Here is a 144179-nt window from a genome sequence, read left to right on the forward strand (position 1 = left end):
TAATGGTTTACAGCGCAGTCATTGATACACGAGTACAGTTTCTCATCTCCCCATGATTTGTGTCCCTTTGAGACATTAGATGGTCCAAGTTAGAAATGTCTATTTTAGACCTGAAGCATCCTGGAAGGATCATGAAGTGTTCATTGTTCTTGATATAGGGAGATGGAAGGAAAGCTTTGCATAATCCATAAATTAACAAGTCACTCCTCCAGGGTAATAAGAGGTTGGCTTCCCTTCCCTGGTTGTCCTACAGACCCTGGAACTCTTACTGTTTCTCAGTCCCTCTGAGTTCCTTGAGGCTTCCTGCTATCTAACCTATTCTGGCAAAGCAGGTCTGACCGAAGTCACCAAGTTTCCTTCTGCAGGCTAATATGATGCTTTGTATACAAGTGGCAATCAATATATGACCACCCACTGCAAAGATGTGACTTCCTCCTAAAATAATTCATCTAAAGCAATGAGAACCACTAATGTGAGTGGTAGGAAAGGTCTATATAGTCATTCTCAGCCTTCAGCCAGGGTGGTAGGTGAACAGAGATTAGGGGTGTCTCAGAATAGCTAACCTGGCAGACACTACACTTAGAGCAGAAAAGTATTTGGTTATGTATCAAACCCAGGAGAGCCTTGACATAAAGGCGCTGCTAGCTTTTCTTAAAAACTGAAACTCAACCTCTGTTGGACAATTCACTTGGGACCAGTTTCAATCCAGATGGTTATCCCTCCAAGAGATTATTTTTCCATCTTGAGCCTTTCCAGGAATCTAGCATGGGCGGGCTGCCAGGGGACGCTGGCTACCCAGATGCCCCAGCTGCATTTCACATGAGCTGGATCCAAGCACAGCCCAGCTGTGGGGCTCACCCTCTTCCTGCCTTTTGCATGCCATAGGGACTCTCCCCTGCCTGCCTTCTAACATTTCTTAGAATGCTAGAATATGCCCTGTTCCCAGTATGTATTCTGTCCCCATTTGGTGGACCCCGGTCACAAAACAAGCTTCCTTGTGTTTCCATAATGGAAGGTCCAGTGAAAACACCCCCAGTTTCTCTGTCCTGTCCACTAGGATTAACAGCACAGAAACCAGAAATCTGAGAACCGCTTATCCCAAGCCTTGAGGAACTATATCCATTGTGTTGACTATAGAGGCAAAGAACAGAGCCTTACTTGGGGCTCAGGAACCTGCAGTCTTGCTGCATGTCAAGCAGAGGAGTTCAGCAGAAGACAGCAGGGCAGCTGTGCTTGAGGAATCCCCTCCTGCATCTCTCTCAAGGCCCTTAATCAGAAGAATCACTCTGAGTCACTTTGTAGCACAGAGCTCACAACTACCCTGAGACGGGGAGCACCCAAATCGGTCTGTGTGCTTTTGTTCTTTTTTTTTTTTTTTTCAAATAAAATTACATTTAGTCATCGTGTTACTGCCAAAAGGAAATCTATTGATAGAGGCCAGGTGATGGTGCACCTGGTTGATCACACATTTACAGTGTGCAAGGACCTGAGTTCAAGCCCCTAGTCCCTACCTGTAGGGGGAAAGCTTCAAGAGTGGTGAAGCAGGGCTGCAGGTGTCTCTCTGTCTTTCTCCCTCTCTATGTCCCCCTCCCCTTTCAATTTCTAGCTGTCTCTATTAAAAAAAAAATTATTGATGAAAAGAGTTCCCAAAATTGTTACTCATGGTGCTAATAATTTAGTGTGGGGTCTGTTTCCTCTCCCACCTTTCCTAGTCCAGGTGTGGGTGATAGTAGCAGATCCCTATCTTCCCAGCAAGGCCCTGCCTCAGAGGAGCATCCTCATGGCTGCTGGTGGTTGAGAGATACTGGCAACTTGAGTGCAGACCAGAACTTAATTTTGTGGCACTTGAGGCCAAAAGGGCCTTTTTAGGGAGCATGCCAGTGTCCACAGTTCTCTGGCCCATCTCACTCCATACAGGATGAGCCTTCTGGGTTTTCAGCTCTTCTGTGACCTGGCATACAGTTGAGTGGATGACATAGGGTCCTGGCCCATCCTGAGTCATGCTGGAGGATTCTGGCTCACTTGACTATAAAGTGAAAAGAACTTAGTTTCTCCTTAGTCACCCCACCTGTAAAACACAGCAGCTACAGTCTGAGTAGTGCTAGAGTCAGTGTAAGTTGTTCCTGGATTGCTGGGAGTGTACCACGGTGATAGAACACATGCCTTGTGTGAATGAGGTCCTGGATGCAATCCTTACCACAAAAAAAACCAAGTATCCCAGCACACATTTTCCCCCCTCTTGTTCCTATATATTCTCTCTTTTTCATACATGGCATAGAGGCGATATTTATGGTATTTACTGTTCAGTTGCCACCACATACCCTCTTGAGTTTGTTTATAAAAAGGATATTAAGTATTTGAGTTATTGGCTATAAAGCAAATGGCCAATCCATGGAAGTTGTTGTACTGGTTTCCTAGGACTGCTCTAAGAATTGCCACACGTTGTGGCATGAAACAACAAAATATATTCTCTGACAGTTCTGAGGGTCAGAAATCTGAAATCATAGTGTAAGTAGAGTCATACTCTCTCCTTCCAGAGATTCTAGAAAACAATCTTTCCTTGATTCTTCTAGTTATGGTGACTTCTGGTGTCCCCTTGGCTTGTAGACACATGACTCTATTCTATCTGCCTCACTCTTCACAAGGCCTTCTTAACTGTATATATCTCATATATTTCCATTTTAATGTTTTATTTTTTATTAGTGATTTAATAATTTTCAAGTTTGTAAAGGTTATAATTGTAAGGGGGCTGTAATTCCATACAGTTCCTACCACCAGAGTTCTTTATCCCATCCTTTCCATTGGAAACTCTCCTATTCTTTACCCCTCTGGAAAAATGGACCAAAATTCTTTCTGGGGTGCAGAAAGTGGGGGTTCTGACTTCTGTAATTGCTTATCCGCTGGATATGGCCATTGGCAGATGGATCCATACTCCTAGCCTGTTTCTATTTTTCCCTAGTGGGATAGGACTCTAAAGAGATGAAGCTCCAGGAAGTGTTGGTGAGGTTGTCTGCCCAGGGAGGTCAGAATGTAATCATAGTATCCTCTGCAACTTGATGACTGAGGCTGCAGTGCTTCTGTGGATGTCTCAGCTGTAGTTGGTGAGGTTTACTTAGATCAATAGTTGCAGATGCTTGTTTTGGGGAAGAATCTGGACTGTCCACCCTTAATCTATGACCATGTCTGTGGGAAGTCAATTCTCTCCTCAGATATTTCTCTTAGGAGAAAACTAACTGGGCTTGCAGCCTACCAAATGATCTCACTTCAAGATCTTTGAGCACATTGTCTTTTACTAAATAAAGTCACCTTTCAAATGGACATAACATTGAGGCAGGCGTATTTTCCATTCAGCCCCCTATCCTGTCTTATTAATGACACAAATTAAAGTATATCTGTCCATTCTTTATGTTCTTAAGCAATTCAGTGTAGTCTACTAGCACTGGATTAGAAGCTGTCATTCACTGAGTGTTCTCTTCTCCCTCCCTGCATTTAATATGACAAACATGACCCCATGCCATGGTATTGTAGAGTAGAGAAGGGAAGCTGGGTGTGTTGGGGTGAAGTTACCCCACATTCTGTTCTCAAGTATTGTGCCAGGTATCCCACACGTATCTCAGGTCACTGCTGACCTGAATGGACTTGGATGGATAGGATTTATGAAGGGCTGTGGGAGAGGGGTATCTCTTCAGAATCCATCTCATTTGATACCAAGAGGTATATCCAGTGCAGCTCCATGCCAGGCACAGCAAAGAGCAAGTAGCACATTTTCATTGAGGACACAGTAAAAAGGGAATTGAAACATAGCCTAGGCCTCCCAGCAGAACTCCAAGACAAGATAGAATCAGTCTCAAAATCTTTGCGGTGGGGGAAATACATAAGAACAAGTAGCACCAGCACCCAGTTGGAGTGGAGACCTATTGCTCATCCTGGACCACATCTCAAGTCTGCAAATTACCCGGACATGTGGTTGACCCCATGATCTCTACATCATTAGGAAGACCAGCCCATTTTATAACCACTCGGATTGCTTTTCTGATTCTGCTATGTATATCCCTGTAATCTGGAGCTCACTTCTGTTTTCCTGCCACTGTAGACATGGGGTATATATTCTGGTATTGTCTTCACTCTGCAGGTTCCACATCCTTACAAACTCAGCACTCACTTGGCTGCCCTGTCTGTAGACCTCCCCTCACCTTAGTCACTGTCCCCTTCGTGGACAGGCCCCATTCTACTAGCATCCACTTGCCTACATACCTTATTTGAGGTTTTACTAATGCTGTGAACTCTTGAAGTATTTATCTTCCTACTCTGAAAAAAAACATATGCGCTTTTTAAAATGCAGCTTATAATCACCTCAGCTTTTTAGAAACCATATCAAAGAGTTGGTTCATATCAAATGTATAGCCTAATAAAAATTCCTGGACTCTTTCCTTTCTTAAACCATATCACTGCAACCTTTTACTCAACTAATTGAGCTATTGAAGCCTATGGCAGGCATTTACACTTACTCTCATTAATCTTAATTTTCTTGGTTTTGTGCCATCACTTCCAGCTTCTGAGGATACATTTGAATATTAATTGCAATAATATATTAGGCCTCCTTTCCAGCCTTCTGTTACCTCAAATGATGATAACCAAAACACGAATAAAATGTTGAACTGACTAGAACAAAAAATAGAATTTTGGCATACCATTTGTGCCATGCTGACACTGAACAATGAAAGTCTAGTTTACATACTAGAAGCAGAGTATCTGATGAATGAATATGCAGTCCACTTCCTCTGCGGCATGTTTGTTCAGATGCCCATGAGAGCATCTAATTATACTGTTATCCAATACACCTTTTTCCTTCCCTGATAGCCCAACAATGTCAGGGCTGGGCCTGTTTTTAATAGCTAACCTCAATGAAGTAACTTCTGTCAGAGGTATGCAGTTCTTCCAGTTTAGTAATATAAAGAAAAAACAGAAAGACACTGACAGGCCAGAATTTAGTAATCAGTAATCGTAGTGACTCTCCCAGACATTCTGTCTTCTAAATAGTCACATAGTTTTTCCAGAACTGGCACAAGTCCAGCCTGCATTTCTTCCTCTTTAAAACAGAAATAATTTCTTCTCCTGGCCTCTGAAATTTGTTTCTTTGAGACTGAGGCCTCACTGCCTCTGTCTCTTTCCCTTCCCTTCTCTGATTTCCTAGACATCTACAAAGGGAATTGAGTCCCAGTTTTCTGGATTCAGAAATGAGGTCAGTATATATTAAAGAAAACTAAAACTTGCATTATTCTGTGTGGAATTAATGTAAATCAAACATTTGAACAAGGAGGTTAGCCCAAAGTGATCAGACACTACAGTTAGAAGTTTGTCTCAAAACTCTCAGAGGCATAAAGAATAGGAAAGCTATCAGGGAAGGGGATGGGATACAGAGTTCTGGAGGTGGGAATTGTGTGGAGTTGTACCCCTTTTATCCTTTCTCAGTGTTTCCTTTTTATATATAATTTTTTTAAAAGTTTGTCTTAATTAATGAAAACAATTTAATATGTAAAATTTTGCAAAACAACCTTCGGGGAGGGGAAGAATGAAAGGAAATTCATTATGAAAAGTTACAAACCACTAAATGTACACACATTTAGTACTTGGTTACATGTAGATAAGTGACTGAGAACATGGTCTTTAAAGTTAAACATGAGTTTGCTAACATCTGCATGATTTGGGGCAGTTTATATTATCTTTTGGAGCCTTGGTCTTTCCACAAGGAAAGGAGTTGAAGCAAGGAAAATACTCAGCACAATGCCTGCCATGTAGTGTATGTTTAGTAAAGAAATTCTACCATATTTCAAACAAAAGTTCACTAGGGCTGGCAAAATAGCTCACCTGCATAATGTGTCTGCTATGTTATGAATGTGACCCAGGTTGGAACCTGGCCCCTATCACACTGGAGGAAGCTTCAATTCTCTCTCTCTCTCTCTCTCTTCTGGAAAAAGTCAGATATAACTGTGAATCCCTGGCAATAACAAAAAAGAAGAAAAAAGCGGAGTCAAGTGGTAGCGCAGTAGGTTAAACACACATGGCGCCAAGCTCAGAGTTCAAGGACCGGTGTAAGGATCCCGGTTCGAGCCCCCGGCTCTCCACCTGCAGGGGAGTCGCCTCACAAGCAGTAAAGCAGGTCTGCAGGTGTCTATCTTTCTCTCCCCCTCTCTGGTTTCCCCTCCTCTCTCCATATCTCTCTGTCCTATCCAACAATGATGACATCAATAACAACAACAATAATAACTATAACAACAATAAAACAACAATGGCACCAAAAGGGGAAAAATTAAAAAAATTTTTTTTTGAAAAAAGAAACTAAGCCTCCAAATAACATGCCACACACTCATGTTTTCACTCAGCTAAGACCCTCTTAGGAATGGGGCCTGAGAGAGGACCACCCAGTTTATTTCCCTGCCCTAGAATGCATTATGAGGACTATATATATCAAATTCTAGGAGAGTCTCCCATCCAGAACAGTCAATTGTTATTTTCAGGATCTGCAAGTCAATGGAGTACATCCTCACATCTCCCAGCATAGTCACCTCCTTTCTTAATCAATTTTTTAAACAAATATATTTTTATTTATCTTGCATAAAAAGAGAAAAATTGAGAGGTGTGGGGAGAGACCTGCAGCACTGTTTCACCACTTGTGAAGCTTCCCCTGCAGGTGGGAACCAGGGGAATGAACCCTGGTCCTTGCACATTGTAAGGTGTATGCTCATCCAGGTATGTATGCCCTTCCTATCATTTCTGAAACAGTCTCAACCCATGGTAATGGGGATATGTTTTTTTTAATTATACCAAAGATATAAATATAGAACTTTCTTTGTTGAATTTTAGTCTTCTTCCTGGAGATGATTGAATCACGCATAAAATTTATGCTAGTTGCCCTTTTTAAAGTGTTTTTCTCTGTAGTTTATGAAGATGGAAAGAACAAAAAGGGGCATTTATTTAAAACTAATTATATTGGGCCTTAATCACCGCCAAGTAAACACTTGAGTTTTACCTAAATATTAGCTGCTTTTCTCCAAGGTTCCATCAATTTGGTGTGTGCACACAGCACCCTTTTGGCTTCCCAGCATCTGCTCCATTAAGAAGAGCTTAAATGTGCTTACTTTGTCTAGGAGCTTATAAGCACAAAATTTAATCTTATATCCAAGTTTCTGAAACCTCGTAGTGTCTATGAGTCATCTGAAAACCTTGTTAAAATACAGATTCTGAATCAGGGACACTGGATATTCCTGCAACTCTATACTTCTAAAGGCACAAGACTGCTGGTGTTGCTGATTTGAGCACCACACTTTGAATACCATGGCTGAATTGCCACTGAGCTGGATTTGAATATACTGATAGAGAACTTGATATGACACTAGCTGTGAAAATACTTAGGATAAATGAATGCATTCAGAACAGTGATCACCAGACAAGCTGTCAATTCTCAATTTGTCTTGGTTCACCATTTAACTCCCCCTTCACCTTCCCTTTTCCAACATGACATATGATCAGTGTGGAATGCATTTGTGACTCTTCAGTAGCTTAGCACATATATAATCAGATGAGGCCCCGTGTTTTGAAACAGCCCTTTTTAAAATCATGGTAGGAAGATCTAGAAGTGAATTCCTTGCAGACCCAGCTGACCCACTGATATGTTTCTGTTGTTAGAAGACCACATGGACAGAGGGGTCATTTATCTGTAACTATATAGAAAGACACTAAAGGCAGAAATTTCACTCCTCCTTTATATTCTCATCTTATTATTTTTTCTTTTTTCCCTTCTTTTTTTTTCCTACTGTATGTCTCCACCATCATAACCAAATCCTTTCAATTCCATAGTCATCCAGTGTAATTAAGAATATTGTGACATACTGGGGCACCCTCTGGTGGTTTGCTAAGGATACAAGATGCATTCCCTACTCTCGGCGTTTCCTTGATGGGCGATACTGACAAAATAGCTAATGCAGTAGACAAGAGATATAGACCCCCAAATTAGAGGCACCCCCCCAGCTCCTCCAAACTATACTGGTAAAAAAAATGCTAAAAAAAATGGGGGGGGGTAAGTTGGATTTTTTTAGCCTGACCCAGCTTCTGTATTGATTTTTATGCCTTTGATTTATCATTTGTGTTATCTGCAAACTATGTTTAGCAAAGGATAACTTTTCATAAGAATACATTTGAGTTTACATGTTAAGGCCGACATGTCATAGTGTTTTACTTGCAGAAAACCACTTCTAGAGCCTAATCTTTAGTGCCAACTAAGCCAATGTCTTTCTAATAAACAGCATAAACAAAGCAAGGCATCACTGAGAACCAAGTCAGCATTCTTTTTCAAATTCACTAAAGCTGAGTTCTTTAAAAAGTACCTACAGAGGGGTTTTCTAGTTTTGTATACTGTGCACTGGGTTGTACAGGCATTGTTACATTTGCATTGCTAATGGATCTCTTTCTGTATGTGCTTGACATTTTGCTTGGCTTTGAAAGGACTTTTATGCTGCTGCTTTTTCTTCCCTGGAGCTGCCTTGGGCTAATTAACCTATTCCCTTACTGGCTGGGCCTACTATATGCAAATGTTCTCATTTGGAATTCTGACATATCACTCTAGCATGAACATCCCTAATGAAATCCTGTGGGATTTTATTGGATCAGTGCTACTGTGGAGCCAGCAGGGGGCGCATGGAATGGTTAGCTTTGAGCAGATCTAAATGACTTTTTCTTCTGTTGGTATGCAGTTCTCTTAAGAGTCACTCCTAAAATGTAAAGATAAGAGATCATTATCAGGGCATTTTAGCTGCAGGGACAGCTGTTCTAATGTCTGTGTGGTTCATCTTTATTCGATCACTGTGATAGTACAGAACTTTTTTTAAAAAATACTTTTTTATTAATTTATTATTGGATAAAAACAGGCAGAAATTGAGAGAGGGGGATATAGAGACGGAGAGAGACAGAGAGACACTTGCAGCCCTGCTTCACCACTCATGAAGCTTTCCCCCTGCAGATGGGGACCAGGGGCTTGAACCTGGGTCCTTGTGCACTGCAGTGTGTGCGCTTAAACAGGAGTGCCACCGCCTGGCCCCCGGAACTTTTTTTTTTAAGTAAAGTCTTTATAAGAGAAATGTATGTTGAAGCAGTTTTTTTGGGTCTTATAAAAGTCCTAGGTTGGTTCACAATGTAGAGTGCATGACCACCATACTTTATATGACAGAGTGGTACTTATTTCTGCTTCTCTCTCATAGAATTATGAGCCAAGAAAGAAATAAAGGGAAAGAGAAAGGAAGGAAGGAAGGAAGGAAGGAAGGAAGGGAGGGAGGGAAGGAAGGGCCACAGAAACAGTGCAGTGGTTTGCACAAGACTTTTGTGTCTAAGACACCAGAGGGTCCAGGTTCAATCCCCCTCACCATAACAAGCCAGAAATGAGCAAAAGGGCACAAGTGGTGGTGCATCTGCTTGACTGCACACATTATAATGCAGAAGAACCCAGGCTCAAGCTCCTAGTTTCCGCCTGCAGGGGGAAGCTTTATAAGTAGTGAAACAAGTCCTGTAGGTCTGTCTTTCTTTCCCTTTTTTTTTTATCCTTCCTCTCATTTGTTCTATCTCTATCCAAAATAATACATAAATCCCTTTAACTGTTAGCAATCATATCCAAGATAGAGCAAACCAGAACTGAACAATGATCTGGTAATGAATAAATAAGTAAATAAAGTCCTAGAATCAGAAGCTAAATAATTCACATTACTCCTTCAATATAAACATTTCTTCAACATTAATACTTCAGATATCTCTCTCTCTCTCTCTCTCACCACTGTTTCTAACTTTAAAGTGCCTTGCTTGTCATGTGGAAAATATCCTATTCTTTTTGAAATTTCCTTTTCTAATAGAAACACCAAAATATTTTCAACCTCCAACTTACCTGATCAAAATCAGTAAGGAGAGGAAGCCTCCTTTTGCATTGTTCGTACCCTTGTCCTGTATGTTAATTAATGTTGAAGCAAAAACAATAAGAGTCACTAATTCACAGGGGTTGGGGGATAGCAAATGAGTATGGGGGCACAGACTATATTGGCTTGATGCAGGGCAGCAGAGGAGAGAATGTGTTTGCACAAAGATACTGCCTGACTGCTGAAGGTGTTCACGCCTGCTGTGTTTGTTTCAATAACAGATCATAGGATCTATGTAGGAAAAATACTAACCTCCAAGGTTGATGCCCAAGACTTCCCAATAGATGACATTGTATAGTCTGCAGCTGCCTGCAGGGAGCACTCACAGATGCTGCTTATTAGTCTGGTTCTTGTTTGCAATGGTGATTCACCTCTTTGTCCATACAGTCTAAGGGACTGGGAATTCAGTGGCTACTGGGAGACAGGGGTATATAGCCACAGACACATCTCCAGCTTCATTATTTGTTTAAACACACATTGGCAGGTTGGTCCTTTTCAAAGAGAAAAGGAGGGGCCAGTTGGTGGCGCACCTGGTTAAGTGCTCATATTACAGTGTACAAGGATCTGGGTTCAAGCCCCTGGTCCTCACCTGCAAAAGGAACTAGTGGTGAAGCAGGGCTGCAGGTGTCTTTCTGTATCCTTCCCTAATTCCCTCACCCCTCTCAATTTCTTTCTGTCTCTATTCAGTAATAAAAACTATTTTTTTTAAAATGAGATGGAGGAGTGAATGTAAGGAGAAAAAATCAAGTTGGGAAACTAGAAAGAGACATGAAAGAAACAAGCATCTGTGTAACTCTCAATAAGGAAGCCTGCAGTCCATCTGCCCTATTATTGCATTTTCTTCTTAAGCTCTAGCCATGTTCATACTTTAACTGTCTCACATTTTTTTTGGCTTTCTATTGCTATATGAATGACTGTACTGGGAATTCTTTGGAAACTTACTGTCAAGAACAGAATTATTTTGGCTCCCTCTGTGAGTTGGTGTGTGTGTGTGTGTCTGTGTGTGTGTGTGTGTGTGTGTGTGTGTGTGTGTGTGTGTGTGTGTGTGATGAGGAAAGAATTGTAGATAAGTGTGGACTAAAAGGATGGGAGGAATCTGAGTGAAGACAGTGGCAGATTAAGATTCAAACACATCAGAAGACCTCTTATCTTCCACCCCTAATTTCTTCCCTCCTTCTTCAATGCCTGGCTCTGAGAACATAGTACCACTGACTTCTCCTGATGTCATTCTCCCCATAAAAAAAGAAATTAACTTGATTTTTCCAATGCAATAAAGAGGTCAGGAATGGGACCAGCTTTTCTGGAAAAGGAAGCTTAGGAAATGCATTGTTGGTCTGCTAAGAGAAGATATAGAGAAAAGGAGAGGGGGTATAAAGAAGCATGCCTTAGAAGAGTTGCTACATCCATAAAAAGGCATTTCCTTTAAGGTTTGACTCACTCTGTGTCTGAATGATCTTCCTGATATGCCTTATAGGATGGCCAATATTCTCTCTGCATTAATATAATCTGGCCTTGGGAATTCACAGTGAAACAGAGTCCTCCACTCAGACTTGGGGAGGATATTCTGTCCCAGTGCTAATATTTTATTTCCTTTCCCTTCTTCCCACTCTCCTCCCTCTCCATCTCCCAGATTCCAGAACTGCTGCTGGCGGATCTCACCCACGGGGAGATGATTCCTCATGAAGAGCCTGGATCCCCTACAGAAATCAAATGTGACTTTCCGTTTATCAGACTAAAACCAGAGCCAGCCAGACAGTGAACCGGTCATCGTGGAGGGGGGACGGCGAAAAATGAAATCCAACCAAGAGCGGAGCAACGAATGCCTGCCTCCCAAAAAGCGCGAGATCCCCGCCACCAGCCGGCCCTCTGAGGAGAAGGCCACAGTTCTGCCCGGTGACAACCACAGAGCCGAGGGCGTGGCATGGCTCCCGGGCCACCCTGGTGGCCGAGGCCACGGGGGCGGCAGGCATGGCCCAGCGGGTACATCAGTGGAGCTCGGTTTACAGCAGGGAATAGGTTTACACAAAGCGCTGTCCTCGGGGCTGGACTACTCCCCGCCCAGCGCGCCCAGGTCTGTCCCGGCCACCACCACGCTGCCCGCTGCGTACCCTCCCGCTCAGTCAGGGACTCCGGTGTCGCCGGTGCAGTATGCTCACCTGCCACACACCTTCCAGTTCATCGGGTCCTCCCAGTACAGCGGGCCCTACGCTGGCTTCATCCCTTCGCAGCTGATCTCCCCAACGGCCAGCCCTGTCACCAGTGCGGTGGCCTCTGGCGCAGGGGCCACCACTCCATCCCAGCGCTCCCAGCTGGAGGCCTATTCCACCCTGCTGGCCAACATGGGCAGTCTGAGCCAAGCCTCAGGACACAAGGCTGAGCAGCAGCAGCAGCAACACCTAGGCAGGACGCCCGGGCTGGTCACCCCGGGGTCTCCACCACCCGCCCAGCAGAACCAGTACGTGCACATTTCCAGTTCTCCGCAGAATCCCGGGCGCACGACCTCGCCCCCGGCCATCCCAGTCCACCTCCACCCCCACCAGACGATGATCCCACACACACTCACCCTGGGGCCCTCGCCCCAGGTCCTCGTGCAATACACCGACTCGGGCAGCCATTTTGTGAGCCGGGAGGCCACCAAGAAAGCGGACAGCAGCCGGTTGCAACAGGCCATGCAGGCCAAGGAGATCCTCAATGGCGAGATGGAAAAGGGCCGCAGATATGGGGCCCCGACCCCCGCAGAGCTGGGCCTGGTGAAGGCCGGCAGCAAGTCGGCGCCGCACCCCTATGAGTCCAGGCATGTGGTGGTCCACCCCAGCCCTGCTGACTACAGCAGCCGGGACTCGTCGGGGGTCCGGGCCTCTGTGATGGTTCTGCCCAACAGCGGCAGCGTGCCCGCCACCTCCGACCTGGAAGTGCAGCAAGTGGCGCACCGGGACGCCTCCCCCTCCACCCTCAATGACAAGGGCGGCCTGCATTTAGGGAAGCCCGGGCACCGGTCCTATGCGCTGTCACCCCAACAGGCTCTGGGTCCCGATGGCGTGAAGGCCGCTGTCACCACGCTGTCGCCTCACACAGTCATCCAGACCACACATAGCGCTTCAGAGCCACTCCCAGTGGGACTGCCAGCCACCGCCTTCTACGCGGGGACTCAGCCGCCTGTCATCGGCTACTTGAGTGGCCAGCAGCAAGCGATCACCTATGCCGGCAGCCTGCCCCAACACCTGGTGATCCCCGGCACCCAGCCCCTGCTCATCCCGGTGGGCAGTGCCGACATGGAAGGGTCGGGGGCAGCCTCCGCCATAGTCACGTCGTCTCCCCAGTTTGCTGCAGTGCCTCACACCTTCGTTACCACCGCCCTTCCCAAGAGCGAGAACTTCAGCCCCGAGGCCCTGGCCAGCCAGGCCGCCTACCCGGCCATGGTGCAGGCCCAGATCCACCTGCCCGTGGTGCAATCTTTGGCGAACCCCACTACCGCCCCACCTACGCTGCCCCCATATTTCATGAAAGGCTCCATCATCCAGTTGGCCAACGGGGAGCTGAAGAAGGTGGAGGACTTAAAAACAGAAGACTTCATCCAGAGCGCTGAGATCAGCAATGAACTGAAGATCGACTCCAGCACGGTGGAGAGGATTGAGGATAGCCCCAGCCCAGGTGTTGCCGTGATCCAGTTCGCTGTGGGGGAGCACCGAGCACAGGTAACCATTGCCCAGGTCACACAGGTAGGGGAATACCCACCTCCTTTTCCTCCACCTCCTGGCAAGAACAGATACTTCTAAGAAATAGGTCTGGCTGGCTATGCTGTGGGAGGAGTAGTGGTTTTCATTCTACCTAGAGTTTGTATTATTTCCATTGCAGGTTCAGTTAGGTCTTAAAGTTTGCTTTAATTTTTTTTTTATAACCAGGATGCATTTGCTGCCTCCTTTCTTTTCTCCAACTTTTCCTTCCCTACCCCCACTTTGTGTGTGTGTGTGTGTGTGTGTGGTGAGGATGGATTGTTCTAGTGAACAAATCCAGGATACTATATGTGAAAGATACAGTCTACTGTTGAGCTATATTCCCTGCTTTCAAAAAAGTAAAAAAAAAAAAAAAATTAAAAAGAAGAAGAAGAAGAACCACTGGTAGCAGTGCTACATGTTTTCATGAGTACCTTTCAGACCTCCATAAAATAGGTGCAACGCCACACCTACTGTTCATTTTACTTATTTATTTATTTATTTTGGAGAGAGACAGAGAGAAAAAGAGAAGGAAGAGGGAGACAGAGAGAAAAAAAGAAAGAGAAGAACACCTGCAGTACTGTTTCACCCCTTATGAAGGTTCCCCTTCATGTGAAGACTAGAGGCTTGCACCTGGGTTCTTTCACACTGTTAGGTGTGCCCTCAACCAGGTGTGCCACCACCCAGCAATCCATTTGACCTCCTCTACTATGTCTCTCTCCCTCCTTCTCCTAATTTACCTGGATTTTAAACTCAGTGTTTCCCCACCATGTTCTTTAGTAGAAGAATTAAACCCTAACACCCCAAGCTATCAGCTGTCCCTAAGGAGTTAACTTCTGTGCATCAACAGTAGTGCTACTCAGACACTATCTTCAGACTATGTAAAATAACTTCACTTAGGTGGGCCACATGGAGATGCACCAAAATCAGTCAGGAGGCCAAGGCAGCTAGGGAAAAGGGGAGGGGGGACAAAATCCTCTATAGAGAGGATTCCACGGGCAGGAAGAGGTAAGGCAGGGTAAGCAGGTTTTGAACTTACTAGATTGAATTTTGTTGACCACTGGGACCCACAAGCTGTCCCTGCTTCTCAGGTACCTGGTTTCTGGGGGTAATTCAGGTAGGTAGATGGTGACCTAGAGTATGAGTCTGAAAGATACAGTGTTTAGGGAGGTAGTTTGCATAGAAGGACATCCCCATCTTGATCCCCATCTTGGGAGGGGGAGGGAGAAAGAAGTTTGTCAGAGCATCCAAATATAGGAAATGAAAGCCACCATTGATATGATCAGAAACATTACTACAGTGATCTCCATGGCTTATGGTAACTAAGAGCCCCAAGGACCAGATGCAGCTGAGTCATGCTAAAAGTTGGAACTATGGGACTAGCAAAATAATGTACTTGGACTGGGCACCTTCTTTACCATGCATGTAGCTCAGGTTCAAACCCAGCACCCACTACACTGGAGGAGGATTCAGTGCTGTGGTGCCTCCCCCACCCACCCACCAAGCCCCTGTCTGTCTCTGTTTCTCTTTCTATCTGAAAATTCATCCCAGAGCAGTGAAGCCCCAGTGACAACAAAGAACTGGAACTGTGATCAGTTTTCTTAATTTTCATGGTCTTCCATGGCTTTCTTTGGCACTCGTCTGGTCTTTTAAATCATTTCAATGCATGTATCCCATGGTCCATTTAAATCATTTCAATGCATGTATCCCATGTATCCCCAGGTTGTTGAGGGTCATACACATTTAATCTCCATGTCTGGGTCTCCTGGGCTAGAAAGCCCCATGTTTTGGGAATTTCTCCATTGAGGACTCCATTGAAACACTCAGTGATGGCAAGGCCTTCTTCAAGTTTGTGTTGAAAATGGTCATGGCATAGCTGTTATTTTGGGACAATCAGACAAAATGAAACAAATTCAAATAAGACAATCAAGTTAGGGGTTTAAATTGTGGTGAGTATATTTTTCAAAGATGGTGGATGAGGAAGGCTAATTTTTCAGAGTGTTTTTCAGAACTGCTTGTGAATGACCAGATGTGGGGTCTTGTACAATGTTTGTGTATCTACAAGAGCTTTTCATCCTGGATACTTTTCTTAGTTCTATTGAGGTATTAGTGAGACCCAAGAAAGATTTCTCAAATTTTTGATTTAAAAAAATGGACTCTGAATTTAAAAAAAAAATGACATCGTTATTTAAAACTCATTCTCAATCTGTAGTTGCTACTTATTCCCACGTTCCACGGTGGCTTATTGTGTGTGGGGACTAGAAGGAAGGAAGCGAGTTACCTTTAGCAAAGTTGTCTTTGACCAGATCCCTGATGAAAGATAACTAAGAAGGAGAAGTAAATGTGTGTTGTTGTTTTTTTTTAATGGTGCTTTCAGTCTTTCTTTTCCCTCTATGGGGGGGGGGGGTGATTGATGATTTACAGTTGAAAGTAAATACAGTAGTTGGTACATGTTTAATATTTTTCAATTTTCCACATAACAATCTAACCCCCCACCTAGGTCCTAGTCTGTCATTATGTTCCAGGACCTGAACACTTCTCCCCATCCCAGAGTCCTTTCCTTTGGTTCAATACACCGAATGCTTTTAGTTTAGTTTTTTTTTTTTTTTTCTCTCCCTTCAGCTAAGATAGCAGAAGAGGTTATTTATTGTACACGGGTTACATTCAGTCACAAGGAGAGCAGAACTAGTCCAGAATGACAAGTCTAAGGCAAAGGAGCAAAAGGGACTGTGTCTTGGTATGAGCAATGAAGGTCACTCAAGATGGTCGCGTAGGATCAAATAGTGATGAGGTTCTAGATCCGCTGAAAACAAGTTCTAGGCTGCAGCACAGAAGTCCAATTTGTACCAGTGCCTCTGGCCTCCGGCATCCTTTATTTCTGCTCTCATGGCTTCCATGGTTGCACAAGTCTACTTGGACCTCTGCCTCATCTTTCTTCTTTTGCGCTTCAGCCTGCGCATTCGCTTCTTCCTCCACTTGGCTCTCATCGTGGAATGGGTTCTAGAATATGGCGCTAAGGCCGAGAGCTGCTTTTAGTTTTAATGTGGTATTGTGAACAGAGAGAAGGGGTCATTCTGAAATGCTGCTGTTTCCTCACAGCCTCTTCTACAGCCAGAGACTAAAGAGTGGGTCAAGTTGTGCTGCATTGCTAAGGTCCCTGCAGCCTCTACAGACAGGAGTTTCACGGACTTTTTAAGGTTCAGGCCATCTGACCATTCTTAAGAGAGAAAGCATGTCAACAGTGTTTTCCCCTGCTTGTTACTTTGCAGGGGTTAAACAAATGAACAAATGACAGAGAAATCAGCTTCCACATGACATCTTAACTTCTTTCCTGTAGCCAAGATACTCTAGTCTCTTTGTCCACAGCCAAGGTGCAAATTAAAAAGTAGAATATTTGTCACTGTTCACAGGTCCTTAGGGGAAGTCCCTGTGGTGATCTAGTGTCCTGCTGTCTGATGGTAGGGGCTTCTGCAAAAGAAGGCAAGAGGTTTTGGTCTGCTTAAAAAAAAAGGGGGGGGGAAGGCAGCTCTGCTTTCAAGCTGTAGAAGCAAAATGTAAAGCCAATGATTTCTCACTTTAAGGAAAAGCCTATCAGAAACAGGCTGACATCATCACAGCTAAAACACTATGCCAGCTGTGTTTGCCACAAGTCACAGGATTGGAATTAGTGGAAAATGAGAGAGAAAAAGCATGAGGGAGAGGGAGAAGGAGGAGGGAGTGAGCGAATAATGATTTCATTTCTAGTTCCAGGCCTGAATGCTTACCCCCGTCGGTGTCAATCTGAGGTCTTTTTCTCTTTGGCCTGCAGAACCAGTCCATGCCTTCTCTTATTGGTTCAAAATTTGCACACACAGGGAGATATAGAAATGTGCAAATTGCTTAGTGTAATCAGCAAAAGTCGCAGATTTGATTGGGGGAGATGTAGGAGAAGGAATGACTGCCTACAGACAGACAGTTGTGCAATTGGGTGTATATCCTCCCTTGAAGGAGGACCCCAGAGCTGCTGGACCTCATAAAGCTTGTTCTGGGCATCTAGGGAAGGGAAGAAAAAGATGAAACCTGGATTCTGAGCTGCAGAGAGACAAGTTATTTTACCTCTCAGAGCTGCTGTCTTTCACATCTCTAAAGCCAGCACTCAAACTGGAGAGATAGCGAAGCAGCTGGGTGAAGGACTTGCATTCTGAAGCCCCAGGTTTGATCTGATAATGTATATAAGCCAACTAGTGCTCCCATCTGTCTCCCTACCCACTCTCTCAAATAACTATATCTTTTTTTATCCTTTTTGTTGTAGGAGAGAGAAATTGAGAGAGAAGAAGATGACAGAGAGAGAGAGAGAGAAAGGGAGACATCTGCTGTACTTCTTCACCACTCATGAAGCCCCCCCCCTTACAGGGAGGACCAGAGGTTTGAACCCACATTCTTGCACATAGTAATGTGTGTACTCTACAAGGTGTATCACTGCCCGACTCCACTATATTTTTAATTTTTTTCTGGATAATAAAATAGGCATATGATTCATTATAAAAAATTATACCTTGTGCCTCCACTTATTTTGTGATCTTCATTTTTCTGCTTTGCAAAACAGCTCTTCTCAAATTCACCAACATCAGCTCAACCAAACCCAAGGGGCCATAAAGGGAAGCTCTGCTGATCTCATGCTGGTCATCAGTCTCTAGACTTCAGAGAAAAGCCACTGTGTATCCAAGGGAGCTGTTTATGAATGTTGGCGATTATTTTGAAGGAGCTGAATGGCTAATTATTACTGCTGTGGAAAAAAGACATCCCTAATGCTAATCTCTAGCTGAACTTCAAAGGAGGTAGTGTAAGAGAAAAGTACGTTGACAGGATCACCACTGCTCCTGTGACACTGCCTTTGCAGCACAGTATTTCTCTGAATAGGAAAAGTGACCTAATCTCCCTCTGCTCCAGCAGTGCGATGGAAGAATGGAAGGGGAATTCCAGGGCCATCCCTTACCATTCCCAGTGCCACACCAAGCCTCTTTGTATCCACTGTGCCATCACATTCACTGCCCTCTTCTGCTGAAGGACAGACAGCACATTCCATGCCCAGTGGGAGGGAGTCTGTTTCCATTCTCTCATCCTGATGGCTCTAATTGCCAGTACACAACTGACAGCAGAAATTTAAACCTCAGTGCAAGGGCCAGGCAGTGCACACATGGTTAAGCATTCACATCACAGTGTGCAAGGATGCAGGTTCAATACCCTGGTCCCCAGCTGCAGGGGGAAAGCTTTGTGAGTAGTGAAACATTACTGCAGGTGTCTGTCTCTCTGTCTCTCTGTCTCCCTTACCCTCTCAATTTCTGGATGTCTCTAATAGATAAAGATAATTTAAAAATATAATACGTTTTTTAAAATAAAGGAAAAAATTTTAAGAAAATTGAAAAAAAAGTTTTTGAACCTCTCAAATATAACCCACTTGTTACTTCATAAGTGTGAGTCCATAAGCTTATTGAAATGACCCCAGGAAGTAGCATCAATATGGAGGTTAGTGTAACTAAGAAGAGAGTGGAATTTTGCTTGGGCGAGAAGGAGATTAGCTAGTAGGAAGCCTTAGGGACCTATAATTAAATCTGCCTTCTAATCGCTCCACTGCAAAGAATCTTATGCAAATCATTTACAAATTATCACGCAAATAACTTCTTCCATAAATTAGGTCTAAGTCTTTCATTCTTCTTTATATCTTGAGATAAACATGAGGGTTGTTCTCAGACTTAAAGAAAACATTTTCAGAGGCCAGAGAGATAGATCACTGTGTACTTGGCCCAGGTTCAAGCTTCAGTATCACATAGGAGTGCCTCAACTCTGGTGATACCTCTTCCTCTCTAAATGAGCAAGTCAGCCCAGAAGCAATGAAATCACACATGCACAAGGACCCAGCACTACAAAACAAACAAAAATTACTTGTGATTATTGTGGGTTAAAATTCGTAGGATTACAGGGTATATAGTTCCACACCATACCTACCATCAAAATTCCCTGTCTCCACCCTTCCATCTCACAAAGGTAACCACCAGTTTTCACAAGTCGCTTGCTTTTTTCTCTGAAAGATCATGTGTATCAGTTCTCTAGATTCCACGAGTGAAACCATCTAGTATTTGTCTTTCATCTCTTTACATATATATATATATATATATATATATATATGTCAGAAAATTCATGATGTATTTTTGTATATAAAAGAGAAAGCTATATCATGACTTTTCCAGTAACCAAATATATATGTATATTCTCAAGGGAATCAGCATAACATGTAGTAAGACATTGTAGATTTTCCTTCTTTGCTGCCTTGCCTTAAATGGTTTTGATCCTAAAAAAAAAAAAAAAAAAAAAGTACATTTATAAAAATTAAAAAAAAAATCAAGCTTTAAAATGAAATGATTTTATGGGAGGAGAGATAATCTATGAAATTCCAGAAAGTAAGCTGAACTTTGCCCGGGTCATTTTTACTCTGCCTATATTCCTGAGGTGCTCCTGTGAATGGCCCAGGACTCTCTCCCCTTCTGCTTGTCCTATTAAGAAAGATACATAAACAACCTTACACTAACCTCTGTGTACATATTCAACCTGTTTTTTTTTTAAAGAAAACAGTTTCTTTTCTTACTACTATGTTTTTATTTATTTACTATTGCATAGAGACACAGAAAAAAATGAGAAAGGAGGAGGAGATAGAGAGGGAAAGATACAGACACACCTACAGACCTGCTTCACCACTTGTGAGAAGCTTTTCCCCTGCAGGTGAGGACCAGGTGGAGATCAGGGACTTAAATCTGGGTACTTGCGTACTATAATGTGTGCGTGTTGAGGGGGCCAGTTGCACCAACACCTGGCCCCCTCAACCTGTGTTTTCTGAGTATGCGCCAGCTACAGGGATGGATTGGTCGACCATTTCTCCACATCAGGCCTTCTGAGCTTCTTTGCTTCAGAGAGGAGATTAGCATTGTTGCTTCACAATGAGCCCCTCCCAGGATGGCACCTCCAGCTTCTTTCTGACAATATTCTATCTGTGAGTAGCCTCCTTACATCTCTCTCTCTCAGGCTCCCCAAGCTCAACTTCTCTGGAGAGCACACGAGATTTATTCAGTAGAATTATAGTGAATTTTATTTGTCAGGTGCTCTGGACTGAGAATTTTCTTGGACTGCATCTTTCCTAACTGCTGAGTTCCTTATGTCATTAGAGTTGTCTGTTAACTCTCAGAAGTTCTTGAGGTGATGGCTTCCGGTTACCTCACTGGTAACTGGAATTTCAGTATATAATGCCATTTCACTCTACCAGCCTCCGTGGTCTGGTGTGGTGTGGTTTGGCATGGCATGGGGTGGTATTCACTCTCATACAGACTATTATAATGATGTCCTTACCACACATCTGCCTATGGCTGTTCTTTCATTCTACTCTGTTTTAATTTGACTGCTGTGTCCTGTGAGTCATTGGTGGCAGCCTTACTCATTTAATGGATTAGTTGGAACCTAAAAATAGCTACAGTCCTCATGCAAGCAGCACATAAGCCTGTGGAGTCCCTTAGCAGCCAAGAAAAGCCTGCTTGCCAGCAATTCACATGCAGGACTGGTAGAAATGAATCCTAACATATCAAAAAATAGGTAGTGGCTTCCCTGTGTGCAAAGCATAGTACTGAGCCTGTGCACAGTTTTCATATGGGCATTCATTCTCCTCTGAGTTCTTATGTAAGAAAGGCTCCAACAGAAAAAACAATCTGGAACCACATTGGGGTGTGGTGTGTATGTGTGTCCCCCAAAAATGTTTTCCCTTTAATTCCATATGATATAAGTGTCCCCAGCTGGGTCATCTTACATGTATTCATGAAGAGTACCTTCTTGTTTATACTAAAAATAATAGGCTTTATTTTGTAAAGGGAACTTCAGTTTACAAAGAAAAAGAGCAGGGGTACAGTTCCCAGACACATAGAATTTCTTAAAAGCTTACACCTGGGGACATTTGTTACAATTGAACAACCAGCAGTGACACATTATTATTAAGGAAAGTTCATAGTTTAGAATGGGGTTTACTCTTTGTACGGAACATCCTATGGGTTTTGACAAATGAGTAGTACCCTGCATTTAACATTTATGGCATCATCAATTTCCCACCCTAAATTTTTTTTTATTACTTCACCTCTCCCTGCTCCCTACCTCCCTCCTGCCAAAAATCCTTGGCAACCACTAATCTTTTAAACTTCTCTAGCGCTGCCTTTTCCAGATTGTCATATAGTTGGATTCACAAAGCATATATAGCCTTTTCAGACTGCTTTCTTTTACTTGGCAAAAAGCATTGAGGACTCCTCCATGACTTTCTTTCCCCCTGTTGGTTGTGACAGCTCATTTCTTTGCACTGCTGAATAATATGTTGTTCTCTAAAGCATGCATTTCAAGACCTGAAGGAAACTGAGCAAATGGGATAGATTCTGCCCTGGTTACTCACTGAGCAGGATACTAAGGAGGCTTCTCCACAATGGAGGTCCCATGAGCCATTAAAAAAACAAACAAACAAACAACAACAACAAAAACCCCTAGGAGAAGAACAAAACTTGTAACTTGTGATTTGTGTTTGAAAATAAATCTGCACTTTCTCCAAAAACTGTGGCAGGATGAGTATTAGTCTGACTAAATGTTCCAAACAAAGTACTCACAGATGGGACAGGGAAATAGCTGATTCAGTAGAGCACACACTTTACCATGCACAGAGACCTGGGATTAAGCCCTTCATTACCACATTGAGCTTCATGAGTGGTAGAGCACTGTTATGGTGTCTCTCTTTCTCTCATTGCCTCTTCCCACCTGTCTGCCTCTCAACCTCTTAGAAAGAAAAGGAAGGAAGGAAGGAAGGAAGGAAGGAAGGAAGGAAGGAAGGAAGGAAGGAAGGGAGGGAAAGAAGAGTCCACTGGGAACAATTAAATTATGCAGATACGTAGTCCCAGAGACAACCCTGATGGCAAAAAAACAAAAACACGAATAGTCTCACACTCCACCAAGGAGCTGTGCTTGTTTTCTTGTTCATCATGTTTTAACACTGGAGTCGATAACTTTCTTGAGTCCTTAAATATTCTGATTTTCTTGATGTTGAGAAGATAGTCACTCAAACTTGCCTCCGAGGAAAACAGATTGCCTTCTGTCTACAGGTGAAGTGGGATCAGGATTGTCACCCACAGTTCAGAAGTTCATTTCAGAATTTCCAATTTCCTAATCTCACCAAAAACAAGACATCTTTTCAGATACCCACCCAGCTTCTAAGAGATATCCTTGCTCCGAGATACAGGCAAAATTTGCTTATTTGGGATAATGTCAAGCAAAAGTTTTTCATAAAGCAGATGCCCTTCACATTTGTGAAAACAGGGATTCTTGTGAAGGAAAAGGGAGACATATTTAAACAACAGACATTTTGTTTTCTTTACATCTTGTTTTTGGTGATATGTACATATGTGTGTATATAGAAATGGCACCCATCTAAAATTGAATATACAATCAAATTGCATAAGTAGGCTTATGCACACACAGTGTCTATATACAGTTGTTATTGACTAAGCAGTTAAAAAAAATTACTGAGCTTACACAAAGAACTAAGAATGAGCCAGTCACTAGACCAGCATGGTGACACTAAGACAAATCATCATCAACCCAAAAGGTAGGAGATGCTGCCTCTGTCTTGGTGCCTTCACTCTGAATAGAAGTTGAAACTGAGTGCTTCAGAGGAGTTGCTTTGGGGTGGAAGGAGGGAGGGTTTGGACAGATTTGTCATAGGAGCAACAGTGAGCAAATGACTGAGACTGCAGCAGCAGCAGGAGGAAGGAAGGAAGGGGAGGAGATGGGGCGGTGATCTGCACCTACAAAAGAGAGGTGCTGGCTATAAGGCATTCAGAGATGAAAGACAGAGAGGCCTCAAGCTGACAGAGGACAAAGGCTATTCATGCACACATTTCATCTTATAGACAGCTTAAAATGTTTGGAAAAGGATGTATTTATGGGATGAAAAAAAATGGACCATGTCAAGCTGCCAGGAGTTATGTAACAAGCTTTTGGTTTTATACAACACTTCCCCCAGGAATAGACTTTCTTTAGGTTTCAATCAGGGACCGTTTGAACCTGACAGGATCATAAAAATGAATTAATGATCATTAGCACAGCCAAAAGAGTAGAAAGGAACCTCAGAGTAGGGAGAAACTAACTGAAGTATGATGCAGTGAAACCTGACAAGCTCAGCATCTGACTGGGGAAGATTGAGTGAGGCAACTGTGACTCAGTCCAAAAACTGACTGCCAGGGAACCAGCCAAATCTACTAAGGTTGTAGCCCTTCTCCCTGGGGAGAATGCTAAACCCCCTTTGGTTTTGGCTCCTGAAAACAGGGACAGCAGAGCCTTTCTGGTGTCTCAACATTGACCTCTATTGGCCAGTCATTCCATTGCAGTGTTCTTACATACAAAAGGCAGATGGAGCTCTAGTCTCTGATTTTTACTGAGTTAAATGCTAACAAGTATTTCAGATTCTGGGGAAAGAACCATGTTATCTTATCTCTCATGGAGCATACAGTCCTGTAAGCATTTGACGAAAGAGGTGAGACAAGTATGTATTTAAGGAAATAATATGTAAAATAATAGATGCTAAAGAAAAGTTTCAAAGTAGAAGGGTACAGATTGAAAGGTGATTCTTTTAAGTAGAGTGATTAGTGAAGCACTCTCTAAGACGTGGACGGGTAGTGGGGTGAATTGTAGACCATTTCTGACTTTCTCAGGGCATCTGTTTCTTTCAGTGAGCTGCTGGTTTGGCCAGGGCAGTGACAGTACAGAAAGTGAGAAATGGACTCATTCTAGATATTTGGAAATGGGAACAGATAGGATTAGCCTGTAATTTGAATGAGTGTGGTAGGAGAGAAAAGGCCAAGTAAAATGTGGTTCCCAAGCACTTGACCTGCACAGCTGGAAGAACGGGGATGCTGGGGCCGGGCGGTGGTTCACCTGGTTGAGTGCACATGTTGCAATGTGCAAGGACTCGGGTTTGAATCCCCAGGCCCCACCTGCATGGAGAAAGCTTTGCAAGTGGTGAAGCAGGGCTGCAGGTGTCTCTCTGTCTCTCACCTTCTCTATCAACCCCTTCCCTCTTGACTTCTAGCTGTCTCTATCCAATAAATAAAGATTTTTTTTAAAAAATTTTTTAAAAAGGGATGCTATTCATGGTGATTGCCAAGAACCTAGGAGACACTGTTTATCAGGGGCATACTAGGACATCTATTTTAAACACATTAACTTTGAGTTGTCAGTAGACATCAAGTGGAAGTCAACAGATAACATGATTACCATAATAAAAATTCTTTGTGGAATTATCATTTCCCACTCACATTCACTGAAACAAGAACTAGCTCTTCTGTAGCTTCTCTTCTATAGACTCTGACATTTATCAGGTGTTTTGAGTTACTTCACTAAACTTCATTAAAGCTACAAAACCTGAAGGGTAAATACTTGATCAATACTATCAATATTTTAAAGTTCTTAACACTATAGGGAAGACCCATACAAGTCCCAAATTAAAGGAATTATAACAGTGTTTTCTGTTTGCTTTCATTGTTCATGTACAGTTTCACCACTCCTGGGCCATATTTTGAGGGGAGGAGGTAGAGGAAGGGAGGGAGAATAGATAGATATAGATGATTGATAGATAGATAGATAGATAGATAGATAGATAGATAGATAGATAGATAGATAGATAGATAGATAGATAGATATGCAGGCACATAAACAGAGACCATAGCACCAGAGTTCCCCCTGGCACGATGGTACTTCCTTGTAGTCCTGGGGCCCAAACTCAGGCAACACATGAGCCCTACCCTATGAGCTCTCTCTCTCTTGGCCTTTCCCTTTCTGGTTTAAAGTAACACCATATCACAAAATCCCACCATCTCTGTTTCATGTCCAAAGCAGTTCTCTTTGGCATTGGCAATATATTTTTAATTCTATAATATTCCCAAAGGGAAATTTTAAGCAGCTAGACCTCCATGTATAGTCTCACTGAAATAATCCTCAGGATGATTTCTTCCTCTACGGCTAACGATCAGTTTACTTTTGATAATGTTTATACTCTTCTGAGACCATGAATGTAGCTAAGGGTAGAATTTTTGATTTGCACATATGAGGACCTGAGTTCAATTCCTGGCTTTCCTCTTAACTCCTACATTCCAAAGGGATGCACATGCCCTTCTAACCAACCTAATTATGAAGTAAAATTTATTTCTGATGTATACTTGAATGTCCTTATTTGTGACATACGCCATGAGTTTCACTTTTCACCAAATAAAGAGGAGAAAAAAAAATGTCATGTTCACATATATGCAGACCAAAAAGAAAAATATTCTGTCCATATCATTCAGTCTATATGTATAATCAGTGAGGAATAAAGGATTAGAGAGGATGAATGTTACTGAGGATACATTAGATGACAAGAATTATAGTACCTGGTCTGAACTTTCCAGCTCACTGTCTATATCAGTCAGATTGCCTCCGTAGTCTTAGGCTCCCGACTTTCATAGACCCAAATGATAATGTGTGGCAGGACATATTTTTTGAACATGGCAGAACTCCCATGGGAGCCACTAAAGTCTGAGTTTAGGAGGAAAAGCTCAAAGGCAAGCCTCTGAATTAGTGAAGATTTTCCCCAAGCCTATACACGTCTTTCTGGTGCAAATCTCAAAATTCTTTCTCTGTCTAGCCTTTCACTTGCTTTTTGTCTGTTTCTTTGTTAGCTTTTAACTATTATCAATTTTTACTTTACTGAGATGTTGACTTTCAAGACTGTTGTCACTAAGTACAGTTTCATATTTCTCCACCAAATTGTTCACTTTTTACAACATAAGACACTGGGTCCCCAGCTCCCTTTTCAGCTCCCTTTAACCTTCCCCTTTTTAAAACTTTGAATCTACTGATACAGAACATAGTTTATTCAAGTTTCACCCCATGTTTTCACTTTCTTTATTTTTTTTAAGTCTCAACTTCAAGTGAGATAATCCGGTATTCACCTATCTTCTCAGCTTGTCACTTTTCTTTCACTGTTGGTTTGTTTTTTTGTTTGTTTGTTTGGTTGGTTGGTTTGGTTTCTTGCCACTAGGGTTATTGCTGGGGCTTGGTACTGACAGTATGAATCCACCTCACCCAGCAGCCTTTTTTGTTTGTTGGCTCCTTTGTTTTGCCTTTCTATTTTATTTTATAGGACAGAGAAAAATTGAGAGAGGGGAAAGAGATAGAGAGGGAGAGAGGAGAATAGACAATCACAAAGCTGCTTCGCTGCTCCTGATGCATCCTCTCTGCAGGTGGGGAATGGGAACTCAAACTCAGGCCCTTGTGTTAGATGTGCTTAACCAGGTATGCCACTGCCTGGCAGAAGGAGGTTCATGTAAGCTGTTCAAGCCATAGACCATATTACAGCAATTCATTGTCAGATCTGCCTTTGGGTTTTGTGATGAAGAAGCAAGGGAAGGGCTTTCAAAATGGGTCCAAAATATTAAGGACAGGCATCTACAGCATAACATTTGGAATAATCCATAATGCTACCCGTAATAAGAACCTTAGCCCTTTTTCGCTTGTCTTTTCTTTTCTCTATCCTTCTCTTCTCCCCCTCCTTCTTCTTCATTGTTGATGAGTGTGTGTGTGTGTGTGTGTGTGTGTGTGTGTGTGTGTGTGTGTGTGTGTGTTAGTGTGTTATAGGGAATTGAACCCAGGACCTCCTGCATGCAAAGCATATACACCACTGCTCAGCAATATCCCCAGTCACATCCATTTCTCCTTAATAAATTTACAGATACTTGGTAACATATGAAATTCTTCAGGTATATTTTTCTAACATTATACGATAAATGTTTTCTCAAACCAGGAAATATTGGGGACTGTGTACAAGATGACTCACACATCAAGAATGCTTTGTAGGCAGTGGCTCTCTGCCAGCCAAGAGACAAATACTGGCCAAGAGTAGGAGGAACTTAGGAACATGTAGTCAATAGGGAAAAAAGAAATTGACCACTGTGTTCAAAAATAGGCTTTCCAGGATTGCAAATTTCACATAACCTTTAGCTGATGTTGAGCAGAGATATGCAAACAGTGCAAGTGGATGGAGTTTCTTCTGAGATGTAACTGTGAAGGCACTGAGCACCGACGATAACTCTGGTGGCAGTCAATATTAAATATAAAGTACAGTGCTTTGTGGACACTACCCAAAAGAGTAAGATATGCTAGAAAACACCGTCTCTGGTGTACTCTCAACTCTATTTCCTGCCCCACACCTGGTTGCCAAGCTCTTGAATGATCAAACTCCCGCTTTGCTTCACGGTTGCTCTGCCTTTGGAATGTTTAAATATTTTAGTGGGAAGTACACTGTTGTTGTTTGTTTGGTTGGTTGGTTGGTTTTGTTTTATTTATAGACTTGTTTATTTCCTTGTTTGGTTTTTATGCAGAGTAGCTAGCTGCCTTCAAAGGTTGATTCAAATTGCTCAGTCTACTACATCTAGAAAAGTCACTGAAAAACAACTTTTTAAATTATTTTTACTAGTGATTCAATAATGATTAGCAAGATTATATCAGAGGTACAATTTAATATATTTGCCACCACCAGAATTCTGAAAATTAACTTTTAAAAAACATCTTCATTCTTCTCTTTTTTTTTTTCATATAGCATACCATTGAAGAAATGAAACTTCTGTGAAAATTGAACTGTAAAACCTCAAGTGAATCTCAGCCTAATTTAATGACAATTGTAAAGCTCAATGGACAGTTTGTAGATTCCCTACATATGCCATTTCCTTGCTTTTGTCACATATGAGATACTTCCAGATAGATTTTTTTTTCCTTGCAGCCATACCTCTATCCCATCCTCAAAATTTTTTTAAATTAAATACAGTATCTTCATCCATGAAGACTTCCTTACTCATCTGCTCTGCCAGCTGGTATATACTTTTGATCTGTCCTCCAACAGTGTAACACTATGACAAGCAACACACCCCAGTCTATAGATCTTCCCACCACATTGCCACTTATGGCTCACGTGTCTCTTCTGACCATTGACTATGAACTCCTCCAAAATTCGTGCCATGCTTATCAACTGACTTTCTTTGTATAATGCACAACATAATGGCATGGAGAAAACACCAGCTATTGAAAGGATATCAGGCTTTCCCCATATTTAATTTTTGTTTTTCAAACAAATGCAGAGACAGATTTGAGTCCCTCTTCTTCCTGTACCTGTAGATGGTCCAGGCATCTAAACTAGCTATTTCCACTTAGCCTTCTTCCCAGAAATATCCTCCCATCTAAACTTCTCCACATCCTTTTCATCCTGCAGGCTCCTGGCAAAATCCTCCCTGGGACCAGTCTCGATGTCACTGATAGTGCTCCTCCTCAAGTCCTAGAGTGCACACTCATTCATCCAATAAACAGATATTATGCTCCAACCCTGTTCCAGGTACCCTTTTAAGGTCCAAGGATACAGTGATAGACACCTGAGTGCCTAGCACTCAGGTGTCTATCACTGTAGAACATCACTGTAGAACAACCCTGATCCATATTTAACCTTGTCACACTTGAGAATAGAACCTTTTTCAGTGAGCTAATAGAGCACGAAACCTCTATCTTCGACTACTAAGTCATCTATGGAACCTAGCTCAGAGCTGAACCCTGAAATATGCCATCATTCTTGGGAATCAGTTGACTTATTTTAATGGAAGCAAGCGATAAAGCCAAGTAAAATGCCATTTTGAATACTGTGGACTTTTACACAGGAAAGTTTTTGCTCCCTCCCTCTTCCCCCCTGACACACACACATACACACACACACACACACACACACACACACACACACATGCTTTGGCCTCACAGCTTTATACATTAAGTACAGGTATAACTGAAAAAGGAGGTCCTCATCTGCAGGTATTGGTGAAGATCTGTGGAAGTCATCTTTTCCACCCCATTCAGCTGACGTGCATGTACAATAAAGCAACACAGTCTTTTCATTTGTTTCCTTCTTTCCCCTTGCTGTTTCTACAGGTCAGCGTTGAAGTTTTGGTAGAGTACCCCTTTTTTGTGTTTGGACAGGGCTGGTCATCCTGCTGTCCAGAAAGAACCAGCCAGCTCTTTGACTTGCCGTGTTCCAAACTCTCCGTTGGGGATGTTTGCATCTCGCTTACCCTCAAGAACCTGAAGAATGGCTCTGTTAAAAAGGGCCAGCCCGTGGATCCTGCCAGTGTCCTGCTGAAGCACTCAAAGACTGACAACCTCACTGGCAGTAGACACAGGTATGCTGAGCAGGAAAACGGAATCAATCAGGGAAGTGCCCAGATGCTCTCTGAGAATGGTGAACTGAAGTTTCCTGAGAAAATAGGATTGCCTGCAGCACCTTTGCTCACCAAAATGGAACCCAGCAAGCCCGCAGCAAGGAGGAAGAGGAGGTGGTCAGCACCAGAGACCCGCAAACTGGAGAAGTCAGAAGATGAGCCACCTTTGACTCTTCCTAAGCCTTCTCTAATTCCTCAGGAGGTTAAGATTTGCATTGAAGGCCGGTCTAATGTAGGCAAGTAGAGGCAATGTGGGGAAGGGAAATTTGGCTCTCCTTCATCATTTGTATCCAGATTACTGTACTGTAGGCTAAATAACACAGTATTTACATTTTATCCTCTTTCTTTAGGTTTCTGTTATAACCTTGTCATTAGAGTTACCGCTGGTGTTGCGCAGGAGACTGGTGCATATGCTTTTTCCACTCATGTCTGACGGCAGTGGGCAGCAGGGGCCAGAGCAGGGCCAACTGGGATCAGGCATCCTGGGTAGAAATGAAAGTGGCTTCACAGCACCTGCCTCACTAGCAGTGCAGAAGCAACAACCAGCGCTGACTTCCTCTAGTTTCCCAAGCAAGTTCTGTGGAAAGGCAACTATAGGGGTGTGAGCATGCATGCATGGGTGCGTGCATGCATGGGTGCCAGTGAGTGAGGCTCTATTTCTCTCTCTCTCTCTCTCTCTCTCTCTCTCTCTCTCTCTTCCTTTCAGCACGGGACTAGAGGGGAAATGTCCTCTGGAGCTTGTCACATCCAAAAGAAATATCAAGAACCCACTTCAGGGCATCCTAGAGAGGCATCAGACAGTAGATGGAAAACAAACTATGTAAAAGAACAATTTTTCCTCCAACATATTTTACAATAAAAGCAACTTTTAATCATATAGATACATATTTCCCCCTATGGGGCCTGACTGCACTGATTTTTTTTTTTTTTAAGAGCAACTGCCACAGGTGGGATTTTGTTTCTGCTTTATTAGTGCAGTGATGTCTCCAGGGTGTCGTGGTGGTTGGAGCAGCCCCTGCCAGCATCACCAGCCAGGCCTGGAGAGGATGGTGGAGCAGGACATGGGCAAGGGAACCCCCACTTGCGTTTCTGTGCAGTGTTAGGAAAACCAATTAGGTTATCGTGTTGACTTCGCTCACGAGATAGATGCAAACTGCCCTTCATTGAGATCAGGGGAAATTCTTCGCATTGGGTTTGCAAATCTTTTTGTCTTTTAACTCTAGTACTGTTTATAGTTCATGACTATGGACAACTCGGGTGCCACTTTTTTTTTCCGATTCTAGTGTGACGTGAGGAATTAGATTTTGAAGATGAGCATATATAGTACTATCTCTAAGCACTTAAAATGCTGTTCACACTTTATTACCAAGCATCTTGGTCTATCATTCAACAAGTACTGTATCTCACTTTACTCTTTGGGAAGACAGAAAATGAAGTTGCTTTCTTTTTCCAACACTGTAACTACATTTCAGCTCTGCAGAGTTTCTCATGAGCAAGATACCGAAAGTTTCAATGTGGTTTAAAGGGATGAATGTGAATTATAATCTAGTATGTGACAATGAGTGACCACCAAGAACAGCCTGACTGAAGGCACTTTTCACTTTGATGTTTGGAAAAAAAAAAAAAAAGACATACATAGAATTGACAGAGAAACTGAGAGAAAAGGGATGGAAAAAAAGAATACTCTTTTTTTTCTTTTTAAGATGAACTTTTGAAGAACTTTGCGATTTGCACATCTTGAGTTTATAATTTGTGTGATATTCCTGCAGTTTTTATCCAGTAACATTGTGGGAAAAGTTTGGGGGTGGGACTTGAACGAGCATAAATAAATGTAGCAAAAATTACTTTCTAACCTACCTAAACTCTAGGCCATTTTATAAAGTTATGTTCCTTTCAAAATTTATTTTGGTCTTTCTCCCATATCTGTCACAAAAACCAGGTTTAGCAGGACAACTCTGAGAATTTTCTTCAGATTCATTAAGAGTTTCCCATAAGGACATTCATGCATATGAGCAACCTTTTTTTTTTTTACTATTATTTTATTATTGTTGCTATTTACATTATTTCTAAAATAACTTTTTTTTTCCCCTCCATCTGAAATCAAATAAGATTTAATGTTTGGTACCAACCCAGAAAAGGTAATTAATAGCTTAATCCTTTCACCCCCAGTGATCAGAAATATTGTTTGTGGATTCCGAGTATGCCTCGTGAAGTGCTTTTTTAGAAAACTTTATACGTAGGAAAACATTTTTAAAATTCTGACTTGGAATGGCTGCAACTGATCTGAATATCTGATCTTCCTTTTTACCATTGAAAATAGTTATTTTCCATGTCACAGACCAAAAGGAAAAGCTCGTGGCAGCACCTATCTTGGCATATCTAGAATTCTTTTACATGTATCTCTCACCAGAACTAATGGCTTTTCTAAACCATATTCTGGGGTGTACCAAAAACATTTGAATAGGTTTAGAAGAGCTAGACCCATTCTTTGACTTTCTTGGCAGTTAATTACCCTGTTAGCATACTAGCAGAAAGCTGGGTGGGCCCATTTTTGCAGTCATACTGCTTATTTAGTGCTGCATTTTTCTTTCTTTCTTTCTTTCTTTCTTTTTTTCTTTCTTTCTTTCTTTTTTTTTTTGTGTGTTTAAGCATTTCTGTTCAGAGAACTTGCTTAATCTTCCATATATTCTGCTCAGGGCACTTGGAATTATTATGAATTATTTTTCTTTTTATTTTGTAACCTTGATGGTAAGAGGAACATGGGGTTGCCATACAGACTTTGTCCTCATTAGTACCACTATTTACAGCAACTCATGTGGACTCAGAAAAACACACATCATCTTTTAGCTTACTTTAAGTACTGAACTAAATGGATCCATGAAACCAACACTAAAGTGGGAAAACATACACAGTTTGGAGCAATAGGAACATCATCATAATATGTGTGCTTCTATCTATTTCAGGTATAGGAATTTTTAAATAATTGGTTCTTTCTAAACATTGTCCCATTTCATTCTCTTGCTTTTTAGCATGTGCAATACTTTCTGTGCCAATAGAGCCTGACCAGTGTGCTCTAGTTAAAAGCTCATAGTTTTTTGGCTTGTACCCATTTGGTCTTTCTTCCTATTCTGGCCAAGAAGGGCTGGAGGGAAGGAGCCAGGAAGGGGAAAGTTCCTGCTTCAAGTTTCCCCTGCTGCGGATATGGAGTGCTGGGGCCAGGAGCCTTCAGGAGCTCCGTGTGTCTGACGCCATGTTGCAGAAAGAGCAAGCAAAGGATATCTAGGGGAAGGGCTGCAGTCCCCTGCCACCATTGAGGAATAGTGAATATGGCGTGTGGAGAGGAAGGAGGCAGATTCATTTCTAAGGCACACTCTGGAGCAGTGTAGCCAGAATCAACCCATTTTCCACGGTCTTTTCTGCAAGTGGACAGGCCCCTCCTGAGGCCTGTGTCCTTGAAACTTTGAGCCCTGCCTCTGAGTATGCCAGCGGCCAGTGGCTGTGGAGGGAGCCATCTATGAACAATGGTCACCACTCCTTTGTGGCAGCTTGCTCTTCAAATAGGAAGAACATCCAGAGGACAGGGAACCTCTTGTTTGCAGACATTGGCGAGCCCAAGACTTCCAGAGCAGCCTTTGTCACCGCTCCTGCGTAGCAAACATAACAATGACAAGCTTAGAAATCCTTCTTCGGTGCCGTGCAGCTTAATGAGGATCAGCTATGTGCCTCTGTACTGTGTCCACTTTGCAATATTTACTGACAGCTGACTTTAGTTCTTCCTTTCCTGTTTTCCATTTTTTTTTAAACTAATAACAGCAGGCCTTTTGCGTTTACAATGGAACACAATCACCAAGAAATTAGTCAGGGCGAAAAGAAAAAAAAAATAATAAGAAACCAACAAACAAGAACCTCTCTTTGTAGGGATTTCTAAATATATTAAATGACTGTTCCTTAGAATGTTGAACTTGAGAATTCTTTCAGTTTGTCTGGGCCACATTGGGGGGATGGGGAGGGGGGAGTACAGAAATGGATGCCACTTACCTCAAATCTTTTAAAGTGGAAATCCAAATTGCATTTTCATTTGGACTTTCAGGATAATTTTCTATGTCGGTCAAAGATTTTTGTTCTCCCCCAACTCACCCCATTTGGTTTGGGATGATTTGATTTCCCTACTCCCACCCCTTATTGTTGTTGATCCCATTTCTAACTCTTGAATTATGACCCTGTATGTTTTCTGTTGGATGAGTGTGTTGGGTGTTTTTTTCCCCCACCAGGAAGTGGCGGCATCCTTCCTTCTCCCCCTACAAGGAACTCTGCAGAACCTTTCACACCTCTTACTCAGGGATGGGGCTGGCGTGTGTGTGGTACACTGATGTGTCCGGAAGCAGCACTTTGACTGCTCTGGGGTAGGGTTGTACAACTTCAAGGAATGTTTGGATTTCCTGCATCTTGTGGATTACTCTTTAGATACTGCATAGATTGCAATATAATGCTGCATGTTCGAGATGAACAGTAGCTCCTAGTAATCATAAAATCCACTCTTTGCACATAGTTTGATCTTTACTGAAATATGTTGCCAAATTTTTATTTTTGTTGTTGTAGCTTTGGAATTTTTGTTTGTTTTTCAAGGAAATAATTGACAATAAATACCCTTTAACATCTGTGACTACTAAGGAAACCTATTCCTTTCATAGACAGAAAAAAAGTCTCAAATGCTTTTGAAGACACTAATGCCATGCTATTTCAGATATGGGTGAAGAAGCAGGGCTCTTAGGACAGAAGGCCAGGCTTTTGAGCTGTGTGGGTTGTCATGGCTACTGTTTCATGAATCTCAGGCAGTTCAATCAACTGTGGTCTGTTCTCTCCCAAAGCCCTTTGCACTTCCTGTTTCCTAATCACCCGTATTGTATTTCCAGGTGAAAATGGGGCTGGCTGTCTCCAGGGCCCAATCCAGCTTCAGTGGTAATATGAAAGGAAAAGGGAAATATACTTTTATTTTTTAAGATGGAGTGGAGACCTTTGCATCCACCTTTGTGTTTCCAACCCAGAATTTCTGAAATAGGGATTTGAAGAACCCATTAAGTAATAAATATACAGAGAATATACTTTTTTTTATAAAGCACATGCATATGCTATTGTATTGGGTTGGTTTTCTCTCTTTTCCATGGACAGTGTTGTGTTTCTGTTAATAGGGAAACTCCAAACAATTTGCACACCTCTACTCCGGAGCTGAGATTTCTTTTACATAGATGACCTCGCTTCAAATATGTTACCTTACTGATAGAATCTTTTCCTTGTAGCACTATACCTTGTGGGATATTTTTTTTTTAACGTACACCTGCTTTGAGAAGCTGAAGAAAAAAAAAACATTTTTTGAAGCACTCACTTTCAGGGGTACAGGTAATGTTTTTAAAAAAATTGCACAAAAGAAAAATGAATGTCAAGATGATTCATTCAGTGTTTGAAAGATATGATCTGTTGAAACAATGAGTTTCCTACCTTGTTTGTATAAAAAAAAAAAAAGAATCATAAAGGTTGACAGTTATGTTTTTTTCTTTTTTTGTATATAGAAACTTGTCATGTCTAAGTGATCAGATTCATATGGTTATGGCCTGGAAGAACTACTACGTAAAAGGCTCTTAAACTATACCTATGCTTACTTCATGTTTTTGTTACATAGAGAGCTCTTCTGAGGGGAGGACAACGCTGTATTCTGCAATTAGAGAATACAGTTCATTCCTATGCTGAAAGTACTTCTCTGAGCTCCCTTCTTAGTTTTAAACTCTTAAGCCATTGCAACTCCCTTTTCTTCAGAGATGATGTTTGACATTTTTCAGCACTTCCTGTTCCAATAAACCCAAAGAATATAATCCTGAACAAGAAGTGTTTGTTAACAAGGGATCCTAACTACCGATAAAACAGAACGCAACTATGAGAACAACAAAAATAAAGTTCAATCTCTTTTCCCCCACATCTCAAATTGAATGATGTGGGGGGGGGGGTAAAATATAAATTTCAATTGAAATGCCTCATTTCCCCTTAGTCTGATTTTTAATATTAAGAGGCCAAAACAAATGTGGAACAACTTCCCAGGAGAGTCATATTTTGTCCAAAATTCAAGCCAACCAGCAGAGACTGGACAGCTGTGGGGATACTGATCAAACCCACCTTCAATTCTTAAATTCAGAATCTCAGCCCCTCCTTTACTGCTAAATGCAGCTTTCCTGGTAGCTGACATTCACCTATACAATTACGGGAGGGAACAGCAGCTTTTTGTGTCCTCGTGACTTGCATACAAATGATTCAGCTATATTAAAATTAAGTGCATTTGGCCAATAGGTAGTTTCTATACAGTAAGAGTCTCTAAGAATTCACGTAACTTTTCTTCTCTGAAAGGATTCAAGTCTTCCACTGAAGGTAATTGGAGACTTCACCCAAGTTTTCTTTCCGTTTAGTTGGTTTGTTCATTTGCTGTCTGGATGGCTAATGAGCCTGTCTCCTTTTCCATGGCCAGTCTGTAGGCCTTCCTGGGAGTGTTGTTTACAGTAAACCTTGCCGAGGTAACATATGATCCTCCAGAAGACCAGCGTCTGAGGTGACTCTAGCTTACAGCTCTTGCCATTAGAGAGCAGTTACCAAGAAGCTGGGTGTATAGGTTTCTTCTGGTTCTTACGCAAGCCACCAGTACTCTTAAGTTATTGTCTGGTCCAGGAGTGTGGTAAACTCTTCAGTAAGTGAACCTTAGACTTGATGCCTGTGCATTAGATTCTGTGAATACTGCTCTTTTGGCCTTTGTGGGAGGTCGTCCTTCCCAGCTGTCACTGCATACCTATCAGCCCAAATTAGTCAGCTGAAAAGGATCTTTCCGCAGAACCCTGCCAGTATTCACAGTGACCTTAGGCTAAGACTGTCCAAATTTCTAGCCAGTGGTCTCCTGGACCCAGAGCCATCTCTGAGATTGAGACCATCTGGGTGTTTTAATATGGAGTCATGACCCACTCTTCCTATTCTAAGCCTCCCACCAGCCAAGGGAAAAGAGACATCAGAAATTTTGAGGGCACTATCAGACTGACATAGCCAGTACAGAGGAGAACTAGGGAAGGAATGATGTTTTGCACCTTATTGAAAAGAAAATTTTAAGTGCATACATAGTTAAGAGCTTTTATTGTGACAGGAGAATTTTTTTCCATATGCGTGCACACTCTCTGTAATTCCAGTGTAAAATATTGTACTTGCACTAGCTTTTTTAAAACAAATATTAAAAAAATGGAAGAATTCATATTCTATTTTCTAATCGTGGTGTGTCTATTTGTAGGATACACTCGAGTCTGTTTATTGAATTTTATGGTCCCTTTCTTTGATGGTGCTTGCAGGTTTTCTAGGTAGAAATTATTTCATTATTATAATAAAACAATGTTTGATTCAAAATTTGAACAAAATTGTTTTAAATAAATTGTCTGTATACCAGTACAAGTTTATTGTTTCAGTATACTCGTACTAATAAAATAACAGTGCCAATTGCAAATGTGTCCTTGCCTTGTGTTAGGGCCTCAAGAAAAATCAGGCTGAGAAGTCAGTGGTAACATCTCTATTTAACCCCTCACCATGACCCCAGGTGTGTTTGGCTGGGTACGATATAGGCATTGTTTTCTTAGAGGACACGGTAGTGTGGTCCTGCTTGAGATTACAGTCTGAGATAAAAGGCACATTTCAAATGCAGTGTCTTGGCTTGTTCACATGATGTTTATCACTTCCATCTGAATGTGCTGTTTATAAGTACTGCTTCTACACAGCATCTGGCAATTCTGTGGGTTCATAGAGTATAACCAATAATACATTCTGCAGTTTTTCTGTAAAATGTCAATCTGTAGATGGAAAGTTCTTCCATGCCTCCTGTAGTTCACGTTTGTTCCTAACTTAAGTGGAGTTGCTGGTGGGAGGGAGGTGTCCTACCACACAGATGAGCCTATTTGTTTCAAGTATGCACCATCAGTTTGCATTATGTCCCTTCTCAGAAATGTGTGACATAGCATTTACCCCAGAAAGTCATTGCTTTAGCATGAATGACTTTCAGGTGACAGCCCCACCCTTCTCTACCTATATTGTTATGAAATCTTCCTAGTGTTCTGGAGATCTAGAAGAGAGCACACAAAATTAAATCCAGTTTTTACTTAGGCCAAAGAGGAGTTAAGTAATGTTTCCTGTCATTGTTTTCTTGACTATGTGTTTTGGGAACATCCCACAAACACTCTCCTCTTGTGGCCCATGAGGCGATTCTGGTGCACTGTAAATGTTAATGTGAAAAGAAATATGCACCAGGCCAGGTGGTGGCGCACTCAGTTAAGAGCACATAGTACTAAACACAAGGACCCGTGCAAAGAACTGGGTTTGAGCCCCCTGCTCCCCACCTGCAAGGGGGATGCTTCTCAAGCAGTGAAGCAGATCTGCAGTTATCTATCTTTCTCTCTCCCATTCTATCTCCCCTTCCCTTCTCAATTTTCCTATTGAAAAATAATGGGGGAAGGAATGTTTGCCAGGAGCCGTGGTTTTGTAGGGCTGGCACTGAGCCTCAGAGATAACCCTGGAAGAAAGAAAGAAAGAAAGAAAGAAAGAAAGAAAGAAAGAAAGAAAGAAAGAAAGAAAGAAAGAAAGAAAGAAAGAAAAGAGAAGGGAAGGGAAGGGAAGGGAAGGGAAGGGAAGGGAAGGGAAGGGAAGGGAAGGGAAGGGAAGGGAAGGGAAGGGAAGGGAAGGGAAGGGAAGGGAAGGGAAGGGAAGGGAAGGGAAGAAAAAGATATGTGCACTAAGCTAAGGGTGTTGAGAAGCCTAGTAACCAGAATCACGCCCCTTCCTCCAGAACATGCAAGTCAGAGAAATGTCCAGATTACTGCCTTCCCTGTTGTAATATCAGATGTGAATGTTTCTGGCAGGCTCAGCAACTGCAAGTCTTCACTGGTCAGACTGATAAGGAAGATTCCTTTGTTTAAACACTATAAGGGGAGGAGGCGTGATACTATTAAAATATATAGTAGGAGTCTCCAAAGGTGAATGGGACATAGTTCATCAGTGCTCCACCCCATCCACTTCTAGGAAGCGGTTAAGGAGTCCTAACTGAAACACTGTGCAAGGGCCACTGGAGAGCAGACAGCCCCAGGCCCATTGCTATGGAGGCAGAAATGAGCTTTCCAGGGCAGGAGTGCTAGAGTTTCTTTTTTTTTTTTTTTAATATTTATTTATTTATTTATTTATTTTCCCTTTCTTTTTGCCCTTGTTGTTTTATTGTTGTAGTCATCATTGTTGTTGTTATTGATGCCTTCGTTGTTGGATAGGACAGGGAGAAATGGAGAGAGGAGGGGGAGACAGGGAGAGAGAAAGATAGACACCTGCAGACCTGCTTCACAGCTTGCGGAGCGACTCCCCTGCAGGTGGGGAGCCGGGGGCTTGAACCGAGACCCTTATGCCGGTCCTTGTGCTTTGCGCCACCTGCGCTTAACCGCTGCGCTACCACCCGACTCCCATGATAGAGTTTCTTAACAGTGCATTTTGGACACCTCTGCTTTAAAAGACTGATTTTTGCACCAACTCCTACTTGCTTAAAAATGACAGGAGTGCAGGACTTGCCTTCAGTATGTAAAAACAAAGAACTGTTCTGAAGCCTTTACAGAAGATAGAAAAAGGGCAGAAGTCACAACAGAGAAGGCCAGCTGGAAGGATGCCATAGGGGTCCAGGACCACATGGGTGTAGCACAGTAGTCTCATGAAATGGGATTTTGAGGACCTTGAACTCAAACATCAGTGTGGAAAAGGGTGCCTGCTGTTTGAAGCTGATCATTTGCTACTGCTGGTACATCCATACATCCGAAATAGATTTTAAGACTTTGTTTCACCTCTCCCCTTTATTTCTCAATAAAGACTCTCACATTAACAAGCTTAAGAGCTTCAGTGTGAAATGCCAGGTTTCCATGTTCAGTCAATTGTTCTTATTTCCAGCAATAACTAGCCTATTATTCTCTCCAACCCTCCCCAAGTGCCTACCAGGAATCCAGAGTTGCATGTCAATGTTAATCTAAGGAGATAGGACCCCCTAACTTCATCCCAGCTCCTCCTACAATTTTTCTTGCAAATGTAAACTCTGGCATTCAAACAAGTCTTATGATAACAGCATTATATTCAAGTGAAACCATTTTCTTAGGGGAAAAAAGGTGTGAATGTTAATTTTAACAATGATATCATGAGTTCTGGACAGCTGGGCTCTGACCACTATTGACCCAATCAGTGCCCTCTGTCCGGATCCCCAGAAGGCACTAAGGGCAGCCCCCAAGCCTCCAGGTGGCAAAAAAGGGAGGAGGTGGCAGCATTCCAACATTCAGGAGCAGCCAGAAGCTCGGAAGTAACAGAAGGAGGGAGAGAGGAAAATAGGTGCATGTGCAAGCTTCCAGAGTGTCAGCTCATCTTCAAGGTTAGCTGAACACGGTGTTGTGCTGTTGGGTCACCCGGATGAATGTCGCCCTCCTGCTCAGCTCTTTGAGTTTGGCAGCCCCCACATAAGTGCAGGTAGACCTCAGTCCCCCAAGAATATCCAGAATTGTGTTTTCCACATCCCCTTTGTAAGGCACTTCCACAGTCTTGCCCTCAGAGGCCCTAGAAGAAAAAGGAATTTTCGGATTAAACAGGCTCTATGTTTGCTTAGCCCAATGCCAAACTTTCATGTCGAGGCCCGAAGGTCTCAGGTTCAATATCCCACATCACCATAAACCAGAGCAGAGCCGAGGATTGCTCTGGTTTTTCTTCCTCTCATGAAAATTAATACATTACTTAAAAAAAAAAAAAAAAAAAAAGCCCTCTAGAGACTAGTGAGAAAACACCTGACAGATTGCCTGCCTTGCCATGTGCAAGGCCCAGGTTTGAGCCCTTGACATGCCATATGGGACTGCTATAGCACTAATGGTAGCTTAAGTACTGTGATCTCCCTCCACCCCGTCTCTCTGTCTCTGTCTCTCTCTCTCTCTCTCTCTCTCTCTCTCTCTCACACACACACACACACACACACCTGAAAAAGATGGCCCAGAACAGTAAAGTTGGTGAATAACATATGTGTGAAGTCCTACCCATGCAAAACAAACTAACAAACAAAACCCCAGCTAGAATGAGTGCCAGCTTCAGCACTTAAAGGGCCCCAAAGCACTCAGGTAGCTAGATACCACTTTGTGACTTCCATGCCCAGCTTGCTATAAATAACCAATCTGGACATCTGAACATGCCAGCATCTCAGATGAACACATTGCTCCCACCCACAGAGCACAACCTCACTGCTGACCATCCAGTATATCATGGAAAGGAAAGTGTTAGCAACATTGAAAGAAGTCTCACACACTCATACTACTGTTTGGTGACTCTTCTCAACAACAAACCACCAGTCTGCCTCTAACAGAATCCAACTTCACCTTTCTCTTCTACCTTATTCCCTATAATCTCTCAATGACTTAGAGCCCAAGATGTCCAAGAGGAAGGGAGATAAATTCAGTGGATTACCCCTGAGACAGCCAATCATACCACAACCTCCTCTGTTTGTCCTCCCAGATAAAAAAAAAAAATGTCCAGAGCTTCATGTTCCCACAAACAAGCTCATGAGTCAGACACGGACTGCCAAAGGGAATGATCAAGAGAAGGTAGAAGGTATCGCTAAAATGTACAGCATTAGCTTTACTCAGTTATATGGAAATCTCCACCAGCAAGACACAGGGGCTCCAGTCCAGAAACTATCCATTTCTCTGGGGAACCCCCACTTCATTGAGCATACTCCTCCCAGCTCAGCCCTCAGCGTTGAGACACATTATAACACCTGCCTCCAGGGATTAGTGTAGGGTGCCAGAGTCAGAGAATTGAGGCTTTTCTCAACATTGGAGGTACCAAGGCCTCAGGTAACATCTTTCTCATATTTTCAAAGGAATATTTAGAAATTCAGAAGGTCTGGTCTGTGACACCAGTACTAATCTGTCCTTCCTGAGTCCTGGTCCCCTCTTCACAAAGCAACCAAGTAACATTGCTTGACTATACATATCAAGTCTTACTATTGTAAAATGCCTTGAAATATTTTTTGAGGCCCATTACAAGCAAGAAATTTCCAATCTATGGAAAAATTTACCCCCCCCATCTAATGAAACAGAATATGAAAATTCTAACAACCAAGTTCTGGAGCCTCCTCTAAACATTCTCTCATTATATGATAAATATTTATTTATCTATTTAGCTTCTCTTGATCAAAAACTCGTTGGCTAGAATTTCACAGGTGTGCTAACTCTTGTATATTGAGATGTCTGTGCAAAACTACCCTTGGGTGACATCTAGCTTTTGTTCCCAAACAGATTTACTGGGGGGGCAGGGGGGGAGGTAGTGGTTTGCAGTACAGTTGTTGATACACAGGTACAGTTTTTCATCTCCCTATATTAAGTGCATATAAAACACTCTCACCAAGGGTCAGACGGTAGTGCAACGGGTTAAGCACATATGGCACAAAGTGAAAGCCCCCAGCTCCCCACCTGCAGAAGGGGTCACTTCACAAGTGGTGAAGCAGGTCTGCAGGTGTCTTGTCTTTCTCTCCCCCTCTCTGTCTCCCCTCTTCTCTCAGTTTCTCTCTGTCCTGTACAACAGCAATGACAACAACAAGGGTAATAAAATGGGAAAAATGGCCTTCAGGAGCAGTGGATTTGTACAGCAGGCACCGAGCCCCAGCAAAAATCCTGGAGGCAAAAAAAAAAAAAAAAAAGACGGGGGTAAACACTCTCACCTCCATCTTAGGGTTTTTTTTCCCAACTTAGGCTTTTTTTCATGCACTGGGACCCAAATAGCCTCTTCACCCCCTCCTATCACCTTCTTAAAACAATCAGCTAGACCCAGGGCTAACACAGTGATTTAAGAGCATTAAGTGCATAAAGTCAATCATTGGCCACAGCTGAAATCACTCATGTCCCTGAACTCTGATCAGAAACAAGGCACTTGTGCCCGCAATGACTACCATTTTGTCTTAAGAGATCCCCATGAGCTTACCAAGACTTATTAGAATTTACCCAAGTTTTGCAAGTCATGTATTACTGATACTCAAGTCTTCTGTGTGGTGACACAGTATACTGGCAACCATGGGTGGAAGTCCCGACACAGTGCTGATGTCAGCCTTGGCGACAGAGTATGCAGTGGTCTGCACAGACGCATGGTGGACTGTGGGCAGATTCAGTCCGTGCTGGTGTACAAAGCATTGTGGGTAGGCTGAATAGACTTAAAAGTACAGCCAGCCGGAAGTCACAGGCTCGCTCTTTGGCTGCTGCTTCTTCTCCTGGTCAGAAGCAGCTTGGCGGAGGTGCTCCAGGCATCCATCTGCCAAGGCTACTTCTCCTGGGAACTGAACACGTGTGACTCTGCTAGCTGGTAAACTTTTAGACCCCTCTACAGCCATTAGCAACCTTTACCAGAGCTGATAATTGTTTATCTTATGGGACTAAACTTTTGATAACCATATTCAGACTTTATGGACCTAGCGTACTCTTAACCCATGATAATAAGTGCTTATTTTGCCTTTTACCTGTTTCACCCTAATAAACCTTGTATTGCTTAAAACAGTTCCCAGCTCCCGCTGTGAATCCTTTTACGCGCTGCAGCAGCCCCCAACCTCCAGCCTCTTTTTAAGTTAAAATTACAACATTCTGATCTGTACAGTGAAGGCTCTTTTATATCTCCCAGGAATAGCATGAAAACAAAATGGTTAACAAGAAGACACTAGCCAGGCATAAATAACTACATTAATATAATGTCAAAGTAAGAGGAACATTCACACGAGGAGAACATGGTGATGAGGTTGCAAACTTCCAGGGCAAGAGAAGAAAGGAGAGAGAGATAAAAAGTAGACAGAGGGAGTCCGGGCAGTATCGCAGCAGGTTAAGCGCCCGTGGCGCAAAGCACAAGGACCAGCATAAGGATCCTGGTTCGAACCCCTGGCTCCCTACCTGCAGGGGAGTTGCTTCACAGGCAGTGAAGCAGGTCTGCAGGTGTCTGTCTTTCTCTCCCCCTCTCTGTCTTCCCCTCCTCTCTCCATTTCTCTCTGTCCTCTCTAACAACAACATCAATAATAACTGCAACAACAATAAAAAAAAATAAAAAACAACAAGGACAACAAAAGGGAAACTAGATTAAAAAAAAAAAAGTAGACAGAGAGAGACAAAGACAGAGCCAGACAGGATGGGTACAGTCTTTAGGGCCCAGACTACTATGGACAAAGGGGACGATTCCTTCAGCACATCCCTTCCTGATCTATGATGCAGATTTGTTTCCAGAGCTGAGGCTTGGGACAACTAAGTTTATTTTTGCCTATTAGGTCTAAAGCATGCTGGAATGGGGGGGTTTGGGGGGTGTGGTGGTTTCTTTCAGCTCTTTAGCCTCTGTTTCTGCAAGTGCCCACTCACTGTCCTTAGAATCCCAAATATTGGGTTACTAGAAAAGTCATGACATATATTTCTGTTTTTCTAGGTAAAAATATGTCATGACTTTTCTGACAACCCAACAGATTCAACAGGAGAGGGCAAGAAACATACAGCAGGCATAGCATCTAGTTGACTCTGAATCTCAATGGCTCCCTTAACATACCTGCACATAGGAGATACTGCTGGTCTGGAGATGGTGAAGTGAGCACTAAGTAAGCACTAAGCCTTTGGGCCAGAGGTCCAGGTCAGCACTGAGGCAATGATCCCCCAGTCTCTCCCTCCCTGTGATGAAGAGAACAAACCTCTCCATCAGCTACCACATGGGAACAGGACTGGGAAGGGGGTGTCTGAAGCTGCCAGAGCAGGACTTTGCCTCCTTCTCAGGCAGCCTCCTCACTGTAGGATGAGGCTGTCAATGCAACCCCCTCCATCCTCCCACCCTGCCTTTCCTAGTGATAACCTCTTTACTGAGTCTTTCTTTAATAAAGAGAGAAGAAGACCAGAGCGATGAGAACTGAAGTCAGCCTAGCATCCGCTACTAAAGAGCAGAGCTCACACACCCTGCCTGAATCTCCATAGAACTCTGAGGCTTTCCCTCTCTCACTTAGTTTCAACCTACCATAATGGATCTCAAACCCACATCCTCAAAATAAGATATAGGGTGTAAGAAATAGAGGTTGTCAGTCAGAGAGGACTGGAACGGAACCAGAAAACCAGAATGAGAACTATGAATATTCTTAGAAAAAAGACAATCCACTCAAAGAAGACTTCTTTCTGAGGACACCCAGTTTCTGCTTTATGCATTCTGTGTCGTCTGTCAGCAGTGCTAACTCTGGTGATAAGCAATAACAAACTGGAACAGACAAGTCAGTATCCTAAGAATCTGTCCAAGGTTCTTAGAACACACATGCAAACAATTATAATGGGAGTGAAAAATAAAAGGTCAGGTTATCTTGGGAGGTCAAGAATATCTCAATATACTTCTAAAAAGCACAAGTGAGTATCTGTTCCTCCTGCAGTGAGTGATACAGACCCTAAGGCTGCTGAAAGCCCCGCATGAGGAGCTGCTGCAGCAAAAACACTGCCATCTCCCATGAAGTGGTCCAAACCACGCCTGTTCCATGCACTATGGAACTGGAGACCTATTCTTCAATCCAATTTGTACAGCTTAAATTTATTCCTGAGCAAAACTGAAAGGCAATGGAGCTCACAAAGGCTCCACTCAAAGGACAAGATAACACTATTTCTGCCACCATCTAAAGCTGTGTCACCTCTAAAACTGGTTGAGAGGGTATTAAGTCTCACCTGCAACCCCATTCACATTTCCAACTGGTTTATCCTAAAACATGCTGCTGGTATTCTTTTTGGAGGGTCCCAAACACCGCAAATGCTACTTGGATAAAAACTAGAATTATTGGGGGCCAGGTGGTGGCATACCTGGTTGAGTGCTTACGCTACAATGAGCAAGGACTCAAGTTCAAGCCTGCTTCAAGGGAAAGCCTTATGAGCAGTGAAGCTATGCTGCAGGTGTCCCTTTTTTCCCCTCTTTATCTCCCCTTCTCTCTCAATTTCCCTATCTCTATCTAATCAAAAATAAAAATATTTTTAAAATAGGACTATTTAAAAGAAAGACAAGTTTTCCAGTTTGATCCCATAGTACTTCAAAACAATTTGTATTTTTCCTTTTTTTTTTTTTTTTTTAACCAGAGCACTGTTCAGCCTTGACTTACAGTGATGCTGGGGATTGAACCTTAGAGATTTTGGAAGTCATTCTGCATAACCTTTATCTATCACCCCAGCCCCATAGCTGAAATACTTTGACACCTGTTCCCATCCTAACTCTGTAGGAAGCAAGAGATGCACATATGTGACATCAGCAAAGACAGGGTTGGCTCTCCTCACCTGTACTCAGCAACTCCTCCAGCGTGCTTCTTCATGGCCGTATCAGAGCTCATCCCATAGAAGAGCTTGAGCTTCTGCCCATTCCGTTCAATCACCTCTCCAGCACACTCCGTGTGGCCTGAGAACATCCCTCCCAGCATGACAAAATCTGCTCCGGCTCCTAAATTTCAACAGTAGGGGCAAAAGGAAGCAGCAGAGGAAAAGGCTCAGAAGTAGTCAGCTCTGGAAATATCCAAATGCTATACCAACTCATCCTTTCTCCTCCTCCCTCTCCCATCAAAGAGAAAGGCTCACCCACTCATTTTCGGAGAAAAGTTAAGAAGGCTCCCTCATACAGGAAGCTGAGCACTGTATACTCAGAGTAAGCAGTGTAGACTACTAGAGGTGTTTGGACAATATGCTAGACAGCCCTTAATGGCTATTAATCACTACTGCTAACTATCTTTCAGTCAGAAATATTACAAATTGGGTGGCATCTCACTTAGCATACTGTTCAGCCTTAGGTACAAGAAACGAACACAGGGACATTGTAGAAAACTCTGGCTGCACCTCGACTGTGATGAACCCCATAACTCTATAAATAATACCACATATGGATGACAGGATGGCATGAATTTTCCTAGATAAGTACAGAAGAAAACCAGAGCATCTCCGGCCTATGTGATGCCAGGGTTCAAACTCAGGACTTTACATTTTAAATCCAAAGCCCTAGCCACTATGCCACTTTGGGGCAACTATAAGACACCTTCTGAATTACCAGTCACTTTTCAGTGCCATCAGCTCCTGCTCTGTTCAGGGAGGACTTTGTGGAGCACTAGAAGGGTGTCTAAGATGTAACAGCCATTGGCATTACATAAACATAGCAGAAAATGTCCATGCTGATGATCCTCATAAGAAGGAACGTGAGGGAGTTGGGTGGTAGCGCAGTGGCTTAAGCACAGGTGGTGATAAGCACAAGGACTGGCTAAGGATCCGGGTTCAAGCTCCCGGTTCCCCACCTGCAGGGGAGTCCCTTCACAGGCGGTGAAACAGGTCTGCAGGTGTCTATCTTTCTCTCGCCCTCTCTGTCTTCCCCTCCTCTCTCCATTTCTTTCTGTCCTACCCAACAACGATGACATCAATAACAACAACAGTAATAACTACAACAATAAAACAAGGGCAACAAAAGGGAATAAATAAATATTAAAAAAAAAAAAGGAACGTGAGATACTCTGAAGTAGTAACAGGTATAGGTGTGACTTAAATCAAAACAGAAGGCAGGACCATGGAAAAAAATGGGTAAATAGGTAGGTAGATAGGTAGACAGACAGACAGATAGCTATTGTCAACCCATGTCTGTGACCTTGGGAGAACCACTGCACCTTCCAATGGAGGGAACGAGGGCACAGAACTCTGATGGTGTGAATGGTGTGGAATTGTACCCCTTTTATTTTGTAATTTTGTAAATCACTAATAAAAGGAACAAGTGAGGGCATGCATGAGATAGGAGTTCTGTAGTCTCCCATTTGCCCCTGACTGTAGGTTACTGTCCTTGTCACTCAATTCTTGGACTCAGTTCCCTCAAAACAAAGCAAAAACAAAAACAAACAAACAAAAAAAACCCAAGCAAACAAAGAACCAGAACACTGGAAAAACTGGACTAGACAAGTGACTTGTATGCCTTTTTCATTTATTTTTTAACATTGTTTGTGGAGATAATAGAGAAACAAAGAAGGAAGTGGGGAGACAGTGAGAGACAGAGAGAGAAAAAGAGAGAGAAAGAGACCTGCAGCACTGCTTCATTGATTGTGAAGCTCTGCTCTTCACCCCTGCAGGTAGGGATCAATGGCTTAAACCTAGGTATTTGCACATGGTAACATGGTAACTGCTACCCAGCTCAACCTTTATGTCTCTTTTGCAGTCAAGATGTTTGATAAGGATGGAGTGGGGTGCCTGCCCACTTTTATGATTATTTTCCAGGGTCACTACAAAATCCAACCACTAAAAATACCGTCCCTGGCCCTCTTGTGCCACTTTCAGTGTTTTATTGAGAAGAAGGGAGAAAGTGGAGGGAGAAGGGGGAGGAAGGGGAGCCAATGCCTAATTTTAAGCCATGAATTTTGAAGCTTATTCTATGTAGAAGTATGTGGGCGTTTTCTAAAAAGTACCACTGGGACCTTTTAGGGATGCCTATGACATTCTGTTTCCACCACCACTACCACCACCACCAACAACAAAATGACAGCAATCTTGGTCTTGGAAAAGCCAGGTGAAAACATGGGAGTTTTTTTTCCCTACCTTTTGTATCCACTTGACAATTTGGGAAACCCTAACAATGAAATCAGAAATCAATTCTGGGGGCTGGGTGGTGGTGCTCATGGTTGAACGCACATGTTACAAAGTGCAAGGACCCAGTTTCAAGCCCCCGATCCACTCCTGCAGAGGGATCACTTCACAAATGATGAAGCAGGGCTACAGGTGTCTCTCTGCCTCTCTTCCTCTCTATCTCCCTCTTCCTCTCAATTTCTGGCTATCTCTATCCAATAAAGATAATTTTAAAAAAAAAGAAAGAAATCAATTCTGACTTCTGAAGGCAGTTATCAACGGTTAGGTGGTGGGCCCCAGGGCACAGGATGTTAAGGTATAGGACTCAACTAGTGCTTTTCTAAAACAAACAACAAACAAAAATCCAGGACAACTCTGGGGGCGGTACCAGTACACCAGCTCACAGTTGGTTGCTGCTGCTCCCTTGTGGCAAACAGGCTCCTCAGCGTCAGGGAAGAAACTGCTGTTGTGACAGAGTTCACCAAAGTAGATCCCCAAAATTACTATACACCAGAGCTGCTGCTGTTCACTTTCACAGTATCCTGATCTTTCCCAGCTTCAATTTTCTTTTTTAAAATTTTTATTATCTTTGTTTATTTGATAGAAGCAGTCAGAAATTGAGAGCAAAGGGAAGTAAGAAAGGAAGAGAGAGACAACACTGCTTTACCACTCACAAAGCTTTCTTCCTACAGGTGGGGACTGAGGGCTCAAACCTGGGTCCTTGTACATTGTAATACATGCACTCAACCAGGTGTTCCACCACCTGGCGCAATGTAGCCTCAATTTTCATGCAATTCTGCGTTGTAGGATTCACTGTATCCTTGAGCACTCATTCTGCCCTGTCACCAGTCAGAATCAAGCCCATAGCAATACTATGGTGACCAGTTGGGCCTGAATCCAGGGGAAGGAAACTCATAACTGGCCCAGAACTCCCTCAAGATCTTTTGCCTCCTCACTCCATCCCCACCCTGCAGCTAAGGCTTAACTAAGGAAAGCTATCTAGGCTTGCTCCCTCCATGTCTCCTTACCAAAGGCTTTGGCGACATCTCCTGGACATGTGCAGCCTCCGTCCTTCAAAGGAAAAAGCAAGGAGAAAGCTTCAGCAGGAGCTCTGCCCGGAAGTCCCCCATGGTTACCCCCACCTTAACCCCACTGATATGGATCTAGTGTCTAGAAAATGACATCCACCCCACCTCCAGTCAGGACCCCCAAGAAAACACAAGAGCTCCCCCACTCCCCCACAGTCCCACACTCCCCAGTTACTGTCCTAGCACCTTCCATTCCCCAAATTCTCTCTTCTCCCACCCCCGCTAACTCCCCGCCCCGCCCCCAACAGTCCCTCCTTAGCAGGGCAGGCAGTGACCCATTCAGGTCCCACCTCAACCTGCTTCTGAGCTTTGGAAATGGGCAGAAGGGCTCCCAACTCAGTCTCTCCCACCCCCAATGGAGAAAGGTTCATGCTCACTCGTTAGATACCTTTCCCAGCCTGCCTGGTGTGAGCTGAGGTTGATTCGGTGCATGAGCTGAACTATTTTAACAGCCAGGAAGAGGACACAGAATTAGTGCCTTTGTATGTCCAAGCACTCTGTGTAACTCCTACTCCTGCTTTGTGAGTTTAAAATCAAACCTGCATTCCTGACACTCACTGCCCACACAGAGCACACAGCTGGGCTGATTTCCTGCCTAGCAGAAAAGTCAGCTCTCTTGAGCTGCCTGGCTGCCATTGGGGATAACGTTCAAAATACCAGGAACCATACTTTAACAATGACTCTTTAGTCACTATCGGGCCACCCCATCTACTGGAGCCCTAGTAGGGGAGTCCTAAGATTCCCAAACAGACATGATGGGCCTAGACCTCGAATAAATCCCTCTCTCCATTTTTACTGGTCATCTCTATCAGGAACAATACAATAGACCCCTTTGTGGGGCCCCCATAGGACCTTGCCCTCAACTTGAATCAACAATGATAGAGAATGTTCCATCCTCTGGGGGGAGGCTGGACAACATACTCTATGCTACTCCTGAGGAAGATGGGTCCTGATATTGGGGCAGCTTGGAATGTTCCTACTCATGACCGTAGAATGTGAGCTCAGATCTACAGGGATGCAGAGGTCACACAGGCTCCTAAGCTGAATATGGGCCCCAGATCAGATCAAATCAATGGGGTTTACAGTCAACAATATTTATAGATCTTTCCCGTATTTGGGAGCTACTCTCTTCCCTGATCCAGCTTTCTGGTCCTTCTGCCAGCCATGACATCATCTCCCTAGACAATAACTTGGATCCACCTGCATATCAGATTTCAGGCTCAGGGAAAAAAAAAAAAGAGAAAAAGAAAAAAAAAAACTAGTATAGCCACAGGCCCTTTGGAATAGAACTAAAATAGGCCTACTAGCTATCTATAGAATGGAGACCTCCCCACCCAACTCTTCATCTGCACTATTCCAGCCTTTAGGTTCATGATTAATCAACAATTTGTTTGGGTTTGTATGTTAACTCTCTTTTCAGCCACCAGGCTCCAGATGCTAGCATGATGCCAACCAGACTTCCCTGGACAGACAACCCCACCAATGTGTCCTGGAGCTTCGATTCCCCAGAGACCCATCCCACTAGGGAAAGAGAGAAACAGGCTGGGAGTATGGATCAACCTGCCATCTCCTATCTGTCCTATCCATCCCTAGAATAGAGAGTGGTGAAAGCCAACAGAAAGTGGTAGAAGGAATGTTACTGAATCACTTACTATGAGTCTGCAATGGTTACAAACTTCATTTTTCTATTAAAACATCACTTGAATTTCCAGTTGGTATTTAAGTGCCCGGTGACAAATGAGTACATAAAGATATGGTATACATACACAGTGGAATACTACTCAGCTATAAGTAATGGTAAAATCTTGTCATTTGTTACAACATAGGTAGAATTGAAAGAGAACGTGCTAAGTGAAAGAGATCAGAAGAGTAATGACAAATACTGAACGATCTCACTAATATGTGGAATATAAAGAAATAAATCGAGGGAATAATGTCAGGCAAAAAAAAAAACCCTTAACCTCTGACTTTAGGACTAGTTTACCAAAAGGGTTGGAAAAGGGTATGGAGTGGATTGACACTTTGGTGGTGGGTATTATGAGATAACATATATGTTTAATGGAAGTGAAATAGTACTCCCAAAACATATACAGTATAGTAAACAAATGTTACCTCAGTGACAAAAATAACAACAACAAGAACAACAACAACAACAAATATGGAGGCTTAAGTGACTTGCCCAAGAACACAGAGCTATACTAAAAGAAAAACAACACTAAAATTTGAGTTTAAAAGCACATTCTAGGGCTGGGAAGATTATTCAATATCTTAATAGCATAAGACTGAGATCCCAGAGGATGTAGGTTCAATACTTGCCACTGCAGAGTCAGTGAGAAGATAGGAGTCTCTACTCCCTCTTCCTCAAATGCTCCTAGAAATTAACCAAATGTGTACTTTCTAGAAAGACCTAAGTATAGGGCTTCAATAACTTGACACTAAAACCTTATTAATTTTGACCTCCACTGAGTTAAAAATGGTGGCCACTGAAAGAACATGTATTAATTGGGATTCAAATGATTCTCAATAATGAACACTATTCTGATTAATTATATACAATCTTTCGGAGCAAACCTCTGAACAGTCTAATTTGCTAGGATGGGGTCCAGGCATGCCTATTTTTAAAGATTCTGTCAGTGAGTTTCAAGCAGTCAGCAAATATACAAGGTATGAAGGAAGCATCTGAGCAGTTCTGGCATGATGGAGAATGGTGTTATTCAGTGCCTCCAGTAAGCTGAAACATTTCACTCGGCAAAGGGAGGATTGTTTTGTCGGATTTTTACACACTAGGTGCTCAATAAGCGGGTGCTAATTGTTCACTGGGGCAAAAACTAAAGCAAAGATTATTGAGCAGAGAATCTTAAAACTGTCAGCAGCCAATAAACTCTCAGTCATTTATTCTAGCTCCTACTGATATGGTAAATGGTCAATAAATACATGCTGAAAGACTGAACTATCCAGATGGATGACAAGCAGGGATAAAGCACTAGAAGGAGCACGTGGAATCTGTGAGTCAAGGACCTGGACCCTTGAGAATCATGATCAGTGAAGCAATGGCTCTCCAGATGCTGCATGCAGGAAGGTGCACAAGAGATCATATTCATGGAGGGATTTTCAAAGGGCATACATAACTCTACCCTCAAAACAGGTCCAGAAATCCAACCTCATCTAGCTGAAATGCTGAATCAAAATAAACTTGCTTTCACATAGATACTTAATTTGCCACACTTGCATTACTTTAAAAATCACCCAGCAGTTATTCAATAGGGGAGTCTGCCTTGGCAACTGTTTAAGTGAAAAGGTCTGGAGATTCAGTATAACCAATGACTTCCCAATATGCTAATTCAGATTTTCAGATATGCATTTATATTTATGTCTCTCTCTCTCTCACATACACACATACGCACACGCACATGCACACACACGTGGAAGCCATAGTTCTGCGTCTGTCAAATAATTTCCATTCTGTTCTGAGCATCTCAGCTGGAAGGGATGAGACATGTTGATTCTCTTTAACTATTTGAATAGAGATCCTGTCAAATTGATCCACTTGGAATAGAAGCCTTCATACATTTAACCCCTAATACTATTTTTTTAATTTTTTATTTATAAAAAGGAAACACTGATAAAAACCATAGGATAAGAGGGGTACAATGCCATACAACTCCCACCATCAGAACTCCACATCCCATCCCCTCCCCTGATAGCTTTCCTATTCTTTATCCCTCTGGGAGTATGGACCCAAGGTCATTGGGGGGTGCAGAAGGTGGAAGGTCTGGCTACTGTTAATTGCTTCCCCGCTGAACAAGGGCATTGACAGGTTGATCCATACTCCCAGCCTATCTCTCTCTTTCCCTAGTGGGGCTGGTCTCTGGGGAATCGGAGCTCCAGGACACATTGGTGGGGTTCAACAACGGTAGAGAATGTTCCATTTTCTGAAGGGAGCATGGACAAGATACACTATGTTCCACCTGAGGAAGATGGGCTCTGAAATTGGGGGAGCTTGGAACATGACTCATGACTATGGAATGTGAGCTCAGATCTACAGGGTTGCAGAGAGCACATAGGCTCCTAAGCTGAATATGGGCCCCAGATCAGATCAAATCAATGGGGTTTATAGTCAACAATATTTATACACCTTTCCCATATATACTCTCTTCCCTGATCCAGCTTTCTGGTCCTTCTGCCAGCCATGACATCATCTCCCCAGACAATAACTTGGGTCCACCTGCATATCAGATTTCAGGCTGGGGGGGGGGGGGCGGCGGTGAAAAAACTAGTATAGTCACAGGCCCTTTGGAATAGAACTAAAATAGGCCTACTAGCTATCTACAAAACGAAGCCTCCTCCCCCCCAACTCTTCATCTGCACTATGCCAGCCTTTAGGCTCATGATTAGTCAACAACTTGTTTGGGTTTGTATGTTAACTCTCTTTTCAGCCACCAGGTTCTAAATGTTAGCATGATGCCAACCAGACTTCCCTTAATACTATTTAACAGCTAAGTGTTATATTGCATTCCTTCCAGGAACTACAAGAAACTGTTGATCAATCCACCTGATTCTCCTTAACTCCTTCCCATACATTTATCAACCCCCCAAAAAAATCTAGCTTCTTCCCCCACCAACCTGCCACTGGATCTGTTCCCATAACCAATGGCCCATGAGTGATATCTGTTGCCACTACAGATGTGGTTAGCTGAGATTAAATCATCTTCCAGCAGGTGACACTTAACCCAACAGGAATCGTCTTCTTAAAAAAATGAGAAGCTTGAACATAAAAATACTGGAAAAACACCAGATGAAAACAGGAGTTATGGTGGCACCAGCCAAGAATCTGCCAAAACAGCTGGAGATCTGGAAGAGCCTACACAAAAGTTTTCCTGACCCTGCTAGCACCCTGAATTCTGACTGCTGGCCTCCAGAAATCTCAGAAGGTCCCTGCTGATTTAAGCCACCCACACTGGAGCATTTTTTTATACAACCTTTACAAACTAACATGTGGTCCTCCTCATTTCCTCAAAGTTCCCTACACACACACACACACACACACACACACACACACACACACACCCTCCTACCTTATATTGCTACTGACCAACATGAACACCTTTCTCACCACAGAGTAAGCTGTTACTGTTCACATTCCCAAGTTAACAGGATACCAGCAGGATCAGTAGCAGCTAGGAAGCAATGGCTCCCGCTGCAGTTCCAGGACACCCCCTGACCCACCCTCAGCCCTGCTCTGAGACTTACAGAGATGATGTGGCCCTTCAGGCCATGGGCAGAATCAGCACACTCTATCACAGCACTCAGCTGCGGGTAGCCCACTCCGGTCTTGGTGCGGGTAGTGCATACAGAACCTGACAAGGAAGAAGTGGATCCCAAAGAGAGATAGTTAGGAATGAGTGGATTATAATGTAAAAACGAAGCCCCACCATACAGCACTACCGCCAAGTTATTGGGAATGAACTGCATGGCAATGAAGTTGGATGTGGAGAAGGGCTGGGACTTTGGCACTTGTCCAAGTGTTAACCTCTGTTAGTCTCATTACTAAATAGGAATAAAAATACTGTCTTCATAGGGTTGTGGAATAGTATAAAGAGGATAAATGAAGCAAACTGCATGACCCAGGGCATGGCCTCAAGAAAATGAAGTTGGCACCAGCTATGCCCCTGCATGCTTGCATCCACTTAACTCTCCCTAATAAACACTAGTTCCCAACAAGATCACTTATGCATGATCCCTGTCTGATACTCCCATGCCATCCAGAGTCTCCACTCAATCTGGGCTCTAAAGTCAGGACTCACACCAGCCTCCTTGATTCCTTCTACCCATCTCCTGACTTCTGCCTTACCTTTGCCACAGCCCACCCTGTCCTGCTTGTCCTCCTGCACAGATTCCCAGATAAGGCCAGGCCAAGACATGCCGAGGACTCAGGTAGCTCTAGCACAGGTCCCCAGTGTCAATTCTTCTCTGCCCTCCAGGTATGTGAACATCCTTGCTCACCAGAGCCCACCCACACCTTGATCAAGCCCCCTTTGCCTACCTATGACCTTCCTGTTCTACCTTCTATTCTCTCCCTCCCCTCTGGTCCTGCTCCAGCCATGCTGACCTTTCAGTTCCTCCAGCAGAGTGAGCTTCTTCCCACCTTAGGGAGTCTCTGTACATGATGTTCTCTCTGACTGAACACTGTCCCCCCCCCCCACCACCACCCCGTACCACCCCCTGGCTTTGCCAACCACTTCTCATCTTTCAGGCTTCATCTGAAATGTCACTGCCTCTCAGGGAGGCTGTTTACCACCATGCTCATTTCAAAGACAGGCACTCAAATAATTATTTGTGGATGAACACAGGATCTGTTTTCTCTGCTGGATGGTGAGTTCCATGGGTATTCACTGCTGTTGACCCAATGCTGAGAATGAAGCCACACACATAATAAGGCTCTATAAATAGTTACTGGAAGAATGTGTGAAGTGAAGAATGAATGAGTCACCCACATCCCAGTCTCCACAGCTTTGCTCTTAATTCAGCTATTCCTGCATGTCCCATGGTGTCAATTATGGAGTGCCCTGCAGTCTGTGTAAAACTCCTCCACTTCCTGCCAGCCTGTGGTTCTGGTGGGGGGTGGTGGTGAGAGGCTCTGAACCCACCTCTACTCCAAATTGGCCAACTACCTCCTACCCTCAGCTTCCCATAGACTTATCCCAGGGGTCTGTATGACTAGGACCACACAAGACTGTACCCACACGTCCAGATCTAGTTTCAGCAGGGAAGTCACAAGGTCAAGGGGAATCCCACCTTCCTGCACACAGCACAGGACAGAATCCCTCTTATGACATGTATACCATCCCAAAGCCATAAGTGTCTGCCCTTCTCCACCCCAGGCTCTCTCTGCTGAATTGCAGCAACCACACACACACTTTGCAAGGTAGAGCTGGAGTGTTAGCATCTCTGGTTCAGAACTGGTTTTCTCTTCTCCCTCTCAAGAGCTACACTTTAAAAATGAGTCAGGGGCTGCAACTCTGCATGCATGAGGGACCCACAAAACTTAGGTCAGCTGCCCTACTCAGAAAAAAAAAAAAAAAATGGAAGAAGTTCCAAACAAGGCATGGGAGAAATCTCAATTAACCCTTAGGCTGAAAGGTCAGAATGGGACATATTTTCTCCCAGGTACAAAGGAAAGGGCACCCAGTTTTAATGCTTTGAGCCAGTTCCTGTGAGTGGCTCAATAATAGCGTGATTTTTAACAGTATCATTCAACAAGACAATAACCAGTACTTTCACTCTAGATGATTAGTGAAATTTAAGTATCTTCTCTGATGAATTTAATGACATGAATCCAATATATTAGGCTCAAAGGAAGCTTGTATTTTCTTTCTTAGTCTTATCAGTTCTAAATACAAATGACAGAAAAAAAGGCAATCAATCTTCTGGGGTAAGAGAGCATACATACAGAGAGACTATGCAGGAAGGGAATGCAAGATATCATCAGAAGCAGCTCTGAGGGCCAAGCAGATTGCTCACACACTTTACGTCCTGTACAGCATTCAGTTGGCACAACGGCAGCCAGAAAACTCACACAAATGTCTGATCAAACAAGTAATCAGTAAATGGCACGCACTTTGGGGAAAGAAAAATTTATTATGAGTCTATCCCATTAAGAGTCCCATCTATCTATCTACATGCATGTGTGGGTAGGTGGTGGGTGGGGCTCCTTGTCATCAAAAACCACGCCTTATCCTTTTTTCAACTTTTCTCTAATTGTAGACATTTGATAAAGAACAGAGGTGCCTTTCCTCTTACTCAGATCATGTCACTCATTGGCTTAGGTAAGCGGCAATAGAAAGAACTCAATTTGGAAAATCACCTTGGATGTTAAAAGCTGAGGTATATTCATGTGCCCAGAGGGCTGTTTTCCTGATGTGGCTCTCTTATTACTACTGTTCCCTCCATGTTGGCAACTGTACCAAGGCTCAGGACAACATGGATTTTTACTTCTCAGTAATTTCTTTCTTTCTTTTTCTTCCTTCCTTCCTTTCTTTCTTCCTTTTCTTTCCTTCTTTCTTCCTTTTCTTTCTTTCTTTTTTCTTTTTATGCCTCTAGGGTTATCGCTGGGGCTTGGTGCCTGCACTACAAATCCACTGCTCCTGGAGGCCATTTTTTTTTTCATTTTTGTTGCCCTTGTTGTTGGTATTATTGCTATTGCTGTTGTTGTTGTTGTTGGATAGGACACAGAGAAATCGAGAGAGGAGGGGAAGAAAGAGAGGAGAGAAAGATAGACCTGCTTCACCGCCTGTGAAGTGACACCCCCGCTGCAGGTGGGGAGCCGGGGGCTCGAACCGGGAGCCCCTCTTTCTTCCCCAGGCCCCTTCCTCCCACATGCACCCTCTGCTGTGTCCTGGCAAGTCTCACCTGGTCCAACGCCCACTTTGATTATATCTGCTCCAGAAAGAATCAGCTCTTCTACCATCTCTCCTGTCACCACATTCCCTGCCTGATGAAGAGAGAACATGACGTGTGATCATGATAGTGAGGGAATTCCACACCTGAACATCAATCAGTAAGTCAATCTATCTGAGATAGGGGACCACACTGACCCAGTTCCCAAGTTTATAGAAGTTTAAAATTCAGACCTGAGAGACAGCTCATTGGATAGGGTGCCTGCACTATCATGCATGGGACCCACATTCAAGGCCAGGTTCCAGTCCAGTCCATAGTCTCTACATGGAAGACTCTATGGCACCAGAGAAAGATTCAGTGCTGTGGTGTCTCTCCCTCTCTCTGTCTTTCTATCTCTTTATATGAATGAAAAGGGTGACTGGGAGTAGTAAAATCATGTGTGCATGGTAACCTGGTTCTACAATATAAAACAATAACAATAATGTTTGAAATTGGTGGGCCAGAGTTTTATCCTTGTTTGCTTCTTACTGAAAATGACACTGGCGAGTGAGCCAATAGAATGACAAGATAGAGACCTACATGATCTTAGAACAACCAGAGGCCAGAATAGGGAGATATCTCCATGGGAGAGCACAGGACTTGCAAGCCTGTTGCCCTAGCTTAAATCCCCAGCACTGGATATGTCAAAACTGAGCAGCACTCAGGTCACTCACTCCTTCTTTCTCTCATAAAAATAAATTTAAAAAAACATTGAAAAAGAAAGAGATATAAGACTTATGCCAGGGCTTTATGTACATCTCAGTGAATGGCACAACAAATTCTTATGGAGAACCCTGATATGTAAAATTAGCATAATTATCTTACACTGATTAAAATCTTCATGTTGGGCATAAAAATATCTCACAAATTTATTCCCCTGAAGGCTATCAGTGAACCCTAGGAGCCCAAGATTGGGAAACTACTGGTCATTTCACAGTTGGAACAGTACTTGCATGTCCCATATTAGGACTTTCACCCCATCTCCACCCCCCCCCCCCATTAAGAAAGGGCAGATGAGCCCTTATGGACCAACTGCACTGAGCATGCTTCAGCTCAGGATTTGAATCTGTGACCTTGAGAATAAACATATAAGCCTAGATATGGTAGAAGCTAATGACCTACATTTGGTTTGTAAACAATACAAATCTTTCTACTGCAGGAATATGGGAGTGTAAAAATAGCCCTTTTATTACAACTCACTGCCTTGTAGATTATCTGCTACATAGGGTAACTGGCAAGATGTCTGACTGTATTTTCACAAATATGCAATATTACTTTGAGAAATGCATCCCTTTGAATCCTACTTTATTTCCTTATTCATGTAGCATTAAAACTCCAGTTCCCTTCAATGAACAGATTTCCAGAATTTTTTCCTTTTTTATTAGTGATTTACAAAATTATAAAGTAGGGATCTAATTCCACACTGTTCCCACCACCTGAGTTCTGTGTCCCCTCCTCCTCCAGAAGAAACTACAAAAGTTCTCCCAAGCTCACAAACATGGGTTAACTTTATATCTATATCTATCTATCTATACAGTTTTGGGGTTTTTTTCCCCATTTTTTTCTATGATCCTTCCTTCATTTCCTTTCTATACCTACATCTATTACTACCCCACATTTTTTTTTTATCCTAGACAAAGTAACCATTAATTTTGTAGAAAAGGTAAACAGAAGGACTCCTTTATGTCAAACAGCATCTGACAGTGAAAATTAACAGATGGTCCAGGCAAAAGATTAAAACTTAAAATAGGGAGTCGGGCTGTAGCGCAGCGGGTTAAGCGCAGGTGGCGCAAAGCACAAGGACCGGCATAAGGATCCCGGTTCGAATCCCGGCTCCCCACCTGCAGGGGAGTCGCTTCACAGGCGGTGAAGCAGGTCTGCAGGTGTCTATCTTTCTCTCCTCCTCTCTGTCTTCCCCTCCTCTCTCCATTTCTCTCTGTCCTATCCAACAACGACAACAACAATAATAACTACAACAATAAAAAAAAACTTAAAATAATATAGTACATGATAAAAAGCAATATTATATATCAGTAAAGGAAGGAATGATATTTCTGTAGGCCGTGCTCAGGAAAGGAATCTTTTGGAAACAAGATATAAGTGATCACATGGACTTTTCACCAAAATGAACTTCATGGAGATTAAAGAATCAAAATAAAACTTGTATCCTCCCCAATTTAGAAGAAAATCTTGAATCCTTATCAGTAAGTTTAAAACTTTGAGGGAAACTACAAAATTGGATCTGCCACTTGAAAAAATAAAACGTGTGTACACATAAACACATATTCCTACCATCAACAGAATTCAGAGGCAAACAATCTGATGGAGAAAAATAGGCACAATTATGGGAGTTACTAATGCTAACATTATTAATATTCTAAATCAGCAAAAAAAAAAAAAAAGAGCTAACATCACTAAACAACTGTCAGATGATATGAATACATTACTGAAGGAAAACTGAACTGGTCAGTAAAAACAAGGAATATGTCCAGCCTGTCTAATAACTAAGCTTAAACTAATACCAGTGAACTACTACTTATAGCTTCACATTAGTGCTATGGTTTTATTTTAACTCTCTCTTTGTCTTTATGAAGGAGAAGGAAGGCAAAAAAGAAGAGGCAGAGGAGGAGGAAGAGGAGGAAAAGAAAGAGGAGGAAGAGCAGGAGGAGGAGGGCCTTAGTGAACCTGTAAAGCAAATATGTTACCATGTGCAAAGATTCAGTTCAAGCCCCAGTTCCCGCTGTTTGTGTGTGTGTGTGTGGGCAGGGGGAAGGGAGAGGGTTTAGGGGCATGTGGGCCTAGGGGCTTGAACCCAGATCTTTGCATACTATAACATGCTTGCTCTATAAGTGTGCAACAACAAGGACCTGATCCCTCAGATATCTTTCTGTTTTGTGCTTGTACTGGCAGTCTCCATCTCTGTCCTTTTCTCTCCTTATCTCCTCTTTCTCCTCTCAGTTTTTCTGACTCTATCCAAAATAAGCAAACAAAGTTATCTGCTTTGTATTTAAGCCTGAAACCAATAAGGGTCAAAGCAAAGGAGAAAAAGAAAAGATAAAATCAGACATGAGAATGGCAGAAAGTATGTGTTCAGGCTCTAAGAAAACCCCCATAGCCTAGGATGGAGGACAGGGGTGCTGGTCTGACTGATTAACAAGGAGTCAGCTTATCTGGGCGTGAAGCACCTTCTGTGTAGAGTGGATACTAGATTGTCAGACTGCACCAAGTGGCACGAATGACTCATTCACTAGAGCAGTGCATGTCCCATCATTTCTTTGAAAGCCACCAGATAATGTAACTTTGTCCCTTTCTGGTCACTGGCGTAGGCAAGTGGAGATTCTGCTGGGTTCCCCTCTCTTGAACGAGGTGAGGCCAAGACTTTAGACTCTGCCAGCTCAGAAGGCAAGAACTGTTTCTCTATGGCAAAGCAAGGTGTGACCATTCAAGGAAAAGATGGAGAAAAAAGTTCAACAAATCAAGGTTTCAAGTATTTTTGTACCACTTGAAAAAGTCCTCTAGGCAAGAGCCAAAACTTTTCAGCTTTTTTTACATCTGCACATCTATAGCAAAATTAGTTCAGAAATATCCAGGGTCAATTGTTGGACCTCCTACTTAACCTTGTAATTTGAAACAAATAACTTTAACACAAGTCTCAATTTATCCTGATATCAGTTGAACATAGTCATGCCCTCTCGTTATTATCTTTGAAGTGTACAAAGAATCTTCTATTAAGTTATTAGCATAGTGACCGCCTCTCAGACAGTACTCAGTAAATACTAGTCTTTCCATACAACAGTGGCAAAAATTACAATACAGATACATTATTTCCCTTCTTTCAAAGATTTTCGCTCTACATAAAATGTATCATTTTTTAAATGGTAACTTTTTGTTTATCATTTAAAGTGTATGGTTCAGTGGCACTTAAGTACATCCACATATTTGAGCAAGCATCATACTATCCATCGATAGAACTTTCTCATTTTCCCAGTCTGAAACTCTGCATCATTAAGTACCAACTTCTCTGCCTAGTTTATACTAGCTCTTCGTGTGTGTGTGTGTGTGTGTGTGTGTATACATTTAGTTTTATTGTAACAAAGCAACTTGTACATCTTTAACATTTAAAATTGAGCATCATCTTTTCTTTTCCAGTGAAAACAAACAAAAAGAAAACTTAAAAATAAACAGGAACAAAATTACAATTCCAAATAAGATCCTACAGGTCCTGTTGATTCTCCCATCAACTGGCTGGGCTCAAGTCATCATTAGGAGATAATTTTTAAAAGTGTCATCTTAAAACTGCAAGGATGTATATTAAACATTATAATTAAACATGACAAAGGAGAAGCCATATTGTCAAAAATACCCACTTAACCCACCCAACATCTCAAACCCACCCTTTGCTGACCTTCTATAACCCAATTTTTAAAAGAATGTTTTAAACAAGAGAAAGTAGATAGATACATGTTGGTAAATGCTAACTGTTCATATTCACATAGAAACACGGTGTAATCTCTGATCCCAATATACAGAGAAAGGAGGAGAAAAAGCTAGAATTCTATGCATTACTCTTCTGAGGTCCACTGCCAAGAAAAAAAAAAATCCTTTCTATAGAGTGACAAGACAATGAGTAGCTGGGAAATGGGTTAGTTGATAGAATGCAGTACTAGCACTCCTGAGGTTCCAATTTTGATCCCTGCTCCCAAGTGTGTCAAGAGTATAGTGTTCTGGCTTCTCTCACTCACAAGTGAAACTTTTACATATAATGTAAATTTAAAAAATCTTAGAGAAATAAAGGACTGGGGAGACAGCATAATGGTTATGCCAAAGACTTTTCATGCCTAAGACTCTGAGGTGCCACATTCAGTCCCCAACACCAACATATGCCAATGCTGAGCAGCGCTCTAGTCTTTCAGCCTCTCTCTTTTGGATGTGGCCTGTAGACAACAGTATGCTGAATCTAAATATCAAGTAATGGGACATTAATGCCTATGCTTTAACCCATCAACATGAAATATGTCCCTCTACCTACCTGTGACACCAGGAAATAAAAAGAAAAAAAGTTGTCAAGACCATAACTACCTTTCATGGTCTATTAAACCGAGTTTCCTATGTGACTCTCGGGTTATCTCTGAGAGCCTGCATAGTTTTCACTCATATTTTCAGTTCATACCAGCTCCAGAAGCAGGAAGGAAACAGAAAATCCAGAGAATTCCTGGCCTGAGAGGTACTGCTTAGCCAGCCATAACAAGCCCCTTGGACTTCAGTGAAACCTGCTTTGTGAGCAAGATTGTCCCTGGCTGATAACTACAAGGAACATCTTGGGAATCGGTATGGAGTGAAGGTCTTCATGCCACTCAAATCCACGTGTTTGACTACAACTGCTAGAAAATGAATTTGGGCAGGGGTTGAGTAGTGGCACATATGTTGGAGCATATGTGCTAACATTCACAAAGAATGTTAGCACATGCTCAAGCCCCCAGTTCCCACCTGTGGGGGGCCACTTCACAAGCATTGAAGCAGTGCTGCAGGGGTCTCTCTTTTTCCTTCTCTATCCCCCCTCCCTTCTCAATTTGTCTGTGTCTTACTTACTGAATAAATGGCCACTGGGAGTGTTGTTTTCCTCACTGAGCCCCAGTGATTATCTCTGGCGGCAGTTAGAAAAAAAAATAACTTGGGCAAGTGACCGGGCCACAGGCTGTGTAAGGAACACCAAGGTTCTGCCATGGCTACCTGGGGGTCAGCCAAAGGGCACAAAGCTGGGCCTCCATTCTAATCTGGACAGATTAGATGTCACAGACATCTGTAGGGTTATATCAAAAAACGTGTTCTCAGTTCAACACAGAGCCCCCAAGTCCCAATAAGCTCAGGTGTGTGTGTGTGTGTGTGTGTGTGTGTGTGTGTGTGTGTGTGTGTGTGTGTGAGGCGGGGGCTGACTATGGGAGTGGGAAGGGGGTATAAGAGGAGGGCATCACAGACCCTGAGAAAGGCTCCCTGGCTTTGAATTCCAGGCCCACCTCCAACTGAATGTATGAACCTAAGAAGGTTCATGATCTCTCAGAGACTAAGTTTCACTTCAATGAAAGTAGGTACAATACTCCAATCAAAGACGGGTTATTATTGAAAGAAATGTGTCCAGTCTCTTCAAGTGCTTTTTCCCACAGTACCAACAACGTACTCAGGAATCCATTATTCATTCCTCTCTGAAAGCTACCAGGCAAATGGCCAAAGGGCTTATTATGCTCTTTTAAAAGTTAGCAACCTCTCCAGGACCCTTTCTTGCCAGAGATGCTCTCTAAAATTGCCTGCTTTCTCTCTCCCCACATATGGCAAGGCTTGCCTTCAGTGAAAAAAAGTGTCCATTCTGGGTACCAGAAGTGACAAGTTCTCACTCCGGATATGGAGGTCTGGCACTTCTAGCCTCTACCAGCAGCATTTTCTTTGTGTGTCTTCTCTGCACTGCATCACAATGACCATAATATCACATAACACCTTGTTATATACATTTCAGTACCAAAACACTGCACAAATGGTAATGCATTCTCATAGTGCCCTTGAAAGCCCTAAGAGAAATTCTCTTCCCCAAGAACAGAGGGTATAAAAGCACTGGGAGTTTCCAAATGAATCACAGATTTTAAGGGTCAGTACAGGCAAAGAATGGCTTGGGAATAAACACCTACCTTTGCCAAAGTCTCTTGCTCATTGCTGGGGAAACCAATGGGAACAATGAAAACACATCATTTGGTCAGTCAGTGGGGGTTACAGAGCCACTTAATGTCATTGGTTGCCCAGAGGCTGGGGAACTCTGCCAACCTCACAGTCTCATGCCCCTAGCAATCCCTGGGTCTGTATTCCCTTATCCTCACAGCCTGCTTTCTTCAGGTGTTGCCCCCTCTCCACTGGTCCCAAAAGCTGAAACACAGGCACTTTGGACTACACAGCAGACAGCTTGCCTCAGCTTTTGGCAGGTCAAAACTCACAGCTGACTGGAACAGGCAATGGAAAACTCTGGGCTCCACTGGACTTCTGCTATCATTTATCATTCGCAAAGAAGTAGTCCATGTGTCCTCAGACTTCTTAAAACAAAAACAAGTCACACTCCATCCCCACACCCATTCTTCTCCATCAGCTTTCCAACTCAGGGCTCCTATCCTCAATAGTACTCTCTCTTTGTACAACTCTTTGTGAACACCACACTGTTACACTGTTTAGAAAACATTGCCCATCAGATCCCTACAATAATTCTCCAGTCATTGTTATCCTCGTCTGCCTAACAAGACACAGAAGATATGTGGCTTCTCCAATGTGACTCAGTTCAGTATGTAGCCTGAACTTCACAGGCATCAAATTGGGGTTTTCATAACGTTATAACCAGCAGGAAAACAGAGTGAAGGGAAGAGGGCAAGTGAGTAATAGAAATGAATCTCAGGAACAATGTACAGCTGAACAGCTTACATAAAGCAATGTGACTGGATCTCAATGCCCTATTGAGCAAAAGCAGATAAAAAGACAGACTGGTAGGACTATCACTTACAATAAGGTTCAAAGAAAGGCACAACTAAATAGTCATCTAAGAATATATCAACAGATGTACAACCAATTAAAAAAACACATCACCTATGACAAGAAGAGGTTTTTCTTTTGTCTGAAGTGGAAATAGGAGCTTCTCAATATAGCTGCACTAAAGGATTCCTTAATTATGACTTATTAGTCTCTTGGACTTTCAGTACAATTGAAGTAGAGGTGAACTGGAAAGATCTGGATCTTCCATCACAGATAAGAAGCAAAGTCAGGGCAGGGGTAGATAGCATAATGGTTATGCAAAAAGACTCTCATGCCTGAGGCTCCAAAATCCCAGGTTCAATTCCCTGCACTACCATAAGCCAGAGCTGAATACTGCTCTGGTTAAAAAAAAAAACCAAAAACAACAAAAACCGATGTCAACAGTAACCCTGAGCCACCTTATCTCCTACTCTGCTAAAGAAATGCCAGAAGGTCCTACTTTCAACCAACACACCTCTGCCATATTGTCTACCATCTTTGGCACTGGTTCCACAGAACCAGTTTCAAATGCTGCTTAAGGACTTTATACAAGGTCCTAGTGGAGGGATGGGGCCTACTGCTCTCCTGGGCTTCCAGTCTTGTATTCCCTCTTCACATGCTTCCCCTTTTGCTTATCTGAAGAGAAAAGATGCCACAGATGGACTTTAGTGGAGTGTTATTGATACTTGGGTGGTGAATATGATATGTTAACATACACTGAGAGAAAGAATGGAATTGTACCTCAAAAATATACAGTTTTGTATGTGAGCTCTGGCACCACATGAGAGTGGCCTGGTTCTGAGGGAAGATTTAGTCCTTTTTCAAGTCCCTGGTTCCCATCCTGAGAGCGGAAGCTTAATGAATGGCAAAGCAGTGCTATAGGTATATCTCTTTCTCCTTATTCCTCCCCAGAGCACCACCCCTACTCCCACCCCACCCCCACCTTTTATGCCTCTCTATCTTATCAAATAAAAGAAAGAAAAAGAAAAAAAAGGGGGGGAAGGCCACTGGGAGCAGTAGATTCATTGTGCAGGCACCAAGCTGTGGTGATAGCCCTGGAGGAAATAAAGATATATAAAATAAAAATATATTTTTTTAAAGAGCTAAAACATAACAAAAGTCATACGGTCAGGTAAAGCAATGTTATCTCAATAGAAATTTAAAAACTGGAGTAAAAGAGAAAGCTGGAGGCAGAATAGCCAGTTAGAGGTTTCAAAGCTAGACACCTTTGCATCAATCACTGTGTATGTGTATTCATTAATAAGATCGCCTAACACACATGTGCATCACAGAGTTGTGACAGAATAACTTTATCACCCTCCCGTTCAAGTCACAAAACCAATATGCTCCCCTCAGAACCAAGAAGCATAGGTCTATTCCCACCCTAACTTAAGCCCAGATCCCATAAACCTAATACTGGTTTGGATTCAACACTGTAACACTCAACACTATAATAACTGGGAGAAAGTCTAAGCTTGTCAGATAAAGAAGGGACTGCCAACACTAGATAAGGACAAGAGACTGGGTCACTTTACAGCCTTTTGGGCCACAATTAGGCCATCCTATCATCTGGGGTCCCAGATAGGGAATTCTTAGATTCTCCCATAGATATGATGGGCCTAGACCTCTAATAGATTCTTCTCTCTACCATACTGGTCACATTCATTGAGAATGTTATCATAAGCCTTTTTGTGGGTTTCTTCAGGACCATACCCTTAGTCTGAACTAGCAATGGCAGGGACTGCCCCACTCTCCAAAAGGAGACTATGAATCATCCTACTCTGTCACTCAAGGAAGACTGGTCCTGAAATGAGTGAAGCCTAGAATGTTCCATCTGTGACTATGGACTGTGAGCTCAGTTTTCTAGGGGATCGGAAGTTTGTACAGGCTCTAGTGCTAAATATGAATAGATATGGACCCTAGGTTAGAGCACTGTGTCGACCGTTAATTGCATCCATATTATTTTTCTTCAAGTTTATGAGCAGCTGTCTTCCCTAATCCTGTGTCCTAGTCCCACTCCAACTCTACGGCTATCTTTCCAGACAACATTTCTAGTCCCCCCTTATGTTAGCTACTAAGCTCAGCAAGGATTACTAATCGGCTCCTAGGAATATTCCTAAAATAGATTTTCTAGCTTCCTTCCACCTTAAAGTCCCTATTTTCATCTTCTCTATTCCTACTTTCTGGTTCCTGTTTATTAAACATTGTGTCCCACTTTCCATCTTATTGTGTTTCAGTCACCAAGTTGGAGATGCTGTTATGATTCCATCCTGACTTCCCTGGGCAGATGACCTTGTCAATGCTTCCTGGAACCTCACCTCTCCAGAGTCCTACCTCACCAGAGAAAGACAGAAACAGGCTGGGGGTATGGACTGGTCTGCAAACACCCTTGCCCAGCAGAAAAGCAATTACTGAAGCCAGACCTTCCACCTTCTGCACCCCATAAAGAATTTTGGTCCACACTCCCAGAGGAGCAAACAATAGGATAAATAAACTACAGGGCTCTGTACCCACATTCCACCAGAATCCAAAGGGTTTGTCATCAGGAATCTTGTCGTTATATCATTAATGAAAGGGAGGCAAATCTAGAAAGCACCAGAGAAAGTCAAACATCAGTTTTGCTTATCTTGAGAGAGAAGAGGAAAGACATTTTGAAGTAGTAATAGGTGAAGGTATGAACTAGAGGGGAATTGAAGGTAGGATTGTTGGAAAAAGATAGGGAGAAAATACATATATAGATAGATAGAAAGATATAGATATAGATGGTTAGGTATATAGTTATATAATCAGCCCATATCAGTGACCTTGGGAGAACTACTGCAGTTTCTAATGGATTGGAGGGGGGGATGGGACACAGAACTCTGGTGGTGGGAACTGTTTGGAATTATGCTCCTATTATCTTATAATTTTGTAAATCAATATTAAATCACTAAAAAGGGGAGGAAGGGAGGGAGGAAGGAAGGAAGGAAGGAAAGAAGAAAGGAAGGAAGAAAGAAGGGAAGGAAGGAAGGAAGGAAGGAAGGAAGAAGGGAAGGAAGGAAGGAAGGAAGGAAGGAAGGAAGGAAGGAAGGAAGGAAGGAAGAAAGAGCTTAATGGTTCCAACACCTATGGGCATCTAATCTTTGATAAGGGGGCCCAAAGGATTAAATGGAAAAAGGAGGCTCTCTTCAATAAATGGTGCTGGGAAAACTGGGTTGAAACATGCAGAAGAATGAAATTGAACCACTTTATCTCACCAGAAACAAAAATCAACTCCAAATGGATCAAAGACCTAGATGTCAGACCAGAAACAATCAAATACTTAGAGGAAAACATTGGTAAAACACTTTCCCACATACACCTCAAGGACATCTTTGATGAATCAAACCCAATTGCAAGGAAGACCAAAGCAGAAACAAACCAATGGGACTACATCAAATTGAAAAGCTTCTGCACATCCAAAGAAACTATTAAACAAACAGAGAGACCCCTCACAGAATGGGAGAAGATCTTCACATGCCAGACATCAGACAAGAAACTAATCACCAAAATATATAAAGAGCTCAGCAAACTTAGCCGCAAAAAAGCAAATGACCCCATCCAAAAATGGGCAGAGGAAATGAACAAAACATTCACCACAGAGGAGATCCAAAAGGCTAACAAACATATGAAAAACTGCTCTAGGTCACTGATTATCAGAGAAATGCAAATCAAGACAACACTAAGATACCACCTCACTCCTGTAAGAATGGCATACATCAAAAAGGACAGCAGCAACAAATGCTGGAGAGGATGTGGGGACAGAGGAACCCTTTTACATTGCTGGTGGGAATGTAAATTGGTACAGCCTCTGTGGAGAGCAGTCTGGAAAACTCTCAGAAGGCTAGACATGGACCTTCCATATGACCCAATAATTCCTCTCCTGGGGTTATACCCCAAGGACTCCATAACACCCAACCAAAAAGAGGTGTGTACTCCTATGTTCATAGCAGCACAATTCATAATAGCTAAAACCTGGAAGCAACCCAGGTGCCCAACAACAGATGAGTGGCTGAGAAAGCTGTGGTATATATACACAATGGAATACTATGCAGCTATCAAGAACAATGAACCCACCTTCTCTGACCCATCTTGGACAGAGCTAGAAGGAATTATGTTAAGTGAATTAAGTCAGAAAGATAAAGATGAGTATGGGATGATCCCACTCATCAACAGAAGCTAACTAAGAAGATCTGAAAGGGAAACTAAAAGCAGGACCTGATCAAATTGTAAGTAGGGCACCAAAGTAAAAACCCAGTGGTGAGGGGTAGGCATGTAGCTTCCTGGGCCAGTGGGGGGTGGAAGTGGGCGGGAGGGATGGGTCACAGTCCTTTGGTGGTGGGAATGGTGTTTATGTACACTCCTAGCAAAATGTAGACATATAAATCAGTAGTTAATTAATATGAGAAGGGGAAATCAATTGTATGTCTCAAAGTTTCTCAAAAGACAAACTGAATCTTTTTAATATATAGGCTATGTATTTGATATGCGGACTCTCTCAAAAGCCTAGACCAAGTAGATTAGAAGCTTCCAATAGCACAGCTATATACAAGATACTGGGTACTGTCCAGCAAACCATAACAAAGGGACTTTTCAAAGTTAACCCAATTAACAAATAATGTGATGATAATATTAACTATCGATTGTCTTTTTGAACCCTAAGACAGCAGGAACCTCACATCTTCACTATAGAGCCCCTACTTCCCCCAGTCCTGGAACCCTTGGATAGGGCCCACTTTCCCGTATGCATCTCCCAATCCAAACCAAACAACATTGCATCTGCCGATCACAAACTAACCAAAGCAACGATTGCTACCTCAACATGCTTCACCCCAGAATGTATCCAGAGACTTCACGTGTGGAATGACAACCCTTCAGCTTCATTACTCGGGTGAGACCTTTCCTTTAATAGTACACTCTAATTTCATCTCAGGTAGTTCACTTTCCAACAAAGTCCCATAACCTATATATACACCAGTTTCTGTGAGAGAGAGCTTATGTGCACACGTATCCATAAACTACTGCAAAATATATACCTGAAAGCAGGACTACACTAGAGTTTGCAGTGAGTACCTCCCTAACACTTCCTCTCCACTATTCCAAGCTTGGGACCCATGATTGCTCAACAAATTGTTTGGCTTCATATGTTAACTCTCTTTTCAATCACCAGGTTCCAGATGCCACCAGGATGCTGGCTAGGCTTCCCTGGATTGAAGACCCCACCAATGTGTCCTGGAGCTCAGCTTCCCCAGAGTCACACCCTACTAGGGAAAGAGAGAGGCAGACTGGGGGTATGGACCGACCAGTCAACGCCCATGTTCAGCGGGGAAGCAATTACAGAAGCCAGACCTTCTACCTTCTGCATCCCTCAACGACCCTGAGTCCATGCTCCCAGAGGGATAGAGAATGGGAAAGCTATCAGGGGAGGGGGTGGGTTATGGGGATTGGGTGTTGGGAATTGTGTGGAGTTGTACCCCTCCTACCTTATGCTTTTGTTCACTAATCCTTTCTTAAATAAAAAATTAAAAAAAAAAAAAAAAAGAAAGAGCTTAATGGTTACCAGGAATTGGAGAAAAAATGTTAACAGGTACAGGGTTTCTTCTTTGGATGATATAAATGTACTGGAGTTAGGTGATCTTATTAATGAGTACACACACACAGACACACACACACACAAATTATAAAGTGCTTATACAGGACAAAAGAACTGAGAAGCAAGGAATTAGTCACACACCTACCACCTCGAGAAAGAATGGAGCTTAGCATTAAAACTAATAAGGACAGGCAGAGCTTGAACTTCCTATTCAGGTCAGCCTGGTTTCAAAGCCCCAGCTTTGCCACCCAATGTTGGGGTGACACTGTGAAAAACCCAAAGTATAAGAACAAATCAGAACTTAAGTGTTGTTATAAAGAGAAAGAACCAATATAAATCTCCTGAAACACAATACCTACTTGATAAACATTACCACTGCTATAAGAAAATGTACTGGAGGGTGGCACTCTTAGTTTTTCCACCCAAGTTCTGAGCTGGTTAACCCTGAGACAATTCTTGATCTTTTCTACTTATATGATTAGAAAGTATAAACATATTTACCTTTAAAATTTTTGGAAAAACTTCAGCATAACATTATGCAAAAAAGACTTTTATGCCTAAGGCTCTGGGAACCCAGCTTCAATCACAAAAACTACCATAAACCAGAGCTAAGCAGTACTCTGATTTCTCTATCAATTTATCTTTATCGCTACCTTTCTCTCTCATTAAAATCAAATAAAATATTCTTTAAATTATTGGAAATACTTTAGAAATTTAATCTATGAACAGAAATAATTTCTGTCTCCCAGTTTCTTTACAATGATGCAATGTGAGAAAAAATAAATCTCAAAATTCAAGAAGAGGACTATGTAAATTATCTAGCGGAGAATCTATAATTGCATGATAATTAAGATCAGCAAAGACACACATAATTACACTACAGATTTTTAAAAAGACCAAATTTGCCACAGAGTTTCTACTTCCTTATTCTGTAAATCCACCTTTCCTGGCAATACTAAATTGGTTTTTTAAATAGTGAAGGTTTGGGAGTCGGGCAGTAGCACAATGGGTTAAGTGCAGGTGGTGCAAAGCGCAAGGACCGGCATAAGCATCCTGGTTCGAGCTCCGGCTCCCCACCTGTAAGGGAGTCACTTCACAGGTGGTGAAGCAGGTCTGCAGGTGTCTATCTTTCTTTCCCCCTCTCTGTATTCGCTATCTCTATTCATTTATCTCTGTCCTATGTAACAATGACAACAATAACTACAACGACAATAAAAAAAATGAGGGCAACAAAAGGGCAACTAAATATATATATAAACAAGGGCAACAAAAGGGAAAATAAATACAAAAAAATATATAGTGAAGGTTTGAAAGAGAACAGTGAAAGCAAGAAGTAAAGGTCCTACATAAAACAACACATGAACTGATTTGCAAAGAATGACTGACTATTACCTTAGTCAATGTTTGACTAAAAATGAACACTGTGAAATAGTCTTATTGTGAATTTTTAACTCTTAGAGTACATCAAGTCAGAGTGGGGTACAGATGGCATAAATGTTAAACACTAATCTGCTTGTACATTTTAATTCTTTTTAATGATTCCTCTATTAAGAAACAATGAAGGTCTATTTAAAAGGACAGGTATGGGCCACATGGTAACACACCTCATAGAGCACAGACATTATAATGCTCAAGGTTCCAGATTCAAGTTCCCGGTCCCATCTGCTGGGGGTGGGGGGGGTGGGCGTGGGTGGAAGGAGGATTCATGAGGTCTGAAACAGATGTATCTATCTTTATCTCTCCCTTCCCTGTCTCTATCCAAAAATAAATGAACACATAAATTAAAAAATAAAATAATGAACAGAATGTAATTTTTAAACAAAATACATTTGATGATATGTAGCAGAGATCAAGAGCCAAAACCCTATGGTTTACGCCTGGTTTTAATTTTTTTATAGAGGAGACCATTTTTAGATCTTCCATGGGGTTCTGACTGTCCTTTTTCCAAAGATTCTCAAGTATTATTTGGATCAGAAGCCTCTCCCCATTAAAGATAATACAGTGCCCAGACACACTGAACAACTATTTTGTTGTTGTTGTTGTTTGCCTGTTTGTTTTGTTTTTGCCTCTCCATTTCATGAATGCCCCACCATACCTACCATGATGGTGTGCTCTGGAAACTTGGCACGGACAAGTTTCACAAACTCCACAAAGTGTTCTGAATATCCATTGGCCACATCCAGGCAGATAAACTTAACCTGTGGGACAGCTTTCAGGATACTGCTCATCTTCTCCAGATCATTCTTCCCGCTGCCTGAACTCACAGCAATATGCTGTACCAAATAAACAAAGAGGCACAGATAGGAGCAGTGTGTTAACAAATAAAAACCAAAAGTCAAGGCCTACTTCTACCTCTTTGCCTATGGTGGAGACAGGACACTGACCCTCTGATGTTTTTACCCTGATCAAGAAACATATATGGAACCTGCTCAGGAAATACCCAGTAGAAGAGGTAAGGGGACTCATGCATTAAGCTATCTAAATTTGAACTCTATTGGGTATTCCCACCATGAAACGGCAGATAACCTTGAAACTCAGATAAAAGACTCTTTCCAATAGACAGATTCTTAAATATTTAGGAAACTACATCCTTAGCTTTTGTTTAATTTCTCCAAATGTGGAACTCCAAAGCATGAAGTTGATGATCTAACTTCTTTCTAGAGGAAGGGAAAGGCAGGAAGAATAAGAGTTGGCTATCAAGCCAGGCATCTTCTCAGCAAGGCTATAATGATCCCTCTGGAAATCCCCCTTGGGGAAGACCAGGGAGGTGGGGAAGACGACTAAAACTTCTCTGACAAAACTCCTTCCTATTTTCAATTTTACTCACAACCCACAACTATCACAATAGGACATACACATCATAACCTGTACAAGGAAAGGCAACAAAGTACTCTGGGTACAAAATAAGGGTGGGGGGAGCTGGAAATGACCTTTCTCAGCTGCACTTGTATCTATTTCTGTCCAAAGTCTCCACTCCTCCTCCAGGATACCTGCTCCTCAACCACATGGCCCCTACTGCCCTCTAATCAACCTCCTCGAAGAATCTGTACTGTGAGAAGAGACTTGTTTTTAGTAACTTCTATCTTAGTGAAACTCAGCCATGGGATTGTTCCCAGAGTCAGCTACAGGAATATTTATATTTTAAGTCATTTCTCTAAATGTTAAGTGACAGATGAGGGACATATCTTAATATCCTGTAGTATTCTCCCAAATCATAATAACGTAGCTAGAGCCCAGGTACTGAGTGTAAGTACAAAGGTAACACACACTACATTTACACCAGCTTTCACTTAGACTGACAGTCTGGCCAGCACCCCCTCACACTTCATTCCCTTCCACCAGAGATTTGCCATCTTTTAATTTTCCATTTCATTTCTTAAAGTCTAACACAAGGAATTTGAGGCTGGTTTTTTGCAGTGTTTTCCTTTTTTTTTTTTTAAATAAAGTATTTATTTTCATGAGAGAAAAAATGAGAAAGGGCCTTGGATACAATGCTGCTTGGCCACGTGCATGACCCAGGTTCAAACCTAGCCCCTAACGCATTAAAGAAAGCTCTAGTGATGTGATCCCTCTTGTTCTCTCTCTCTCTCTCTCTCAAACAGAAAGAAAAGAAGAGAAATGGGAGAGAAGAGGCTCAAACAAGAGCAGGTATGCTCCATGCTCTCATGATATAACACTTCACCTTTCATGAGAAAAGAATGATATACCTTGCAGGTGAATACTTTATGTTTTCAGAATACTGTAGAGAACATGTCTTCTCAGCACATTCCTGGCAACAATGAAGGCTTGGGGCCACTGCTTTAGGTGTCTCCCAAGTCTCTCTCAGGACTCTGTCTGTTAAGGATTAAACTTCTTTTTGATAAAACCTATTTTCTTCCCCCTTAAAATATATGCTAGGTTATAATCATACCTGCAGGCACTCTGGGTGATTTGTGGCAAAGTGTTTCCAGTCATCCAGGGTGTAATGCTTGTGAATGGCTGTAAACATGGAGTGCTAGGAAACAAAACAGCACGGTTAGGCTGAGAAGTCAGGGGAGGTCTCCCTTCTTCCAATAAGGTTCAGTTGATGCAACAATACAAAAGCCATCAGGTGTTCCTGTCATTCACACTTAATTAGCTTTGAATATACCTGTAGGAGCTGAAACCAAAGGTGTAACCTGTGAAAAATCACAAAAGCATGTCCATCCTAATCTGATCAGATAAAACCACATGCAAGGTTTAGGAGATTTTGCCAGGACGTGTGGTAGAAATACAGGCAAGTTTTCTTTTCTTTCTTTCTTTCCTTTTTTTCTTTTTGCCCCCAGGGTTATTGCTGGGGCTCGGTGTCTGCACTACAAATCCATTGCTCCTGGAGGACATTTTCCCCATTTTGTTGTCATTATTGTTGTTGTTGTTGTTGCCATTGCTGTTGTTGATAGAGAGAAACTGGAGAAAAGGGAAAGACAGAGGGGCAGAGAGAAATAGACACCTGCAGATCTGCTTCACCGCTTCTGAAGAGACCCTCTGCAGGTGGGGCCTTGGGGGCTAGATCCTTCTGCTGGTCCTCACGCTTCACGCTATATGCACTTAACCCACTGTGCTATTGCCCAACCGCCAGTTCTAAAATTCTGTTGTTTTTTATTTTAAACACCTGTAGACCTGCTTTACCACTTGTGAAGCTACTCCCCTACATGTGGGGAGCTGGGGGCTTGAACCCGGATCCCAATGCTAGTCCTTGTGCTTCATGCCAAGTGTGCTTAACTCTGCACAACCTCCCAGACCCCCAATATTTTCATATTTTTTTAAAGAGCTGTGTGGTCATTTACTTAATGAGAAACTGACTGACAGAGAGAAGCAGATACAGACAGTTTCAGGATTCCACACATTTATGTCCTATGCTCTTTTTTTTTAAATTTCTATTGGGGAATTAATGTTTTACATTCAACAGTAAATACAATAGTTTGTACATACATAACATTTGTCAGTTTTCCATATAACAATACACCCCCACTAGGTCCTCTGTCATCCTTCTTGGACCTGTACTCCCCCCCCCCAACACCCCACCCACCCCAGAGTCTTTTACTTCGATGCAATATGCCAATTCCAGTCCAGGTTCTACTTGTGTTTTCTCTTCTGATCTTGTTTTTCAACTTCTGCCTGTGAGTGAGTTCATCCCATATTCATCCTTCTGTTTCTGACTTATTTCACTTAACATGAATTTTTCAAGGTCCATCCAAGATCTGCTGAAAATGGTGAAGTCACCATTTTTAATAGCTGAGTACTATTCCATTGTGTATATATACCACAACTTGCTCAGCCACTCATCTGTTGTTGGACACCTGGGTTGCTTCCAGGTTTTGGTGATTACAAATTGTGCTGCCAAGAACATTTGTGTACACAGATCTTTTTGGATGGGTGTGTTGGGTTCCTAGGATATATCCCCAGGAGAGGAATTGCAGGATCATAGGGTAGGTCCATTTCTAGCCTTCTGAGAGTTCTCCAGACTGTTCTCCACAGAGCCTGGACCAATTTACATACCCATCAGCAATGCAGGAGGGTTTCTTTGACCTCTCCAGCATTTGCTGCTGTTACCTTTCCTGATGTATGACATTCTCACAGGAGTGTGCTATCTCATTGTTGTCTTTATTTGCATTTCTCTGACAATCAAAGACTTGGGGCATTTTTTCATGTGTTTCTCTGCTTTTTGGATCTCTTCTGTGGTGAATATTCTGTCCATGTCCTCTCCCCATTTATGGATGGGGTTATTTGTTGTCTGGTGGTTGAGTTTGGCAAGCTCGTTATATATTCTGGTTATTAGCCTCTTGTCTGATGTATGGAATGTAAAAATTTTCTCCCATTCTGTGAGGGGTCTCTGTGTTTCTTTTGCTATGCAGAAGCTCTTTAATTTGATGTAGTCCCATAGGTTATGCTTGCCTTAGTCTTCTTTGTAATTGGATTCGTTTCAGTAAAGATGTCTTTAAAATTTATGCAGAAAAGAGTTCTGCCAATATTTTCCTCTAAGTATCTGATAGTTTCTGGTATAATATCCAAGTCCTTGATCCACTTGGAATTTATTTTTGTATTTGGTGAAATATAGTGGTTCAGTTTCATTCTTCTGCATGTTTCAACCCATTTTTTCCAACACCGTTTGTTAAAGAGACTCTGCTTTCCCCATGTAATAGTCTGGGCATCTTTGTCAAAGATTAGATGTCCATAAGTGTGGGGGCTTACTTCTAGGCTCTCAATTCTATTCTATTGGTCAGTGTGTCTATTCATGTTCCAGTACCAAGCAGTTTTGATGACAAAGGCCCTATAATACAATTTGAGATCTGGAAGTATGATGCCTCCAGTTCTGTTTTTTATTCTCAAGATTGTTTTGGCAAGTCTAGGTCTTTTCTGGTTCCAGATAAACATTTGTAGCATTTGTTCTATCCTCCTAAAAAATGTGGTTGAGATCTTGATGGGGATAGCATTCAATTTGTATATGGCTCTGGGTAGTATATTCATTTTGATGATGCTAATTCTTCCAACCCATGAACATGGAATATCTTTCCTATCCTTTGTGTCTTTTTCAATTTCCTTGAGTAGTGACTCAGATTTTCCAGGATACAAGTCTTTCACTTCTTTGGTTAGGTTTATTCCTGGATATTTGATTGTTTTGTTACAATAATAAAAGGAATTGATTTCTGGATTTCAACTTCTTCTAACTTAGTGTTTGCATAGAGGAATGCCATTGACTTTTGAATGTTAATTTTGTAGCCTGACACCTTACTGTATTGCCTGATGATTTCCAAAATCTTCTTGCTGGATTCCTTAGGTTTTTCTATGTATACTGTCATGTCATCTGCAAATAGGAAGATATTGACTTCTTCTCTTCCAATCTGTATCCCTTTAATTCCTTGCTCCTGCCTGTTTGCTATGACAAGAACTTCCAACACTATGTTGAATAGTAATGTTGATAGTGGGCAGCCCTGTTTAGTACCTGATGTGAGAGGAAATGCTTCCAGTTTTTCACCATTGCGTATGATGTTGACTGTAGGTTTCCTATATATAGACTCCACTATCTTCAGAAATTTTCCAACTATTCCCTTTTTTGTAGTGTTTTAATCATAAAGCGATGTTGTATTTTGTCAAAGGATTGCTTTGCATCTATTGATATGACCATGTGGTTTTTGTTCTTGCTTTTATTGATGTGGTGGATCACAATGATTGATTTACATATATTAAACCAACCTTGCATGCCTAGGATAAACCCCACTTGGTCATGGTGAACAATCTTTTTAATATACTGCTGTATCTGGTTGGCTAGATTTTGTTCAATATTTCAGCATCTATGTTCATCAGAGATATTAGTCTGTAGTTTTATGTTTTGGTTGGTCCCTGTCTGCTGTTGGTATCAAAATGACATTGGTTTTATAGAATCTGGAAGGGAGTATTCCAGTGTCTTCAATCTTCTGGAAGACTTTTAAAAGTAGAGGTATTAATTCTTCCTTGAAGGTTTTGTAGAATTCATTTGTAAAACCATCTGGTCCAGGACTTTTATATTTGGGAAGGTTTTTGATAACTTTTTCAATTTCATTATCTGGGATGGGCCTGTTTACATTATCTAGTTCCTCTTTACTTAATTTTGGAAGTTGGTAGGTATCTAGGAAATCATCCACTTCTTCCAGGTTCTCTAGCTTGATGGCATAGAGTTGTTCATAGAAGCCTCGTATGATATGTTGAATTTCTGCAGTGTCTGTTGTGATATCTCCTCTTTCATTTATGATCCAATTTATTTGGGTCTTCTCCCTTTTTTGTTTTTTGAGTATGGCTAAAGGTTTGTCAATTTTGTTCACTCTTTCAAAGAACCAACATTTACTTCGTTGATCTTTTGTATGGTTTTCTTATTTTCAATGTTATTTGTTTCTGCCCTAACTTTAGTGATTTCTGTCCTTCTGGTTGCTTTAGAGTTCCTTTGTTCTTCTTTTTCTAGGTCTTTAAGATGTACAATCAGGCTGTTTATTTGTGCTTTTTCTTGTTTATAATGTGTGTTTCTATGGCTATGAACTTCTCTCTCAGTACTGCCTTAGCTGTGTCCCAAATATTTTGATAGCTGTGTCTTCATTTCAATTGAACTCTCGAAACATTTTGATTTCTTCCTTGATTTCCTCTTTGACCCAGTAGTTATTAAGTAGTGTACTGTTAAGCTTACACATTTTGGGACTATTACTAATCTTTTTTTGATTGTTAAGTGTTAGTTTAATTCCACTGTGGTCTGAGAAGATGCTTGGGATGATTTCAATGCTCTTGAATTTGCTGATGCTGCGTTTGTGGCCTAACATATGGTCTATCCTTGAGAATGACCCATGTGGACTTGCGTAAAATGTGTATTCCAGTTTCTTGGGATGAATGACTGAAAATGTCCAATAGTTCTAGACTATCTATCTCCTCATTTAGCTCCCTCATGTCTTTATTGATTTTCTGCCTAGATGATCTTTTAAGTTGAGAGAGTGGGGTGTTGAAGTCCCCTACTATGACTGTGTTGCTGTTAATATATTGCTGCAGCTCTTTCAGTAGACATTTGATGTATTTAGATAGCTTCTCATTGGGTGCACAGATATTAATAATTGTTAAGTCCTCTTGATTGATCCACTGAGCATTAAGTAGTGTCCATCACTATCTTTTTAAATTTTATTTATTTTAAAGTCTATCATGTCAGATTTGAGAATAGCTGTTCCTGCCCTTTTTTGTGTGCCATTGGCCTGTATGCTAGTTTTCCATCCTTTCACTTTGAGCCTGTGTTTGTTTTGTTGAGTTAGGTGGGTTTCCTGTAGACAGCATATTGTTGGGTTGTGATTTCTGATCCATTTTCCTACTCTGTGCCTTTTAGTAGATGAATTCAGGCCATTGACATTTATTGATATCAATGATTGAAGATATTTTAAAGTCATTCTTGTAGAGTTTTAGAGTGTTCTGATATATGGTCTATTTATGGTGTTCTGCCTGTTTACAGGAGACCTTTCAGAACTTCTTTCAGGGAAGGCTTGGTGATAGTTGATTCCTTCAACTGTTGCTGGTCTGAGAAGGTTTTTATGCCTCCATCTAGTCTGAATGATGGTCTAGCAGGATACAGCAGTCTTGGTTGAAAGCCTTTCTCATTGAGCACTTGATAGATATCTGGCCATTCTCTGCTAGCCTATAGTGTTTATGTGGAGGAGACTGCTACTAATCTTATGGGTTTTCCTCTGTAGGTGCCTCTTTGTTTTTCTCTTGCAGACTTCAGGATCTTTTCTTTATCCTTATTCCTTTCCATTCTAATTATGATGTGTCTTGGTGTCTTTAAGTTGGGGTTAATTCTGTTTAGGACCCTCTGGGCTTCTTGAACCTTTATGTCTTTGATGTTGTCTAGAGTAGGGAAGTTCTCAGCTATTATGTCCTGAAGAATGTTTTCTTCCCTTCCCTCTATTTCTTCCCCTGGTAAGCCAATAATGCATATATTATTTCTTTTGAACTCATCCCATAGGTCTCTGTTGTTGTTGTCAGTTTCTCTTAATCTCTTTTTGAGATCCCTTACTTCTTTCTTCATTGTCTCTAGTTCGTCCTTGGTCTTGCTAATTCTGTCTTCAGCCTCATTTATTCTATTCTCTCTTCCCTCTACTGTTTTCTGGAGTTCATCTATTTTGTTACCCTGTTCTGATACTGTTTTAACTTATTCAGCTAGTTGTGCTCTTAGCTCAGCTATTTCAGCTTTCAGCTCTCTAATAACCTTGAGATAGTGTTTTCTTCCAGGGTCTCATTTGTTGTATCTGCATTTCTGATGACAATTCTTTTAAACTCTTTATTCACTCCTGTGATTATTTCCTTAACTAATGTTTGGATGTTGACCTCACTATTTTGTGCTTCAACCTTTGGGGGGCTGGACTCTTGTCCTGGTTTATTTCTCCAATATTTCTTGTTGGTTTAGCAATTATATATAGTATGTTATGAGGTCCTTTTCTCACTACTTTTCAAATTACTGATCACTCTTGCCTGGATTGACTTGTGTCTAAGTAAGGTAATTAAAGGGCTCACAGTGGTGGCAATTGACAGTTGTTTTAATATTATTTTATCCCTGAGTTGGAGTTCATTGGCTTAAAAGCCTCTTTTGTTCTTTTTCTTCCTGTAGGCTATGGGAGCCTTAGGGCTTTTAAACTATAAGTAGGCTTCTTAGCTTAATCACTGATTCCTGATCAAGAGATAATCCAGTGGTTATGCAAAAAGACTCTCACAGCCCCACCTCCAGGCTACCAAGGTATAGATCTCCTGAGTTTCCTGGTTAGTTCTCTGTCCTTGTTGTCAGTACAGGGCCTCTCAGCCACTGCTCCCTATTCTGAAGGCAGTAGTAATGGAGACTCACAGTTTCATTTGGTGAAGTTTAGGGGAGTCCTTTCCTCCCTTCAGTTGTCTTTTTCTTGGTGAAACAGACTGGAGGTGGAGTCTCAACTGGTAAACTGCCAGACTGTTACCAGTCACTTAATCTCTCCCTAGAACTCCTCTCTGCTCAGGAGCTACACGTATTTGCACTCACTGGTGATTTGATGGGTTTCTGAAGTCGTTCTAGTCCTGTCTTGTTGCAGTGCCAGGTGGTCTCCTTTGGTATACCTAGTTGACCCAGGAGAGGAGAGGAGAGAAACCCAGCTGCTGCTGCTCCACAGCCCAGCCTCCAGAAGATATGTCTTATGCTCTTACCACTGAGCCACCTACATGGTTTCTATCGGTTAATATTCACAATCCATTGCCTAAGCCAGGATAAGAGCAATACTGATAGAAAGCCTCCCACCCTTAAAAAGGACTGCCAAAGCAAAATTCCACTTAACCAGCCCAAAAGAACCTCAGCTTACACCTGAAAGCTTTGTGTATGTGTGTGTTCATAAACCAAACACTTCTTGCTTGACAAAAAGCCAAACCCACAGTGTAGTCTATTCCTAAGGGAGGGAATTATTTAAATTATAATTCTAAACCCATGACTACCTAGCATTTATTGAACACCCACTTTGTGCAAGCACACTGCATATGCCAGATCATTTACTTCCTAGAGCCTCTTTTTATAGTAATTATAGCTTTATGATTAGACATGTAGCTTAGCAAACATAAATTTGAAATCTTTATCAACTGCTTGGCTAGTGAGGTATAAAGGTCAGCATAAACAGATCCAACTGCAGAGCTCCAGCCCCATCTACTTTAGCAGGGCCAACTTCTCTGAGTCTATTTCTCCACCTGTAACTTCCCATTCTGAAACTCTACTACTTTATTAACATGTACTACTCTGTAGATCCTAAAAATAGAAAATACACAGTGCCCACACATGGTTAGCCATTTCAGTGTAAATTGTCTTACAAGGAGTAGTCGCCTATTCTAGTTTTATTGTGAACTAATTGTATGATATGGCAATTAATCAGGGCTATTTACTGCTCCCTGATTCTACCCATGTTGAGGCTAATATCTAATCCATTAGCAGCAATGGCTGATCACAGAACAAGGAAAAGATGGTGAGACTAAATATAAATTCCATTAGCAATTAACTTATTAGCTTCTTCTCAAAGCTCCATGGGGACTGAAAGTAGAAAGACAGTACACCAACCTTGCTCCATTTTTTGAACTCATAATTTGCTTAAAAGTCTTTTCCTGCTAATCACTGGCTAATAATGAATCCCAGCTCCTCCTGAGGTTACACATGCTGCCCACAGCAAGACACTGTTTCAACTAATTGGATTTATCTTATCACTTGGCAGGCATGATCAACAGAAAAAGAAGACAACCCCTGTGCACACCAGGAACTAACATGGAATATCCAGAGTGTGTAAGGTGAGTGTTACAGATTAGAGACAGCTGCTGAGAAGAAAGGTTCTGCCCACAACTAACTTTTACTTTATTTTTTCTCCAAGGTAAGGACATCAATTTCTCCCTTTATAGGAAGTTAAGATTGGTATTAGCCAGCAGGGACTATAACCTCATACTGTTGGGTTGTCAGGAAAGTCATGATGGATTTGTGCATAGAAACACAGAAAAGTACATCATGACTTTCCCGGAAACCCAAATATGTTATTTATCAGTTTAAACTGACAAGCAAATCCCTTATCCTGGAGCCAATCTGAATTGATTTCTAAATCTGTCTTTACCTAGCTGGTGCCAGAAGCAAGTGACTCTTCCCTCCTCCCCCCACCTCAATTTTTTGACCTGTAAAAGGAATCTACTTAGTAGAGTTATTGCATTCTATCATATATATCATAAGTATACACAGTTTGGCACTTAAGTGACCAATAATTTTTTTTTACATAATGATATAACAGATGTTATAGTAAAAAATGCATACAAAGCTGTTCTTAGTTTATTTGTTTTAATTGAGAACAGGGTTATTTGTGAGATTCACCTACATAATGAATTCACTACTCCTGGTGGCTATTTTCTTTTTTCCTTCTTATATTTGATATGGCAGAGAGAAAATGGGGGGGGGGGTAGAAAAGAGAAAGAGAGAGAAAGACATTTGCAACACTGCTTCACTGGTCTTGAAGCTTTCTCCCTGAAGTTGGGAGCAGGGAATTGAACCTAGACCCTTGAGCATGGTTATATGTGTACTCAAAAGGGTATGCAACCACTTGGTTCAGCTGTTTCTAGTTTTAAAGATGCTGTCACTCTTACACAATGTAACACTTTTTCATTATCTCATAATAAGGCAAAATATCCGATTATTTTCACATTTTTAAAAATATTCATTTATTCCCTTTTGTTGCCTTTGTTTTATTGTTGTAGTTATTGATGTCATTGTTGTTCAATTGGACAGAGAGAAATGGAGAGAGGAGGGGAAGATAGAGGGGGAGATTTGAAAGACAGACACCTGCAGGCCTGCTTCACCGCTTGTGAAGTGGCCCCCCTGCAGGTGAGGAGCCAGGGGCTCAAACTGGGATTCTTACTCCAGTCCTGCACTTCGCGTCACTATTTTCGCATTTTTAATTCCTTAAACTCTCAAGGGCTTTGCAAGGAAGAAATAGATGGAAGATATGGACCCTTTCAATAAAGGGCCCAGACATCATTCACATTTAATTGAAAAGAGGCTTCAGCTACAATTAGATTTAGAATTGAGTAGAAAAGCCATAGAAATTGACCCAAGGTATTTTGCTTCTCTCCTCTTCCAATAACTAAGCTAGTCCAGAGTGGGCTTCTAACGACCTGTACAGTGTGTGTGCAGTAGAGGCAAAATAAAAAAAAAGTCCAGCATCCTACCTGTGACATCACTGCTGCCATTTCAAATGTCCCAACAGTGTCCATGTTAGCCACTATGATGGGAATCCCTGAGTAGGTCTGCTTGGAATTCCGAAACGTAAAAGTGCGCTCAAGATCCACCTATTGGCAGAAAAGGGAAAAAAACTTGATATTCATGTAATATATACAGAATTTCTTGAGTTTGGAGTGTGAAGAACAAAGCAACAGTCACTACATTTCCCTAAGGGTTGATACACGTTTTACAAAGGCAGAGTCTGAGGAAATCAGCTGCAGAGAATTATCCAAGTGAAAGTGTTCAATGGGCCTCCTTACTGTTCTCAAGAATCAATAAAAGGCACTGGGTGGGGGGTCCGGCGGTGGCGCAGTGGGTTAAGCGCATGTGGCGCAAAGTACAGGGACCGGTGTAAGGATCCCGGTTCGAGCCCCCGGCTCCCCACCTGCAGGGGAGTCACTTCACAGGCGGTGGAGCAGGTCTGCAGGTGTCTATCTTTCTCTCCCCCCTCTGTCTTCCCCTCCTCTCTCCATTTCTCTCTGTCCTGTCCAACAACAAACAACATCAACAATGGCAATAATAATAACCACAACGAGGCTACAACAACAAGGGCAACAAAAAGGGGAAAAAAATGGCCTCCAGGAGCGGTGGATTCATGGTGCAGGCACCGAGCCCAGCAATAACCCTGGAGGGAAAAAAAAAAAAAAGGCACTGGGTGTTCTGCCTTCAAGCCAAGTATACAAATAGGAAGTATTCTCCTCTTTGTAGTATTCCAACCAGTCACCTCTTGTCACCATTCTAGTTCACACTAACCCCTAAGACCCACACACATGTGATCAACCATTTCCCACTTGCAAGCACTTCATTTCCCTTCTGAGAAAACCTCTTCTATTCTCCTGTGTCAACATGGCCCTCTCTTTAATTCTCACCATCTACCAGAACTATAAACTCCAAATTGATCTTGCAGTGAGCAGCAAACCATTAATCCCTTAACCTTTCAACCGCCTCAGCTGTTGCCTAATTAAGAGAATATTTCAACAGACAATGGAAAGTCTATCACAGCCATCTGGCTAATGTATATAAACACTTGTTCCTCTGACTTGCAAACAGCTGGAGGGAGGGTCTTCCAATTCACTATAACTCCACCTTCAGGGAATTTATGACTAACTCAGCTACCAGAAATCCAGAGCAAGTTAGGCCAGGATAGTAGCCTCAGCAAAAGCAGTATTCTAAGGTCAAGCACTCACTGGGAACTAGCAAAATCAAAAATCATTTCTTGGACCTTTATAGTCACAAATCCACTTCTTGCTCTGCTCTGTTCTTATCAACGGAAGGTCACTCATAGGAGGCTCCATTTCCTTTTTTTTTTAAATTATTATTATTATTATTTATTTTCCCTTTTGTTGTCCTTGTTTTATTGTTGTTGTAGTTACTGATGTCGGCTTTGTTAGATAGGACAGAAAGAAATAGAGGAGGGGAAGACAGAGAGGGGGAGAGAAAGAGAGACACCTGCAGGCCTGCTTCACCACTTGTGAAGCGACTACCCTGCAGGTGGGGAGCCGGGGGTTCGAACCAAGATCCTTACGTCGGTCCTTGTGCTTTGCACCACATGCGCTTAACCCGCTGCTTAGGAGGTTCCATTTTCTAAGTGGCTTCTACCTCAGTTTGACCAATAAGGTCCAGCTGGAGGAAGCAGAGGAGGATGTGATGGAGGCCTTGACAGAATCAGGGAAATACTCCCAGACATCGAGTTCAGCTTTCAGAGTTACCCCAAGCCACAGTCTCCAGTACCATCACTGTCACCCTTTGGGCGCTGCTTTTTTACTACTGCCAGTCTCAATCCCTAGGATGCCTTAATGACTCATTTGGCATCTCAGGTCTGTCAGAATGCCTCTTTTAATCAGCACTGCTTGGTTCCTTGGCTGGACGCTGATGGATATGGACAAGATAGACGGTTGATTCTTCCATGTGCTTTTCCTGCATGGAATTTTAGACTTTTGAAATAATTTGGATATACATTAACCACAACTTCATGAGTATATCAGCAAATATTATTTCCTGTTTTCATATATATATTTGGGAGGGTGGGGGGACTTTCAAAACAGTATCCTAAAATAAGACCTTCCCTTCCCATGTTTCTCCATACATGGCTTTAAATCTCCAGGGCTTCCTGGGTGAGTGATATCATAACTGACTGCACTGGCCTCAAACAGCAATTCATGAGGAGCAATGAGGTGTTGCAATTACAGGGCTCTGTAGGGGCAGTTCACCCCCTTTTCTGGTTCATTATGATTCATGGTTCTACTTCAGCAAGTCAGTCATCACAACTACATTCTGAAAAATCACTGAAGGGGTCTATAGTTACAATCTTCTGTGCTGCTAATGGTTCTCTAACATTTCAGTTTCAGAAGCTTAAAATAATCAGAATTCCTTGGTCTTGGATTACCCCATATTCCTCCCAAGACACATGAGGAGTGCTGTGCTGCTATGCATCCAGCTGAGAGCTCACAATAGGTTTTTCTTAGCACTTTAAACCCTAGTAGTACACAAACCAAAGCTATCCATAGAAATGGTCAGACTTGGCGTTGAACTCTTCCCCTCACTTTCGTCTTCATCAGGAGGTAACTTCTTTAAATTCCTTAATTCTAAGAATGAGAGATAACATTATTTTTTTCTTACATTATCTACCCACACACTTGCAAATGTATACACACACACACACACACACACACACACACACACACACACCAGGAAGAGAGGTCTGTGCAGGTCCTGGAATCATTACAAAGTCATTTGGGCAGTCAAGTCCAGCTCCTGAGTTCCTAGAACACAGCCTGAAGGAAATAGTACTACTCACATGTTCTGAAAAGTAAGGGCAGATGCCACCAGGGGATCATGAGCCCCCTTTGCCGAGATCTATGGGTGATATTGAAGCAGGCAATTCTCTTATAGGGCATATCTCCATGTATGTATTACCTGTGAATTAAGTCTAATTTTAGAGACAATTATCTTTTTATCTTTGTAGTTCTAGTAGTTCAAAAAGTGTGGAATAGGGGCAGGGCAGTGGCACACCCAGTAGAGTGCACACATTATTACTATGTGCCATGACCCTCCTCTCCTCTCCTCTCCTCTCCTCTCCTCTCCTCTCCTCTCCTCTCCTCTTCTCTCTCGCTCTCTCTCTCTCTCTCATTCTACTTCTCCCTTCCTCTCTCAGTCTCAAGAAAGGAAGGAAGGGAGGAAGGAGGGAGGGAGGGAAGAGAGAGAGAAGTAAAGGTCACAAGGAAAAGTGGATTCATCATGCAGGCACCAAGCACCAGCAATAATCTTGGGAAAAATCACAAAAAACTAAAAGTGTAGAATGAATCCATGTCTAAACTAGGGGTCAAAAATGACAAGGTGTTTTAGACCCCTAGCTCTTTTCAGACTAATGCATGTTGGGCCCCAGCTAGACGCTCTGAGTTCTGGAATCTTTGCCATCAGTTCTTAGGACTCAGAGAAACACAGGCACAGCTGCATGCTGCATGAGGCCAGAGAGCCACAGGGAAAAGGGTCCAGGTGTCAGTCTGGGCTGCCTGTATGCACACCAGTATTATCGGAAGATGGTTTCTAAACTATGCATGATGACATTGCTCCACACTTAACGAAAGAAACACTTATGTTAGAGACAACATGAATATTTTAGAATTTTCTCCCTAGGTGATCCTGATGCATTCACTAAGAGCAAGTCCAGACAAATATGCTAACTTTACAAAATAAATTTACAGAGGCTATTATAGTTTGGATTGCATCCCTCTGTGCGCCCCTCCCACCCTCCACCCTACCCCCCAAATGTTAAAGTCCAGCACCTGAGCAGCCTCATATTTGGAAATAAGACCATTGCAGATAAGCAAAGTAAGATGAGATCATTAGAGTGGGCCTCGTGCCAATGTGATTGGTGTACCTATCAACAAATGGAAATTAAAATAAATAAAAAGGGAATCCTGAACAGACACACACAGAAAGAGCATCCTATGAAAATGAAGGCAGAGGTTAAGCGCAAGTGGCACCAAGCGCAAGGACTGGTGTTAAGGATCCCGGTTCGAGCCCTCGGCTCCCCACCTGTAGGGGAGTCACAAGCGGTGAAGCAGATCTGCAGGTGTCTATCTTCCTCTCCCCCTCTTTGTCTCCCCCTCCTCTCTCCATTTCTTTCTGTCCTATCCAATAACAAATGGCATCAGTAACAACAACAATAATAACTACAACAATAATAATAATAATAATAAAAAAAGGGCAACAAAAGGGGAAAAAAAATGAAGGCAGAGATCTGAGCAGTACATCTACAAGCCATGGAACATCCAGGAATCCAAGTAAACAATCAACTAGCAGGAGAGAGGCCTGGAAGATTCTCCTTCACAGTGCTCAGGAGGAATCAGCCCTGCCAGCATCTTGAACTAGAGTGTCCAACCTCCACAACTCTAAGACCATACTAAATGTCTGTTGCTAAGTCACCCAGTTTGTGGTGCTTTATCACAGAACATCAGGAAATGAGTACGAAATCAAGGTAATAAAATGGTTAGTGAAGAGCTTGGGTTAAAAGTCCATATCTCCTATCTACCAGATATTCTCTCAACTCTGCCAGGCTCTCTGAGGCTGAACTAGACTTCAAATGCATTTCACTGGACCACTATTGAAAAAAAAAATCGAATCTCTGCAGAGTTTTTAAATATTTATTTATTTACTTTCCCTTTTGTTGCCCTTGTTTTTTATTGTTGTTGTTGTTATTGATGTTGTCATTATTGGATAGGACAGCGAGAAATGGAGAGAGGAAGGAAAGATAGAGAGGGGGAGAGAAAGAGAGGCACCTGCAGACCTGCTTCACCATCTGTGAAGTGACTCCCCTGCAGGTGGAGAGTTGGGGGCTCGAACCAGGATCCTCACACCAGTCCTTGGGCTGCACTACAACCCAACCCCCTCTGCAGAGTTTAAGAGGAGTGAGGGGGGCAAACACCAGTTGTGTCATGTCTTCTCTGTCCCAGAGCAAGTGACTAATTTTCTGTTGCAAGCTCTCATCATCTGACTTCCAATGTCATAGTTGCATTAATAAACTTTTTTTTAATCTACTGGTTTGTGCATCAAGTGGTGGCACACCTGGTAGACACATATCACACAGAAGGACCTGGGTTTAAACCCCTAGTGTCCACCAGCAGAGGGAAAGCTTCATGAGTAGTCAAGTAGTGCTGCAGGTATCTGTCTCCCTATCTCTTGCTTTCACTTCTATGGAACAAAATGGGGGAAAAAAGAAGTTATCAGGAATGGTGGAGTCTTCCTGTAAGCACTGAGTTCCAAAGATAACACTGGTGGAATTGAAATAAAGAGAGAACGAAAGAAAGGAAGGAAGGAAGGAAGAAATAGAGAAAAGAAAACTCTGCTGGTTTAAGGATGAGGGTAGGATACAGTCAGGAATGAGTACTGGGAAAGAAAACACTAAAGAGTCAGGGACTAATATAAGCTGCAAGTGTACCAGTGGTGACAAGTCTTGCCTCGATCAATAAACAAGTTACCTCCTTCGGAACGGATTACCCAAGGGCCCCTTAGTAAGTTAGTAAGACTGCTTCCAGTGATCCTGGCCCCACTCCCATTTGCTTTCTGGTTAGACACCAAGTTACTACCATTTAGCATTAAGCTTACACTTGGATATAACCTCCTCAGGAGGCACACATTCTAGGCTTTGATCTACACAACAAGAAGTCCTTTTTCTACCTTTATGAACTTTCAAACATCCAAAAGAAAACGGACAAAGTTCTGACATGGGATTAAAGGCCAAACTAGATCTGGACCTAACAAGATCTAGGCCTAACAAGATGCCTCAACACCACTGAAGCAGGTAGGCAACTAAACCATGAAAGGAACCAACTAAACCATGAAAGGAACCAACTAAAAGGCAAGGATAGTTATTCAGGCTTCCAGGAGCTGGCAAGCTCCCACTCAAGTAGAGATATGAAAACATTTCTCAAGGGCACAGAGTTCTCACTTCAGTAAGTACACTTAGAATGCAAGATGCCTTTGAAAACTGGAACATAAATCGTTGCAATCAACCCAAATTAAGAAATCAAATGATATTTGACATCATACTATTCCCCAGAATAGAATATTTCACCCTATAACACAGATTCTAAATACTTTTCTCCTCAAGGTGTTTCCTAGTTCAGAAAATGCATCTAGCATACCCTTGTTTTTATTTATGTATTTTTTTTTTCATTAAAAGTAAGTTTCTCAGGGCAGGAAGTGTAGCTCAGTGGAAGAACACATAACTTATATGTATGAGATCCTAGGTTTTGTCCCTAGTCTCCCTCTACGCACTAAGTAAAAAAAAAAAAAAAAAAAAAAAGTTGTCTTTCTTAATTTATAAAGCATACTTAAAGAACACTGAGGGCCAGGGAAATAGCTCACTGGAAGAGTGTGCTTCTATATATTCTTTTTTAAAAAAAAATTTATATTTATTATTTTCCCTTTTGCTGCCCTTGTTGTTTATCTTTGTTGTTGTTATTGCTGTCATTGTTGTTGGATAGGACAGAGAGAAATGGAGAGGGGAGGGGAAGACAGAGGGGGAGAGAAAGAGAAACACCTGCAGACGTGCTTCACCGCCTGTGAAGCGGCTCCCCTGCAGGTGGGGTGCTGGGGGCTCGAACCGGGATCCTTAACACCAGTCCTTGCACTTTGTGCCACCTGTGTTTAACCCGCTGTGCTATGCCCGACTCCCAGGACTGTGCTTCTTTGCCAAGCAGGCAGCTCATGTTCAAGTCCGGCCCTGACTATATTGAAGGGAGCTTTGGTGCCTTGGTCTCCTTCTCTAGGACTTGCAGTCTCTATGTCTCTATCTAAAAAATAAATAAATAACACTGACTCCACCAAATTACTTTTCCATTGAGAATCCCTACATCTCATCATGGCCAGGCCTGAGATACTGGTTACAAAGAGTTTATTTTTCCAGAGGCCAGGCTGCCACCCTAACTTTTAAATATTTTTTCCCAAGATGTGACTTAACTCTAGTGTCTGAAAGGTCATGATGAAGGACACATAGTTATCCACAGGGTACTAAGAATTTACCTTTCCTCCCTCTCCTACCCTGCCCCATGGTCTCTGGCTCTGGCTAGTTAATTCTCTTGCATGAGAAGATGCTCTTTGACTAATCTCAACAAGCCTTCAACTGGCAGCACTGAGCATTGCAGTTAGGCCTGGGCACAGTCCTTTGCAGAGGGGATATGTCTGAATGCTACATGCTATGGGACAAAAGCAGCAGTGTGCTGGCTCAGCCTCCTGTTTATGTCTGCTGCCACAACATCCAGACTTGTTTCCTCATCTTCTCTCCAGCTTCCAGCTGACCACACAAAACCAGGCTCACCAGCAAATGCCCCTCCAGGGAGTCTGCTTTCCACATTAGTAGGTTATCCTTCAGGGTTTGACCTTCCTCCTCCCTGAGAGGCATCCCCCCCACCGGTGCCCCACCCCCACACACACTCCCCCCAGGCTGTTTCCAGTTGGGTCTCCACCTGTTCCTCAAGCTTGAACCTGGAGAACTCAGACATACAGTCGCTTACTTCCCTACCCCTCCCAATGCCAACACCCCAGTGCTTTCAGCTTCTCTAAAACTGGGCTTAACTTCTTACTGTCCAGTAAGCAGAGTGTCCCCCAGGGCGCGGATCTCCTGTCTCACACCCAGCAAGGCCACTACAGTGTGGAAAGTAAATCCTCAACTTTTGTCATGGAGTTTCTGCCCTTTTCAGACATTCTAGAGCAATCCCACGGCAGGCTGGATCTGACAGGAAAACAGCAGCGGGTCTGTGCATTAAGAGATTCTGCCAAAACCACCAAGATTTTTAGTTGTTTTTTCCTTTCCCTTTCTGCTCCTGCTCCTTCCTTCATATATGCACCCCTCCTGAACGCCACCACCACCCCCCTGCTTTCTCATCAGTCACTGATCTTTGCTCCTCTGTGGTTCTAGTGCTTACTTCCCTTGACTGCTCCACTGGATGCATTTAGAATTTCAAGGCCCCTTAAAGACGCCTCCTGTGCTGGCAGGGAACCAGCTGACTCTCTCCCCTTTCGCAGGAGGTGGGCAGGAGGAGAGGAAAGGGAGATCAGGACTCCATCCATCCTTCAAACACACAGAAAAATTGGCAAGGTTACCACCTCCTGTCTCCTTCCAACCTCTTCTACCCCGCGCCTGGGCGGGGAAAGCAAAAGCCCAACCCCAATGCGGCCTTGGACAAGGTCCTCACCTCGGCTCGGCTCTTGAGGCTACTTCGCTTGGGTCGGAGCAGTACATCTTTGAAGTCCAGCTTGAGGTCCGCATCTATGCGGGGCATGGTGCAGGATCGCGCTCAGCCAGGCGCGACTGGCCGGCAGCTCCTTCCCGCAGCGCCCGGGCGGGGCGGGGCGGGGCGGGCGCGCGGGGCGGACCCGGGAGGCTCGGTGGTGGCGGGCGAGGGGCGGGGACTCGGGGGTTACTCGGGCGGCTAGGCTGGCGCGGAGCAAGGTTGGCTGGATGCGAGGGCGCCGAATGGAGGGTGAGGCTGGCACCATCCGGGGAACCAGAGTGAGGACACCGGCGCGGGGTTGCACTGCTGGGAGGTGCTGTTCCTTGTCCGGGTGCCCACGAGCGGCGCAGGGGCGCAGGCTGCGATCAAAGGCCTGCAGACGCCTACGAAGCTCTCGGCCGCCCTAGTGTGCGGTTGGCTGAGCTCCGGCACAGCCCGGGGTACCCAGTGCAGAAGTGAAGGAGGAGTCTGATGTGCAAGCTAGGGACCTACCAGTGGCTGATGAAGTCCACGTGTGTGACATTCCCTCCCCGCCCCCTCATTTACAGTATAGCTCTTTGCTTTGACCAAATTAGGGTGTGTGTGTGTGTGTCTCTGTGTGTGTGTCTCTCTCTGTGTGTGTGTCTCTGTGTGTGTGTGTCTCTCTGTGTGTGTGTCTCTGTGTGTGTGTGTGCGTGTGTGTGTGTGTGTCTGTGTTTTGCTTCCCCTTTCTGTAATTGCAAGCCCAGTGTGCTCAGCAGGTGCTGAGTCAATCCTCCCATGTGCCAGAAAACAGGGAACCCTTAAAGAGTTGGGTAGAATTAGAAAAAGTGTGGGCAGGAACGTAATTTGTCACCAATGGGGTGGTTCTGGCAGTTTGGGAATTCCCTTTAGATTTCAGGAGTTTGTCTGAATGAAAGCAGTGAAATCACTTGTCAGTGATTTGAGAGCCCCAGAGCCCCTTGGTGCATTACCAGTGACGTCTGTTTATTTTTAATTCCACTGCTGACCTTCTGTGATCCTTTATTATAGACTAGAGTGTGGTTGAGTGCTTAGCCAGCTTGGCTGAGTGCTTGGCCTTCTCATTCAGTCTCAGGACATCCCAAAAAAGAGCAAAGCCGCTATAAAGTTAAAAATAAGACTCAATTCTTAAACCTTACTGAAACCTTTTATTAAAACGGTGTTTGTCCTGGGGTGCCTCTCTGCTTGAATTTAGACACAGAGTCCACCACTCAGGAAGACCTAATAAAAATCACATAATGTCTATAAACCTCGGTTTTCTTATAGAGCGGGAATAAGTGGGAGTAAATAATGCTATCCTTTCCCAGTTCTTTTTCTTTTTTTTTCCTGAGAAGTGTGTCTCTGTGTGTGTGTGTGTGTCTTATAGTTCCTAAATAAGTGACAGCTATTTTATCCTCAGTCACTGATTACCTTGTATGTGTTACGCTTTATATTCTCTTTTGCTCTAATTTTTTTTTTTAAGTGCCTGTAGAATGCACCACTCCTGGCAGCCATTTTTGTTTTCTTTTTGCTGATAGAGACAGAACTTGAAAGGGAAAAGTGAGATAGAATGGGACAAAGACCCCTGCAGCACTGGTTCATCAGAGGTGAACCTCAGCAGGTGGAGAACCAGAGCTTGAACCTATGTCCTTACACATGGTTATGTGTGTGCCACCTCTCTCCTCCCATGATTAATATTATCAAATGACTAACTACACAAAGCCAGGAATCATCATGCATAGCTTTTCAGTTTTCAGTGACCTTAAACTATTCTCAGTGAACTCATAGTTGATATGGCTGCTGTAAAGATACCCCAGTATTTGTATTCATCCAAATTTCTGCAAAATAAAGGTTACAGCCATTCCACCTGCTTACTTCATCTTAGCCACACAAAAAGGAAATGAGTTACCAGAGAGTGAAAGTTTATTCCAGCCAAGCAAGTACTTCTCACCATTATCAAATGATATGAAGTGCTGCAGATTCTAAAAGCAGTAAAGTGAAACCTAATTATGATTTGGAGTGCCCAATTAAAAACAAAAGTCAAATATAATCACTATATTATATAGTTACTTAAAAGTTATTCTCCCAAAAGAAAAAGAACTAATTTTGTAAAGTATCTGCCCTGGGTAGACTAAGATAGTTAGTGGAGCTTTTTATTTGTTGTTTTAAAACAAAGGGAGGGGAAAGGCAGTGGAGCGTCTGGTAAAGTGCATACATTACAATGCACAGCCATACAGGTTCAAGTCCCGGGGCCCTACCTATAGGGGCAAAGCTTCAAAATCAGTGAAGCAGTGCTACAGGTCTCTCTCCTTTCTTTCTCTCTCCTTTCCTACCTCCAATCCATCTTCTCTCAATTTCTTTCTGTCTGTATCCAAAATAAATAAATAAAATGAACAGATATTATAAATCTGTATCACTGGATTAATAAAACATTTTGATTTAAATTCAAAAACATATTTAAGTAATTTACTTAAGTGAACAGAAGGCAAAATATTTTAAATCTGTGCTTAGACATTAAATAAAACAAATTCCACATACACACAAAATAAAGCAAGTAAGTACATATTTTTTAGCCTATTTATGGTCTTCTGTAAAGTTCTTTAAATGTAAACAGTTGTTGTACAGAGTCCAGATGTTATAGCCTCTTTCTCTTTTTAGATTTAGATTTATGTGTGTTTTGCTTATTTTTTTATCACCTCTGTGATTTTTTTCTTTTTCCTTTTTCGTTTCTTCTTCTTCTTCTTTTGAAAGAGTAAGACAGAGAGGGAGGAAGAGAAAGAAAGAAATAAGAAACCACAGCACTGACACTTCTTTCACCCTTCATGCAATGGAGGCGCTATACATGGCGTAGCAACACACTATCCAAGTGAGCTATTTCTCAGGTCTGATCTACAAGTCTGATCTATCAAAGGCATAGGAGAACAGCTGGATAGAACTGTACTTAGAGTTAAGTTCAGAAGGATTCTGATGTCAGGAGCTTACCTCCCTGTGGAATTGTGTACATAACCTTCTGGCATCATCCTTAACCCAAGATATAATAGTTTTGAATGAGAAAGTCAGTGACAACTATAAGAACCTGAAACCTCATTAGTTAGCATTAGTTGAACAATTACTATATAAATATAGTATACTATTTAATCCTGAAACAAATCATGCATCAATTATTATTAAACTAAATCTTCAAATGTGGGAACTGAGGCATATAGATTAATTGTGTAATTTGCTCTTCTAAGTTAGACAGTTCCCAGAACTCAACTCATAGCAAATATTCCATACTGCCTCCTAGATACAAGAGAATTTCATTCTCTTGTATCTAGGAGTAAATTAAAGAAAGAAGTAAATTAAAGAAAAAGTAAGAAGAAGTAAATTAAAGAAAAAAAAATGCCTTCATCTTCCTGTTACCAGTACTGACACTGGGCCTGCACCTTCCTCAGAATTACTGAAGTAGACAAATTTAGGAACCAGCTCCTCACCTTGATGTTCAATTTAGACTCATTCTTCATCCAAGAGATAGATGACAGTATTATGACTGAATAATTCTTTAAATTACTATTCTAATATTCCTTTTTCTTCCTCTGTGAATATAAATTGTTGAAAAGGTCAACAGAGATACTGTTTATTGCTGGGTTTATTCTGGGATCATCCCTATTCTTGAACTAAGTGTTGGCTAAGAATAGCATGTTATCCATGAAGCCGCATCACTGACTCTGTGGCCCTGCTCCTTTTCTACCACACCAGACTGTTTTAGGGAGGCATGTGCTACCCTCCACTTCCCTGTTTCTGTTGGACTCTATCCCTTTTAAATTCACATATCTTGGCAATAGGGACTCAGGGGTTGAATCCAGTATGTTACTCAAAGTAGTTCTTTCCAATTATAGCTGGTTCTCCTTCTTTGAAGTGGTTATGCTTTATACAACTTTTGTGGAAATGAATTAACAAATCTTGGATGACTGCCTCAGGGGAAACATGGAATTAGATTTCCTGCCCATATCATAAGTATGGAATTTGTTCTGTGTTTCTGTTTATTATTTATTAACTTATCTATTTTCAGTGTCAGGACCTTATACCCACATGATTCTACTCCTCCAAACTATTCCACTTATAGTTTTCATTCTTGTTATTTCAAATAGTGAGGTACTTCTTATGGAGAGGCCTCTCTCAGGCACAAACTCCCTGGCGTGGCCACTCTGTTGTACACCAGAAGTGGATGCCTGGAAGAATATGCTCTGAGGCAGCATGAATGAGTTGATTGGGTCTTTCTTAGTGTTTGTAGCTAGAGATGCAACAAGAGATCACCAGGGGAATGTCTGATGGACAAATCCGTTTATTGATCAGAGAGGCAAGGACTTTAAGGGGTTGCAGAAGGAGGTAGCTTGTTTATACCATATATGGTTAAAGCAGAAAAGGGAGAGAGGTAAGGGGTTGGAAAAACCATCAGGTGAGTAATCTAAGGAATGAGGAAGCTAGGCTTTGATGTGCATTGGTGTAGGGGTCTTTGCATGTTATAGTCTTATTCAGAAGGGCAAGAACAAAGAAGTGAGAAAAGGGGCCTCTAATAGCATCTATGTAAGCAGGAGAACCGTTCTGAGAATGAGGAAGTAGGGTTATCAATGGCTAGCAGACAGAGAGGTGTCCGGAGGGCAGAGAGAAGATGGGTCAGGTAGGATAACTTCTGGTAGCTTTTGAATAAGCAGACCATTTGGTTTAAAGACAAGGGAGTAAGCTATTGTATTGGGAATGCAGAGTCCCTGTGAGGCAAAGAGTCTGACAGGTGAAGCTGAACCTGAAGGCCATTCGAAGACTGTGTTCCTCAGGCACCCATCTTTCAATGAGAGGTTCCACCCAGCTCAACCATGTCCTCACAGTTTCACTACAAAATAGATTGGAGAAGCATAAGGAAGAGAAGGGCCTGGGGAGAGAGGGAAATATATTATTGAAATACCATTCAAGGAGCATCCCCTGATGTGATAATTTTCCCATGTGGTGTCTGGACATTTCATGTGGTAATGTTTATGTCCTGCTGTATGAGCTATCTCACAGATTTGGCATTCTGTTTAAAGATGGCATATGAGATGTACATGTCTGAGGTCCCAAAGGGCATGGTTTCAATACCTGGTATCACTGTATGCTAGACCTGAGCTGTGCTCTTATCTCTCTCATGAAAGTAAATAAATCTTAAAAATGAACAAATAAAGATGCCTCATGTAGCATATACAGTTGATTCATTAATGTTGAACTTATAGCCAATGGCATTATATAATTCATATCTGAAAGAGGCTCATGTAGCTCACCTTTTTTTTTTCTCCCCAAGCTGTATCACACTTGACTTAGGAACTCTAAATGGCACTATGCTTGGGGCCAGTAATTAAACAGTAAAATTAACAACAACAATGGCAATAAGCACAAAAATATGAAATATGGGACATTAAAGTAATACACAGAAAATAGTCTCTGGATAGTATGAAAGCTGAAACAGAGACAGAATGTAGTCCCGTTCCAAGTCTGCTGGGAAAGTGTGTGTTAGGCAACTCAAGTTTATTTTTTTAAATAGTGGGTTCTTTATTTTTTTAATATCTATTCCCTTTTGTTGCCCTTGTTGTTTTACTATTATAGTAATTATTGTTGTTGTTGATGTCATCGTTGTTGGATAGGACAGAGAGAAATGGAGAGAGGAGGAGAGAAAGATAGACACCTGTAGACCTGCATCACCATTTACAAAGCAGCTCCCCTGCAGGTGGAGAGCCTGGGGCTTGAACCAGGATCCTCACGTCAGTCCTTGTGCTTTGCGCCTCCCGCACTTAACCCGCTGCGCTATCACCTGACTCCTGGCAACTCAAGTTTTTCACCTTTCTGTACAGGCCCCTCACTCACAGAGAAAATACAGCAAGTGTTGGTTTGAGAGTTACCAAAAAAAAATAATAAATAAATGTTTTAGTTAACAGGTGACTTGGTAAATGTGGACTCTGCAAAGAACAGATTCTCTGTATTTCCATCTTGGACAGCACCATGAATATCACCTTACTGCTCAACTCTCCCATCATTTTCTTGAATCTCATCAATGAATTGAAAATCCTAGCTTTTGGGCTGGGCAGTGGTACACCCAGTTAAGCACATACATTATAATAAATAAGGACCCAGGTTCAACTCCCCGTTCCCTACCTGTGGGGGGGTGGGTGAAACTTCACAAGCAGTGAAGCAAAGTTGTGGATGTCTTTAGCTCTCTCTATATATCTTGATCTACCCTTCCCCTCTCATTTTCTCACTATATGTAATAAATAAATAATAGATAATAGATTTTTTTAATTCTAGCTCTTAAAAAGTCACAAACCTAATAGGTTTTGTTTTGATTGGTTTACATTTCTCTCCTCCAAATCACTATACCTTGGTTAATGAAGTCATTTTTGTAAGAAAAGGTCAGAAAACAACATATCTGTTCTACTGAGGGAGTGGGTCCTCTTCAGCCTTCTTCTCATACTATTGGCGAGCAGGCCTTATCCTGACTCACTAGCTCCCGTGGTGCCAGTGCTTAGTGGGGGAATACAGTACATTTTATCAGAAAGAGTGGGAATGCTATCACATTTCAGCTAGAGTTGATGACTTGTTTCCTTAAACTGATTGGACATCTTTTAAAAAATATTTATTTCTTAGTGAGAAAGAGGGGGAAAGGAGAACCAGGGCAGCGCCCCATCACATGTGAAGCCAGGGCTTGAACTCAGGATCTCATGCTTGAGAGTTCAGTGGTTTATCTCCTGAGCCATCTGCTTCATGGACTACTCTTTGACACCTTACTATGTTTTTTTTCTTTTTTATTATGAATATTTCAACACTGTTAGAAAATATTCAGAATATTAATTAATGGAGTGGAGTTATTGCTATAGGACCATTTTCAGCCTACAATGTGGCAACATTTTATGGTTGTTTACTATAGTAAATCTTAAGTCTATGGCCAGACCACCCTGAACACACCCAGTGTCATCTGATCTCAAAAAGCTAACCTGGCTAGTACTTGGATGGGAGACTGCCTGGGAATTTGGAGTGCTGTAGGCTAAATAAATATGTAAATAAATATCTTAGCATTTTGCCATCCATGAGAAAGTTTTTCTTCTAAAAGAATACATTGTATATCCTTTCCCCCTGTTATCTGCATTTTTAGAGACAGACACTGTTCTAAAGTCCATGTACTTGTATTTGTATATCCACAGGCAGCACAACTTCCAATAAATGGTATCATGTAGTGGAAACAGTATCTCCTTTGTACCTCCTTTGCTTCTTTGTCTTTTTTGTGAACAGGACTGTTACAGAGCTACTTTTATCGACAGGATACATGTGACCAGCCAATAATGCAAGAAAGGATAAGTCTTTAGGAAGGGACAAACTCTTTCTGAATAATGCCTGCGACAAGATTATCTCTTTTCAAAACATTTCTCCACACACAGACACACAAGCACACACAAAATTTTGAAAATTTGGATATCAGCAGGATAGTTGCAGAATAGTATGAAGGGTTTGCTCACATTTGCTATCTGTTGCCATTGGCTATTTAAATGTTTTATTTATCTATTATATATACACACACACACATATATATATATATATTTTTAATAGGCTAAACTGTACCCTCCTAAATTTCACATGTTGAGTCCTCACCCCTGATGCCACAGAATATAACTGTACATGAGCACAGTCTGTAAGGAGATAATCAAGTTAAAATTAGGTCATTATTTCACTAGAGTGAACCCTAATCGAAGAATACTGGTGTCTGGAACTCTTACACAAGGAGGGAATTAGGACACAAACATGTACAAAGGTCAGATGATAAGGCAATGAAGAGAGAAAACCCACTTGCTAAATCAAGAAACGAACCTTGCCAGCACCTTGATGCTGGATTCCTGGCCTCCAGAATTGTGAAATAATAAACCTCTATTGCTTACCCATGTAGCCTATGGTATTTTGCTGTGACAGTTCTAGGATACTAGTACACCCAGAGATATATGTGCACATATAAATAACCATCTAAAACTAAATTACAGATGTCATGACAGTTTATTCCAAACCATTTCAGGATGCAAATCCCATGGACAAGTTCAGTTTTCTTACACAACCAAAATAATTAACTCACACTTAAGAAAAATTCATATTAATTTAATAGTCCAGCAGAATGTGATGCCTACATGAAGTTCCCCTAGTTGTTTTGAAATGTATTTTAGAGTTATTTTTTCATCTATTTATTTTTTGTTTCAGAGATGTATCTGCTAGTGATCTTTATCATCTTTGTCATTGCTAGAGATTTTGCCAATCTGGGCTGATATTTGTTTTTCAGATGGACAGACAAAAACAGTTTCATTACCACAAGAATTTCTCTTACCCTACCCCTTTATAGTCATGCACACCCACTTGGAGCATGCCATATGAAAGGAATCATGTATTAGCACATTTTTTTTTTCTTTTTAACAAAACTCTATTGATCAAGAAGTGAAGGGATCAGGAAGCAACTGTCATTTCACTTCAGTTAGTAGTATATCTGTATATGAGATCTATTTTACACTTGAAAAATAGACAAGCCTTCTCCCTGTTACAAACAATGTCTTTCTAGAAATCATTTAAGGTTACAGAAAGGAAGTATGTTCTTTAATCTGTAGTAGACTTCGTTGTGTATTTGAGTAGCAATTGAATATATTTGTAAAACCAATGGAAAATGTACATTGAAATGAGATACTGGTTAAACAGAGAGGAGAGCTGGGCTGGGTGGTGGTGCACCTGGTTGAGAACACACATTACTGTGCAAAAGGACCAGGTTCGAGCTCTGCTCCCCGCCTGCAAGAGGGATACTTCTCTAGTTCACCTGTGGTGAAGCAGGTCTGCAGGTGTTTTTCTCTTTCCCTCTCTATCTCCCTTTCCTCACTCAATTCATTGTCTCATCAAATAAAAGTATAGGGAGGAAAGAAAGAGAGAGAAAGAAAGAGGAGGAAAGAAGGAAGGAAGGAAGGAAGGAAGGGAGGGAGGGAGGGAGGAAGGAAGGAAGGAAGGAAGGAAGGAAGGAAGGAAGGAAGGAAGGAAGGAAGGAAGGAAATGGCCACTGAGAACAGTAGATTCATAGTGCAGGCACTAAACCCCAGCAAAAATTGATTGCAATGAAAAAAGGAAGGGAGGAAATGGGCGGCAAAGAAGTGAAGGAGAGAAAAGGAGAGGCACAGTATTAATGCAGAGTTTTTAGTTTTTTGAAGAATAATTAATATAATTTCATTAAGGTGGGAAGGGCTAATATCTCTTGTCTTTCCATATACAGGTATACAAATCCAGACATTTTAGCTAAACTTCACTCCTTATATTTCCTAGACTGTATTACAATTTTCCAAGATGAACAACTGCCATCATTGCATTCACACAAACATGAAGAAGATGACAAAATGTAGAATGTAAAACCACTAGAATGTATATAGCAACTTCACTCAGAACATCAGGATGGGCAGGTGGTAGATAGCATAATGGTTATGCAGAGACTTTCATGCTTGAGGCTCCAAAATCACAGGTCATTCCCCACACCACCATAAGCTAGAGCTGAGCAGTGCTCTGGTAAAAATTAACATTAAAATAATAATTATAAGTCAGGATTAGGTTGCAAACCCTACTTACACATGCTGATTTTCCCCCACCAAAGTTATTGCTGGAACTCAGTGCCTGCACAACTCTATGATTACTGGCAGGTTTTTTTTTTTTTCTTCCTTCCTTCTTACCTTCCTTCCATCCTTCCTTCCTTCCTTTCTTTTTCTTTTTTCCTTCCTTTCTCTCTTTCTTTTTCTCTTTCTTTCTTTCTTTCATTGAGAAAGTCAGAAATGGAAGGCAGGGAGAGAGGAAGAAGGGGAAACACCTACTTATGAAGCTTCTTCTTTGCAGGTGGGGACTGAGACTTGAAAATGAGTACTCATACATGGTAATATGTGCACTGTACTGGGTACAACAGTACCCAGCCCCATATGCTGAATGTTTTTTTTTTTTATCCCATTCTTCTATTTCTTTTTTGATTCTTAAGTCAAAGTCTTCAGCTTTGTAGCTGGGTTTCATCTAAAAGGTATATACAGTTTTATAGAGACTAGTCAGAATTCTAGGTCACTTCAAAGAAATGTTCATTTTCCCCAGTATGGTACCTCCAATTTTTTTTCTTGCTTGTGAAACTTCCCTCCTATAGTTAGGAACTGGGGGGCTGAACCCTGGTCCTTGCACATAGTAACATGTGCACTCTATCAGATGCACACCAACACCCCTTAGTCAAGTCAAGTTGCAGAGAACACCCCATCTCATCCTGTGGGCAGGTCCTTTATAATGGAGCTCAGACCAGAAGGAGAGCAGCTCTGCTGTGTCTTATGCATTTATTATTAACTTGCTTTATTAGTGATTTAACAGTGTTGGACCAAATGGTAAGATTCCAGGGATATAATTTCTTTTTTTCCCAATGTTTATATGAGGTATTCATATAACACACTTCAGGTTTTTCTATGTTAGTTTGTCTTTTTTTTTATAGGGGTTTCTGCTAAGAACTCAAAAGGATAATGGAAAGTTTTTTCACATGTACCATTTGCCATTTTAAGTTACAATCTTACTAAGCCTGTATGTAGCACTGGAACATTTTACAAGACTATAAAGTTTGACATATTTATAATCTTAATTTATCCCATTGAGTTTTAAAATAAATAAGATTTTATCTGTTAAGTCAAACAATTAAAATACTAAAAGGAAATTGAATATTTTAATTGAATATATTAAGTTTAATTTTGTACTATAATATGTCTAAAGAAATTTAATTATATTTGTCTATAAGGTTAAACATTTTCAAAGAATTCTTCTTGGTAATTTTTTCTAAATTTGGCAAATAGAATAATATGATTAGGAATCTGAATTTGATCTCTCATTTATAAAACTCAATTTAAAAATCCTTTAAAAGTAGTTATTCAAGGGGTCTTGGCAGTGGCACACTGAGTTAAACACACACAATACCATGAACTAAATCCTAGGCTTAAGTCCCTACTCCCACCTGCAGGGGGGTTGCTGCACAGCAGTGATGTAGGTCTGCAAGTGTCTTTCTTTCTCCCTTTCTACCTCTCTTGCCAACCTTAATTTCTCTGTCCTATCAAATATAAATAGAAAAGTTAAATAAATAAATAGGAAAAAAATGGTCTCTGGAAGTTGTGGGTTCATAGTGCCAGCACCATGCCCCAGCTATAACTCTTGTGGCAAGTAAAAAAATAAATGAATTAAAAAATATATAGCTAGCAAATTGGGAGCTACCTGATTTCAGATTTGCCTTTGTGAATACTCTTGTAGTGCTTCCCAAACAAAACCACAGTTTATGTTGAATCCAGTAGTGAGACTCTTTTAATTAAAAGATACTTGCAAATCACACATCTTACAAGAGATCAAACATCTACAAGGAAATCAGCTCAACAAGAAAAACTCAAATAACCCAGTTAAAAAGTGAGTTGAGGGTGGTCCAGGAGGTGGCACAGTGGTAAAGCATTGTATTCTCAAGCATGAGGTCCTGAGTTCAATACCCGGCAGCACATGTACCAGAGTGATGTCTGGTTCTTTCTCTCTCCTATCTTTCTCATTAATAAATCAATAAATTCTAAAAAAAAAAAAAAAAGTGAGTGAGGTACCTGAATGTGGTTTTCTAATGGAATATACAGATGGCCCACAGACATGAAAAATGTTCCACTTCACTTATCACTAAAGAAATTCAAAAGCAAACCACACTGAGATACGACCTTATACTGATGTTAATGGCCTACAGAACAAAACAGGAAATGACAAGTGTTCATATGTCCAAAAGACAGGAAAACATGAATTCTAAAAGACATATGCACTCTCTGTGTTCATAGCTGCTTTATTCACAAATACCAAAGAATGGATGTAACCTAAATGCCTATCAATAGCTAACTAGATAAAGAAGTTATGAGACATATATTCAAGGAATACTTCTCTCCAATTTAAAAAGTATGACATTGTGTCCCTTGTGACAAAATGGATGGCATGAAGGTAATTGCACTTAGTGAAGTAAGAAGTGAAAGACAACTATTGGATGGTTTCATTTATATGTGGAATATAAAGAATTGAAACTTAAGAAATAGGGGGTAGATAGCATAATGGTTATGCAAAGAGACTCTCATGCCTGAGGCTCCAAAGTCCCAGGTTCACTCCCCTGTAGCACCATAAACCAGAGCTGACCAGTGCTTTAGTGAAAAAAAAAAAATTCCCCTAACTCCATTTATCACACAAAAACACATCACATGTTCCTGGCAATAAGTTAAAAATGGTCTACAAGTTTTGCCCTAAGCTCTCTGGGGACTGAGATAATGAGGGAAGAACAAATATCACAGAATTTAGAATCCATGAAAATTTTATGCCTTTTCTGGAAATTAGATTTGAAAGGCATTTTTCTCCTGGGCCTGTTGGGTAGTATGCCACCTCCCCCTGGCTTCTGCTTAACCATATGCCTATATAGGGATTTACTGATCCAAAGCTTTGGTCTATTTACATAAATCACTTTTACATTTACATAAAGCACTCCCTCCAGGGCATTGGTGGTTCAGTAATAGGATTCTCGCCTGTTCCGCCCCCTCCTTGTCACACTCTGATTTTCACCAGTCACTTTTCTCTCCACCCTCTCTATATCACATCCTGTTTCCACCCTACTTGGAGAGTATAAAAACAGCTGCTCTTCTGATTAAAGACACTTGGAAATTGCTTTCCGGCTCCGAGAGTTCCAGAGTGTATCTCCTGCGGAAGTTAGTGCGGCAGGAGTTCCTGATCCCTCTCCCACGCAGCAGCCTAGATCGGCTCCAGTTGAGTTCTCTCCAAGCCAGAGAGCACTAGCTCGGGAAGAAGTACCCTCAGGGTATCCCGGCATGGGCCCATGTGAAGAGAACTTAGTATGAGACAAAGATGGTCACCACCCCCTTGTGAAAATGTGAGGAAATTTGCCAGCCTCTTACAGCATTGGTCTATTAACCCACCACACAATACAAGAGAAGCAATTCTGCAGGGTAGAGGACTTAACTGTATAACTCCATAAGTATTTCTTGACTTGAACCATTAAGATGTTTGCAGAAGTGGAACAAATTCTCCATCTTTTCTCAAATATTTTATTCACGGATGAATTTTAAGGGAGTAGCCTCTAGTGACTGAGGAAGAACCAGTCATATTTACAGGAATTGCAAAGTCGCTTTGTTCTCACCTAAATGTGACCTGTCTTGTTTAACTAGCATGCTTTTAATTTTTTTCTTTCCCTTTTGCAATTCAAAATACATGTTTTTAGCAGAACATATAATTTCTGGTTCAAATCACTCCTTGTTAGTTCCCACTGTGTTACCACATTTATTTTTCTTGTCAGAGGTCTGCATACATTTACTTTAACTTCTGAATGGTAAACTTGTAAAAAAAAATGTTACTATGGCTCATCTGGTTAAAGTTATTTTGTGATACCAAAACCAAAAAGTCAGTCACATGACCTATTTACAAGACATTTGGTTTGGGATTTTATTTGTGTCATAGATCTGAAAAGCCTTTCATATAAGATAATGCTTTTTGTTTTTCTCCAGACCTTGGTAGTCTTTAAGAGGTCAGATGTATGTCAAAGTGTCACCCCTTTCCCTTACTTAGAACTGTCCTCATTAGCTATTTATGACGGTGATAAAAACTTTATTCTGCATTATTTCATTCAGTTCATATAGTACCATTCTCCAGTATCTCGAGGAGGAGTGGAGGTGGGATGGGGAGGCATTCCAGTTGATTTCTATTTCAAGAATGAGCCTCTAATATTTGTAATAGAACTCTAGAGTACTCAAGACCTGTTTTAGGCAGAACGGTATCTTACAAAGCAACAAACAGAATGATATAAGCTCTCAGTATGTGGTAGGTATTTGATAGACTGTTTGTTTTTTTAAATACCATAGCATGTTTTCAAATACAAGGTTCTGTGAAAGTCTCTGAGTGGTAGTGTTTGGCTAAGTTGCATAGGGATTGGTTTACTTTATTATTTCAGCCTACTCAAAAGCACTTGCTAGCATTCCTCAGAGCCCAGATGAGAGAAGATCACTGATATGCTGTCAGCTGGATACAAGGATCACAACTTGCTGGCCTTCATTGACAAGTGACCCATACCCCTCCACCCCCTACCCCACCCCCAGTAGGAAGAGTTAAGTTTTTCATACAGCTATTATGAAACTGAAAATTCACTTGCTTTTCACTCCCTTAAGGTTATGGCAATTTGGAGGGGGGAAAGGGAGAAAGCAAGTAGCAAAGAGAGAAAATTTCAACACTGTTTTCATTTTCCCTCCCCACTCTGCTTCTTATTTATTATAACTTTTTAAAGGGATGGGTTATTATAGCAAATAGGCAGTAAGAAACCAAATAAAACCGAACAACTCAGGGACTCCCAAGCAGCAGATGGTTATTTCTTTCAGTACCAGAGAGGATAAACTCAAATCAAGTCTGGTCTCCTAGCTCTTCACATAGCCCTGTGGGTATCTACATAATTAACTTTTCTTGGCTTTCTGAACCAAATGCTTATTTTCTTCCCTGGGTTCCTTTCTTCTTATGCTTCTAGGACTGCAGTTAATAAAAAATTTTTTAAAAAAGTTGCAAAGAAAAACAGCCCAAAACACAAACCAACAAAAAAAGCAACTATCAGCATAACGTCTGCTTCTGCAAACCTTTAATGAGGCTATGATATTCTTCCTCCTGTGCTAATGATCAGAGACCTGGGAGCTCAGTTCAAGCTGGTTTACTTGCAGAATGTGCAAAACAAGATGATTTCACTATTTATTGTTGTATTTGGTTCACTGCCCTTAGCCCATTTCCTTAAGAAGCTGCCTTTGTCTCTGATTTTAATTATTTATGAGATCTTTTTCCTTCTACCTAGTATTTCTCAAGAACTAAATATTTTTGCAGTAAGATCTATTTTTTAATGTTTATTTATTCCTTTTGTTGTCCTTGTTTTTATTGTTGTAGTTATTGTTGTTTTTGATGTCATTGTTGGATAGGACATTGAGAAATGGAGAGAGGAGGGGAAGACAGAGAGGGGGAGAGAAAGATAGACACCTGCAGACCTGCTTCACCGCTTGTGAAGCGACTCCCCTGCAGGTAGGGAGCTGGGGACTCGAACCGGGATCCTTCTGCCCGTCCTTGTGCTTTGCACCACCTGCACTTAACCCAATGCACTACCACCCAACTCCTAGTAAGATCTAATTTTTAAGAAAGCTTCTGGAGATACTTTACTGCTATGTTTTTAAAAATATTTTATTTATTTATTAATGAGAAACATAGGAGGAGAAAGAAAAAGAACCAGACATCACTCTGGCACATGTGCTGCTGGAAATTGAACTCAGGACCTTATGTTTGAGAGTCCAATGCTTTATCCACTTAGCCATCTCCTGGACCACTGCTTTATAGTTATGCATGTGTGTGTTTCTATAACTAATATGACATAGTGTGTAAAATTATTAACAATGACACAATCCAGAGTAATACTACCTCAAGTTTCTCATTTTTCACCAGAACTGAACTTGACTTATTCTAGGGGCCAAAAATACATGGTATGCATGTCAGGGGGAAGGTTGGGAAAATTGAGTGAACTTGCCCTGCTATAAGTCATCATTTCCTGTCACTTCCCTGAAGCTGGAGAACAACAGAAATAGGGTTGATGGATTTTTAGGGCCATTATCAATGCTTTCTGGACACTCATAGCTCAGTGGTTTTCAACTGGGAACAATTTTGCTTTCCCTGCAAATATTTGGCCATCTCCAAAGACATTTGTGATTAGAAGACAAGGATGCTATCCAGTACTTTTCATATGCAAGGCAGTCCCACCACAAAGAATCATCCCATTCAAAATATCAATTGTGTCCCATGTCCAGTGGAGTAGCAATTACAGAAGCCAGACCTTCCACCTTCTGTACCCCATAGTGATCCTGGGTCCATGCTCCCAGAGGGATAAAGAATAGGAAAGATATCAGGGGATGGGATGGGATATGGAGTTCTGGTGGTGGGAATTGTGTGGAATTGTACCTCTCTTATCTTATGGTCCTGTCAATATTTCCATTTTATAAATTATATATATATATTATATATAATATATATATACATCAATAGTGCCAAGATTTAAAAGCACTGCCCAAAAGAGATAAGGAACACCTTTGGAGATAAGGAAACAGCATAATGGTTATGCAAAAGACTTCCATGCTGGAGGTAGCAGAAGTTACAGGTTCAGTCCAAAGCTCTGTCATAAACTAGAGCTGAGCAGTGCTCTGTTGTCTCACTTCCTATTATCTTTCTCTCTGTAGCTCTTTCATTAAAATCGATAAATGAATACTAAAAGAAAATCGTCTCTGATTTTTTAAAATTATTCTCCACAGTTTTATAAAACAATTGATTCTCCTATACCTTTCTCCTTCTTTCTTTCCTTGCTTTCTTCCATTTATTTATTTATTTATTTATTTATTTATTTATTTATTTATTTATTTTCTTCAGGGTTATGACTGGGGCTCAGTGCCAGCACTTTGAATCTACTTCTCCTAGGGTCATTTAAAAAAATTTTTGTTTCCATTTTATTGGATAGGACAGAGAGAAATTGAGAGGGGAGGGGAAGATAGGGAGAGAAGAAGAGAGGGGCACCTGCAGACCTGCTTCAGTGCTTGTGAAGCCACCCCCTTACAGGTGGGAAGCTGGTGACTGGAACCTAGATCCTTGTGTGGTTCCTTGCGCTTAACCCAGTGTGCCCAACCTAATCCTTCCTTCTTTTTACCAGAACACTACTCAGTTCTGGTTTATGGTGCTATGGAAAATTTGGGACCTCATAGTCTCAGGCATGAAAATCTTTTTGTATGACCACTATTCTATCTTCCATACTCTCTCCTGTATATTTTAATTCCTGTTTTATTGAGTAATACTTGATATATATTGCTCTAAGTTTAAATCATGCTGCATGATGGTTTGGCTTACATGTCCTATGAAATTACAACTATGATAGTTTAATTATCTAACAATGTTAATTATAAGTTCACTTGTAAAAGATAAATTTATGATGCTCAGTCCCCATTCTCTTAGAAAATATGTGACAAAAGTATTTTAGGGAAGAAATTTTATAATGTTTGTTTTTGTCCTTGAATTGTAATTTTCAGTCAATATGCCCCTCAGTGATTTCTCTTTTTTTTTTTGCTTGTTTGTTTTGGGGGGGATTTCTCTTTGAATAACATATTTCAAACTTTAGGAAACGAATTGCGGTGGGATAAAAGGCCTTTCCTGATCACTCCATTTCACTTCACTACCAACAAAAATCTTAGACATAAAAATGAAAGTTTTATAATTTTTGTCACAATGATTTAATCTTTAAAAATGCATTGGATTGAATTCTAACTTTCATTATACACAACCAATCAAACCAAATAAATTACATATATAAATAGCTATTAAGCATCAAAAATAAAAATTTTATTATGGTGCAGATTTATTGAGATTGTCTCAGTCTGGGTGAGCTGGTTTATAAGGGTATTAATTAATATAGCACAAGTATATTGCTTATTCATCCTATTGTTAAATTTAGCATGAGATTTTGTGGTTAGTCTGGGGCCCAGACTTCTGAAAACTTCATCTTAACATAGATTTCCATGATCACTAAAGCAGAAAAAAAAGGACATGTGGCAAATAATACAGTATCTCTAAGTCTATATTTAGAAATACATGGGAGCAGAAATCTGCTACCCCCAAAATATATCTTTGGCAAAAGACTGATTTCATACAGGAGGCTTTTAGATTTGGGTGGAAGCTAACTCCCAAACAAAACACATTCACATATACAGAGGAGATTTTCCCTGTAAGGTGTCTTCCCAAATGAGAAGATTTAATCCCCCTCTCAATAGAGAATCCAGAATTTAAATCTTAGATGGGAACTTAAGTCTATATGCCACTAGTGTACTCTTTTGATAGCCTTCCCTTCAAGTAGATCCCCCACACACACACACACCCCAGTTGATATGTATTAACTTAGCTAGTTAAGATGGTGTCTAGGACCATATGGCGATTGACTCAGAATTTCTGGTCTCTTGCATGTGTACATGAGGTATGCTAATACCACTTTTCTCTTTACTTCTCTTATCAATCTATATAATTCTTGCTTGAATAGTTGTGCAGCCTCTGTGTCCCAGTGGATTTCTCTCCCCTCCCCACAGAAATGATGCCTATCACCTCCATTTTATACCTCATTAACCAATGCACATTGCATAGCCACATCTGACTTCAAATGTAGCTGGAGAGTACAAACCTTACACATAGACCAACAGAATGATTAGAATTCACATGAAGCTTTGCATAGGTAAATGTGGTTTCTTTTCACTTCAGTTAGTTTTTTTTCTTTAATAGAGTATTAATTCCATGTCTATTATTGTACTTCCCTCTAGAGATAGCTCACCTTTAAGTAAAGTGTACACTTTATCATGTAAAGACTTTCTGGTCCAACCCCCCCCCCCGCCCCCATGGCACTAGGGACAGTTTTAAAAACAGTGGGTCAGTATTCTCTCTTTGTCTCTCTCTCTCCCTCTCTCATACCCTCTCTCTCTCCTCCTCACTCCCTCACTGTCTGAAATTAAAGGAATGAACTGCCTGAAGTGGAAGAATGAACTTTCCCAAAACACACGAATATTTTAAAGTGCACCAAGAGGTTTCACATCCTAGGACAATGCAACAGACAGAATGGGAGGGGTCCTGTCTTCTTATTGCATCTTCACAGGGCATAGAGAGAAAGTACTAGTCTTTTCCTCTTTCAGAAAGATACTCATTTCTTCATGAGGACTTCAGTCATATGATTTTGTTTAATCCTAGTTACCTCCCAAAGGACTCACCTCCAAATATCATATTGAAGGTAAAAGTTTCAATATTTGAATTTTTAAACAACACGTTCATTCCACAACATCCTTTAACAATTGTTCATGATAACAGAATATTAGGAATCCACTATTACTCATGTCTATTTCAAAAACTAAGCATTCAATCACTTCACTCATCTTTTTTATTTTTTATTTTATTTATTTATTTTGCCTCTAGGGTTATTTGCCTGCACCACAAATCCACTGCTCCTGGAGGCTATTTTTTCCCTTTTGTTGCTCTTGTTGTTTTATCGTTGTTGTGGTTATTATTATTGTTGTTATTAATGTTATTGTTGGATAGGACAGAGAGAAATAGAGAGAGGAGGGTGAGACAGAAAGAGGAGAGAAAGAGACCTGCTTCACTGCCTGTGAAGCGACTCCCCTGCAAATGGGGAGCCGGGGACTTGAACCGGGAACCATAAACCGGTCTTTGCGCTTTGCGCCAGGTACACTTAACCCGCTGTGCTACTGCCCGACCCCCTTCACTCATATTTTTAAGATCAAATGGCTCCTGATTAGGAATGCCTTCACAATGATGACTGAGCTGCTTAGAATAAACAGAGTCTAAATGTTTTAAGCACAAGAGAATGAAAGTAGCTGTTTTGGTGGTCCAGGGGGTGGCACAGTGCATAAAGAGTTAGATCTTCAGCAATACATGTGTCAGAGTAACACTCTGGTTCTCTTCCCTCCCCCCTCATTAATAAATAACTTTTAAATAGAAAGTTTAACCTCCTCAACACCAAAGAGGTTTGAGATTATTTATCACTGCATTTTGGACATTACTGTGACTTCTTTATATAGCAGTCTTCCAATTTATTGATGGTTTCAGTGTTGTCAGGCTAATAATACTAGCCAGCATCTCATTTTCTTGATCATTACAATAAACAGGACACAGGTAGTAAGAGTGATACTAAATGCATTTTAAATGTGGTGCTTATGTAAAGTGCAAGATCACTGAGCGATTTAAGTCAAATTTTAATTTTACATCTTTTTAGAGAGAGAAGTAAACACTGCTTCACCATCCTGGATTTCCCCTGGTGCTATTCTTAGTACTCTCTTGTGGTGCCTGGAATAAAGTCCCAGGTCTGGTGCTTGTTAAGGTAAGTGGTCTATTTGCTGAGCCACCTCCCAAGTCTCCAAATACATTTTTAAATGAAAAAAAAAAAATCTTCTTTGGTGTATTACACCAAAGTCAAAGACTCTGGAGTTGGGGGGGGGGTTTGGGTTTCAGGTCCTGGAACATGATGGCAGAAGAGGACCTAGTGGGGGTTGAATTGTTATGTGGAAAACTGAGAAATATTGCACATGTACAAACTACTGCATTTTACTATGGATTTTAAATCAATAACCCCTAATAAGGAAAATTTAAAATGAAAAAAATCTTGTACAATTTTTCACATGTGGTACAATTATTCTCACTTTCATTGGTATATTTTATGTAAGGCTGCAATAATGGTGTGTTGCTGTTGTATTAGCCCATTTCTCTACTAATTCTCATTTACTGTGCTATCAGTTCATATATACTCTATGTTAGTATGTCTAAAATGTTTGATTTACTATCTTGTTTATTCTTTGGTCCTCAAATATAGTAATTAAAAAGAAAAAAAAACCTTTGTAGGATTTTTCTTGGGTATAATAAATGGGAAGTTGACTACATTGCAGGTTATTTAAGTACATAAAAACCATGGCAACAGAATAAGCAAAGGGGGAAAGACTGCTTAGCCATGACAGTGCAGAGCCATGAGTCCATAAGCTTAGTGTTCAGATACATGTATTCAGGTCCTGGGAGAAGCAGCATGACAGGTCCTGGGGAGAAGGTTAGCAGTAGCAGGAACACAGCTGAACAGGAAAAGAGCCAAAAAAAAAAAAAAAAAAGAAAGAAAGAAAAGAAAAAGGCCAAACTGTTGCCAGGTGCTTGCTTAAATAGTCTCTGTACCCCCAAATCCCTTGTGAGTTTATATGCATGTCTGTCCTATGCTCTTGACGTCATGCTGATGTTAGCCATGTGCTAAGTACATTCATGTCCCAACACTAAACAATCAGTAACATCCTTGGGAAAGTATTGTGGGCTGAACAATGAACTCTAAGAGTTTGTATGTTATAATCCTAACCCCCAGATTCTCATAATTTGAATTTACATGGAAATAGGGTCATTGTAGATGGAATTAATTTATCACATGTAAATTTAGATCAAGTCATACTAGAGTACCCTCAGTCCCTAATAAGACAACCTAATAAGTCCCTAATAAGACAGAGACATCTCAGAGAGAGACAAAGAATTGTGGTTGTGTGATCAAAAGCCAAGAAATGAAAAAGATTGCTGATGGGCCATTAGAAGTCAGAAAGAGACAGAAAGGATGACACCACCCCTACTCCCCATCCCCGCAGGTTTGAGAGAGGAAGTATGTGTGTGTGTGGGGGGGGGTGTAGGTGTGTATCTCTGCTGAATTTCTAATCTTCCAGAACTGTGAAAGAATAATACTTTTTTCCCAAAGCTGAGACAATGTTTATATATGGTTTCACCTCTCCTGAGTTGTTTCTTCCTTCAGTGAGACACTGCAGCACCCGAGCTTCCTCTGGAAGCTACTGCATTTTACTATCAACTGAAAAACAATAACCCCCAATAAAGAAATTTTTAAAAAGCAAAAAAAAAAAAAAAAGAATCTTGGGGACCGGGTGGTGGCACGCCTGGTTAAGTGCACAAGTTACAGTGCAGAAGGACGCAAGTTCAAGCCCCTGGTCCCCACCTGCAAGGGGAAGCTTCCCGAGTGGTGAAGGAGGGCTGCAGGTGTCTCTTTGTCTTATTCCATATCTCCCCTCCTCCTCTCTCAATTTCTCGTTCTCTATCTAATAATAAAGAAAAATATTTTTTTAAAAAAAGAAAAAGTCTTGTACAATTTGTCCACATTTGGTACAATTATTCTTACTTTTATTTTTACATTTTTCACTCTTTTATGTCAGACCACAATAATGGTGCCCTAGCACCTTCCATGTTGTATTGGGACATGCACCCTAACAGGTGAGCTATCTCTCTGGCCCTAAACTGTTGTTGTTTTAACCCACCCAGTTTGTGATACTCTGCTAAGGCAACACTAAAGAACAGGAACAGAGCTTCCATTATTTATCCAACATCAATCAGTAATGAGTAAATGGCAAGTGTATATAGCTACCCAAAAGATGTATGGAAATCCCACCCCCGGGGCTTGTAAATATGGTCCATTTTATTGGGAAATGTGGTATTTGCTGGTAAAATTTGTTGGAATTAATTTATTTGTGTGAATTTTGGTCTTATACAACTAATGAATTTGTCAAAAGCAGACACAAGGAGAACCACAAACTTGTTGGAAGAAGACGTAAAAGGTGAATCACAGGGGAGACTGGAAGCCACTGATTCTGGAGCTCAGGATTTTAACCAGTACTCCATACTATCAATGAACAGTTTCTGTTATTTTATAACAGAGCATTCCCACATTTCCAATCTTTCCTAATTTCCATTTTCAAGTGGTTCAGAGGGAGTCATAAAGATAAATAGTTTTTAGCAACTTTGAGAACTTTTTGAATGTAGAGACTAGATATCTGTACTTTGTTATATTTTAGCATTTAGTGTATCAGAGTTGTGTATTATAGAAACCTAATAAATTTTAAGCTTTTAAATCCAGTTTACTAATCAGTCTTACTGTTTATTTATAAACACATCAAACTAAAAGATAATTTATAAAGACCTGTAAAGACTTAAGAAGGGGGGGTAGGGAGTCGGGCGGTAGCGCAGCGGGTTAAGCGCAGGTGGCGCCAAGCGCAAGGACCTGCATAAGGATCCCGGTTGCAGCCCCCGGCTCCCCACCTGCAGGGGAGTCGCTTCACAGGAGGTGAAGCAGGTCTGCAGGTGTCTATCTTTCTCTCCCCCTCCCTGTCTTCCCCTCCTCTCTCCATTTCTCTCTGTCCTATCCAACAACAATGGCATCGATAATAACTACAACAATAAAACAACAAAGGGCAACAAAAGGGAATAAAAAATAAATAAAAATAAAATAAAAAAAAGAAGGGGGGGTAAGGGGGGAAAGGGCCATGGCGCACCAGGTTAAACGCACATAGTATGAAGCACAAGGACACACACAAGAATCCCGATTTGAGCCCCTGGCTCCTCACCCGCAGGGGCATTGCTTCACAAAGCAGGTCTACAAATGTCTATCTTTCTCTCCCCTTCTCTATCTTCCCCTCCTTTCACAACTCTCTCTGTCCTGTCAAAAAAATTAAAATTAAAATTAAAAAATGGCCACAGGAGCAGTGTGTTTGTAGTGCCAGTACCCAGCCCCAGTTATAACCCTGGAGGCAAAAACAAACAAACAAAAAACCACTTAGAGTCAGAATTTGAAAACTGCCATTTCTAAAACCTGTATTATGGCCTACCCAACTAGGGAAAGATAGAAACAGGCTGAGAGTATGGATCAACCTGTCAATGCTCATGTCTAGCAGAGAAGCAATTACAGAAGCCAGAACTCCTACCTTCTGCACCAAAGAGAGAATTTTGGTCAATACTCAGAGAGGGGGAGAAATGTTAGAAGATGACCAGAAGGTTCTGAAAGCCAATTCCATCAGGACCCAGAAAGAGAAGAGAAAAAAAAGGAAGAACATTCAGAAGTAGTAATAGGTATAGGTGTGACTTAGAAAGGAAGAGAAGGGGAGCCGGGCGGTAACATGAGGATCCCGGTTCGAGCCCCCGGCTCCCCACCTGCAGGGTAGTTGCTTCACAGGCAGTGAAGCAGATCTGCAGGTGTCTGTCTTTCTCTCCTCCTCTCTGTCTTCCCCTCCTCTCTCCATTTCTCTCTGTCCTATCCAACAACGACGACATCAACTACAACAACAATAAAAAGACAACAAGGACAACAAAAGGGAAGATAAATAAAATTACAAAAAAAAAAAAAATAAAATAAAATAAAAAAGAAATTAAAAAAAAAAAGAAAGGAAGAGAAGGTAGGACCATAGGGAAAAAAAATGGGCAAAAATTTTAAAATATAGATCGTTAGCAAAATAATAGTCAACCCATATCTGTGACCTTGGAAGAACTACTACAGTTTTTAATTGAGAGAATAGGGACACAGATCTCTAGTGGTGGGGCTAATGTGAAATTATATCCCTTATTACATTATGGTTTTGTAAATCAATAACAAAATTTTTAGAATAATGTAGCAGAAGGAAAATTTTGTAGAATGAAAAATAAATCTGGGTTATCATTTTCATTAAAGAAATCACAGAATTAGGGGGCCAGGTGGTGGCACACCTGGTTGAGCGTACATGTTATAATGTGCAAGGACCCAGGTTCGAGTCCCCAATCCCCACCTGCAGGGGGAAAGCTTCACAAGTGGTGAAGCAGTGCTGCTGGTGTCTCTCTGTCTCTCCTCCTCTCTATCCCCCACTTCCCTCTTGATTTCTGGCTGTCTCTATCCAATGAATAAATAAAGATAATAAAAAAATAAATTACAGAATTAGTATAATTTATAAAATAACAATTATATTAACAGTAAAGCATGGTTTAGTGATTAAAGACAGCAACAACTGTATTACGGGAAAGAAGAGAATGTTCACCAGTTAGAACACAAGGATGCTCCATTTTTATGGAGATATGTTCATTTCCCAGTCATGTAAATTACAGGCTTTCCCAGTAGAGCCAGCACTCACACACTTTCACGCTTGGCCTAATCAAGCAGAACCAAGAAGGAAGAGAGATAGTGTTGCTCAGTAGATGGGGGCGGGGGACCAAAAGGAACATTTAGACAGAAGATGGCAAATTTCAAAGAGGGCTTTTGAAAGAATACTGAAAGCATTCGTCAAAAAGATGAGTACCATATTTTTTTCTAGGTAGCCATATCTGATATACATAAAAGTGTCATGACATTCCCCTGGAGGTGGGAAAGCAGTAAGGATAACTCTATGGAATTTTCAATTTTTAGACTGGTTAAGAGAAGAAGCGTTGAGCTCATATTTTCCCACTCTGTGAAATTACCCTGAGATACAGGGTACTTTCAAGTACTACTATCAAGACTACTATTAAGACTTCTTTTTTTTCTTTTCTTTTTTTTTTTAAGACTTCTTTTTTTTTTTTTTCCTTTTTTCTTTTTAGAGACTAAGAGGCAGAGTGAAAGAGGGTAGAGGTAGATAGCATAATGGTTATGTAAAGAGACAAGGAAAATCTCCTGCCTGAGGCTCCAACATCTCTGGTTCCATCCACACCACCATAAACCAGAGCTGAGTAGTGTTCTAGTAAGAAAAAAAAAAAGAAAAGAAAAGAAAGAAAAAAGAGAGTTAAAGGGACCATAGCACTAAATTCCATCGATGTAGACGGGCCCAGACTTCTGAGTCACATACATGGCAAAGCAGCACACTGCTCAAGCGAACTATTTCACTAAAACTCTCTTCTGACCAGAGACTTAACTCCTCCTCCTCCCCCAGGCAAGGAGGAGTTGATGAGACAGCTTCCTGAGACTGCTGTGAGAAACCACTTAGATTTCAGTTACTGATTTTTATGCTTCAGTTTCAAGAGAGACGGAATGCAAAACATTGTCCCACCACCCATAGAGTTTCCTTCGTTGATTTCTTTTTTTTTCTTAATTTCTTTATTGGGAGAATTAATGGTTTACAGTTGACAGTAAAATACAATCATTTGTACATGTGTAACATTTCCCAGTTTTCCACATAACAATTCAGCCCCCACTTGGTCTTTCTCTGCCATCATGTTCCAGGACCTGAACCCACCCCCTCCCCACCCCCACTCCAGAATCTTACTTTGGTGCGATACACCAGCTGCTGATTTCTTATGTTGCTGGGGATGGAGCCCCGGAGTCCAGGCATACAAGACAATTATTCTGCTGTGGAGCCACATCCCTAAATTTCTCCTTTACACTTTAAATGCTGCCTTGTAGACTTCCCCCAATCATTCAAGAAAGGAACAGGATTTCATGTTTACCCTCTAGCCCACAGTTGCTATAGAAATAAACCTATCTCCTCTAAGTAGTTTACCTAGCAGTGAGGGCTACTTTTCTGAGTGGGAATTATGGTTTAGTCGGGGTTTATTGTCTCTGGGCCTCTATTTTGCATCATGGGGACATATTTGCAGTGAAGTGCCTCTGTCCTTAAGGTGAAGAGCAAACAGAGGCACAGAGAGGGGCAGGGTGTAATTAAGAAAATTCATAGGCGCCAGCTTATCTGGGTAAGAGGCAGTTATTTCTCTTCCTTCCTTTTTAATTCCTTTACACAGAACTGGTGTCCTGGCAGGAAAGATTATGTTGGGTTGGCCACACCCATATGTCAGAGTACTTAGAAGAGAACTGAACTTTTGATAACTGCAGCAACGTGTTAGAGGAATATGGACTATGGTGGAAGTCATCAGGGCTAATCTCAATTACACTAATTCTAAGTCCTTTGATCTGGTGGCTTCCCAGTCATCAAGATCATTAAAAGGTCCTTAGACCACTTTAAAACAAACTTAGTTAATCCTTGCCTTGATGACTGAACATTTTCCTTTCTACCTTGTTACAGCTCTTAGGGTGGTCCAGGTTACATGGCTGAAATTTACATGCATGTTGGAATATATGTCCCTCACAATGAGAATATTGGGCTGAGCTTTGCTTAAGAGAAATGTCCTAGCAAGAAAATTCCCTAGTGACATGCTATCACTGGAGCAGTTTTTGTTGTAGTAATACATTACCTTCCTGCAGTGAAAAATCTTGGGCTATCCAGGGACTACAACTTTTATAACTAAGACATGGACCAAGAAGATCTAAAACCATTTATAGAGAAGTGGGAGGGGTGGGTGGTGTCTATGTGCTGGTTGGATTGGTTTTCCTGAGGTATAGCAGACATAAACAGGGCAAAGCATGTGAGAAGCTACTGTCTGGAAAGAGACAGCCAGCTACAAGCATGTTAGATTTTGTCCATTTTAGATTTTGTCCATTTTAGATTTTGTCTCGTCTTTGTCCAAGTACACTGTCTGTTGTTTTCATTGCCTTGTACAGAGAAGACAGAGGAGCTACTGAAAACCCACCAAAGTATACTTGTGAACAGATGGAGGAAGTAACCTGTTGAAACTCAGGCAGTCTTTCTGTTTGAGGTTTTGTTTTATGAACTGGAGACAGGCTGGATAAGGAAAGAGTAAAGAGGCCAAAGTTGATGTTCTTCTGTGGGGAGGTGACTTCAACAGGTGCATTATCACAAATTTTACCCTTTTAAGTATCATTGATTTGATTTTTTCAGAAACAATTTTTTTCTGGAGTATTTATAAAATTTTTAATGAGAGAAATAGAGGAGACTAGAGCACTAGTCAGCTATCTTATGATGATACGAAGGATTGAACCTTTGACTTTGGAGTTTCAGGCATGAGACTCTTGCATAGCCACTATGCTAGCTCCCCAGCCCATTTATTTATTTATTTATTCATTCATTCATTTATTTTGAGTTTTAAGTATCTGCTATAGGTCCAACAACCTAAAGTAAATCTAACAGTCTGTTTTAATACTAGGAAAAACTTCAGAATAGTTCACCTTATAAACATGCATCTAGGGGCCAGGTGGCAGGGAACACACTATACTGCAAAAGGATCAGGGTTTAAGCCTCCAGATCTTACCTGCAGGGTGAAAGCTTCAAGAGCTATGAAACAGGGCTATAGGTGTCTCTCTGTGTCTTTCCCTATCTTCCCCTTCTCTTTGAATTTATCTGTCTCTATCCAATAAATAAATAAATAAATAATAAAAACCTTTAAAAACATGTATCTAAATCGAGTGCACTAATATGCATGTTCAATTTTAATGAAAAGGCTATCAAATAGACAAAATTCCAAATATACAGATACTGTAACACAAAAATATGCACACTAGTTTTCTGATTCTTTTCCATACTTAATTATAAATCACCTTAATTTGAAAAGCACATATTAATTCAAAGAACATAGTTGTTCACAATGGTAGGTACTGTTTCATTCTCTGAAGGGCAGCTGTGTTAACATACTCTGCCATATGTTAAGGGAGTACTTGAGGAAGATGGGTTCTGAAATGAGAGCAGCCTAGTTTACAGGGATATAGAGGTTACACAGTCTCCTATGCCAAATATGAACAGACTGGGCCCAAGGTCAGATAGATGGGGTTTATAGTTAGTGGTATTTATATACTTTTCCCATATTTGGGAACTATCCTCTTATCTGACCCAGCTTTCTAGTCCTGTTTCCAAATCTGACAGCATCTCCCAGACAATACCTTTAGCCCACCTGCATGTTAGCTGTTGGGCTCAGGTTAAAATTAGTAAAGTCATGGGCCCCTTGGAGTATACCTAAGATAGGCTTCCTAGCTTTTTCTAAAATGGAGACCCCAAATCTCATCTGCTATATTCTTACCTTTAGGTTCCTGATTATTAAGCAATTTGTTCTGCTTTATAACTTAATGCTTTTCAGCCACCAAGTCGCAGATGTTACCATTACACCAATCTGACTTGGCAGATGACCTCACCAATGTGTCCTGAAATCCCACTTCCCCAGAGCCCTACCCTACTAGGGAAAGATAGAAACAGATTGGATGGTATGGATCGACCTGCCAACACCCATGTTCAGTGGAGAAACAGTTATAGAAGCCAAATCTTCTATTTTCTTTATCCCATAATGATCCTGGGTCCATGCTCCCAGAAGGATAAAGAATAGGAGAGCTTCTCAACTGAGGTGTCCAACAAATGAGTGGATGGGCAAGTTGTGGTCTATAAACACAAAGGAATACTACTCAGCTATTAAAAATGGTGATTTCAATGTTTTCAGCCCATCTTGGATGGAGACTGAAGAAATTATGTTAATTAAGATAAGTCAGAAACAGAAGGATGAATATGGAATGAGCTTACTCACAAGCAGAAGTTAAAAGACAAGATCAGAAGAGAAAACACTAAGCAGAACTTGGACTGGAGTTGGTGTATTGCACCAAAGTAAAAGACTCTGGGGTGGGGTGGCAGGGGTTCAGGTCCTGGAACATGATGGCAGAGGACTTAGTGGGGGTTGTATTGTTATGGGAAAAACTGGGACATGTTATGCATGTACAAACTATTGTGTTTACTGTCAAATGTAAAACATTAGTCCCCCAATAAATTAAAAAAAAAGAATAGGAGAGTTTCCAATGGAGGGGATGGAATATGGAATTCTGGTGGTAGGAATTGTACCTCTCTTATCCTATAGTCTTGTAGATTATTATTAAATTAATAATAATAAAAGAAAATATTTGTTCTACATGTTAACTGATGTTCTCCACTGAAAGTCATTTAATCATGAAAATTGTTTAAATTTTCATTTGTGATCCTGATAGAATAAGCTTGTTCTTGTTATTCCATAACAGAAAGAAGATAGTGGTCACTAACTTCCTCCCTCTGTCTGGATTTAAGTTATTCACGTGATTTAGTTTTCTTGTCTTCTCTGAGAGGAGCAGGCAGGAGCCTGCAGTTTCCATCTTCATTAATAAAAATAAGATAGTTGACCTTCTTCTCCCCTCTGTATTCCTGAAGAACTTTGAACTTGATAGTTTCCAACTTTAAAGCTCTTTAAGATTCATGAGACCAGGAGTCAGGCAGTAGCTCTGCAGATTAAGTGCATGTGGTGCAAAGCACAAGGACCAGTGTAAGGATCCGAGTTCGAGCCCCCTGCTCCCCACCTGCAGGGGAGTCGCTTCACAGGCGGTGAAGCAGGTCTGCAGGTATCTACCTTTCTCTCCCCCTCTCTGTCTTCCCCTCCTCTTGCCATTTCTCTCTGTCCTTTCAACAAGAACACCAATAATAACTACAACAATAAAACAAGGACAACAAAAGGGAATAAATAAATAAATATAAAAAATTTTTAAAAAGATTCATGAGACCTATCTTCCTTATATTTTCTTTTTCACTTACATTTTAGCTCATTATTAATTAATGCATTTAAAATTTTATTCTTTATATTCTCTTAAATAATCCTTTTAGAATTTAACATTACATACTATTAAGGTTTGTATTTTGTGTGATCTATACTGTCTCAGGATGACATATTATGAAGCTGGCCTAGTAATATTCTTTTTATATTAGAAAATACCTTTTAACTGATATATTTACATTTTTACTCTTCTTTGATATAACAAATGGCAGTAGCTACAAGAAAAGGGGTGAACAAAATGCATTCTATCCTACTCACCTATTTATAGCTTCTAGAAAACTTTCCAGTCTTAATATCACTATAGATACTTCATGGCACTCTAAATTACATACACATATACATACATACATACCTATATATATGTTAAACAGTATAGTTATTATTTTCTTTTTGAAGTTAAAATAATCAACTTTGGTAGGTGAGGAGCTCTTTTTATATGACTCAGTTAGTATTTTTTATATGACTCATTATTTTAAAACTGTGTTTTTTTTTTGTCACAGGCTGCTCCAGATCTGTCTGTACATTTTTTTTTGCCATTTAATGCTATTTATTTATTTATCTTTCTGTCCGTACTTTCTACCCTAGAAAAGGAATAAATCATATGCTAACAAACAAAAATTTAACTGAGTAAATCTGAAAATCTAATAAGTTTTATTACATGACTCATGAAATAGACTATCTCATGTTGTTTGTGGATACTTTGAGAGGTTGTACTACTTGGAAAATTTTTATAGTGAGAGTGACAAAGAGGACTTTAATAAGAGTCTAGAAGGTGGTATTGTGGAGAAAGTATTGGACTTTCAAGCATCAGATCCTAAGACTGATCCCTGGCAGCACAGGTACCAGACTGATCCTCTGGTTCTTCTTGTTTTTCTTCTTCGATTGCTCTCAATAATAACTAAATTAAATGGTATTTCAAAAAGAGAAAAAGAAAAGTTTACTGGAGTAAAGGTGGAGGGCAGGTGATGATAAAGTCATTGACTGAACTGTGGTATATCCTCTGGTACAATTTGTAGTAAAGTAGTTGCACTTCCTGTTTGAGATCTGTAATTGTCTCCTATTTGGGGTAACTGGAGTTTCCTATTTCAGTCATTGTTTGGGAGTGATAGAGAGTGAGAGCTCCCTCTACTGGTCTCCTAGAGTCAAGTTTTCTTTTATTAATTTTGACTAAGAGGATCCTGAAAAGGATCCTTTTAGCATAGAACTTTTACAGTTGAGATTCTAATTACAATTTTACATAGTGAAACAACTTTTTAGGTGAACTACTTGCATAGAGAGTTAGATAAATCATATGTAAATAAGATTTTAATATTAAATATAATTAGTAATAGCATGAATATGCACATAGTTATATTTTCACAATTCTACTTAAATGATTGGTTTTAGAATATTATCCTAAGAATATTTACTCCTGGTTCACTTCCTAAAAAAGTCCCAAAACCTAGATATAGACCAGATCTCATAAGATAGAGCATATGTTCACATGTATCCATAAATTAGGACAAAATATATGCCTGAAAGCAAAAACACATAATAGTCTGTAGTGAGTCAGAATCAAGTTAATAATGAAATAGTTTACACTTAGACTTAGAGACCCTCCTCCTCATCTAATTCCTATTACAGTTCTCTCACTCACTCCAAAGCTAACCTCATCAAAAACTGCAAAAGCTGAATAAGGGCAAGAGACTGGCATACTTTAACAATGACTCTTTAGTCACTATCAGGCCACCCCATCATCTGGGGCCCTAAGTGGGGAGTCTTGAGATTCCCAAACAGATATGATGGGCCTAGTCCTCGAATCAATCCCTCTTTCCATTGTTACCAGTCATTCCTATCAGGAACAACACAATAGACCCCTTTGTGGGCTCCCATAGGACCTTGCCCTCAACTTGGCCCTCAACTTGGATCAACAATGGTAGAGAATGTTCCATTCTCTGAAAGGAGGCTGGACAACATACTGTATGCTACACCTGAGGAAGATGGGTCCTGATATTGGGGCAGCTTGGAATGTTCATACTCATGACCACAGAATGTGAGCTCAGATCTACAGGGATGCAGAGGTTACATAGGCTCCTAAGCTGAATATAGGTCCCAGATGCCCAGATCACATCAAATCAATGGGGTTTACAATCAACAATATTTATACACCTTTCCCATGTTTGGGAGCTATTCTCTTCCCTGATCCAGCTTTCTGGTCCTTCTACCAGCCATGACATCATCTCCCCAGACAATAATTAGGATCCACCTGCATATCAGATTTCAGGCTCAGGCCAAAAAACAAAACAAAACAAAACAACAACAAAACACTAGTATAGCCACAGGCCCTTTGAATATAACTAAAGCATGCTCTTAGCTATCTACAAAACAGAGACCCCCCCCCCCAATTCTTCACCTACACTATTCCAGCCTTTAGGTCCATGATTGGTCAACAATTTGTTTGGCTTTGTATGTTAACTCTCTTGTAAACCAACAGGTTCCAGATGCTAGCATGATGCCAACCAGAATTCCCTGGACAGATAACCCCACCAATGTGTCATGGAGCTCTGCTTCCCCAGAGCCCTTCCCCACTAGGGAAAGAGAAAGACAGGCTGGGAGTATGGATCAACCTGTCAACACCCATGTTCAGTGGGGAAGCAATTACAGAAGCCAGACTTTCTACCTTCTGCATCCCACAAGGACCTTGGGTTCATACTCCCAGAGGGTTAAAGAATAGGATAGCTATCAGGGGAGGGGATGGGAATCAGAGTTCTGGTGGTGGGAATTGTGTGAAGTGGTACCCCTCTTATCCTATCGTTTAGTCAATGTTTCCTTTTTATAAATAAAAAAATAAAAAAGAAGCCAGTAAAGTATAGAATGAGATTTATATAGTGCTAATAAAAATAACTCAATATATAAAAAAGAATATTTACTCCTGAATAAATATTATTTTTTATTTGTTTTGCAAACAATATAAGAAAATAGTTGCAAATGATAACACAACAACAAAATTACTGGCTAAAGTTTAACACTTTTTATGCAGCTCTTGGTCTTTAAAATGTATCCAATAAAAGAAGTTCAAATAGATTATTTTATTTTACCTACACAAGCACTCATTTTTCCCCCTTTCGTTGCCCTTATTGTTTAACATTGTTGTGGTTATTGATGTCATTGTTGTTGGACAGGACAGACAGAAATAGAGAGAGGAAGGAAAGACAGAGAGGGGGAGGGAAAGACAGACACCTGCAGAACTGCTTCACACTTGTGAAGTGATTCCCCTACAGGTAGGGAGCTGGGGTCTCGAACTGGAGTCTTTACACTGCTCCTTGTGCTTTGTGCCACGTGCACTTAACCCGCTGCACCACTGCCTAACTCCCATAAGCACTCATTTTTAAAGGCTCTAAGATTGGGAGCAGGGCAGTAGCGTACCTCATAGAGTACACATGTTACCATGCACAAGGACCTGGCTTCAAGCCCCAGTCTCTACCTGGGTTCAAGCCCCCAGTCTTTACCTGCAGGGCTGCAGGGGAGAAGCTTCATAACAGGTAAAGCAGTGCTGTGTGTGTCTCTTTCTCTTTCCCTCTCTATCTTCCCTATCTCCCTCAACTTCCCTCTGCCTCTATCAAAAATATATCATTCTTAAAAGAAGAAGAAAGAAGAAGAGCAGAACAAGGCTCTATAATTATTTATTTATCTGAGGAGAGGTTTAATTCAGTTATTTAGTTTCCTTTTTCATATGAGGGCATTGACATTATAAATGCTGATAGTTCTATCACCAAAGAAGTGGAGCTTTCTGACTACTAGGATGCTAGTCTTTTCATTGCTGGGAGGGCCAGCCCCAGCAGGTAATTAGGGCAACCTGGAGGAGGAGGGGCATCGACGAAGAATGAGGAAGAATGAGAGATGAGTGAGTTGATGCTGAATCAAGCTCAAGCAGACATCTTTGTCATACTTAAGCAGAGCTTTATTTTTATATTCTCATAAGGCTTAGATCATTAAAACAAAAATCAACAAGGATAGATTATTAAAACAAAAATCACCAAGGCTTTGGTCACTAATACAAAAATCACCAAGGCTTTGATTATTAAAACAAAAATCACCAAGTAAGACCAGCACAGGTAGGGAACACCTTCTGCTTTGTGGAACATTCACATTCCAGGGGCACTTTTCTCCCTAGAGATCACATCACAGTTTCTATGTTTTCTGTTATTCCTGTACCTGTGTGCTAGGCAGATGTCCTATTGGTTAAGATTAATATTCTACCTGTATGTTTATGCCATTGTCTTGCCTCTATGCATCAGAAGCCAATGGTTCTTAGAAAGTTCAAGCTTGTCATGTTTCTAGGGGCCTTAAACAAATTGAGCAGCCCATTTTTCATAAAATCTGTTCCATTGTTTGATCAAGGAGTTTTGTTTTGTTCCTTACTGAGAAGGCACCAAGGTGGTGCTGACCTGGCCAGCCTCTCCATAAAGCTAAGCACTCTAGCTGGAATCCATCTTCTGTGCCTGCTCACTATGTGACCTAGGTTCTCGTGTACTATTCCTGCATAAGGAAGTGGGAGCACAGTGGTGGGTGGTAGATTAAAAGGCCCATCGTATCTAGGCAGGTACCACAACTTTCCATTTATTAATTATGCTATGTCAGGTGGCCCCTTCACTGTGGGAACCACCAATCTTTCTCTATATTTTAGGAAGAATACTAAAGGAAGTGTTGTAGACAAAGGGAAAAACAATTTTTCCTATTGGAGCCTCCTGAAAAATTCTGCATTACTGATATTGCTTGTTCCATTATGATGAATCTTACAGAGTACAGTGCAGGTTTTGTCATTACTTTTGTTATTGGTCAGGCTCTGAGCCTGGCCATAGGTAAATATTATTAAGACCACTCAGAACTTAATCCCAAGCCCTATACATGGCAAAAGGCAAGATGGTTTCAGTTTGGCCTAGAGAGTCCAGCCGTGCTGAACTTCCTGCAAAGCTAGTACAGTGTCAAGCAGCTTGCATGGTAGTGCCTGTGGCATTTCATGCTAGTGGTTACTAGCTACTGAATGAGAAAGTAATCGTCCCCTGCCCCTCCTCTCTCTCTCTTTTTCCCTCTCTCTCTCCACGCACGCTCACTCACTCACACGCACACGCACACACACCACACACACACACACCTACCTATATATTTTCTCTTCCATTTTCTCTTCTTTGCACTTAGAGAAATGTTCTAGAATCACATTTATTATTAATCCAGATCAGTAGGAAATAGAATTCCTGTAGTAGTCACCCATTCTTGGTCCTTTGTTATGACAACACTAAACAAAACAACACAGGTATGCAAAAGAGGTCATTTGAAAATCTCAGTAAATTTTACCAGTGGGAACATATTTTTCTTCTCTTTCTTAATCTGTCCTACAGACTGTAATCAGAACATATTGGCATGTATATATATATATATATATATATATATATATATAGTCTTTATTTTATTGGATAGAGACAGCCAGAAATCAAGAGGAAAGGAAGTGATAGAGAGGGAGAGAGACAGAGACACCTGCAGCACTGCTTCACCACTTGCAAAGCTTTTCCCCTGCAGGTGGGGACAAGGGGTTCGAACCTGGGACCTTGAGCATTGTAATAGTGCTCTCAACCAGGTGTGCCACCACCCGGCCCCTCGGTATATCACTGTGTAATTTTACTAATAAAGTACAGAGCAACATTATAGAAAGAACTAGAGTTCCATTCATTCACTGTGGAACTCATCCCAGTGTTACTTTAAATATTTTTACTTTTATAATCTCTTTAAATTTTTTTGAAGTATTTTTGTTTATTAGAGACATCCAGAAATTGAGAAGGTAGGGGAGATAGAGAAGGAGAGAGACACCTGCTGCCTTGCTTCAGCACTCATGAAGCTTTCTCCCTGCGGGTGGGGACCGGGGACTCAAACCCGGGTCCTCGAGCATTATGACATGTGTGGTCAACCAGGTGCAACACCACCTGACCCCTTTACTTTCATAGTCTCCATCCCCAGAAATGCATTTCAATATCTAGTTGCAACTGGAATTAGAAAGCCAACTTTTCTTAAAAATGAAAAATACCTAAATACTAAATATCCACAGATTTGTGCTAAACTTATCACACTAGTGCTATTTTTAGTTTCTCTTAAAACATATAAGCATCAGAATTTCAACATTACAACTCAACAAGTTTAAGTGCACGTATATATCACAACTTAAAAAGATCTATTTATAAATGTCCACTCAATGTGCATATTATTGTTAAAATGCTTAAATGGAAGACTCGCAGATGACTCAGTGTTGGAGTTGGTGTTCCCATTTATGAGACCCTGGAACTGAGATCCCCAAAGGGACAGCACCAAGGACAAAAATAAATAGAACTCTACTTTATAGTTCCTGTTTATTAAACATTTTGTCCTGTCTGTTTTCCATCTCACTGAATTTCAGGGCCCAAGTTCCAGAAGCTACTATGATCCCATCCTGACATCTTTGGGCAGATGATCTTACTTCTCCTGTAATGGAATAGAGTTCTCCACACAGAGATCACAATATTCCACACCAAGTCAGGTGGTTGAGTATGAATTTTATTTAAGCCTATTCAGCTGAGGGACCAGCCCAGGAAAGACTCATGCAGGAGCTACCCAAGGAATGAACGCCTAAGCACATTCACAAGCATCTTTTTATACTTTTGGCAGCATATGCCAGCACTGGTTACAGACAATATTTTGCACAGTTATCGGGACTTGGCTTGTTTACTGGAAATCTAACAACTGGGGGGCTTTTAGGTTTGCACCACATCATGGTGCAAAAACAACTTGTTTTCCCAGAAACAAATGTCCTGCCTTACTGAAAGTGGCGAGGTTTACAGAAGCGGAAAGTTAGCACTGTTCTTACTCTAGGTCTGGTAAATTTTTAACCCTTCTACTGTTCTGGTGCCAGACTACCATCTGGGTTGGTCTCTGAACTATGCTAGCAATTTCTTGATTTTACCTGTACCCATTTTTATCCCTCACAGTCCAAAGCCTTACCCCACCAGGGAGAGGGGGTATGGATTCACCTGCCAACACCCATATACAGTGGAGAAACAATTACAAAAGTCAAAATCCCACCTTATGCAACCCCAGAAGAATTTTGGTCCATACTCCCAGAGGGATAAACAACATGGAAGTTTCCATTGAAGGGGGTGGGACAAAGAACTCTGGTGGTGGGAATTATATGGAATCACAGCCCTTTTACAATCTTTTAAATCAATATTAAATCAATAATAAAAATAAATAATAAAATGAATGGAACTCTATGGACAGTGAAACAGTACTTTGTCCTGTCTCTCCCTCCTCCTCTCTCAGATCTCTCTGTCTCTCCATCTCTCTCACTTGCTCTCACTTCTGAAAAATGACAGAATAAAAAACTCAAACTGGGAAAGCAGCTTAGTGCTATTGTACACATACAAGCCCCTTGCTTCATTTCCCATCTATCACTAAAAATAAGAGAAGATAAAAATCTCAAAACCTGGGGAGCTGGGCGGTAGTGCAGAGGGTTAAGCATAGGTGTCACAAAGCACAAGGACTGGCATAAGGATCCAGATTCGAGCCCCCGGCTCCCCACCTGCAGGGGAGTCCCTTCACAAGCGGTCAAGCAGGTCTGCAGGTGTCTTTCTCTCCCCCTCTGTCTTCCCCTCCTCTCTCCATTTCTGTCCTATCCAACAATGACAACATCAATAACAACAACAATAACTACAATAATAAGACAACAAGGGCAACAAAAGGGAATAAATAAATATTTTAAAAAATTCTCAAAACCTCTGTCAGAGATACAGCTTTTTAGTGTATGTCTGGTGTTTTCTGAAAAGTTGATGGAGGGAGAAGAGAGAGTCAAACTTGAGCTGGTGGGAAATTAGGTGCTGGATGTTGGAGGAGGGCAGTTTGAAGCCTTAAACAAAAAAGCTACAAAGACTTAAGTCACTTGTTTCCTACTTTTAGTTTGGCCAAGGGTCTAGTCTCTGTATCTATTTTCTCTTAAGACTTTCATTGCATGAGTCAAATACTGTCACCTTCATGTCTATAACATTTCTTTCTCCCTTGTTGCCCTGGAAACAGCTCCTCTAATCCAACCAGGAGGATTATATTGATTTTTCTGCTTTCTTTCAGCCTTCTTTAAAAATAAAGCCCATAAAATCACATGAAAATTATCCTAAGAATCTTTCTTTAAAAATTTGGAACATTTACAAATCCTATTTTTATTCACCTTCTCTTTAATAATGAAACAAACTTTCCCTTTTTGTGCAGTTTCCTCTATTTTGGAGTAAGTGGGAATTACTGTGTTAAACATAAAACCCAGCTTTGAACTCTGGTCCCTCAGGCACTGGGTAAAGTTTTGGTGCTGTGATATGTCTTCCTCTCTCTCTTTCTGTCTCCTGTCTGAAAAAGTTGATCCAGATCAGTGAAGCTTCAGTCATATCCCATTTTAAAAGAGGAAATGGAAAATTCCTCTAAAATGTGCTTGGTTAATAAAAAGTGCTATATCCATCTCCACTGTGAATTGAGCGCACCTGCACACACAGATGTTGGGTGCAGTAGCACACCTGTCCCCAGTTCCTGCTGTTCCTTTCATGAAGACACACCCTTAGTTCTTCTGTGCTTAGGGGTAGAGGTGGGACACAGGATGTCTCAACTCTGTTCAGGAGAGATTATTGTACCCAAGGCTGAGCTATTTGGACCCAGAGTCAGTGTGGATTCAAAAACATTCTCTTTAGGGAGTCGGGCCGTAGCGCAGCGGGTTAAACACAGGTGACGCAAAGCACAAGGACTGGCATAAGGATCCCGGTTCAAGTCCCCGGTTTCCCACTTGCAGGGGAGTTGCTTCACAAGTGGTGAAGTAGGTCTGCCCGGTGTCTATCTTTCTTTCCTTTCTGTCTTCCCCTCCTCTCTCCATTTCTCTCTGTCCTATCCAACAAGGACAACAACAATAATAACTACAACAATAAAACAACAAGGACAACAAAAGGGAATAAATAAATATTTTTTAAAAATTTCTTTCTCTCTGGGTCCTTATACCCAAACCAGAAAACTGCCACTTTGCAGTCTTTTAGCACTAGCAATCTCAACGTTTTTTTTAAGTTACCACTTTTTCCTCTCCCTTTTCTGCATACTCTATATCTTCTGGCTCCAGGGATAGAGAAGCAGCCATTTACATTAGCACCCTAACCTTTGTGTTATTTTTAGTTCATCTAGTTCTTTGTGTCTTAATATCTGCTTAAGAGGGCAGGGAAGTGGGGAAGGATGTCATAAGGGCAAGGAAAGAAATGCATACAAAAGGCATATAATTTCAAAATTCCAAATAGGTTTTTATAAATTAGATTAAAGGAGGGAGAAATGGCATAAAGGATATGCAAAAAGATTTTAATGCCCAAGGCACCAGAGGTCCCAGATTCAACCCTAGTGCCACAATATACCAGAATTGAACAGTGCTCTGGTAAAAAAAAAAAAAAAAAAGGCAAAACAAAACAAAAATAATAACAAATTAGATTACTTTCAAACACAAAAAATGTAGACAAACTATTAGTTCTGTTTGTTTATTTTTCTGTGAAAAAACTGTGTCTCAGAGACCAAACGGACTTACTCAAAGTCATCTAGTTAGCAGTAGAGGCACTATCTCATTTCTGCCACCATGTTTTCAGGCTGGTGTTACTTCCAGAACAATGCACTAACTCTTATGTAAGAGCTTTATCACTGTATTAAAAGTTTCTAATCAACCATAAATAACTTGTACTGACTTGTAGGATATTAATGATAATGTTACCAACCTTACTACCAGTCCAGGAATAACTCACATACCTCCAAATTAAACCTGATACTACTCAGATAATTCATAAAGAAATATTTCATGGTCGTTCCAGGTAGTTGGCTATTTGTCACCATGTTGAAGAAGCAGCTGAGTGGAAAGGCTCCCTCTAGGTCAATGTGTAATAAAGTAATAAATCATTAACCAATCAAGCTGTGTCACTCCTGGCTGAGAAACCGCTACTAAAACTCAATTTTTTGAGCTGACTGACAGAAAATGCCAAGGGTGCGTATCCTTAGCACACAATAGAAGCAATTTCATTTTACATAGCCTTTTATCACTATTTCTTCCTGGTGTTGAATGTCAAATGCCTCTTTCAACTAGATTAAATCTTTGTGTGTCACATCCTGTGTAGATACCTGGTTTCTGGAAGAAACTAAAAATAGGGTTCAAATAGCCAGACTTCTAACAGGCTATTTGGATTTCCATTTGCCCTGGAAAAAGGAAGCTGAGGGCTAGTATACTGTATTCACCACTAGAGGGCACTTTGACACTTGCTATCAGACCCACAGGGTTTGTTTTGTTTTGTTGTTGTTTTTAATTTTTAAATATTTATTTATTTTTCTCTTTTGTTGCTCTTTATTTTTATTGTTGTTGTAGCTATTATTGTTGTTATTGATGTCGTCACTGTTAGATAGGACAGAGAGAAATGGAGAGAGGAGGGGAAGACAGACAGAGAGAGAGAGAGAGAGAGAGAGAAAGACACCTGCAGACATGCTTCACCGCTTGTGAAGCCACCCCCCTGCAGGTGGGGAACCTGGGCTCGAATCTGGATTCTTGCACCACGTGCGCTTAACCCGCTGCACTACCGCAGACTCCCAGGGTTTTGCTTCTTTTGTCTTTTTTTTTTTTTTCTTTCCAAAGCACCTTTTTAGCTCAGGCATATGGTGGTGGCTGGGGATCAAACCTGTCACCTGCTGCATACACATTTTTTGCACTATCACCCCCACTTTCTAATCCTCAAATTTTGATAATCCGTTATCCACATTAGCAATATTATGTGGTAGCTCTATTGAAATGCTGTCACTGCATTCTGTGATCCTGAATAATACTGGTTGATAACAGAAACAGTTACAATGGCTTTCAGTTAATTAAGAGCAAAGTGATGAAGGAGTTATATATTTGTATAGCAAAAGTCAAGACTCAGAAGTGTTGGTGTTCTGTACTTTGCTTCCCTCCCTTAGAGAGCATACTGAGTAAGAGTATAACTTACTAGATAGACAGGGTGAGCGTCATCCCACACAAGTTTATGACTGGCATTCATAAGATGACTTCAGTTTCTACTAAAGTGGAAGAACATTAAAAAACTGGACTGAAAAAGAAGTGATTTGGGCTGGCAAAATAGCTCACTTGGATAATGCACTGCTTTGCCATGTATGTGAACCTCTAAATGTTCAAGCCCAGTCCCCACTATACTGAAGGAAGCTCTGGTGTTGTGGTTTCTTCCTCCCCCTCTCTTCCATCTTATTGTATCTTTAAACATCAGTTTTAGCTGGTTTAACTGGTTTGAAAACCAGTTTGAGCATAAAGTAATTGATACAAGCATTAGTTAAGTTCCTATGATGTATTTATGGTCCTGCAAACATCACCAATTTTCTAAATACCCCAAGTGCTTCTGATATTTAACAATAATTTATATTTATTCATTCATTTACTTAGTTTCAGAAACCTGCTTATTCCGTGGTGACTGGAATTACTCTCAGCAGCTCAGTATATGAGGCAGTGTGCGGCACGCCCTTGTGTTACATAGCAGACTACTACACTCACTAACTCAGTCACTCACTCACCCACCTACTCACTCACTCAGACTGGAATAAGATGGTTTCTCCATGGAGCCTTATCCTCACATCTTTGGAATGGGGGGACACCTGAGTACCAGGAGAAAACCCCTGCAAAAGTAGGTAAAACGTGCAGATATACAAAAACAAAACAAAACAAACAAGCAAACAAACAAAAAAAAAACAGTGGTCTAGAAGTCTTGTTTTTCTTTTTTTCTTTCCTTTCCTTTTCTCTCTTAACTTTTCTTTCTCTTTCTTTCTTTCTTTCTTTCTTTCTTTCTTTCTTTCTTTCTTTCTTTCTTCTTCCAGGGTTATTGCTGGGGCTTGGTGCCTGCACTATAAATCCACTGTTCCTGGAGGCCATTTTTCCCATTTTGTTGACCTTGTCATTATTATTATTGTTGCCATTGCTGTTGTTGTTGTTGGATAGGACAGAGAGAAATCAAGAAAGGAAGGGAGACAGAGATGGGGAGAGAAAGATAGACACCTGCAGATCTGCTTCACCGCTTGTGAAGCGACCCCTCTGCAGGTGGGGAGCCAAGGACTGGAACCGGGATCCTTGCACTGGTCCTTGCACTTTGTGCCATGTGCACTTAACCGGCTGCACTACCGCCCGACCCCCTCTTTTTTTCCTTCTTTCTTCCTTCCTTCCTTCCTTCCTCTCTCTCTCTCTCTTTTTCTTTCTTTCTTCTTTTGTCTCCAGAGTTACTGCTGACTTGCTCAGTGCCTGCACTATGAAGTCACTGCTCCTGGTGGCCATTTTTTCCTCTTTCTTTCTTTCTTTCTTTTTTTGTTTTTGTTTATTCTTTATTTGTCAGGACAGAGAGATTCAGGGGAGAGGGAGATAGAAGAAATAGACACCTGCAGAACTGCTTCACCACTCTTGAGGTTTCCCTGCAGCAGGTGGAGGAAACTGAGGCCCGAACCAGAGTCCTCGTACATAGTACATTGCGCATTTAATCAATTATACCACCACAAAGCTGACCCTAGCCTGATTCTTCTTTGTTGTTTAGATTAAATATTTTCTATTGTTCTACCATTAGTTTCTGATTCTTTAATTTGTACCCTTCATTTTATTGCCAAACGTATCCAATGAATTTTAAATTCTGGTTATTGAATTTTTTAGCTTTAAAATTCACATTTGGTTCTTTTCAATTCTTTATGTTTTCTTTTCTTTGATTTTGCTGGGAGAGAGAGAGAGAGAGAGAGAGAGAGAGAGAGGCCAAAGCCTTGTGTATACACTACTCCACTCCTTCAGACCTTTTTTAAAAAAAAAAAAAAAAAAACAACTTGAGATTGAGAGAAATTCAAATAGAGAGAAAGAAAATGAGCCTAAGAGAGGAAAAGAAGTTAAATCCACCATTTTGTTTTTTTATAGAGACAGAAGTAAACTGAAAGGAAGGGAGCAAGAAGGAGAAAGAAAGACATCAGAAGCACTGCTTTACCTCTGGTGAAGATTCCCACCTCTGCCAGTGGAGATGAGGGACTTTAACCTGGGTCCCTGCACATGGTCAAGGGTATACTCTGCTGGCTGTGACACTGCCCAGTCCCTCAGAGTTTTCTTATGGTATTTGTCTTACAACAGTGTTCTGGAGTTTTAATCTCACTGAGCAGTAAGGAGAAGGGGAAAAAAAGCATTGATTCCAGAATCCCAGCAGAGAAATTTAATTTTTCTCATATTCATGCTGTATTAAATCATAGTTTGTCTTTCTTGTGCTTACTAGAGGGTTATAATCATCCTGTCTCAAACAAGTTTTCCAGTTTCAACCTTATTATGTGCCCACTAACTTCCACTTGTTCTATGTTTGACTGGGGAGAAACAAGGGAAAGTTCGTGAGATGGTAGCACTGTTCTCTTCAACAGAAAAGGCCAAACTGTTGCACTTTTTTGTGTGAAGTGGTGATTCTTTGGGAAGGAATCTCACTTTAGAATTTGGAAGGTTTAGGAACTTTCAAATCAGATGGAGCGTAAAAGGTTTGTGAGCCCTGGCTGGGAATAAAATATCCTTTACCCAGAAACACAGACTTTTTGCCTCTGAAGACATTTCTCATGACATTAAAATGCAAAAATTTCCTGTTAGTAAGAACTGACTCAGCCATATGTTTTCAGAATTCTTCACCATTTCTTTTGCAAGTTCATATCCCAAACAACATGATGTAGTCTTTAAAACTGACTATATAAGCATGCATAGTACTGTAAAACTTTGTTCAAATGTTTCAAAGGTTAATGCAAAAAAATTGCTGTTAATTTCCTATTTATTCTAATGCAAAAAAGGTGAAACTTGGGAGTTGGGCTGTAGTGCAGGGGGTTAAGCAAACATGGCGCAAAGCACAAGGACCAGCATAAGGATCCAGGTTCAAGCCCCTGGCTCCCCACCTGCAGGGGGTCACTTTGCAAGCAGTGAAGCAGGTCTGCAGGTGTCTATCTTTGGCTCCCCCTCTCTGTCTTCACCTCCTCTCCCCATTTCTCTCTGTCCTATCCAACAACGACTATTTCAGATGCCAACAACAATAGTAACTACAGTAAAACAAGGGCAACAAAACAGAATAAATAAATAAATATTTTTTAAAAAGGTGAAACTTTTCTCATTCCACCAGCATTTATGCTCCACTGAGATGGATCTCCCCCGACTCCTTTAGATCTTCTTCTATTAATAGCTCCATACATCTTTCCTGAATCCAGGCTCATTCTTACAAAAGTGCCTTTCATTCTAGTTATTTCTCCCATGCTACCACTATTTCTATTCAGTCATATATCAGTGGCTTTTATTGACATTAAAGAAAACATAGTAGAACTCATCACATTGATTATCAGAACACTAAAATGTAATTAGAGTAAAGATAACTCTGTACTTTCATCTACTTTTTAGTTGTGTTTTTCATAGAGATGATCTTTTTCAATAAAGTCAGATTCTTGCCTTGAGATATAATATATCTTATAAATCTACCCCCTCAGAGTGCACAACTTAAAAGTCTACAGTATAGTTACATGCTGTGAGTTCAAATGAGGGCCATGTAAGTGAACTCTGAGTATTGAGTAGCTATTTACAGTGTCCTAAAAGATATACCTAAAGGTAAAGGAAAGTATGCAGAGATTTTCATACATCAGCTCATTAAAAAATGTGATCAACTCAATTCCAAGATAGAAGTACAGAAAAGTAGAGGTTGCCGGGTAGGTGTAAGAAGCCTGCCCTAGAGTCCCGTCCTGATAGAATTTAAATGCAGTAGGAAGTTAAGGGTGTTAGTGTCCAGTGCAGCTAGGGGCCCTTCAGTGTCATTGAGCTGGTGAAACTCAGGATTAGGGACAATGCCTCTACCACTGCTGTATGGGTATTTTTTCGAGTGTGACAGGTCTGTTCACTGTCACTTGTGCCTCCAGGGTCTCTTCTTTCTTCATGCTGTCTGCTTTTACTGAATGCTATTCTTCAAGCTCCCTCTCCTTTCATTGTCAACATCATATCCTATAAAACAGTTCCCAGTGACCATGCCTATGATGAGTTCTTCAAGTACCCATTACAGTTCAATATAAACGTTATGATGCAGGAGTCATCATGCTTTTGTCATCACTTCAATCACCAGCTGTTGGAAAATCTTGATCTTGAAGTCCAGATAATAACTCTGCCTGGCCTCTGAGCATTACATACAGTTTTCTAAGGATGCCTTCAAGTGAACGGTAAAGCACAAACTTCATATGATATTTCACATTTGACAAAAACATTGTCATTATTTTGTCCCCTTACTGTAATTACATTGTACAGTATCTGCTATCACTAGCATGTCAGAAAAAACATTAAGACTGTATCAACATGGGCAAAATATCTCTAAATGACAGTAAAAATCTCTTGACTCTCATGCCCACTTCAAGATGAGAACTCAGTTATCTCTAGTCAGGATTCTTGATATCCTCTCTCAATCAGATAAGAAAATATTGGGGAGAAGGGAGAGAGTAAAAACTGAAGTTATAGTCTCAGGAACCCAGTGTGGTGTGGTCAGGTCATTGACACAGCAAATTCATTCATCACTAAGTAAATCCTATTGGTTGTTGCTGATGTGGTAACCTACTCCTCAATTTAACAAGAAAAGAAAGTTAGGGACAACACTGATTGGGGAGAGGGACATCACCCATAACATTATATCCAAGTGATAATTGAAATAGTCTTAACAGGAATGTGAGTCAGTTAAGGCCACTGGAGTGGCTTAAGTAGCAGGTGTTTATTTTCTCACAGTTCTAGAAACTGAAAGTCCCAGATCAAGGGACTGTCATATTTGGTTTCTAGTGAGACCTCTCTTCTTATTATGCCGATGGCTGCCATTTTCCTTTATCCTCACATGGCCTATCTTCTGTGTGCACTGAAGACAGGGAGGTGCAGGTGGTGGTGGTAGACTTCCATTGGTACTTCTTTTTTTTTTTTTTTTTTTGCTACCTCCAGGGTTATCACTGGGGCTCTATGAATCTACTGCTCCTGTTGGACACCCCCCCTCCATTTTATTCGATAGGACAGAGAGAAATTGACAGGGATGGGGAAGATAGAGAGGAGAAAGAAAGACACCTTCAGACCTGCTTCACTGCTTGAGAAGCTACCCTCCTGCAGGTGGGAAGCTAGGCACTCGAACAGGGAACTTTGTGTGGGTCCCTGCGCTTTGTACTATGTGCGCTTAACATGGTGCACCACCGCCTGGCACCCCCTCTTTCTCTTTATAAGATTTTTAATTTTTTAATATCTTTATTTATTGGACAGAGACAGACAGAAATGGAGAGGGAAGGGGGAGATAGGTAAGGAGAGAGACAGAGAGACACCTGCAGCACTGCTTTACTACTTGTAAAGCTTTCCCCTTGCAGGTGGGGACTGGGGGCTCAAATCTGGGTCCTTCTGCATTGTAACATGTGTGCCACTCCCCCCCCCCCCACATTTTTCTTTTTATAAAGACATCAGAGGGGCAGATGGTGGAACACCTGTTTGAGTGCACATGTTATAGTGCTCAAGGACCAAAGTTTGAGCCCCTGGTCCCCAACTGTAGGGGAAAGCTTTGCGAGTGGTGAAGCAGTGCTGCAAATGTCTCATTTCTCTCTCCCTATCACACTTCCCTCTTGATTTCTGGCAGTCTCTGTCCAATAAATAAATAATGATAATGAAATATAAATAAAATAAAGAACCCTTTAAAAGACATTAGCGTTGTCATATAAGGATCTCATGCATATGGTCTCATTTAACAGTTAGCCTTTCTAAAGGTTTTATACTGTCATAGTGAGAGTTAAAACTTCAATATGTGATATTTGCAGTGACTCAGTTCAGTCTTGAATGCTAGGAAAAGACTATGAATCTTTGTCAAAGAGAAAAAAAATCTAGAAAATAAGACTTCGTATTTCCATAAACTAACTTAATATAAAAATGTGACTCAATGAAATAATTACTGACATATATATAGAATATGAAGTGAATCAGAATATAAAGTGGATCAGTCACCTTCAAACACTTCCCAGTAATAGCATAGTAGTTCTGGAAAATGCTTTTACTTTAAATTATCTTGCATTTTCCAGACTGACATCTAAAGTTTTTGTTATAACTTTAAAGTTGTTGAAAAAAAAAGTTGAAATGTCTGGTCTGGTAAATAATGAATGCTAAAATTTAAAACAAAAGTATATCATCAGTGTTTAATTATCACCATTTAAAAATACAAGTTCCTTTTTTACTGACCATAAAATTTAAACTGCTTTCTTTTCTTTGAAATTACATTTCAGAGACCTACTTTGGGAACCCATCAAATCACTAGAGCATTCAGAGACCACAACTCTGCCCAGACCTCCAGGTTAGCCCAGTTGAGAAACTTCTCTAAAAAACAAGGAATATCAAAGATCACCTGAGACTGCAACAAGATGAGACTAGGATGACTTTGGGAACCCATCAAGTCACCGGTGAGTGAAAATACTTGTGGCTCGTGGACAAAGAAGAGCCTAAGGAGAGGTTCCTGGGGCTAAAGCCAGGAATTCTATTCTTGAGTGGCTGGTAATAGTCCGGCAGTTTTCCAGTTGAGGAGCCAGTCTGTTTTAAAAAAACAAAAACAAAAACAAAACCCAAAAAACTGCTGAAGGGAAGATATGATCCCCCTAAGGCTCACCAAATGCAACTGTAAGTCCACATTTGCAACTGCCCTCAGAGGCTAGAGCAGCAGGGGGATGCCATGTGCTGACACTGGGAAACAGAGAACTGACCAGGAAACTCAGGAGAAGATCTACACCCTAATGGTCTAGCTGTGGGGGCTGTATAGTGGGAGACTTTCCACATTGTTCTCCTGAGAACATGGTAAATAATTGCCTCTTAACCAACAGATTATAAATGGGACTTGTTTAGAAACTTACACGGCCCAGCAGTGTTGCCTGGCTTGGCAGAGAAGCTGAACTGAACCCAGAACTTTGGATACTTGGGGTGTGGGAGTCTCTTTGCATAACCACTGTGCTATCTCTCCCCCACCCTGCTTGATCTCTTGGTCAGGAGTGAGTGATTAAGGTAAAAAAAAAACACCTACTTATAGGTAAAAAGCCCCCAGGCTCCCATAGTCTACAGGGAAGTAAAGAACAAAAGAGGCTTTGAGAACTCCCCACTGAATAGTATTTCTCCTTAGCTGGCAAGTGCAGAAGAAGCTAAATGAATGAAATTAAACTGTTAGTTCCTTTTCTGCTAAACAAACCTATAATGAATATACTTTTATTTATGTACTGTATGTGTACTCACAACTTGATCTCCTTTGACTGACAAAGAAAACTAGATTAATAAATAAACTAGAAAACTGTTTGGCTTATAATGTGCTTTGATTTGACCTGGAAGACACTAATAGGGTTAGCTTAGGCTTTTCCACAGCTACATGAATGTGGAAATGAGGGCAGACAAGGAAATGAGGGAAAAGTGTTATAGAATGTCATCAACTGGTTAAGCAGGTTGTACTTTTAGCCCAGGGTGTCTCTCTCCCAAGGCTGTTAAATCAAGGACCCCTGAAAGTGCAGGACGATTAAAAAAAGATATCAGAAATTTGTAACACAGATATTATTTTATGTGGTTGTACTGAAGACAGTAAGTGTGCTGCATTTCTCAATGGCCATCTTGCATGAAGGACAGAGTCTTACCTGCTCTTATTCACATTGCATCCTTAGTGCCCACCCCCTGTCAGCGCTCAACTGGGGCTTCCCAAGTAGTTTAGGAATGAGAATTCTTTGTGCTGCAACAACAGGTGTGTTGTTTCCTATTCACTATTAAGGTCGAGGGAATAGTTACTTTAAAATCTTAATCTGGGACATTTATATATAGTCATTAACAACTGTTAATTTCCACAACTGTGAACTCTTTAAGTACCTTACTTAGACACAAATTAATCCAGGAAAGGGTGATCAGTAGACTGAAAAGTACTGAGAGAAGGGAAGGACCTCACAACACACTGTAATAATGGTTAAGCCAAGGAGAAACATTGGAAAAATAAAGTAGGACAAAAGTCCAGCTAAAAGTCCCCCAAAGGTAGAAACACAGAAGAATGAGATCAACATCCAGACACTAGCTAAGTAATTAAGTCACAGGAGTGAGGAAAGAGTTTGAAAGAATTGTCATCAGAAATGCATAAACAACAAATGAGTCCCTGAAAGAAAGCACTATCTGGAGGTAATTAGAGAGCTGAAAGCTGAAATAGTTGAGCTAAGAGCACAACTAGCTAAGATACAGAAAACAACAGAGGGGAGAGAGAATATAATAAATGAGACAGAAAACAGAATTAGCAAAAGAAAAACAAAGAGTTACTTATAGGGGAAAATCCATAAGATTAATAGCAGACTTCTCCACACAAACACTACAGGCCAGAAGAGAATGGCAAGATATCTATCAAGTGCTCAATGAGAAAGGCTTTCAACTAAGACTGCTGTATCCTGCTAGACTGTCATTCAGACTAGATGGAGGCATAAAAGCCTTATCAGATAAGCAACAGTTGGAGGAATCAACTATCACCAAGCTTGCCCTGAAAGAAGTTCTGAAAATTATCCTATAAACACTCAGACCACCACAAATAGGCCATATATCAGAGTACTCTAAAAATCTATAAGAATGGCATTAAAATATCTTCAATCTTTGATATCAATAAATGTCAATGGCCTGAATTCACCTATTAAAAGGCACAGAGTAAGAAAATGGATCAGAAAACACAACCCAAAAATATGTTGTCTGCAGGAATCCCATGTAACTCAACAAGATAAACATAGACTCAAAGTGAAAGGATGAAAAACTATCATACAAGCCAATGGGCCACAAAAAAAGGGAAGGAATAGCTATGCTCATATCTAACATGATAGACCTTAAAATAAATAAAATTTAAAAAGTTAGGGGTGGGCATTACTTAATGCTCAGAGGATCAGTCAATCAAGAAGACTTAACAATTATTAACATCTATGCATCCAGTGAGAAGCCATCTAAATACATCAAATGTCTACTAAAAGAGTTACAGCAATATATTAACAGCATCACAGTCATAATAGAGGACTTAAATACCCCACTCTCTCAACTTGACAGATCATCCAGGCAGAAAATCAACGGAGAAACAAAGGAGCTAAATGAGGAGATAGATAAACTAGAACTATTGGACATTTTCAGAGTAAAAATGGTGATTTCACCATTTTCAGCCCATCTTGGATAGAACTTGAAGAATTCATGTTAAGTGAAATAAGTCAGAAACAGAAGGATGAATATAGGATGATCTCATTCACAGGCAGAAGTTGAAAAATTAGATCAGAAGAGAAAACACTAAACAGAAGTTGGACCGGAGTTGGTTAATGCACCAAAGTAAAAGACTCTAGGGTTTGTGTGGGGGTTGGGGGGGTGCTCAGGTCCTGGAACATGATGGCAGAGGAGGACCTAGTAGGGGTTGAATTATTATGTGGAAAACTGGGAAATATTATGCATGTACAAACTATTGTATTTACTTTGACTATAAAACATTAACCCCCCCAATAAAGAAATTTTAAAAAATGGTGAATTTACCTTGTTGTTTTTGACGGGCTGGCTTCATGGGCGGGTAACAGATGACCCGGGACTCATGGCTGGGTTGTACGCAGTATCTATTCATGCAGGACGCAGCGCAATCTATACCAAGCTAAGCTAAAACTAAACTACAATCTTGTCCTTATAAATATACTAGCCCAGTAGGGTGGGAACAGGATGTGACACAGAGAGGGTGGAGAGAAAAGTGACTGGTGAAAATCAGGGTATGACAAGGAGAGGGGGCGGAGCAGGCAAGAATTCTACCACTGAACCACCAATGCCCTGGAGGGAGGGTGGTGCTTGTTACCAGCGGTTATGTAAATAAAATGAAGTGGTTATGTAAATAGAATAGTGTTAAGCAGGGGGGATTAAACCAAATGAAACAGAAGAGGTTTTTAGAAGCATACCAACATTACCTTCTTCACCTCGTCTCAGATGCAGCTTGAAGGAATCGTGTTAAATGATATAAGTCAGAAAGAGAAGGATGAATATGGGATGAACTTACTCATAGACAGAAGTTTAAAAACAAGACCAGGGAAAACACCAATCAGAACTTGCACTGGAGTTGGTGTATTGCACCAAAGTAAAAGACAGGGGAGGGGTGAGGAAGGTTCAGGTGCTGGAAAATGATGGCAGAGGAGGGCCTAGTAGGGGCTGAATTGCAATGTGGAAAACTGAGAAATATTATTCATGTGCAAACTACTGTATTTACTATCAACACTAAACAATTAATCCCCTAATAAAGAAATTAAAAAAAAGAAATTATATTTCAATTTTCTTTCCCCAAGACTTATATCCTATTATGGTAAAACATTTTATACTTTAGGATCCCTTCTAATTATTATATTCTTTCAATGAGATATTAACTTGATTTTTTTAAGTTTCTTTTTAAAAGTTATATTTATTTA

The 144179-nt window shown here is 41.2% G+C and overlaps 3 protein-coding genes across 3 annotated transcripts; 2 read left to right on the top strand and 1 right to left on the bottom strand.

Annotated features, from left to right (window-relative positions):
* Window positions 1–11625: 11625 nt before the first annotated feature.
* LOC132538057 (uncharacterized) lies at window positions 11626–11715 on the top strand. Its single transcript, XM_060189329.1, has one exon. The coding sequence runs from the start codon at window positions 11626–11628 to the stop codon at window positions 11713–11715; it is 90 nt and encodes a 29-aa protein (XP_060045312.1).
* Window positions 11716–11746: 31 nt separating this feature from the next.
* ATXN1 (ataxin 1) lies at window positions 11747–37525 on the top strand. Its single transcript, XM_007539291.3, has 2 exons — window positions 11747–13651; window positions 29717–37525. The coding sequence occupies exons 1-2, from the start codon at window positions 11747–11749 to the stop codon at window positions 30245–30247; spliced, it is 2436 nt and encodes an 811-aa protein (XP_007539353.1). The 3' UTR covers window positions 30248–37525.
* Window positions 37526–39874: 2349 nt separating this feature from the next.
* Window positions 39875–92956, bottom strand: GMPR (guanosine monophosphate reductase). The gene is made up of 9 exons (XM_007539271.3): window positions 92820–92956; window positions 84570–84689; window positions 75259–75342; window positions 73448–73621; window positions 58172–58253; window positions 55013–55119; window positions 49703–49745; window positions 46371–46530; window positions 39875–40638 (listed from the first exon to the last, which is right to left on the bottom strand). The coding sequence occupies exons 1-9, from the start codon at window positions 92904–92906 to the stop codon at window positions 40458–40460; spliced, it is 1038 nt and encodes a 345-aa protein (XP_007539333.1). The 5' UTR covers window positions 92907–92956; the 3' UTR covers window positions 39875–40457.
* Window positions 92957–144179: the final 51223 nt, after the last annotated feature.

This window comes from Erinaceus europaeus, chromosome 4 (assembly GCF_950295315.1).
Source record: "Erinaceus europaeus chromosome 4, mEriEur2.1, whole genome shotgun sequence".
Classification (NCBI taxonomy): domain Eukaryota; kingdom Metazoa; phylum Chordata; class Mammalia; order Eulipotyphla; family Erinaceidae; genus Erinaceus; species Erinaceus europaeus.

Excerpts from the sequence above, each read along its gene's own strand:
- LOC132538057 (XM_060189329.1), top strand. The coding sequence starts at position 11,626 with ATGATTCCTCATGAAGAGCCTGGATCCCCTACAGAAATCAAATGTGAC.
- ATXN1 (XM_007539291.3), top strand. The coding sequence starts at position 11,747 with ATGAAATCCAACCAAGAGCGGAGCAACGAATGCCTGCCTCCCAAAAAG. Across the intron at positions 13,652-29,716 it reads TGGGGGAGCACCGAGCACAG|GTCAGCGTTGAAGTTTTGGT; the intron begins GTAACCATTGCC and ends CTGTTTCTACAG.
- GMPR (XM_007539271.3), bottom strand. The coding sequence starts at position 92,906 with ATGCCCCGCATAGATGCGGACCTCAAGCTGGACTTCAAAGATGTACTG. Across the intron at positions 49,746-55,012 it reads TGAAGGGCCACATCATCTCT|GACGGAGGCTGCACATGTCC; the intron begins GTAAGTCTCAGA and ends TTTCCTTTGAAG. Across the intron at positions 46,531-49,702 it reads AGATGTCGCCAAAGCCTTTG|GAGCCGGAGCAGATTTTGTC; the intron begins GTAAGGAGACAT and ends GTTGAAATTTAG.